We start from the raw sequence: 101788 nt of genomic DNA, 5'->3' as shown, positions 1-101788 counted from the left end.
TCGGAAGCCACAGGATAGACACATCACAAAGAGGAAATAGTATTCCAAAGGTAAGGTGACAAAACCGTGACTGATAGGAGAAACCGAAGACAACATAACCAAAGAGAGAGCATAGAACAAAAATTACTAGGAAGTGAGAGGATTGGGAAGCTTTGAAAAACCAACAGAATCCAACTAAAATAATTAAGTAGGAAAAGATGGGATACATAGGTGAGCTAGCCAGTAATATTAAAGAGGATACCAAATGTTTCTTCAGGTACATATAGCGTAAAAGAGAGGTGAAAGTGGATATCAGACCACTGGAAAATGATGCTGGAGAGGTAGTAATGGGATGGGTGTGCGGCCTAAGTAGTGTTTTATAAATTATTAGCACTATCTCCTTGCTGAGATAGTGAGATATATTCTACTTCACTTTGAATAAATGCTGGCATTGCATTTGCCTTCTTTACCATAGGTTCAACCTGTAAATTAACCTTCTGGGAGTCTTGCCTAGGGACTCATATTTCCATCTGTACTTTTGTTGTTTGAACCTTCTCCCCAATCAGATAATAGTTCACTATTGTTCCTTTTGCCAAAATGCATTATTGTACATTTCCCAATATTATATTCCATCTGCCACTTTTTTGCCCATTCTTTAAATTTGTCTGTGTCCTGCTGCAATCGCATTGCTTCCTCAGCAATGATACTTATCTTTGTATCATCTGCAAATCTTGCCACAAAGCCATCAGTTCCATTATCCAAATCACTGACAAACAATGTGAAAAGTAGCGGACCAAATACTGACCCCTGAAGACCAGTTGTCACTGCGACCCAACCAGAAAAGGCCTCTTTTATTCCTACTCGCTGCCTCTTGGCTGTCAGCCATTCCTCTATCCATGCTGGTATTTCTTCTGATTATTATCCTGTTAAGCAGTCTCATGTGTGACACCTTATCAGATGCCTTCTGAAAACCCAAGTAAATGATATCCACTGCCTCTAGTTTGTCCATCCTGCTTATGACTTCCTCGAAGAACTCTAACAGATTTGTCAGGCAGGATTTCCCTGTAAGGAGCTATCCTGCCTTTGACTTAGTTTATCTTTAGTCTCCGAATTCTGTTATGTCCCCGTAACGGGTTAAAGAACCAGCAGAAATGCAAAACCACCTGGAGTCTGGTATTTCTTTTAACTAAGGCTATTTGTATTAGCGTGGGCACGTGGCCAACTGGTTAAGGCATTCGACTAGCGACCTGAAGGTCACGAGTTCGAGCCCCAGCTAAGGCAGCGTGCTGTGTCCTTGAGCAAGGCACTTAACCACACATTGCTCTGCGACGACTCTGGTGCCAAGCTGTATTGTCCCTTGCCCTTCCCTTGGACAACATCGGTGTTGTGGAGAGGGGAGACTTGCAGCATGGGCAACTGCTGGTCTTCCATACAACCTTGCCCAGGCCTGCCTCCTGGAGAGTGAAGACTTTCCAGGCACAGATCCATGGTCTCGCAAGACTAACAGATGCCTTATATATATATATATTTTATTAGTAACTAAGCAAAACAGTAATATATAACCGATAAATCAAACAGGTTAGGAAAGTTCATGTATATATTTCAGTGTGGAAATATATAAAAGCCAAGCTTCTTCCAGCTTAGGAGGTAATTGGATACAGTCTTATGATGGAATGCAAGATGTTTGTAATCCGAAGGCGAATGTTGTGAGAAGGCACAGATTCCACAATAACAATACAAAATAACAATAGTAGTAGGTTTTATCTCCGAAGTTGTTCCACTCCACACACGAAGTACCACCGACAGTGATCTTCAACAAATATCTTCAAGTACCACACCCAAATTCAGTTACGGGTCACCCCAAAGTGGTGGCCACAGGATACTCAAACAGAATCCATGTATGGATTATCACCAACAGTAGTTTAACACAAAGGGGACCCTCTTCAAGGGAACCACCACCCAGGCACGGGTCGACACACCGGTAGATTCTACAAGGTTACCCCAAACACACAATGTGATAGCCACTTATCCAGTTCCACGACATATGAAATAACTCCAATAGTGATTTACCACAGGGGTGCCTTTCTCAGTGAACTACCACACCCAGACAAGGGTAACACACAAGTGGTATTCACAAAGGTTTCCCCTCACCAGAGAACCCTCTCCTGTGGATTAACTACGTGACAGTCACACCGTCGTATTCGAATGGAACTCAAACTCACCTTTACGGGCTACTTAGAGAGAAAGTCCAAACAGTGACCTCTTTGTCACTAGGTTTCTTCTGTTTCAAACCTTCCTCTACTCTCCGCCGCGTTTTTTTCTGTTATATACCCTCAGGGTGCCTTTTTGCTGTGGACTGTCACTTTAAGGCACAAGAGAGAACTGAGACTAATTTTGGATTTCTGCTGAGAGCGAGGGGGCGGAACTGCCTTTCAGCTCGTGTTTACACTTTTATAAGGACGCTGTTAGCTTGTGGGTTGCCACGGAAAGAGAGAGGGGGAGAGAGAGAGAGACAAAGAGCAGCTTGTTGGTTGCCATGGTGACCAAGGGCGGCATTACTTGATGGACAGCTGCTGTTCAGTCTGCTGAGATAAATAGCAACACACATCAAAGTTGCTGGTGAACGCAGCAGGCCAGGCAGCATCTCTAGGAAGAGGTACAGTCGACGTTTCAGGCCGAGACCCTTCGTCAGGACTAACTCAGGACTTACAGTAAACCTTGCACTTGTGCGTCGCATTAGACAAAAATGTAACGGACGAATATATATTTTAATTTTTATTCCCTCCCCTTTTCTCTCCCTCTGTCCCTCTCACTATAACTCCTTACCTGCTCTCCACCCTCCAGGCTCCCCTCCCCCTCTTTTCTTTCTTTCTCCCCAGTCTTCCCATCCCATGATCCTATCCCTTCTCCAGCCTTGCATCAGTTTTCCCGATTAACTTTCCAGCTCTTAGCTCTATCCCTTCAGCCCACAATGTTGGGGCGCCCATGTGTCTTACTCTAGAATTTGCCTGGAATTTCCCTAGTTCATAGCGCTCTATTTTTTCTAAGCTCTATGTACCTATCTAAGAGGCTCTTAAAAGACCCTGTTGTATCTGCTTCCACCACCGCCGCCGGCAGTGCATTACACGCATCCACCACTCTTTGCATGACAACCCTAACCCTAATGCTGACAGCCCCTCGGTATCTATTTCGAAGCACCTTAAAACTATGCGCCCTTGTGTTAGCCATTTCAGCCCTGAGAAAAAACCTCTGGCTATCAACACGATCAATGCCCCTCATCATCTTATACACCTCTATCAGGTCACCTCTCATCCTCCATCATGCCAAGAAGAAAAGGCCAAGTACACTAAACTATTTTCATTAGGCACGCTCTCCAATCAAGGCAACAACCTTGCAAATCTCCACTGCACTCTCTCTATTGTATCCACATTCTTCCTGCAGTGAATCTTGAACCCTCCCAAACACTTTTTTTTTGCCCCTAAAGCCCCCTCGGGACATGTAACCGCCCACAATGCGAATGATTGCTTTATGGTGATTTTTTTTTCATATATCTGGACCGAACTTTCATTTCTGTTCAGTGGTGTGTATTTTTTAACAGAATAGCACATGGCAGCCCTGAGTGTTGATTGCCGTTTTCGTTGATGAAAATATATCCTTAGGGAGGGGGAGAGAGGAGTGTAGAGAGAGGATAGCGGAATGACAGAAAAACAGGGTGAGTGGTGGTAGATTGGGAGACTAGGGAGGGAGAAAGAGACTTGGGGAGAGAGCGAGAAACAGGGATGGGAGAGAGGTGGGGCGACAGGGAGGGAAGAGAATAGCGGGAAATGAGGTGGACGTGAGTGAGAAATGAACGGGGAGCAAGAGACGGGGAAAAAAAGAGGCGTGGGAGAAACAGAGTGATGGAGGAGAGAGGGAGGAAGGAATAATGGAGGGAGAGAAACAGGGGAGTTAAACTGGGATAGAAACCAGGGATGGAGACGGGGAAGCTAAACGAGGGAAAGAGGCTTGATATCTCTCTTGGTAAGAGAGCCACCACAGGAATCGATAAGGGCCGCTCATTTTAACTGGAGATGGATGGAAATTTCAGGAATTCTACATCATCCATATAACTTTCTTTGGGATCAATGATGTGTCTATCTATCTATCTAGCTGAGTATACAATCTTTGGGGGTTGTTGCCCCCAGGATGTGAAGGACACTTGGCTGGGTATATTTAAGGTGGAGATAAATAATCATTTAAGATAGCAGGGGGAATGGGCACAGGAGAATAGATCAGCCACGATCATTAGATACAGCAGGAGAATTCCTCCTCATGTTTTAAATTGAGGTCCCTCTATTCTGAAGGTGGTCCCCCTGATCCTGGACTCTGCACTGTAGGAAACATCCTCTCCACATCCACTCTATCTGTGTCCTCTGGTCCTAGACTCCCCCACCATAGGAAACATCCTCTCCACATCCATTCTGTCTCGGCTTTTCAGTATTTGAGAACCACACCCACCCACTCCAGCGGGAACAGGCCCAGAGACATCAAATGTTCCTCGTGCTTTAACCCTGTCAGTCCCGGAATCATTCTCATGAACGTCCTCTGGACCCTCTTCAAATCCAGCACATCTCTTCTGAGATAAGGGGATCACTTCACCAAACTCATAATCACCAAGTTTGGTCTAACCGATGCCATTTCAGGCCTTAGTTTTATACCCTGCCTTCTAGTCCTCTCGAAATGAATGCTAACATTACATTTACATAACTTTGAAGGTGAAAGGCCAGAGTGGGGAAGGAAGAGGGAATTATTGGTGTAAGGAAGCCATTACTATTCTACCATTGGTGTCTCCTTCCAATCAACTTTGGTGAGCTCCTCTCTCGTGAATCTGCAGTTCATCTCACCTCACTAATCATGATGAATCTTTTTGAGCTTTGCCTCTCAAACTGCAGGGTGAATTCTATCATATTGTGATTACTGACTCCTCAGTGTTCCCTTACCTTGAACTCCCAAATCAAATTTGATTCATTGCACAACATCCAATCCAGAATTACATTTTCCATCGTGGCACAACCACAGGCTGTCCTAAAAAGCCATTTCATTGGTATTCCCCAAATTCCCCCTCAAGAACAAACACCAGCCTGATTTCCACAATCTCCTTCCACCCTCCCAGCTCATGGACAGCTTGTCCCACGACCATCAAGGAGGAGACTACATAGCATGAACATCAGGACTACCAACTCTGAAACACCTAATTTCCCAAAGCAATAACGCTGATCAACAACTCCACCCACTTATACACCCTTCCATACCGATAAACCGCTAGTTTATCATTTCCTGTCAGTCCTCTTATGGACAGGCATCCTGTGCCTTGTGTCACTTGATGGACATACAGTCCATGTGCAGTATATCAACTGTGGATATATATTTTTATTATTGTGTTTTATTTTGCTGCACTGGAGCCAGAGTAATAATTATTTTGATCTCATTTACACTTGTTTGCTGGAAATGACGTTAAACAACCTCGAAACTTGAATAAACATTTCCTTATATATTGGAGACTGACCTGTTAGATACTATTATGAGTATGAACCCTTCGATGGGGGGTTTTATTGGAAGAATTTATGATTTATTATTACAATGGGATAAGCGTCCTTTATCTAAGATTAAACAGGATTAGGAAAAAGAACACAATTTGACTTTTATGATGGAGGATTGGACGTGGATTTTGAAGTTGGTTAACTCTTGTTCGAATTGTGCTAGTCATTCACTGATTCAATTTAATATTGTACATTGTTACCATTTGACGAAGGAGAGACACTGAAATATTTTCTAATGTTGATAATTATTGTGATAGATGTAAAACTGAGATAGCTACACTGACACAAGTTTTGGTCTTGTTCTATATTGGAACGGTTCTGGAAGTCAATTTTTTCAACAATTTCTAAAACACTTAAAATGAATCTACAATGTAATAAATTAACTGTGCTTTTTGGAATAATTCCTCAAAATATTAATGGTATTTCTGTGTCTGACCAACATGCTAATGCATTTGTTACTTTGATAGATAGGACTGCCATTTTGTTGAAGTGGAAGGATACATCAGATCCCAGTTTGTCACAATGGTTCTCTCAAGTTATGCTATCTCTTAGTTTGGAGAAAATTAGAAGTCGAACCTTTGAATCTTTATTTGATTTTGAGAAAAGATGAGGCTCATTTGCTCGTTATTATCATTTGAGCTAATTGTTAGATTGTCTCCACAGTCTAACTAAATTTTTTGGTATATTTTTCTTTCTTGCTGGCGGTTTGATGTTTATTTTTAGAAACTTTTTGTATGACGCATGGCTCTGGGGTTGTACACCTAATGGGTGTTTGTCTCCACTTTTTCTGTTTAGTAGGGTTTTTTATTGTCATAATTTTTTTTCAATCTTTAAGATAATGTTTTTTTCTTTGAGACATTGTAAGTGTTGTTACTTTGATGTACTTGTGTTATTTCTTTTGTATAATATAACAATAAAAAGATTTGAAAGGAAAGGACATTTCAGCAGGCTGCAATACCAGATTTCTCTCTCTCACCATTAATATGGCAGAGCAGAACCTGGTGACAGCGGTGTCCAGAAATCACGAGGGCCTGTTATCATCACCAAGTGGCAGTGTTGTCGACAAAAGGGAGAGGTTTCCAGCGATAAGAAGGGGTGTAGGGGGCTGGAAGCCAACCCCGCAAGTGGCTGAAATGCTACACCTGCCCCAAACCGCTCTCCTCACCTCCAGTCAGGGTCCCAAACAGTCCTTCCGTGTGAGGCAGCTCTCCAGCTTCGTGCCTGTCGGGGTCATCTACAGTTTTCTGTTCTCCCGGTGTGGCCTCCTCCACATTAGTGAGACCCGATATAGTCTCTGCACTCTGACCCAATGAGATGCTGGAGATGCAGAGTAACATACACAAATTGTTGGAGGAACTGAGGAGGTCAGGTAGCATCTACTGAGGGCGGGGGGAAGCATAGCAGACATTTCTTGCGAAGACTCTTCCTGGGAAATGAAAGGGAAAGGGTGGGGGTGTGCGGAATAAGACGTTGGGCGGAGAAGAAGGAGAACAAGCTGGCAGATGATAGGTGAAGCCAGATAAGAGTGAAGGTGAGTGGGTGGGGGAGGGGAGATGGAGTGAGATGGTAGGCGGAAAATACGAAGGGCTGAAAATAAGGAATCTGAGAGGAGACGAGAGCCGACCGTGGGAGAAAAGGATGGAAAGGAGGCATCATAGGGAGATGATCGGCAGTGGGTAAGAGAGGTGGTAAGAGTGGAGACAGAACTGAGAGGGCGGGGTGTGGGTGGAAAAAAGGTGGAGTAGAAGTTAAAGATATCGATGTTCATGCCGTCAGGTTGGAAGCTACACAGATGTATTATGAGGTGCTGCTCCTCCAACCTGGGAATGCTGCCATTGCGTCAGTCCAACAATGATCCGGCATGTTGAAACGGGAAGGGAGAGTGGATTTGAAATGATTGGGCACCGGGAAATATGTTTTATTGCGGACGGAAGAAATACACTTGACGAGGAGGTTTTCCAATCAACGCCAGTTCTCACTGAGGTACAGAAGGCCGGACTGGGAGCGTTGGATACAGTAGATGAACCTGGCAGACCCGCAGGCGAAGTGTTGCTCACCTGGACGGACTGTTGGTAATCCTGAATGGTGCTGACAGAGGAGGTAAGTAGGAACGTGTAGCACTTCCCTCGCTTTGCAAGGATACATTCCAGGAAATAGATTAGTGGGGGGAGACGAATGGACAAGGAAAGCAGAGATTTATGGTGGGGTGTAGGAAAAGATGTGTTTGATGATTGAAGATGAGAGAAGTTGTGGAGGTGACTGGAATATGGAGTGAAGGCGGATTTTCAGGAAATAGAGCAATTGGGTGTGAGATCGGCATCAATGGTGGTGGAAGGGAAACTGTATTCTTTGAAGGAGGAGGACATCTCTGACGATCTGGAAAGGAAAACCTCATCCTGTCAACAAATGTGGTGGAGATGAAGGAACTGAGGAAAATAAATAGCTTTTTTTACAGGTGGCAAGGTGCAAGGAGGTTTAGTCAATATATCCGTGCAAATCGGTAGGTTTATAAACAAAAAGCGTGAGGGTGTTTTATGAGCCCTGCCATCTGCCACGGGCAGTGTCTTTCTTGGGTCAGCTGTCGCCTGAATGCACCTGGGTGGATGGTGGAGGGTTTTGCAGAGATGGCGAGTGCTGTAGGGGTCGGGGGGTTTATAGAAATGGGGTGCGGTGTCTAACTTCCCACCATTGCTTGGTCTGTTACATGTCCTCTTTTTGGCTTTTATGTTGGCTTTGCCTTCTGTTTGACCACAGTTGCATCATTTTGAATAGAATAGATTATCCTTATTGTCATTGTTGTGGAGCAATGAAACACAGTTTAGCAGCTTAATGTTTTGCAGCATGACAACGAATATATACATAAAATAAACTCTAAAACCTCAGGAGTGCAGTCCAAAATTAATAATATATGGATGGGGGGGTAGGACTATTGTACACCTGCCATTCCTGGAAGGGTGACGCATTTAGCTGCCACCGTCTTAGGAGGGGGGCAGGAGAAGGGAAGGGGGTGTTATACATTTCACTGCTTGTGGGTAGAAGCTGTTAAGGAGTCTCTTTGTTTCCATCCTTAATGCTCTGTATCTCTTCCCAGAAGGTAGAGGGGAAAACAGGTGATGTCCAGGATGAGTGGGATCCTTTGAAATACAAGTAGCCTTCTTTTGAAGTCTGTCAGTGTAAATGTCTCTGAGGGAGGGTAATGTTGTGCCAATAATCCACTCTGCTACCCCTCACCACCCGCTGCAAGTCCTTCCTGTTCTGTTCTGTGCAGCTGGCAAACCACACTGCACAGCAATACGTCAGGAGGCTCTCTATAGTTGTCCGATAGAAGTTGATCAGCAGGTGATGAGGGAGGAGAGCGTGCTTTAGCTTCCTTAGGAAGTAGAGCCTCTGTTGGGCCTTTCCCACCTGATAAGAGATATGGTGAGGTCAGCCGAGATGTGGACGCCGAGGAACTTGAAACTCTCTACTCTCTCCACCGCTTTCCCGTATATGTGCAGAGCAGAGTGCTCGACGCGCTTTGATTTCCTGAAGTCTACTATCAGCTTCTTGGTTTTTGTGATGTTCAAGTCCAGGTTATTATGACAACACCATTCTGTCAAATGCTGTACCTCCTCCCTGTAGGCTGTCTCACCACAGTCTGATATGATACCTATTAGGGTGGTATTGTCAGCAAATTTGACAATGGTGTTGGTGGAGTGAATGGTAGAGCAGTTATGGGTGAAAAGAGAATAGAGGATGGGGCTGAGAACACACCCCTGTGGTGTACCAGTGTGCAGGATGAGAGTAGATGATGTCTGTTCTCCCATCCTGACACTTTGGGGTCTGTTACTCAGAAAATCCAGTATCCCTGAGCACAGTGAACTGCCAAGGCCCAGGTTGCTCAATTTCTGCACCAGTTCGTAGGGGATGACTGTATTAAAGGGTGAGCTGTAGTCCACAATCAGCATTCTTACATAGGTGTTATCCTGATCCAGGTTTGTAAGGGCTGTGTGGAGAGCTGTGATGACTGCATCCTCTGTCGATCTGTTTGCACGATACGCAAACTGGTATTTATCAAGGTCAGCAGGTATGGTAGACTTAATATAAGACAGTACGAGTCTCTCAAAACATTTCATGATGATAGGAGTTAGAGCAACTGGGCGATAGTCATGAAGGCAGTTCACTGTACTGTTCTTTGGTATGGGTATTATTGTGGCTGGCTTAAGGCAGGTGGGGACTACAGACTGTAGTAGCGAGAGGTTGCAGATGGTAGAAAACACTCCCGCCAGTTGATCTGCGCAGTCCTTAAGAATCCTTCCGGTGACTCCATCTGGGCCAGCTGCTTTCCTCGCATTGACTCCGTGCAGAATACTTCTTCCTCTTTGGTACATATGGTTTATCCTGTGCCTTCCGAGTTGCTTCCAGAAATTCCAGCCATTCTGTCGTCAACCCTGCCAGTGTTGTTTTCTAAAAAAAATTGGACCATTCTTCTCTCTGTAATTCTCTTTATTCTACGGTTATACTGACACATCTCACTTTAGCTTCTCCTTCTCACATTTCAGGATGAATTCCCATATTTTAAGATCACTTGCCCCTGTAGTTCTTTCACCTTAAGTGTTCTAGTTAATTCCTGTTCATTGCACAACACCCAGTTGAGAATAGCTGACCCCCAGCTGGGCTCAACCAAGAGCTGCTCTAAAAAGCCATCTTGTGGGCATTCTAGGGATCCTGCGCCGACCCGATTTTCCCAATATATCTGCATGACTATCTCTCATGACTCTTGTAACATTGCTGTTTTGGCATGCACTTTCATTCTCCCGTTTAATTTGCAGACAATATACTTACTACTGTTTGGGGGCGTCTCCAAAAAAAAAGATCTTTTCACCCTTGCTGTTCCTTAGTTCTATCCACGATGGCTCAACACCTTCCAACACCATGTCAACTTTCTGATGATTTGATTTAACTTTTTTTCTTACCAACAGAGCCACAGCACCCTTTCTGCCTATTTGCATGTCCTTTTTGGAAACATACAAGAATATGGGACACAAGAGATACTGCAGATGCTAGAAGTCTTAAGCCATACTCACAATGTGCTGGAGGAACTCAGCAGGTCAGGCAGCATCTGTCGATGGGAATCAACGTTTTGGCTCAGGTATCTGGAATATTAATTGGCAAAGAAAACAGAAAATAGCATGAAAACAAAAAAAAAAACTTTTGACAAAATTTACTTCAGGGCTTAATAAGATTTCCCAAGCAGATCTCCATGGCAGAGCAAATACAACAAAGGGAATATACACCTTTGTTATACCCATATTAGCATATTCTTTCAGCAAAATATCTCGGTCCCATTCCAATCTGGAAACTTCACAAATAAAAATAAGAACTTAAATGACAAATTTAGAAAAGACTATTTACACTCAAACACATTTAGATTAATATGACTGAGATCATAGTCATAGTCATACTTTATTGATCTCAAGGGAAATTGATTTTTGTTACAGTTGCCCCAACCAAGAATAGAGTATAAATATAGCAATATAAAACCGTAAATAATTAAATATTAATATGCAAATTATGCCAGGAAATAAGTCCAGGACCAACCTATTAGCTCAGGGTGTTTGACCCTCCAAGGGAGGAGTTGTAATGTTTGATGGCCACAGGCAGGAATGACTTCCTGTGATGCTCAGTGATGCATCTCGGTGGAATGAGTCTCTGGCTGAATGTACTCCTGTGCCCAACCAATACATTATGTAGTGGATGGGAGACATTGTCCAAGATGGCATGCAACTTAGACAGCATCCACTTTTCAGACACCACCGTCAGAGTCCAGTTCCATCCCCACAACATCAAAGATTCAAAGATTCGCGATTCAAAGGTTCAAAAAACTTTATTGTCATTTTAACCGTATATCAGCTCTGCAGGGCAGAATGAGACAGCGTTTCTCAGGAGCAGTGCAATCATAACATAACAAACGCAACACTAAATAATAAACATAACAATAAATAGTAAAACACAACAGCCACATGTCAGTTACAATCAGTTATAACTGCCTGTGGGAAGAAGCTGTTTAGTAGCCTTGTGGTTTTAGTTTTGATGCTCCTGTAACGTTTGCCTGATGGCTGAAGAAAAAACAGTTAATGGAGAGGGTGTGAGGGGTCTTTAATGACGTACCGTGTCTTCTGGAGGCATCGACTCTGAAAGAGGTCTTGAACAGAAAGTAAGGAGACCCCAATAACCTTCTCTGCTCCCCTAACCACCCTCTGCAAGGCTTTTTTGTCGACAGCACTGCAGCTGGAGTACCAGGTTGTGATGCTAAAGGTCAGCACACTCTCAACCACACCTCTGTAGAATGTAGTTAAGATGTTAGTGGGGAGTGATGCTTGTTTAAGCTTCCTCAGAAAGTGCAATCTCTGCTGGGCCCGTTTCACAATCCCAGTGGTGTTCCTAGACCAGGTGAGATTGTCCGAGATCTGCACCCCAAGGAACTTGATGTTTTCTACTCTCTCCACTGTGGAGCCGCTGATGCTGAGGCATGTGTGCTCAAGCTGAGACCGTCTGAAATCGACGATCATCTCCTTGGTTTTGGTGACATTAAGCATCAAGTTGTTATCCCTGCACCAGCTCTCTAGGTGTTTGGCCTCTTCCCTGTTCTATGTATCAGTATAACCATAGAATAAGGACAGTTAGAGGCATGAGAGACGAATTGGCCAAATTTGATCGGAAAGAAAACACTGGCAGGGATGACAACAAACCATTAATGGCTGTAATTACAGGAAGCAATTCGGAAGACACGGGATATATACATTCCAAAATGGAAGAACTATTCTAAAGACAACATCATACGACCACGTCTAATGAGAAGGCAAAGCCAACATAAAAGCCAAAGGGAGGGCAGATAACAGAGCAAAAATTGGTGGGAAGTTGGATGATTGGGAAGCTTTTCTATACCAACAAGAGGCGACTAAAACAGTAATCAAAAAAAGATGGAATATGAAACTAGCTAATTACATTAAAGGTGATACCAAATGTTTCCTCAGATACATAAAGTGTAAAAGAGAGGCAAGAGTGGATATCTGACCAGGAGAAATGATGCCTGGGGAGTGTGGGGTGGGTAGTAATGGGGGACAAGGAGCTGGCGGCTGAACTGTATTAGTACTTTGCATCGGTCTTCATTGTAGAAGCAACCAACGGGATGGTGGAAGTCCAGATGTCTGTGGTCAGAAGTGTGTGAGGTTGCCATTACTCGAGAGAAGACTCCTGGGAAACAATGGTCTGAAGGTAAATGGATCACCTGGACGAGATGGTGTACATCCCAGAATTCTGGAAGAGGTGCCCAAAGAGATTGTGGAGGTATTAGTAAAGATGTTTTAAGAATCAGTGTAGTCTGGTATGGTTGCGAAAGACTGCAAACTTGGAAATGTCACTCCGCTATTCAAGAAGGGAGAGAGAAGAACAGAAATTTTAGGATAGTTAGTCTGACCTTACCGTTTGGGTAGATATTAGAGACGGTTGTTGGGGATGTGTTTACAGGGCACTTTGTGGCACATGATAAAATCGGCCTTCAGCATGTTCACCTCAAGGGAAAATCTTGCCTGAAAAGTCTGTTGAAATTCTTTGAATTTATTGAAGTGGTAATAACCAAGATAGACAAATGAGAATCGGTTCATGATGTGCACCTGGACTTTCAGAAGGTCTTTGACAAGGTGCCACACATGAGGCTGGTTAACAAGTTAAGAGCCCATGATATTACAGGAAAGATTATTGCATGGATAAAACAGTGGCTGATTGGCAGGGCGCAAAGGATAGTAATAAAGGGGACTTTTTCTGGTTGGCTGCCGGTGACTAGTGATGTCCACAGGACTTGGATGGCAGAATTGGTAGCTTTATTGCAAAGTTTGCCGATGATATCAAGAGAGCTAGAGGGCCAGGTAGTTTTGGGGAAGCAGAGAGCCTATAAAAGGACTTCGACAATTAGAGGAATGGGTGTAAATGAAGCGGATGGAATACCATGTCGGGAAGTGTATGGTCATGCACATTGGGAAAAGAAATACCGGGGTACACTATTTTCCAGATGGTCCAAACTTGGGAACACTTGTGCAGGATTCCCTAAAGGATCATTTGTAGGTTGAGTCGGCAATGAGGAAGACAAATGCGATTTTAGCATTCATTTCAAGAGGAGGAGAGTAGAAAACAGGAATTTAATGTTGAAGTTTTGTAAAGCATTGGTGAGACTTCACTTAGAATATTGTAAACAGTTTTTGGCCCCTTAGAAAGGATAGGCTGACACTGGAGTGAGTTTACGAAAATCACTCCAGGATTGAATGTCTTGTCATATGAAGAGCGTTTGATGACTCTGGGCCTGTGTCACTGGAATTCAAAACATGAAGGGTGATATAATTGAAACCTATCGAATGTTGAAAACTTCAATAGACTGATGTGTCCCACGGTGGGCGAGTCTGGGACCAGAGGAAAGTGTTTCAGAACAGAGGGGCGTTCTTTTGGAACGAAGATGAGATTAGACAGAGGGTGGTGAATCTGTGGAATTCATTGCCACAGGCAGTTCTGAAGGCCAAGACTTCAGGCCCAGTGATCGTCCGTCTATAGAGAGCTTGTCACCCTATAATAATTATTGTTTCTCACCTCCAGCAAGGCATACTCATTTCTCAGTTTAATAGGAACTTGGCTGCTCAGATCCCAGGATGTCTCCAATGGATGGACAGGAGTGGTGAACTTGATCTTCCATGGTGATCATTTCTTCATTTTTCTGGATTGTGTTTTCATTTAACTTTAATTGTGTGTACTTATTATCTTCTTCTGGTTTCATTGTAGAAAGTATATCCTGAGGAGATATTTTACTTCACCCCTCCCCATCTTCAGTTTCACCCATGATCTTCCGGCTTGTACTTCTTTCTCCCCTGTTCCCCCTATGTTCCTTTCCCTGACTTCGCATCTCCCCCCCCCAAAATGCCAATACTTCAAGAGTATCAGGGGCAGAAGTGAGTATAGATTCCATTACTAAGGACAGAATGTGCTTTGGAAACTGAAATGCCTGAAGGTAGTTAAGTCTCCTGGACAGATGGTGTACACCCAAGGGTTCAGAAACATCTGAAGAGTTTGTGCAGACATTAGAGTCATAGAGTGAAGAAGTTCCCCCTCATTTTTCTCTTGAAGAATGAGTAATGATTTTTGAAGAATAACTAGATTTGGGAATGGTTATGGTGGACTGGAAAGTTGCAAATGCCACTCAATTCTTTAAGAGGGGAGGGAGGCATAAGTAATGAAATTATAGGACAGTTAGTCTGACCTCAGTAGGTGGGAAGATGTTGGAATCCATTAACGATGAGGTTTCAGGGTACTTGGAGGTGCATGATATAGTATGGCCAAAGTCAGCATGGTTTTCCTCAGGAGAAATCTTGCCTGACAAATCTGTTGGAATTCTTTGATGAAATAACAGACAGGATTGACAAAGGAGAGGTGGTGGATGTTGATCGTTTGGATTTTCAGATGGTCTTTAAAAAGGCGCTCCACATGAGGCTGATGAACAAGATTACCGCTCATGGTATTTGATGTCTCGGTGCCTGTTCCTGCTGGAGTTTGTAACAATGGGGGAGGGGGAGTTCCCGAATACTGAAAACCCGAGATAGAGAGGATGTGGAGAGGATGTTTCCCATAGTGCAGAGCCCAGGACCAAGGGGCACTCCCCCAGACTATGGGGAAATCAATGTAGAAGAGAGATCAGCAGGAACTCTTATGATATTATGTTTATTCAACACGGCCGTGTCTGATCTATGCTTCTGTGCTCATCCCCCTCCATCTCCACCTCAATTGTACCCAGCCACCCACCTTCACGCCTCGGGGCAGCGAATCTAAAACAAATGTACACTCAGTTAGATAGATAGATACTTCCATCCCTGTCTGTTTCTCCACTGTCTCAATCCTTGTTCCTTTGCCAGTTTAACTCCCCATCTCTCTCCCTCCCCATTCCCTCCAATCTCTCCCCTCCACCATTCTCTCCCACACCTCTTTCAGCCCCATCACTCGCTCCCCGTTTATTTCTCACCCACGTCCATCTCATTTATTGCCATTCTCTTCCCTCACTGGTTGTCGCCCCATCTCTCCCCTCTGTTTCTCGCCTCTGCCACTTCCCTCCCATCTCTCTTCAGTCTGTCTCGCTAACACTCCAACAGCCTCTTATTTCTCTCTAATTCAGTTTCTCTCTCCCTCACTTTCACTACCACCACTCAGCCTGTTCTCTTTGTCTCTCTCTCCCTCCCCCTCTCTCTCCCCCACCTCTCTCTCTCGCAAACATGAGGAAATCTGCAGATGCTGGAATTTCAAGCAACACACATAAAAGTTGCTGGTAAATGCAGCAGGCCAGGTCTCATCTCTGGGAAGAGGTACAGTTGGCATTTCGGGCTGAGACCCTTACTATCTCTTCTTTCAGTTAGTCCTGACTAAGGGTCTTGGCCCGAAACGTCGACTGTACCGCTTCCTATAGATGCTGCCTGGCCTGCTGCGTTCACCAGCAACTTTTATGTGTGTTCCTGTCTCTTTTTCTCTCTCCCTCTCTCTCTACTGCTTCATCCAACTCCAAATGCCAGTAAGTTCCGCTGTCCAAACAAAACACCAAGGCTACTTCTCTTGTCGCTGTCACCATCGCACATTGAAAGGGACGAGATGCTGTCCTGGAATGAACACGGGCCGAGATTCAGTGTCGGGGTGCGTGGTGTGGTTTGTAGACAGAAAGGTGAGAAGAGAAGTGAGAGCGAGAGATAGTTGGGGGGAGCAGATTAATACAGGGAGGTGAGGAAGTGGGAGAGTGTGTATTAGGATAAGAGGGGAGAGGAGGAAAGGGAGAGTAAGAGAAGATGGAGGCGAGAGACAGAGAGGAAGGTGTCTTGAGGATTGAGGAGGCTGTAGGGTGGGGAGAAAGGGAATGACAGATATGGTGAGCGCACTATGGAGAGAGGAGGGAGCAAGATGTTGAGGGAGCTGTGCACACTCAGTTCTATTCCCTCTGTCCCACTCACAGTAACTCTTCTCAGGATATATTTTCATCAATGAAAACAGGGTTCAACACGCTGCAATCATGTGCTGTTCTGAACTGAATTGTTAGCTCAAACCAGAAAGATGAAGAAATCATCACAGTAGAACAGTGATTCCCTCTGGGGGCGGTTACGTGTCCTAAGATGGCTTTAGGAACAAATAACACTCGCCAGGGGGGCATTCAAGATTCTTGGTGGGGTGGTAATCTGTCTCTAACTTGAGGCACCAGACCTGACCGACCGTTAGTAGAACAAGCACTTCCAGAAAAGGATTGTGCTAGGACACAGGAAGAAACCTAGCACTGCAGGCCTTGAGCATTCGTCATCACAATCGCGTCAGACACTCGGCAATCTCGTCCGACCATACCAACCTAACAGACATTATTGGGGATGCATAAATTAGCAACCAGTGTGCTCGACATTTCCACTTGACTCGTGGCACTAAAAGGGTTAAACTAGGTTGGGAAACTCTGCTGTAGAAGAAAGAGTTAGCCACTGGATGAGCATAATTGTCCATGGATGGGATCTCCACCATCTAAGCAGACGAGGAGTCAACATGAAGCCTCTGATGCCAGGATAAAAGTTGGAGATCTCTTCCGAGAAATTGAGTGTCTTCTTTTGGCAATATAGGACCAGGTGGATGACACAAAAATAACAGAAATACACATCAAAAAAACTAACAAATTCAAGACAAAGTGTATTTTCCCATGCTGTGCCTCTCTCGGGCTGTAAAGCAGAATATGCTGTTTGAAGCTATCCAACACATTACAGGATGCAACAACAATTTACTTCAATCTGTTTGCTTACACAGATTGAGTGGCAAGCATCATTCACTAGAATCTCGCTTGAAGATGCAAACTCATGAAAGATACTACAGATTACTATAAATATACGCCTGATCCAGTTTTAAATTGGAGACTGACAATTATATTACAACCGATCTATTATTAGAGATAGGGCAATACATGATCCCCGTCCGGATACTATATCACAGGATAATCATGCAAAGACAATGTACTTGATTGGTACTGCCAGTCCGACACACACAACACACAGAAACCAAAAAGTGAAAGACACCTGAAATATGCCGACTGGAAAGAGGAAGATACATGAACAATCGTCCCAATTGTAACATATACAACTGATATCATCCCAAAGTCAGTACACTAAAACAATGGACAATTAGAGGGGCAGGATAATAATAAACACCACTAGAATAGGCCGAAAATTCATCGCAATTGAGAAATGATTTTTTTGTCTATGTCCATAGCTCACGTTTTACCAGTTTTAACTGAGAAAAACTAAAATTAACGTTAAACATGCTATTGTACTGCAGAGAATACAGGGGAGATTCAACGTGCAGTTTGTACGGATGGAAATTTATGAAAAAAAATCAGGAAGTGAGGTGACATTTTTCCTTGAAGCAGAGTAAGCATTTGGTTACTCCATGGAAATTTGCACAATTATGAACCAAATCCAGGAGATCTGTAGTGTTAATCATTTCTCTGTGACAGGTTTATCTAATATAGAAACATAGAAAATAGGTGCAGGAGTAGGCCATTCGGCCCTTCGAGCCTGCACCGCCATTTATTATGATCATGGCTGATCATCCAACTCAGAACCCCGCCAGCCTTCCCTCCATACCCTCTGACCCCCGTAGCCACAAGGGCCATATCTAACTCCCTCTTAAATATAGCCAATGAACTGGCCTCAACTGTTTCCTGTGGCAGAGAATTTCACAGATTCACCACTCTCTGTGTGAAGAAGTTTTTCCTAATCTCGGTCCTAAAAGGCTTCCCTTTCATCCTCAAACTGTGACCCCTCGTTCTGGACTTCCCCAACATCGGGAACAATCTTCCTGCATCTAGCCTGTCCAATCCCTTTAGGATCTTATACGTTTCAATCAGTTCCCCCCTCAATCTTCTAAATTCCAACGAGTACAAGCCCAGTTCATCCAGTCTTTCTTCATAGGAAAGTCCTGCCATCCCAGGAATCAATCTGGTGAACCTTCTTTGTACTCCCTCTATGGCAAGGATGTCTTTCCTCAGATTAGGGGACCAAAACTGCACACAATACTCCAGGTGTGGTCTCACCAAGGCCTTGTACAACTGCAGTAGTACCTCCCTGCTCCTGTACTCGAATCCTCTCGCTATAAATGCCAGCATACCATTTGCCTTTTTCACCGCCTGCTGTACCTGCATGCCCACTTTCAATGACTGGTGTATAATGACACCCAGGTCACGTTGCACCTCCCCTTTTCCTAATCGGCCACCATTCAGATAATAATCTGTTTTCCTATTTTTGCCACCAAAGTGGATAACTTCACATTTATCCACATTAAATTGCATCTGCCATGAATTTGCCCACTCACCCAACCTATCCAAGTCACCCTGCATCCTCTTAGCATCCTCCTCACAGCTAATACTGCCACCCAGCTTCGTGTCATCCGCAAACTTGGAGATGCTGCATTTAATTCCCTTATCCAAGTCATTAATATATATTGTAAACAACTTGCGGTACCCCACTGGTCACCGCCTGCCATTCTGAAAAGGTCCCGTTTATTCCCACTCTTTGCTTCCTGTCTGCTAACCAATTCTCCACCCACACCAATACCTTACCCCCAATACCGTGTGCTTTAAGTTTGCACACTAATCTCCTGTGTGGGACCTTGTCAAAAGCCTTTTGAAAATCCAAATATACCACATCCACTGGTTCTCCCCTATCCACTCTACTAGTTACATCCTCAAAAAATTCTATGAGATTCGTCAGACATGATTTTCCTTTCACAAATCCATGCTGACTTTGTCCGATCATTTCACTGCTTTCCAAATGTGCTGTTATCACATCCTTGATAACTGACTCCAGCAGTTTCCCCACCACCGACGTTAGGCTAACCAGTCTATAATTCCCCGGTTTCTCTCTCCCTCCTTTTTTAAAAAGTGGGGTTACATTAGCCACCCTCCAATCCTCAGGAACTAGTCCAGAATCTAACGAGTTTTGAAAAATTATCACTAATGCATCCACTATTTCTTGGGCTACTTCTTTAAGCACTCTAGGATGCAGACCATCTGGCCCTAGGGATTTATCTGCCTTCAATCCCTTCAATTTACCTAACACTACTTCCCTACTAACATGTATTTCGCTCAGTTCCTCCATCTCACTGGACCCTCTGTCCCTTACTATTTCTGGAAGATTATTTATGTCCTCCTTAGTGAAGACAGAACCAAAGTAATTATTCAATTGGTCTGCCATGTCCTTGCTCCCCATAATCAATTCACCTGTTTCTGTCTGCAGGGGACCTACATTTGTCTTTACCAGTCTTTTCCTTTTTACATATCTATAAAAGCTTTTATAGTCCGTTTTTATGTTCCCTGCCAGTTTTCTCTCATAATTTTTTTTCCCCTTCCTAATTAAACCCTTTGTCCTCCTCTGCTGAACTCTGAATTTCTCCCAGTCCTCAGGTGAGCCACTTTCTCTGGCTAATTTGTATGAATTAATATGAAGGACAAGTGCAAGATTTACAGTAAGTTCGTGCAGACTGTTGACTTGCTTTTTCATTTCATTCTGATGCAAAAGCCTAAAGTAACAAATGAGATGCAACTTTGCCGATTAGGACTTGAATGTCCCCGGATCCTCTCCCGCTTTGTCATTACTGAAAGGGTTGTGGTGGTGACAGGAGCCAGAATATGGTGGGGAAATAAACATAAAAGTTAGGGTGACCCCCAAACAGTAGTAGGTATATTATCCACAAATTACAACAGAAGAAAGAAAATGCAGGCCAAAACAGCAATGTTACAAGAGTCATGAGAGAGAGTCATGCAGATATATTGGGAAAATCAGGTTGGTGCAGGATCCCAAGAGGGGGACTTGGCCACAAGTTGGCTTTTTAGAGCAATTCCTTGTTGAGCCCAGCTGGGGATCAGCTATTCTCGACTGGGTGTTGTGCAATGAACCGGAATTAATTAGAGCACTTCAGGTGAAAGAACCCACAGGGAATTAAATATTGGAGTTTATCCTGAAATATGAGAAGGAGAAGCTGCTGTACTCACTGCACACCCATGATTGTGTTGCCAAGTTTCCATCGATCTCAATATACAAGTTTGCTGATAACACAACAATTGTAGGCTGTATCTCAGATAATAATGAGTTTGAGTACAGAGAGGAAATTAAGAACCTGGTGGCATGGTGCGAAGACAATAACCTATCCCTCAACATCAGCAAGATGAAGGAATTGGTTCTTGACTTCAGAAGGCGTAGTGGATCGCACGACCCATTTTACATCAGTGGTACGCAAGTGGAACAGGTCAACAGCTTTAAGTTCCTCGGGGTCAATATCGCAAATGACCTGACTTGGTCCAACCAAGCAGTGTCCACTGTCAAGAAGGCCCACCAGCACCTTTACTTCCTGAGGAAACTAAAGAAATTTGGACTGTCCCCTAAAACCCTAATTTTTTATAGATGCACCGTAGAAAGCATTCTTCTAGGGAGCATCACAACCTGGTATGGAAGTTGTCCTGTACAAGACCGGAACAAGCTGCAGAAGATCGTGAACACGGCGCAGCACATCACACAAACCAATCTTCCGTCCTTGGACTCACTTTACACCGCATGCTGTCAGAGCAGTGCTGCCAGGATAATCAAGGACATGACCCACCTGGCCAACACACTTTTCATCCCTCTTCCCTCCAGGAGAAGGTTCAGGAGCTTGAAGACTCGTACGGCCAGATTTGGGAACAGCTTCTTTCCAACTGTGATACGACTGCTGAACAGATCCTGACCCGGATCTGGGCCATACCCTCCAATTATCTGGACCAGCCTGTCTGTTTTTTTTTGTACTATCTTACTTTCCATTTTTCTATTTTCTATTTATGATTTATAATTTAAATTTTTAATATTTGCTATCAATTTGTAATCTAGGGAGGGAAGCGCAGAATCAAATATTGCTGTGATGATTGTACGTTCTAGTATCAATTGTTTGGCGACAATAAGTTATAAAGTATAAGTAAGTGAGATGTGTCAGTATAACCGTAGAATAAAGAGAATTATAGAGAGAAGAATTGTCCAAAATTGATAGGAAAAGAACATTGGCAGAATGGCAACAGAATGGCTGGAATTTCTAGAAACAATTCGGAAGGCACAGGATAAACCATATGTACCAAAGAGGAAGTATTCTAAAGACAAGGTGATACAACTGTAGATAATGGGAAGGCAAAACCAACATAAAAGCCAAAAAGAGGGCATATAACAGATCAAGCAATGGTGGGAAGTTAGGGGATTAGGAAGCTTTTAAAAAGCAACAAAAGGGAACTAAGAAAGTAATTAAGGGAAATATAGAATGCAAAGTTAAGCTAGCCAGTAATATTAATGAGGATACTAAATGCTTCTTCCGATACATAAAGTGTAAAGGAGAGGCGAGAGTGGATATCAGACCACTGGAAAATGAGGATGGAGGGGTAGTAATGGGGGACAAGGAGCTGGCAGATGAACTGATTAAGTATTCAGCATCAGTCTTCACTATAGAAGACACTAGAAGTGGAATTCCAGATGTCAGTAGTCAGAAGTGTATAAAGTTACATTAATTGGGAGAAGGTTCTTGGGAAACAAAGGTCTGAAGGTAAATAGGTCACCTGGACCAGATGGTGTACATCCCAGAGTTCCAAAAGAGGTGGCTGAAGAGATTGTGGGGGGGGGGGGGGGGAGTGCAGTTAGTAATGATGCTTCAAGAATCAATGGATTCTGGTATGGTTCTGGAAGTTTGGAAATATCACTCCACTCTTCAAGAAGGGAAAAAGATGGAAGAACAGAAATTTTAGGCCAGTTTATCTGACCCCACTGATTGGGAAGATATTGGAGTCAGTTATTTGGGATGTGTTTTCAGGGTATTTCGAGGCACATGATAAAATTGGCCATTCTCAGCACGTTGTCTTCAAGGGTAAATCTTGCTGACAAGTATGTTGAAATTCTTTGAATTCATTGAAGCAACAAGTAAGATAAACAAAAGGAGAATCGGTTGATGATGTGCTTTCAGAACTGGATTTTCAGAAGGTCCTTGACAAGGTGCCTCCCATGGGTCTGCTTAACAAGTTATGACAGAAAATTACAGGGAAGATTGTTGCATGGATAATGCAGTGGCTGATTGGCACGAGGCAAAGAATAGTAAGGGGAACTTTTTCTGGTTAGCTGCCGGTGACTAGTCGTGTTCTACAGGGATCTGCATTGGGACCGATTCTTTTTATGTTATATGCCAATGAGTTAGGTGGCAGAATTGATAGCTCTGTTGCAACGTTTGCCGATGATACCAAGATAGGTTGAGGGACAGGTAGTGTTGAGGTAGAGAGGCTACAAAAGGACTTCGACAGATTAGAGGAATGTACACTCAGCTCGATAGATAGACACATCATTTGTCCCAAAGAAAATTATATGGAAGATGAAGAATTCCTGAAATTTCCATCCATTTCCAATGAAAATGAGCGGCCCTTATCGATTCCTGTTGTGGCTCTCACAAACAGCGATATCAAACCTCTTTCCTTCGTTTATATCCCCCTTCTCTGTCTGGCTTCTATCCCAGTTTAACTCCCCCATATCTCCCCCTCCACTACTCCGTCCCCCTTCTCCTCCTTCAATCTCTCTCCCACGCCTCTTTTTGCCCTGTCTTCGCTCCTTGTTTATTTCTCACCGACCTCCACCTCATTTCTCGCTAACCTCTCCCCTCCCTGTTGCCTCCGCCTCTCTCCGCTCATCTTTCCTCAGTCTGTCCCGCTAACTCTTCCTACTCGCTCTTTTCTTTCCGCGCCCCCCCCCCCCGTCTATCTCTCTCTACCACCACTCAGCCTGTCTCTCTGTGGTCTTACTGTCCTTTTCTACACTCTCCCCTCTCCGTCTCTTCCCCTTCCTTTCAGCTCTCTCCCCCCTCTGCTTCATCAAACTCTGAATGCTTTTATGTTCCGTTCTCCAAACGGAACACCAGGACAACTTATCTTGTAGACAATTGTGTCTGTGTCACTGTCGCACATTGAAAAGGACGCAGTGCTCTCTGAGAATAAACACGGAGAGAGATTCAGTGTCGGTCAATGAAGGGGCGGGGAGGTGGTTTGTCGACAGAAAGGGGAGAAAGTGAGTGTGAGGGAAAGTTGGTGTGAGGGGTGTAAGAGTGGGAGGTGAGAAAGAGGGAGAGGGAGTTTCAGGGTGAGGGGAGAGGAGGAGAGTAGGGACCGAGACTAAGAGAAGATGGAGGACAGAGACAGAGAGGAGGGTGTGCTAAGGAGTGAGTGCATGGTGAGGGGTAGGAAGGAAGAGGGAGACAGAAGGTGAGCACACTGTGGAGGGAGATGGCATGACGATGTCGAGAAAGCTGCACACACTCAGGGCGTTGGGGAGTTCTGTTCCCTCTGTCCCACTCACAGTAAATCTTCGAAGCATATATTTTCATCAAGGAAAACATGATTCAACTCTCGATGCGAGCATGTGCTATTCTGGTAAGAAATACACACCACTGAACTGAAAATAAATCTCAACCCACAAATATGAAGAAATTATCACCATAGAACGGTGGTTCCCAACGGTGGTGGGGCGGGCGGGTGTTGATTACCATAAGACCATATGATATAGGAGCAGATGTAGGCCTTTCGTCCCATCACATCTGCTCTGCCATTCAATCATGGGCTGATCCAATGCTTCCAGTAATCCCCAGGCCCCTGCTTCGCCCCATACCCTTTGATGCTTTGGTTTATCAAGAACATATCTCCTTCTAGCTTAAATACACTCAAAGACGGCCTCCACAGCCGCTCGTGGCAACAAATTCCGCCGATTTACCACCCTCTGACTAAAGTAATTTTTCCGCATCTCATTCTGAAAGGACGTCCTGCAATCCTGAAGTCGTGCCCTCTTGTCCTATGTGTCTCAAGGAGACTTTCGGGTCAAATCACAGTCGTCAGGGGGCATTCAAGATTCTTGGTGGGGTGGTAATCGACAACATAACTTGATCAGCAGACCCTACCTACTGTTAGTAGAGCAGGTACTTCCAAAAAAAAATCACGAGGCACTCGAAACACAAGAAAAAACAGAGCACTGCAGGCGGTGAGCACATGTTGTCACAGCCGTCTAAAACTCAGCAATATCATCTGATCTTAACAACCTAACAGATATTATTGTGGATGCATAAATTAGCAATCAGTGTGATCAACAGTTCCCCGGACTCACAGCACGGGAACTGCAATTTAAAAATTTAGCTCTGTTAATGATGAATAAGTACGTACCGCACGATCTCCATGTCTGAAGGCGGCGAAGCCTTGAATTCTAATCCTGCTAAGAAACAGAAACTACAGAAAGTGCGTCTTTAGAATGTTACATACATAGAAACATAGAAAACCTACAGCACAATATAGGCCCTTCGGCCCACAAAGCTGTGCCGAACCTGAACCGACCTTCGAAATTACCTAGGGTTACTCATAGCCCTCCATTTTCCTAAACTCCACGTACCCATGCAGGAGTCTCTTAAAAGAGCCTATCGTATCCGCCAACACCCTGGAGTATTGATTTATTCCCTTTCTGTCAGATCAGCGACACCCCATGTGTCTTGTTCGTAATACTGTACCGTACTGTGTAATGAAACAAAGAAACCATCAAGATTGCAGGAACATTTCCATAAAAGACACATTGAAAATGCTACTGATGGTTTTACTCAATTCCGGAAGATGAAAGAAGAATTTGAAAAGCAATGCACACTCGAGTCATATGCAAGGAAAGCTACAAATGACTTTGATCGTGGTCTCATTGCTTCTTATAACATTTCCAAAATGATAGCAAAAGTGTGCAAAATCTCATCCAATTAGTGAAAGATTAATAACACCTGCCGTATCCGGTACTCACCACTGTTCTCAAAATGGATACCGGTATTTTATAATCTATTCATCTGACTAAGAACTCTGTAGCTCGTCACCTTGATGAAATGAGTAAGGACATTGAGTATCACTATGCACTGAGCTACAAAGTAAAGCAGAATTTGGGAGCCAACTGTATGAGTCAACTGAGCGAGACAACGAGGCATTGATTCATCAAAAAATGGAAACATTGATCAAGAGGTTCTCTATTGTAAAAAGTTGAAAACATATTAACGGAGAATCAGTCCACGAAGAGCTCAAAGTGAAATTGATAACAAAATTATTCTGATTAAGAACATGATTTCTTGTGCAACGGATGGAACACAGTAGATGACAGGTCACCATGCTGGTTTAGTGGAATTTATGAAAATGAAATTGCAAGTCTATTGTGTCATTTATCGTCAACATCCCTCACTACCCTACGGGGCACAGTTACTGTGAAAGCTAGGTTTAAAGATAAATAAAAAGTTAAAGCAGAATAATTTAACTCACATTAGCATATGGTAGCCACGTGTTTACACTATGGGGGCGATGGAAAGTATATCGGGCCTAAGAGGGGCGAGCATGGCAAGTATGAAGGTGTTTCAGAAGGGCGTCCGCAAGTATGGGGGCGTTGGTCTGAAAGGGTCGGGAAGCACTGCTACAGAAGAAAAAGTTAGCCAATGGATAAGCATCACTGTCCGTGGATGAGATCCCCACGATCTGCGTAGACCGAGAACGCATCCGACGACAGGCTCAAAATTGGAAACGTCTTCCCAGAAACTGAATGTTTCCTTGTGGCAATTTATTTTATTTCCACTTCTGACAACAAATGGCGACAAACCGAAGAAAAATAAAAGTGCCGGTGAACCAGACAGAACAGTCTGTGACTGCCTCTCCCGGGACAGAGATCACACTGCACACGGGGGTGATGTCCAGGAAAGTCCCGGGGAAGTAATAATAACCGACCCGCCACAATATCACCGCAAACACGATGGTCAGCAGATCCGCCGCTGCCGTGGCCACCAGGTAGCGAGTGGTGCGGGTGGAGAGGCCGCACTTTCCCCGGGACAGGATCACCATCGCCACTAAATTCACTGGAAAACAACAGAGAGAGCGAGTGAGTTACTGTCTGTCGGCTCCGTGGGTCCCGGGGCAGGGAAATGCTGGAAATGGAGAGCAGCTCATTCCCGGAGGTTTAAAACGTGGAAGGCGGGGATCGCCGGCGCCTCAAAGGTGCCGATGCCGGGAGAAACGTTACGGTCCGGGGCGCTGACTGCACGCAGAGCAGGGTTCGGGAAGGAGGCCGGGAACGCTTTGGAAAAGCAGTGTAAATCTCTGTCCATCAGGTTTCTGACTGATATGCAAAGCCGAGAAAGCCTCGGCAACTTTCTCAGCGGCAGTGATTCCCGCGATCGGGTCACATCTGTTCACACTGTCCGGTCCCGCTCAGCCCCGCTGTCTCCGACTTTGTCCACGGACAGTTTCCAAAGCTCGTTGCAGATTTACTTCCCCCGTTCGCAGGCATCGATCTCCTCCTCGGCTTCCGCCCTCACGGGCCCGGCTCGGCTCGCTTATTTTAAATTCCGCAACTACTCTTCGCCGCGGCTACTTCACACTCTGTCAGGGGATCGGATCAGAAAGTTCCCGTGTTGGTTTTATTTAATATTCTCCCTGACCTGCTCCGAATTACTGCGGCGTTACTCTAAATGCTCCGGTGTTGATGGTCCCGGAGCGGAGTGTCGCCTGTAACTTACCCCGTCTGACCTGTATCGGACCCCGCTGTGTCGGCTCTGAACTCCCGCTTCACTCCATCGATATCAGGGCGTGGAAACAAACCCCGGGAAACAAAAACCCACAGACACCCTCATTTAATTTTTCCAAACTCCCGAAACTCTCGGGATCAAATATACAGTTGGTGTCATTTTCAGGATATAAATGTACATTTTGTGTCAGTAACAGATTTGGAAATGTTGGATTTGGTCTCTCAGCCAAATCATTGACACAGTTTGGGAACAACTGGGCTCCAAGCACCGGTCCCTGCAACACCGACTGGGACATCCTGCAGGTCCGGGAAGGGTCTGGTTATTCCTTGTATTTAAACTCACAGACACGGGGAACAGGAGAAGGCCACTCGGCCCCTCCACACCGTCCTGTCATTCAATAAGACCCCGGGCCCCCAACACCACTCCCATCCCCACTTTGCCCGGACCATTGGCCCCGTTTGCAGCGACCTCCCTCCTCCCAGCGACACATCAGACTCCGGCCGCAGGAGACGCTTCACAAACGCCCCAACTTCCCTCGGAGGGAAATGGAAATAAATTAGAAAGCGGACATTTACTTTGGGATTTGTTCCGCTCTGATGGAAGAACATTGACGGGGAGTTCAGCCGGCAGTTGGAGCTGTCAGCGGTGGTAACGCCCTCTCAGCTGGTCCGCCTCCGCTATTGGGCGTAATCAGTGATTGACATCGCCTCGGACCAATGAATACAGAGCACCGGAGGTGGGGGTGGGGTGGAGGGGTCTCGTGGTCGGTAGCTCAGCCGTTAAACTGTTTGAGCGCGAGCACTGCAGCGCCTGTGTGACGTCACATGTGACGTCAGGCTCGTATTTAAAAACACCTGAATGGACGTTTCTTATGATTTCAGTGGGACAACAACATTAATCACGGGTTTCATCACTGAATCCAGTGTTGTGAGATGTAAAGTCCCCTGTTATGTGTCCGGCTGTGCCGTGTTGTTGGTGGAGTGGGCAGCGTGGTGTTTGTCTCGATTCGGGTCACAACACCAGAATTGCCAGCGGGGTCCACACACAGTGTATTAGTGAACAGAAAACCTCTCGTCCCTGCAGTCTCTGTCTCCTGGTAAACTCAACACCCTGACAATGTGGATCATAGATACCCCTTCCTCTCAGAGTCAGGGAATCACTCAGACAGCTGATCAAAGAGAGGAATTATATTTATTGGTCATTAAAGTTCACCCAGATTCGTTTGGACGGATTTGATGTGGAGTTCGGGGGTCACAGTGAAAGGGCCGGACGGCCGAACTCTCTCCGTTGTCCAAACAGTCTTTACAGCTGAGGCAGCAATTCACAATTTACTTTCTCTGACCTTTCATTCCTCTCACCTGCTTTTCACCTATCCCTGGGTCCACTCCTCCATCCCTTTCTCCTACTGTCTAATCTCCTCTCCTATTAGATTTTTTCCCTCTGCTCTTGAGATTTCCCACGTACCTGGCTTCAGCTATCATCTTCGAGTGAGCCTTATCCTCACCGCCCCGTTTTTATTCAGATATTTCCTCACTTCCTTCTCAGTCCTGGAGAAGGAGCTCAACTGGAAACGTCGACTCTTTTATTGGTTCTTGGTTCTTGATCCTCCAAAATATTCCACATGGGATTTAAACTGGAGGTGGTGGAGGGTGGGTTTAAGAAGGAGATTTTTGAAGAAGAAAAACTGCCTTAAATTTAATTGGGTTTGGTTGTGTGACTGTGTTAGGATGAAGATTATTCCATGCTTTAATTCTGCGGGGGGGGGGGGAAATGAATTGCTGTACACATCTAACTTGGTAGTTGTATTACAAATTGAGTTGAGTGCACTCGTCTGCTCCTAATAGGTTTGGGTTTGATGTGAGATCGGTAGCCTATGTCGAGTTGACCATTTAACATTTTGTAAAGACAAGTCAGGTGGTGTACTTCACGTCTATCTTGGAGAGAGTTCCACTTTAATGAATTTAAAAGTTGAGTAACACTAGCTTCTCTCTCATAGGTATTTGTGACGAATCTTTGGCCTGTCTTTGGACTCGGTCGATAGAAGTAGTGTTTTTGTTTGTGTATGGGTCCCATGCAGCAACTGCATATTCCAAATGTGGCCTAACGATGGTGAGGTACAACTTCTCCTTAACTGAAGCCGAACACTGATGAAAATTGCGTCTCAAAAAATTTAGGACTCCTGTTGCATTTGCTGTTGATGCGTCTGAAGATGAGGATCAGAAGGGGCTCATCTGTGGAAATGTCTGAGCCCATGGTGGTGGTGAGCAGAGGGATTCACCACATTGGGGGGCAAACACCGGCAGACTGCTGAGCTGCAAACGGGGCCAATGGTCCAGGCAAATTGGGGGGCAAGAATTGACCAGTCCGAGGTCTTATTGAATGACAGGACGATGGCCTTCTCCTGTTCTGTAGTCAGTGTGTTTAAAGATCCTTCCTGGGTCTGTAGGATGTCCCAGTGGATGTTGTATGGACTAATGCTTGGAACCCAGTTGTTTCCAAGCTGTGTCAACTACTTGGCTAAGAGACCAAATCCAACATTTCCAAGTCTGCTACTGATACAGAATATATGTTCATAGAAACATCGAAAACGTACCGCACAATCCAGGCACTTCAGCCCAGCTTAGGGTTACACATAGCCATCTGTTTTTCTAAGCTCCACATACCTGTCCAGGAGTCTATTAAAAGACCCTATCAAATCCACCTCCACCACCGCCGCCGGCAGCCCATTCCACGCACTCACCACTCTCCGTGTTAAAAAAAACTTGCCCTCTCATATTAACCACTTCAGCCCTGGGGAAAAGCCTCTGACTATCCACACGATCAGTGCCTCTCATCATCTTATACACCTCTATCAGGTCACCTCTCATCCTCCGTCGCTCCAAGGAGAAAAGGCCGAGTTCACTCAACCTATTCTCATAAGGTTTGCTCCCCAATCCAGAAAAATCCTTGCAAATCTCCTCTGCACCCTTTCAATGGTTTCCACATCCTCCCTGTAGTGAGGCGATCAGAATTGAGCACAGTACTCCAAGCAGGGTCTCACCAGGGTCCTATATAGCTGCAACGTTACCTCTCGGATCTTAAACTCAATCCCACGGTTGATGAAGGCCAATGCACCGTATGCTACCTTAACCACAGAGTCAACCTGCATACCAGCTTTGAGTGTCCAATGGACTCGTACCCCAAGATCTCTCTGATCCTCAACACTGCCAAGAGTCTTGCCATTAATACTATATTCTGCCATCATATTTGACCTACCAAAATGAACTACCTCACACATCAGGGATGAACTCCATTTGCCACTTCTCAGCCCAGTTTTGCATCCCATCAATGTCCCGCTGCAACCTCTGACAGCCCTCCACACTATCCACAACACCCCCAACCTTTGTGTCATCAGAAAACTTACTAACCCATCCCTCCACTTCCTTATCCAAGTTATTTATAAAAGTCACGAAGAGTAGGGGTCCCAGAACAGATCCCCCAAGGCACACCACTGGTCACCGAACTCCATGCAGAATATGAACCATCTACAACCACTCTTTGCCTGCTGTGGCAAGCCAGTTCTGGATCCAGAAAGCAATGTCTGCTTGGATCCCATACCACCTTACTTTCTCAATCAGCCTTGCATTGGATACCTTGTTAAAGATCATCTGAAAATCCAAGCAAATAACATCCACTGCCTGTCTTACCTGTTACTTCCTCAAAGCATTCCAAGAGATTTGTCAGACACGATTTCCTCTAAAAAAAACCTGCTGACTTTGGCCTACTTCATCATGCCTCCCCGATTACAGTACCCACAAAACTCACCCTTAATACACTCGAACATATTCCTGACCACTAAGGTCAGACTAACTATCCTATAAATTCACTGGACAATATTTTTTTACAAAAGTGTTGCTTCTTCAGAATTTTTTTTGTTTATGATAGGCTACTTGAAAATGAATACAAATATAATTTCAGAGAACTTGCATCATGTAGGAATTTGGAGAAACGACAAGTTAACTTTTATTGAATATAATGTGTTTAATTGCATAATGGTGCTGATGCTTTGCAATAGTTCAACTAAGTTAATTTGTTTGATTTAATTTGATTTTCCTTTGTCCTTGGTGTCTGAGGCTTCTCGCTTAAGAGTCCAACAATAATTCGCCAGCATTGATGGATTCCAGTTGCCCTGGTATCTTTTCTCCAAGACTGCAATGTCCTAGTGAAACCTTTCACCATGCTCGTCACTAACAACACCAGGATTTGCAGGGTAGAAGTCTAAATGGGAATGCAGAAAATGAATTTTTGGTGATATGTTGCATTTCATGGTTATATATGTTTGAAGCATGCTTTCAACGAGCTGTATGTAGTTTGCTGTTCTGTAGGTGCCGAGAAAATTTTCAACAACTTCCTTGAATGCCTTCCATGTGATTTTCTCCGGTCCCACTACAAATTCTTCAAATTGCCTGTCATTGATGACCTGTTTGATTTGTGGACCAACAAAAATTCTTTCCTTAACCTTGGTATCAGTTATTCTGGGAAGCATCTGTCTCAAATATCAAAACCCTTCATAGAATTTTTTGTGCCTGGTGACAGCAAATTCTATCCTTACAGTCCTGAACCCAATAATTATTACTAAAACCTACCCTGCCATGCAGCAGCCACAGGACCTAAGCATGCCCAAGCATGTCTGGACAAGATAGGAAACTTTCCAGCTTTCATTGTAGGCAACATTTTAATTGACTGGAATTATGAATTGAAATAATAAACATAAGTAATTTCAAAAAATGGTGCGTGATAGGGAAATGTCATGGTGATTTTCATGATCAGTAACCCAAAATTCATAAGATACACCTAAACGGATTCAGGAAGCAAAATCTTTGTTGTCTAGTCATTTCTTTCTTCTGCCACCCTCTCTTCTTAAAGAGTGGAGTGACATTTGCAATTTTCTAGTCCGCCAGATGTCATGGTCCGGATCGGGGTCTCTTTAAATTTACTTTATTTATGTTACGATCCGGACCATTGACTCCCTTATTTCCTTTGGTTCCCTGTTTCCTCGGCCTTGGTGATTAGAGGCAATTTACTCTCGGCTGAACCGGTAGTTTATAGTCTCCAGCTTTCAGCTGTTTGGGGTGAGAGTATTTGCAAAGTCACCAAAGCTACGGCGTGCCAATGTCATCTGGCCGGAGCAAGCCTAGGCTCTGCCTGAAGCGAGTGCCGGTAATTCGCCTTTCCTCACTGGAGCAACCTTGTCCGGTTACCTTGCCAAAGCGAGCCTGCAAAGATTCCTCACCGAGGTGGGTCCGTCAGTTAACCCGCCGTAGGGAATCACGCACCGCTGTCTACTGTTCCCGGGCTGAGTCGAGAGCTTGCCACTACCAGGAGGCTCGAAGTCAAGTCCCGGCTCCGGGGACATCCATGTACTGAGTCAAGTCCCGGTCCTGGCGGCATCCACATACCGAGTCAAGGCCCTTCTCGCCTCTAGCCCTCGTCTGCAACCCTCGCCTGCACCTTGGTCTAGTTCTATCGCCGGAGCTGTCTGGTGTTCTTTCGTGTTAGTCTTGTCTTGTCCTCGCCTCTGTGTGGTAAGTCTGGCCTTCTTGCGTTGCCCCGCAGGGGGTCATGTCTTGTCCTCGCCTCCAGGGGGTAAGTCAGGCTGTCTTGCCATTGCCCCGCGGGGGGTCATGTCTCGTCTTGTCCTCGCCTCTGTGGGATAATTCTGGCCGTCTTGCTGTTACCACGCGGGGGGTCATATCTTGTCTCATCTTGTCCTCGCCTCTGTGGGGTAAGTCAGGCTGTCTTGCCGTTGCCCCATGGGGGGGGGTCATGAGTCCCAGTCCTATGTCCTGTACCCAAGGAGGGGTCCCGGCTCTCTGTTCTGTGTGAGAGTCCCGGCCCTATGTCCTGTACCCAAGGAGGGGTCCCAACTCTGTGTTCTGTGTACGTGTCCATGGTTCCATGTACCTGCTCTCCCGAGACCGAGACTCTGTGTTCCCATGTTCCTCCTCTCCCTAGCCCATGCCATGTCCATGCCTGGTTCTGGGGTCCGAGCCTGAGGCAAGACTCAGGTACTGGGTCCTTGCCCAGTCCCTGGCTCGGAGTCCATATCGTAGCCTCTTCATGTCTCCTCTAGTTCTGGGCTCCGATTCCGAGTCCCAGCCCAGACCCTTGGTCCCAGCCTAGTCGTAGTCCTGAATCCTTGTCCAGTTTGCTATTTCCTGCTCCTGCCTTGCTCTCCTGATATCAAACAATAAACTAAATCTCATTAACCTCACAAGATGTGTCTTGCATTTGGGTCCACCCTTGCTCCGAATGCCCCCACCCCCCCATTGTGAGAGAGCGCTCTCGCCAAACATGGACCCAGCAGACACAAACTGTTTTTCCAAACTCTTGTCAGCCTAAAGTCAAGGTGTTGTTGTTCTGTTTTGCTGCCGGCCAAAACCCCCTCCACCACCCGGGTCACCGATAATACAGGCAAATCTGTTGGTTGCCTGGAGGCTCCCATTGTGGGGGGTTACTATCATGGTCCGGATCGGTGTCTCTTTAAATTTACTTTGTTTATGTTATGATCCGGACTGTTGACTCCCTGTTTTCCCGTGTCCCTCGGCCTTGGTGATTAGAGGCAACTTATTCTCGGCTGAACTGGTAGTTTATAGTTTCTGGCTTTCAGCTGTTCGGTGCGGGAGCATTTGCAAAGTCACCAAGGTACAGCGTGCCAATGTCATCTGGCCAAAGCAAGTCTAGTCTCCACCCGAAGCGAGTGCTGGTAATTTGCCTCTCCTCACCGGAGCAACCCTGTCAAGTTACCTCGCCAAAGCGAGCCTGCAAAGTTCCCTCACTGAGGTGGGTCCGTTAGTTATCCCGCCGGAGGGAATCAAGAACCGCTGTCTACTGATCCCAGGCCGAGTCGAAAGCAGGCCACTACCCGGAGGCTCCAAGTCAAGTCCTGGCTCTGGGGGGCATCCACGTACCGGGTCAAGTCCTGGCCCTGGCAGTCTGTGATTCCTGTCCTACCCTGCTGTCTGAATCCCTTCTCTGCCCCTCTCGCCTCTAGCCCTCGCCTGCACCTCCGTCTATTTCTATCATCAGAGCTAGATAGGTACTGTCTGGTGTTCTTTTGTGTTGGTCTTGTCTTGTCCTCCCCTCCGTGGGGTAAGTCAGTCCGTCTTGCCATTGCCCCGCGGGTGGGGGGGGGGGTCATGAGTCCCGGCCCTATGTCCTGTACCCAAGGAGGGGTCCCAACTCTCTGTTCTGTGTATGTGTCCATGGTTCCATGTACCTGCTCTCCCGAGACCGAGACTCTGTTTTTCCATGTTCCTCCTCTCCCTAGCCCATGTCATGTCCATGCCTGGTTCTGGGGTCCGAGCCTGAGGCAAGACTCAGGTACCGGGTCCTTGCCTCGGAGTCCATACCGTAGCCTCTCCTTGTCGCCTCTAGTTCTGGGATCCGATTCCGAGTCCAATCCCAGCCTAGTCCCAGTCCTGAGTCCTTGTCCAGTTTGCTAATCCTGCTCCTGCTTTGCTCTCCTGGTATCAAACACTAAACTAAATCTAAGTAACCTCACAAGATGTGTCTTGCATTTGGGTCCACCCTTGCTCCCAACGCACCCCCCCCCCATTGTGACACCAGAACCGTTCCAAAATCTGGTGATTCGTGATAGATCATTAATCATTGCTTTAAGCGAAAACTAAGGGGGGACTTCTTCTTTCAGGGGCGGGTAGAGTGTGCAACTTGCCAAGGCAAGTGACAGGGACGATTTCAATCTGTAAGTTTGCTTTGGTCCATGGATGAGAAGGATATGGAGGGCTATGGTCTAGGTGGAACTCAGCAGATTAATGCTTTGGCATGGACTAGATTGGCCGAATGGCATTTTCCTGTGTTACAGTGTTCTATGACTCCAATGCCTTCACAATCTCTTCAGCTACCTCTTTCTGAACCCTGGGGTGTTCACCTTCTGGTCCGGGAGTCTTATCTACCTTCAGGCCTTTCAGCTTCCAAAACACCTTCGCTCCTTGGTAAAAGCAGATGGCCTGTTTCCGTGTTGTAATTGTTATATCGTTATATGGTTGTATTAAAAAAATCTATCCTCACTTCTTCCTCAGATACTCCTGAATGTTTGGCATTCATGTAATAAATTCAATGACACAATTGTAGTGGGTGACTTCAACCTGAAGGAGAAAGGGGAAAGTCAGCTTTGTGTGAGATCTCAAGAGAGGGAATGTATTGAACGCCTACGAAATGGCTTTTTAGAGCAGCTGATGGTTGAGCCAACTCAGGGAACTGCTATCTTAGATTTGGTGTTGTGTAATGACCCAGATCTTATTAGGGAGGAGGTTAATGTAAAACAACCATTACAAGGCAGTGATTATAATATGATTGAATTCCTACTGCAATTTGTGAGGGAGGAGCATGGGTCACATGCATAGTATCGCAATGGAACAAAGGGAATTACAGAGGCATGAGAGAGGTGATTCCCCAGGTGGATTGGAGAAGGATACTGGTGGGGATGACACCAGAGCAGAAATGGCTGACGTTTCTGAGAATAGTTCATAATGTACCGAACAGATATGTCCCGACGAAGTAGCTCTCAAACAGCGGAGCGAGGCTACTGTGGCTGACAAAGCAAGTTAAGGACTGTATAAAAGCCAAGGAAAGTGTTTCTAAGGGAGCAAAATTGAGTAAGAAATTAGATAATTGGATAGCTTTTAAGATCCAACAACAGGCAACTAAAAAGCAGCTATATGAAAGGGAAAGGTGAAAGATGAGAGCAAACTAGACAATAATGTAAACCATCATAAAAATGTGAAAAGGAGGCGAGAGTTTATATAGGACCAGTGGAAAATGATGCTCATGGAGTAGAAATCAGGAAGAGGTGGTAGATGAATTTGATAGGTACTTTGCATCTGTCTTCTCTGTGGAAGACACTAGCGTGTGCCAGAGATCCGTGAGTATCAGGGAGCAGGAGTGAGTGCCATTGCTATAACAAAGGAAAACGTGCCAGGCAAACTCAGGTTCTTAACATGGATAAGTCACCTGGACCAGATGGACTACATCCCAGAGTCCTGAGAGGGGTTGCTGAAGAGTTAACAGATGCAATGGCTGTGACTCGTCAAGAAACACTTGATTCTGGCATGGTCCCAGAGGACAGGAAGATTGCAAATGTCAATCCACTCTTTAAGAAGGAAAGAAGGCAAAATAAAGCAAATTATAGTCCAGTTAGCTGAACCTCAGTGGCTGGGAAAGAGTTGGAGTCTATTATAACAGATGAGGTTTTGGGGTACTAGGAGACTAATGATAAAATAAGTCAAAGCCAGCATGGCTTCTGTACAGGGAAATCTTGCCTGACAAATCTGTTAGTTCTTCGAGGAAGTCATAAGCAGGATGGACACGAGACGCAGTGGATATCATTTAATTGGACTTTCAGAAGGTGTCACACATGAGACTGCTTAAAATATAATAATCAGAAGAAATACTGGCATGGATAGAGGAATGGCTGACAGCCAAGAGGCAGCGAGTGGGAATAAAATGAGCCTTTTCTGGCTGGCTAGCAGTGACTAGTGGTCTTCAGGGGTCAGTATTCAGTCTGCTACTTTTCACATTGTTTGTCAATGATTTGGATACGGAATTGATGGCTTTGTGGCAAGGTTTGTGGATGATATAATGATAGGTGGAGGCATTGGTAATGCTGAGGAAGCAATGTGATTGCAGAAGGACACAGACACATTTGAGAATGGGCAAAAAAGTGGCAGATGGACTGCAATATTGGGAAATGTACGATAATGCATTTTGGCAAAAGGAACAACAGTAAACTATTGAGGAGTTTGAGGATTGAGAAGTTTTAAACAACAAAAGTACAGATGGAAATATGAGTCCTTGGGCAAGACTCCCAGAAGGTTAATTTACAGGTTGAGTCTGTGGTAAAGGCGGCAAATGCAATGCTGGCATTTATTCAAAGTGAAGTAGAAAATATAAGCAAGGAGATAATGCTGATAATTTATAAAACACTACTTAGGCCACAGTTAGAGTATTTGGGACCCATATCTCGGAAAAGGTGTGTTGTCAGAGGATGTTCAAGATTATCCTGGGAATGAAGGGGTTAAGATATGAGGAGCATTTGTCAGCCTTGGGCCTGTACTCCTGCACTGACCTATGTTTAATAAATGCGGGTGGGGCATATTAAGTCTCACTGAAACCCACCAAATGTGGAAAGGTCTGGATAGGGTGGATGAGAAGAGGACTTTTCGTATGGTGGGTGTAGCCATAACAGAGGACAGAGCCTCAAAACTGAGGAGTGACCTTTTAGAGTAGTTAAGGAGGATTTTATTTAGTCAGAGAGCAGTAAATCCGTGGAATTCTGAGACATACGACAGTGGGGGCCAAGTCTGTGGGTACATTTAATGCAGAAGCTAGTAGTTTGCTGATCAGTCAGGGCATTACAGGATATGCCGAGGAGGCAGGTGCATGGGGTTGAGTGAGAACCGGGATCAGCATTGATAGAACGGCGGAGCAGACTCGATGGGGCTGAATGGCCTAATTCTGCTCCTGTGTCTTATGGTCTGATACTGCTGGTGTCTTACACAATGAAGATTGACACAAAATACCTATTACATTCGGCCGCAATTTCTTTGCTCGATTACTAACTCACCAGCATCATCTTCCAGCGGTACAATATCAACTCTTGCTTCCCTTTGACTCTTTATATACCTGAACAACTTTTGATACTTGATTATTATTGGCTCACCTACCTTAATTTTTCATCTTGTCTCTCCTGTGTGTCTCTTTTAGTTGTCTCTTGTTGGTTATGTGAAAGCTTTCCAATGCTCTAACTTCTCACTATCTTCTTGCTATATTATATGACCCCACTTTTCCTTTTATCAAAACAGGAGAAAATCTGTGGATGCTGGAAATCCAAGCAACACATACACAAAATACTGGAGGAACCTAGGCGGTGATTAATAATATCGCAGGATAAACAAGCAAGAGCAATTCCCTCAATAGATAAAACCATTCCCAACACACACATGTTCCTCGACCAGTGGAGCACCTCACCACAGGTATTATTTGTGCCATCAGTCAGACAAACAAAAGATTTTCTCTGTCAATCAGCTTCCAAGTGTTGTTACTCTGTCATTTGTTGCCACGACCCCGCTGCTGATTCCCTTCTCCTCATCATACGTTCTTACCCCGACCACCGTCCAGAGCCCCAAACTCTGCCCTGTGCAGACCTGCCTCTGGTTTCTGACCCTGCTCCGTTGAATGTCCAACTAGTGGTTTCCCATTCTGCTTTCAGTCTTTAGAGGACAGTAGTGTTTTCTAACAACCCTTTAGAAGCAGGGAAAATGACCCACAATGTGGAAAAGAGTCATGATTAAGGACAAAACTGCAGTCTCGTCAACTTCTTCACTCTGCAAAAAATTCAAGGGAAACCTCTTCACCCACAGAGTGGTGACTGTTTGGAACCTGTCACCACAGGGAGAGAGAGAGGGGAACAACAGGGGAGGATTTAAAAGGACTGTTGTGGAACTGAATCACTGGCAGGGTCCAACCGGCCTGAGTTGACTCTCCATTGTACACTGGGTGTGTTATAAATTCACTAAGTACTGGAGACAGAGTTTAAAATAGAACTGATTTATTTGTCTCAGATCCAGAATATTAAACTCCAGTCCCATTAAAGGTGAATATGCAGCAGAAGAAACTCCTCCCATGCCCAGTGACCAGGGTGCAGAACTGGGTGTGGTGAGCAGCAGCAATAATTGCAGAGTTCAGCACCGACAGTCACTCTCAAAATTGCATTTAGCAATGGGGATGGACAAATATCCAGCATGCAGCTTATTGAAACTTCCTCCCCAGTGTGAACCCAGTAGTGTATCACAAGGTTAGATGACTGAGTGAATCCCTTCTCATATTCACAACAGGTGAACAGCCTCTCCCCAGTGTGAACTCAATAATGCACATTTGGTGGAGATGGCTGAGAGAATCTCCTCCCAAAGTCTGAGCAGGTGATCAGCCTCTACCCAGTGTGAACTCGCTGGTGTTTCAGTAGATGAGATGATTGGGTGAATGCCTTCCCACATTCACAGCAGGTGAATGGCCTCTCCCCAGTGTGAACTGACTGGTGTCTCTGTAGGTTGGATGACTGAGTAAATTCCTTCCCACAGTCTGAGCAGGTGAATGGCTTCTCCCCGGTGTGAACTTGCTGGTGTCTCTGTAGGTTGGATGACTGAGTGAAACCCTTCCCACAGTCTGAGCAGGTGAACGGCCTCTCCCCAGTGTGAACTGACTGGTGTAGCATTAGGGAAGATGATCTAGTGAATCCCTTTCCACAGTCTGAGCAGGTGAACGGCCTCTCCCCAGTGTGAAGTGACTTGTGTGCCAATAGAGAGGATGACAGAGTGAATCCCCTTCCACAGTCTGAGCAGGTGAATGGCCTCTCCCCAGTGTGAACTTGCTGGTGTAGCTGTAGATGAGATGACTGAGTGAATCCCTTCCCACAGTCTGAGCATTTAAACGGCCTCTCCCCAGTGTGAACTCGCTGGTGTATCTCTAGATGGGATGACTGAGTGAATCCCTTCCCACAGTCTGAGCAGGTGAACGGCCTCTCCCCAGTGTGAACTTGCTGGTGTCTCAGTAGATGAGATGACTGAGTGAATCCCTTTCCACAGTCTGAGCAGGTGAATGGCCTCTCCCCAGTGTGAACTTGCTGGTGTATCTGTAGATGAAATGACTGAGCGAAGCCCTTCCCACAGTCTGAGCATTTAAATGGCCTCTCCCCAGTGTGAACTCGCTGATGTATCTGTAGATGAGATGACTGAGTGAATCCCTTCCCACAGTCTGAGCAGGTGAACGGCCTCTCCCCACTGTGAACTGACTGGTGTGACAATAGTGTGGATGATCGAGTGAATCCCTTTCCACATTCTGAGCAGGTGAATGGCTTCTCTCCAGTGTGAACTCGCTGGTGTCTCTGTAGGGTGGAAGAGTGAGGGAATCTCATCCCACAATCTGAGCAGGTGAAATTCCTCTCTGCAGTGTGAACTGACTGATGTCTCAGTAGGTGAGATGCCTGAGTGAATCCCTTCCCACAGTCCGAGCAGGTGAACGGCCTCTCCCCAGTGTGAACTTGCTGGTGAGCCATTAGGTCAGATGACCGAGTGAATCCTTCCCCACAAATTCAGCAGATGATCAGCCTCTGCCCAGTGTGAACTGACTGGTGTGTCCACAGGTGGGAAGACCGACTGAATCCCTTCTCACACACAGAACAGATGAATGGCCTTGTCCAGCGTGAACTTGCTGATGTACCTTCGGTTGAGATGACCGAGTGAATCCCTCTCCCCACTGTCTGAGCAGGAAGGATGGTCGATTGAATCCCTTGCTCCACTTCTTATACATCTACACAGAGACAGCAAAACTGGCGTGTTGTGGTCAAGATTCCTGTAGATAAATTCCTTGACATTTTTAACCTGTAAAGAGATTTACAAAATCCATCAATGGGTGAAGGACAACATTTCAGATGAGATCACTTGAGTTGTCAAGGTGTGATCTGACATCAAACTGTTACAGTGAAGTTCAACCCAAATTGGAGACAGAAATCATCTTCTAACTGGGCACAGTGCTGGTATCTGGAATGACCATCAAACTCTCTGATTCTCTTCCTGTCTCGATAAGAATGGGGCATTTCTGCCATCTCCAATCTGTGACCTGGCTCAGTTTGACTCTCTCCATTGGTATTATTCCCTGTTCCCACTGAGCTGCATGGGTGCCTGGCCCCACAGTAACTGAAACACTCTCAAGCAAATAGCCTTTGTTAACATGCAGCTGGGATTTTCTTTTATGTACTGTTAATTTTATGTACTGTAAATTTAAAGTGGCACAGTTTTAATGCCATGTAAATGTCTCCTACTCAGATGTATGGTTGGTCTGCACAGCTGTTAAAAGGAATTAGAGTGAATATTAGTATTATTTCAGTTTCCTGTCACAGTCATACAAAAGTACAACACAGAAACAGGCCCTTTGGCCCATCTAGTTGGTGCCAAGCTATTTAAACTTTCTACTCCCATACCCCTACCATCCAGGCACCTATACAAACCCCTTAAACGTTGAAATCGAGCTTGCATTAACCACTTGTGATCATCTGTGTGAAGAGGTTTCCCCTCATGTTCTCTTAATGTCTCACCTTTCACCCTTAACCCATGGCCTCTGGTTGTAATTCCACCCCATCTCAGTGGCAAAAGCCAGCTTACATTTACCCCATCCATACCCCTCATAATTGTGGTATACCTCCATCAAATCTCCCCTCAGTCTTCTACATTCCAAGGAATAAAGTCCAGACCTGTTCAATCTCTCCTTATAACCCAAGTCCTCTAGACCTGGCAATATCCTTGTGAATTTTCTCTGAACTCTTTCAAACTCTTTTACATCTTTCCTCCAGGTTGGTGACCAAAACTGCACACAATACTCCAAATTAGGCCTCACCAATGTCTTGTACAAAGTCAACATAACATCCATCTCCTGTACTCAGTACTTTGGTTTATGAAGGTCAACGTGCCAAAATCTTTCTTTCCATCCCTATCGAACTGTGACACCACTTTCAGTGAATTATAGACCTGTATTCCCAGATTCCTTTCTTCTACAACACTCCTCAGTGCCCGACCAGTCACTGTGTAAGACCCAGGTCCTACCAAAGTGCAACACCTCGCACTTGTCTCCATTAAGTTCCATTTTCCATTTCTCAAACCACTTTTCCAGCTGGTTCAGATCTCTCTGCAAGCCATGATAGTCTTCCTCGCTTCCACTACACCCCCAGTTTCGGGTGTCTAACCATGTTAACATCCAGATTACTGATAGCAGTAATGCACCATTAAGCTGGAAGCCGACTGCCATAAAACAAGATACAGATTACTGATATAGATGACAAAGAACAATAGATCCAGCACTGATCCTTGCGGCACACCACAAGTCACAGGCAACCATCTGCTACCACACACTGGTTTCTCCCAAAGCCAGTGTCTCGTCCAATTTACTATCTCATCCTGAATGCTGAGTGACTGAACCTTCTTGACCAACCTCCCATATGAGACTTTGTCAAGTGCCTTGCTAAAGTCCATGTAGACAACATCCAGTGCCTTGCCTTCATCCACTTTCCAGATAACTTCCTCAAGAAACTGTTTAAGGTTGGTTAGACATGACCGACCATGCACAAAGCCATGCTATCTATCCTTAATCAATCCACATCTCTCCAAATACTTATATATCCGGTTCCCACACATACGTTCCAATAACTTTCCCTCTACTGATGTATTATTCCCTAGTTTATTTTTAGAGCCTTTCTCGAACAGCAGAACAACATTGGCTAGCCTCCAATCCTCCAGTCCCTCACCTGTCACTAAGGATGATTTATATATCTGTGCTTGGGCCCTGACAATTTCTGCACTTGTCTTCTGCAGGGCCCTAGGGAACAACTTGTCAGGCCCTGGGGATTTATCCATGGTAATTTGTCTTACGACAGCAAACACCCCCACCTCTGTAATCTGTACAGGGTCTATGAAGTTGATGTTGCTTTGCCTCACTTTTATAGACTGTGTGTCCATCTCCTGTGTAAATACGGATGCAAAACAAACATTTAAAATCTCACCCCATCTATTTTGTCTCCTCGTATGGATTATCATTCTGATCTTCCAAGTAACAATTTTGCTCCTTGTAATCTTTTCGCTCTTAACATATCTGCAGAATCCCTGAGGATTCTCCTTCACGTTGTCTGCTGGGGCAACCTCATGCCTTCTTTTATTTCTTTCGTAAGTGTTCACTTGAATTTCCTGTACTCCATTTGTTCATATCTGCCTGTACCTGGTATGCACCTCCTTGTTTGTGAAAAGGGTTGTAAATTTAGTCAGCTCCATCTTGGGTACTAGCCTACAAAGTAGCCTGGACATCTTCAGGGAGTGTTGTCTCAGAAAGGCAGCGTCAATTATTAAGGACCTCCAGCACCCAGGGTATGCCCTTTTCCCACTGTTACCATCAGGTAGGAGATACAGAAGCCTGAAGGCACACACTCAGCGATTCAGGAACAGCTTCTTCCCCTCTGCCATCCCATTTCAAAATGGTCATTGAACCCGTGAACACTATTTCACTTTTTTAATATAAATTATTTTTGTTTTTGCACAATTTTTAATTTATTCAATATAAGTATACTGTATAAAGTATACTGAATAAGATTTACTTATTTATTTTTTATTATTATTATTATTTCTTCTATATTATGTATTGGATTGAACTGCTGCTGCTAAGTTAACAAATTTCATGATACACGCCGGTGATAATAAACTTGATTCTGATTCTTTTTTGATCTGGGAGAGGAAAGCCAAAAGGTGATATAGAGGATTCATTAGTCTGGGAATCAAAACAAGATTGTGTCTAATATCCCAGGGGTAAGGCTTCCTAGTGCTGCACGGTGGGGGTGGGTGAGGGTTAAACTAAAGTTGCAGGGGGAATGGAAGCCTAAATAACAGAACTGAGAGTGGTAACAGACAGGTGGATGTGTTCAGGGCATGGATCAACACTTGGAATTATGACACTAGGATCTGGCAACTGTGGACTGGGACAGACTACTTTATGGCAAAGGTGTGCTTGGTAAGTGGGAGGCCATCAAAGCAAAATTTTGAAAGTACAAAGTGTGTATGTGCTTGTCAGAATAAAAGGTTTAATCATTTCATCCCAAGAACAGAGTGACGTTATGTACCCCTTGGGTTCATATTTTCTGTGGACTGTCACTTTAAAACGTTGGGAGAATGAGACTGACTTTTGGACACTGTTTGGGTTGATAGAGAGAGAGTGTGAGAGAGCGAGGAGGGAGGGAGAGAGGGAGAGGGGGAGGGGGAGAAACACTGAGCAGCTTGTGAGTCGCCATGGTGACAGAGGGTGGAGTTATTTGATGGACAATCGATGTTATGGTTTCTCTGCAGCTTGTTTTGAATATACAAGGACAATCAGAAATGCACAGTTACAGTCAAGATGGATTCGGTCAATGGAAGACACCAGGGAGTTGGTCGTCAGCTTAAATTTTCAGTAGCCCAAAAGGGGCGAGTTGAGATTGATCTTGAGTATTGATAAATGACTCTCACAAGTTTTCTGCAACTAGAACAAGTTTGAAGGAAGAGAAGAGAGTAGAGGAAGGTTTGAAACAGAAGAAACCTAGTGACAAAGAGATCACTGTTTGGACTCTATCTCTAAGTAGCCCGTAAAGGTGAGTTTGAGTTCCATTCGAGTACAAAGTTAATCCACAGGAGAGGGTTCTCTGGTGAGGGGAAACCTTTGTGAATACCACGTGTGCGTTACCCTTGTCTGGGTGTGGTAGTTCACTGAAGAAAGGCAAATCACTGTTGAAGTTATTTCATATGTCGTGGAACTGGATAAGTGGCTATCACGTTGTGTGTTTGGGGTAACCTTGTAGAATCTACCGGTGTGTCGACCCGTGCCTGGGTGGTGGTTCCCTTGAAGAGGGTCCCCTTTGTGTTAAACTACTGTTGGTGATAATCCATACGTGGATTCTGTTTGGGTATCCTGTGGCCACCACTTTGAGATGTCCCATAGCTGAATTCGGGTGTGGTACCACTTGCGTTGAAAGGACATTCGTTGAAGATCACTGTCGGTGATATTTCGTGTGTGGAGTGGAACAACTTCGGAGATAAAACCTACTACTATTGTTATTTTGTATTGTTATTGTGGAATCTGTGGAACATTGACATAATTGCCTTCTACAACATTTGCCTTTGGATTGCAAACATCTTGCATTAGTTAACCTGTGCATCTGAACTGAACTTTTTTTTTAACCTACCATTGTAAGACTCCCTCCGTCCCTCTGAATATACCTCTTGCCCATCCTCTGGGTCACCCCCCGCCCCCACTGTCTTTCTTCCCGGACCTCCTGTCCCATGATCCTCTCGTATCCCCTTTTGCCAATCACCTGTCCAGCTCTCGGCTCTATCCCTCGCCCTCCTGTCTTCTCCTATCATTCTGCATCTCCCCCTCCCCCTCCAGCTTTCAAATCCCTTACTCACTCTTCCTTCAGTTAGTCCTGACGAAGGGTCTCGGCCTGAAACGTCGACTGCACCTCTTCCTACAGATGCTGCTTGGCCTGTTGCGTTCACCAGCAACTTTGATGTGTGTTGATTGTAAGACTGTATCACTTCTCACCCAAGTTTGAAGAAGCTTGTTTTTTTTAATATTTCCACATGCATAATCTTTGCTAACCTGTTTGATTTATCTGGTTTTATGTTACTTTCTTACATAGTTACTAATAAAATAGCATTTTGTTAACAGCAAAACCAGACAACAGGTGTGTCCCATTTCTGCTGGTTCTTTAACCAGTTACGGGGTACATGACAATAGAAACTAGCAAACCTTGGTTTTCAGGAGATATTGTTGAACCAGCAGAAATGGAAAACAGCTGGAGTCTGGTATTCACTATTCCTGAAGATTTAGTGGGACCAAGTTCTGATGTATTTATATGGACTGAAGGTGTTTATGTGAGAGCCACGTTCGACACAGGTTCTCAAGTTACTTTAATTTACAGATCCTTTTGCAACCGGTATCTGACACTCTTACCATTGACAACACTCAGTGCCCTGGAGATTCTGGGGGTTAGTACTGATGAGTACCAATACGATGGTTACCTGGCATTGAAGTTGGAGTTTATGGAAGCAGACGTTGGAGTAACTAAGACTAATGACACACTAGTTTTGGTCTGCCCGGATCCGGTTGAGAAGGATGGTCCATTCTTGTGGGAACAAACACTGCCGTTGAGAGAAGGCTCCTGGGAGCATGCGAGGAGAGAAATGGAGAGAACTCTTTGAAAATCTTGTTCATTCACCCTGTGTTCAGAGCAGCTTTTGAGGAGCTGCAAGTTCCTCCTAAGCAGGATGATGAGGAGAAAGGGGGAAATGTGGGTTGGACCCAGACTAAACCTATCATGTTACTGCCTGGGGGAGTAGCTGTGTTCGTCCATCAATGATGTCGATGAGGACCTCGACACCATATGATGGTGTTGAGACTAGCGCGTGATTTGGATTTAAGTGAGGGAGAGTTGCGCAGCGCCAGCCTCACTCTCTCTTCCCAATTCCCATCTGGATCCAGTGGCAAGACAGAGTCGAGACGGCTGGAGATGGGACTAGGCGCAGTGGATGATCAGGACATCGTCTGTGTCTTGTCCTGCTCTACACGTTCCACAACGCTTGCAGAGACCGCCTTCTAGACAGTTGGACCTTCCATTGGTCTCGTCCGCTCAATCCACCGGAGTCTGTCTTCACATGCTGGGATAGACAACTCCCTATCTCACCGAGGGTTTGAGACCCGTCGGCTACCCTCACCTGGTTTAGCCGGCTTGTCGAAGCCGTTGCCCGTGGTGTGGCCACTGTCGCATGCAAACAGCTACGGGGAGCCACAGGTGAGAGCTGAGTGCCAGGTGGGGACCAAAGGTGGACTAACCGCCCTGAAAAGGACGCGACATGTTCCCCCACTAGAGGCGCTACCCCTCCCTGACACCCCATACACCCCAAAGAGGGGTGGGGCGGATAGCTACAGTGACAGGAACCCCCAAATTTGCCGGAATGTCTGAAGGATGGGAAGGAAGCTTAAGTGAGAAGGTGTTGGGACATGAAGATGTGCTTTCTACTGGTGAGGCCGATGTTGGTTACTCCAGGAGTACTTGCCACACTATTGAAGCGACCGAGGACACCCCTTTCTGAGAGAAGTCTCACTGGTTAGCACCAGCGGAGGGTGAGGGTGTTTGGCCGCGTCACCGTTAACTGACGGAAGTTAAATTCGGTCATGCAGCGGGCGGCGGAGCCTGGGCTACCGGAACACACGAGTGGTAGACTGGGAGAGGCACCGTCCAGTAGACAGGAAGGGCCACAAGGGGTGGTTGAAGCCGGAGCAGCTGAAGATACGAGAAGGAAGTCTGAAAGGCTCAGGAAACCCCAGGTAGGCGTCCCGATGATACAACGGGGGAACAGACTGTTGTGTCTATCCCCCAAGTCACTACCATTCACAAATGGATTGGAGGTCCTGACATCACGGAATTGATGAACATTGTTCTTAATGGTGGGTTGATAGGTTTCAAAGTCACGAGGGCATGACTATTTTTGGTGGGGGTAGCCATAGTTCAGATTTTTACTGCTATGCTGTAGGTATTTCCATAGAATGTAAAAATTTCCATCACATGACAGGACATTCGCCCACAATGTAACCTACTCTAGAAACTGCCTTGAATTTTCCTAGCGTACATCCCTCTGTTTTTCTGATCTCCATGTACCTATCTAAGAGGCTCTTAAAGGACCCTATGGTATCCGCCTCCACCACCGCTGCCACCAGTGCATTCCACGCACCTTCCACTCTCCGTCTGGAAAAACTTACCCCTGACATCCCCTCGGTACCTATTTCCAAGCACCTTAAAACTATGTCCCCTCATGTTAGCCTTTTCAGCCCTGGGAAAAAGCCTCTGGCTATCCACATAATCAATGCCTCTCATCATCTTATACACCTTTATCAGGTCACCTCTCATCCTCCGTCACTCCAAAGAGAAAAGGCCAAGTTCACTCAATTTCATTTCAGCAGTTCTGTAAGAGCACTCTCTTTGGCTCTCAGCTTGTTTGGGATTGAGCTGAGATAGGAGGCAAATTAGCAAAGGGCTGTCAGCCAGTCGGTGTAGTGGAATTGGGAGAAGGTTCTGGAGAACGCTTGGTAGAGAGTCGTTGTTGGCGGGACCTGGAGGAGGTCTGGGGTGGGGATGTGTATGGCTTAGGATACCGTCCCTGTCGCACAGGGCGTTTTGTGCAGATGAACGGCTTCAAGAAGGAAGAACCAACGCTCCTGTGGGAGAAGCATTTGTTCGAGATGAATTGCGAGCAACGATCGCAAAGTGGTGAGAGCTTTCACACTGACCGAGGGTCCGGCGAGTGAGTGACACGGAAGTTCCAGATGAGCTCTAACTTCTGCACATTTAACTGTTTAAGAGTAATGGACCATTTTTGATTTTTTTTCTTTCATTTAATAACCGCTTAAATTAAGATTCTTAAATGTACTTCTTTATAAACTGCCTGCAGTGTACAATTTGTTATTTCTTGCCGGGGGGGGGAGGCGGGGAGGTGTGGTGGTGTAGTCAATCACTCAAACTGGGGATCGGTCAGGCAAGACGTCCTAACCTGACAGGTTTGACAGGAACAAAGTTGTACACACCCGAGACGTAGGAAGCCGAATAAAGGTGGGATTCGGTGGTTGCTAGTGAGGGGCTAACGGGCCGCGTTTCCTGGGATGTCCGAGAAGAAGAGAGTCGGGGTCCATATATATACACACTCACAGTTATTGTTATGTATTGCTTTGTACTGCCACTGCAAAACCATGAAATTGCATGACATATGCCGGTGACATTAAACCTGATCCTGATTATTTACCCAATGAGTAGATGAGAAGAAATCCTGTGTAAAGAATTGAACTGAATTCATTACTTACATCCTTCATATGCAAGCAGCGCGGCAGCCAGTCAGGATGCTCTCAATTGTGCCCCTGTACCAAGTTGTTAGGATTTGGGAGCCCATGCCAAATTTCTTCAACCGACTGAGGTGAAAGAGACTCCGTTGTGCCTTTTTCACCACACAGACGGTATGTACAGACCACATGAGATCCTCGATGATGTGTATACCAAGGAACTTACACCTATTCACCCTTTCAACCCCAGATCCATTGATGTCAATAGGGGCTAGCCAATAGACTGGCGAGTTTACATCACGGGTAAGGAAGTTGGTGGAGAAAATTCGTACAGATAGGATTTATGAGCATTTGAAAAACCATGCCCTAATTAGGGATTCTCAGAATTGCTTTCTGCAGAACAAGTTTTGTTTTACTGACAGCAGAGTTTCTGATAATACCAAACTTCTTCTTAGGGGTGGAAAGTGATGTAGAGGGATGGAGGTGATGGGTGGTTTGCAGATGAGGGACTCTGATGGGAACTGAAGGTGGAGAATAGACCTAAGTTAGGGAAGGAGGGAGGGCAGTTGGGAACTGAGGGGGAAAGGGACATCATAGATGTAGAGTGGACTAGGTGCAGGAGGAGAAGGAAGCTGGGTGAGGGGGAAAGTGTTTCTGTTGGGTTGTTAATGAGGAGTTGGGTGAATCAGGACTGAGAAGGGACAGAGTAGCGCAGGTTAATTTCAACTGAATACTTCAGTCTTTATACCAGCACCTATCACCCCCAGACCTCACTGTCTATTTCCACACTTGCCTCTTCCAAGTTACGACCAGCCGTCTGTAAGAAGTGTGTACATTCTCCCCGTAATCACGTGCGTTTCCTCCAGGTGCTCTGGTATCCTCCCACAGTCCAAAGACATACTGGTCAGCAGGTTAGTTGGTCGTTGTAAATTGTCCCGGGATTACTTTCGGATTAAATTGAGGGAATGATGGGTGTTGTAGCTCCGAGGGCCAGAAGGGCCTATTCTGTACTGTATCTCCGTAAAATAAAATTTAAAAATAACCTCCCGAGTTGATGAATGGGAGAGGCGGCTAATCTCCAGGTCAGAAACGCAGAGCGAAGTCGGTAAAAACCTCCGCCTGAACAGATTGCACTGCCTGTTTTGGACTAGCTCGGGCCATACATGGATCTGGGAAACACACTCACTTATTCAATGGTTTGAGACGAATGACTTCTGTCTCTGGCACTAAAATCCCTGCAAGCGAGTCAGGTGTTACACCTGCCCCTTCGCCAACATTCAGGGTCCACAGCAATCCTTCCAGGTGAGGCGACACTTCACCTGCGAGTCTTTCCGGGTCACTTACTGTGTCCTTCTCTCCCGTGCTCCCGGTGAGGGGAAAGCCTTCACTGGACCCCGCCACAAAAGGTGGAACTTCCCGAAGGCCACCATTTCTTCCACTTCCTAGTCCCATGCCGACATTGTCAGTCCACGGCCTCGTCTACTGCCACCATGAGGCCACTTTCAAATTAGAGGAGAGCCTTCAGGATCCTTCCTCTTCAGCCATTTACTTCGGCTACAGGTCACCTCCCGGTTTCTTTCTTCACCCTCTTGCCCACCCAGCCAACATCCACCTCACCTGGTTCCGCCACTTTATCTCCCACTCCCATGTCTTCTTATTCTGATTTCCCGACCCGCACCCACCCCTTTTCCGTGATGATAACCTGGACTGGAAGGGGTAACGTATGAGGGGTGTTTGATGGAATGAGGGTGAGTTTGAAACCTGTCGAAGGCCTAGACACAGCAGACGTGGAGAGGATATGTCCTATTGTCGGGGAGACAAGGAGGACCAGAGGGCGCAGCCTCAGATCACAAAAATGTCTCTTTAGAACAGAAATGAAGAGGAATTTCGTAAGCTAGAGGATGGTGAAAATGCGGGATTTATTGCCACTGATCGCTGTGGAGGCCAAGTCCCCAAGTCACTGCGTAAACGTAAAGCGGACTTGATTGTTTTTTTTTGCTTCGTCAGTGTCGAAGGTTATGGGGAGGGGCAGAAGAATGGGATCCGGGGAGTATTAAATCAACCATGATGGGGAGTCAGAGCAGACTCAATGGGCCAAATGGCCTATTTCTACTGCTGCGTCTTATTCTCCCGTCTCCAGCCATCCTGCTCTGCCTGGACGGCCCGCTCTGGGTTGTCTGCCTGCACCTGGTCATTCCATCTGTAATCGCTAACAACGCACCGACCGGCTAAACGTCAGCACTGCTCCCTCCGCTTCGAACCCCAGCCCCACCCTCACCTCCAAAGGAGGTGGAACTGCCAGATCACAGACTCAGCTCTACCTTGGCCAAAGGCCAGGTAGCTACTCATGCCCCGCCGTCAAGCATCCCGCTCCGAACCATCAATCACTGTCTCCCGGAACCACCAACTCTGGAGATCTCCCACCCACAGCCACTAACCTCCTGATCCCCGACCCTGCAGTTTCTCCTTTCTACCTCCTACCCGAGATCCACAACCCTGACTGTCCGAGTAGGCCCACTGTCACTGCCTGCTCCTGCTCCTCTGAGCTCCTGCCCACATACCTCAACTCCATTTGGTTCAGTCCCTTACTACAGGGGCCCCAACGCGAGGAAACGATATGATTTGGCGATATGAGTCAGCTGCACCTTTCCTCATTCCCTGTCACGCCCACTGTTGAGCTTGAACACACGCGAGGTCATACGCACGCGTCATCCACGTCAGCGTGGGAAGAAGATCAACTCCTTGAGCTTGCAAATGATGGCGGGTTGAAAAGTATGTTTGACACAACACCTCTGCCGGCATTCTGGATCAAAGTCAAGGCTAAATATCCTGAGATAACCATGAAAACACTGAAAACGTTGCTTCCATTTCCAACATATCTCTGCAATGAATGCAACGATAACTAAACTGCAAAATAGACTGGACACAATCATCACTCGATAGGACCGTCTTGTTGCAGGAAAACAAGAATTCAGCCCAGGGCTCTCACTGATTCAGCGATATTGGTGTGTTGCAATGATTTTATATGTTCATACGGGGAAAATATGTGCTGTGTGCTTAATATCCAAACATAACTTAAAATATTATGATGCTATTGACTTATAAGTGACTTATATAACCATACAACAATTACAGCACGGAAACAGGCCATTTCTCCCCTTCTAGTCCATGCCGAACGCTACTCTCAGCTAGTCCCACCGACCTGCACTCAGCCCATAACTCTCCATTCCTTTCCTGTCCATATACCTATCCAATTTTTCTTTAAATGATAATATCGAACCTGCCTCTACCACTTCTACTGGAAATTCGTTCAACACTTACTTCAAGCTCCCCCGTCCTTCCCTGATAATTGACTTATCACTATATTCATGCAAGGAAAATATGCTCTGTATTTAATATTAAATTCGTTAGATAAACCCTTTTAGAAACAAAATTGAGTGTATTAGCCACTTATCAGCTATATTCCGGTCGTGATTAACACTCCCCCACCCCCCCCCCGAACAGAATCGCCAAAAATGATTTGTGGGAAAAAAATCGGCACGTACGCGCATGCACACTGGTGCCCGCGCAAGGCTTCATGGTCATTGTAGTCTTTCTCGGGGTAAACAACGTATTTCACTGCTACTTTTGTCCGTTGGGAACCCTACCAGCACTGCCCCGCACCCCCCCCCCCCCCCGGGTCGGCCGGTCCGCAAGAATATTGTCAATAATAAACTGTTCTGCGTTGCAATAAAGGTTGGGGACCCCTGCCGTACTACCTCCATCCGTGACCCTTCACACGCTCTTGATGTCCCCTTGAAGCGTTCAGTTCCTTGGCCCTGATCGTTTCACTTTCACCGGGGCTGTCCAGTCCCTATGCACTTCTAACCCATCCACCCCTACACAGCAGGAAGGTCTTAAAGCTCTCCGCTTCCTTCCTGACAACATGACCAGTTCCCCTCCACCACAACCCTCCTTCATCCTCACCCTGAATTTCAGCTTCCTATACTCCCTCTTGTCCAGGCTCGAGGGCCAGTCGTGGATGTCCGCATGGGCCCCAGCTATGTCTCCCTTTCCACTGGCTATGTGGAAGAGTCCAAGCGACAGGCCTTCCCTATGAATGCCCCCGACTCCTCCTCGCTACACAGACAACTGCACTGGTGCTGCTTCCTGCACCCATGCTGAGCTTGTCAATTTAATCAATTTTGCCTCCAACTTCAACTTGGCCTTTCAATTTACTTTGTCCGTTTCTGACACCTCCCTCCCTTTCCTCCATCTCTCTGTCTCCTTCTCTGCAAACAACCTGCCGATACCTTCTGTGAGATCGATCTTGTCTACGTTAGCAGCATCTTGCCAAAAGTGCACATTCAGGAGAATGGGGCAAGGGTTGGGGAGGCCGGAGTTGCAGCGAGAGGGGGCCGAGGGCAAGGCGGTTGATGGTGAGACGGGAGTGATGGCGAGAGGGGGCAGAGGGCAAGGCGGGAGTGACGGCAAGGCTGGTTGAGGGCAAGGTTGGGTTGAACGCGAGAGGAAGGGAGGGCGAAGAGGAAGATGGACGAGGGGAACAGGGCTGAATGGGGGAGTGGGTAAGGCGGGGGAGACTAGGGGCAGATGGAGACGGGACATGTGGTTGGAGGGGAAATGGAGAAAAGGAGAGAGACAATCGGAGGTGGAGTGTTGAGTGGGAAGGGGAGGGTGGAGAGGGGAGAGGGCCACTGGAAATCTGGATAAGGAAGACAGAAGTGAAAGAGGGGATAGTGAGACGAGGTCATTTGGACGTGAAGATGAAGTGGGAGGGGACAGGGAAGAGGAGAAGGGAAAGGGGAAGTATGCGTAAGAGGGAGAAAGTGAAAAAGAGGAGAGTATGACGGAAAGGCAGTGGATGGTGTCGGAAAGGGAGAGAGAGGGAAGGCGAGACTGTGTAGGAAGAGGGCAGAGTATGGGGAAAGGGCGGGATTGTGGGATCAGGGAGAGAGTGGGAAGCCAGAGAGGCTAAGGGGGAAGAGGGGAAGAACGTGTGGGAAGGGGGATGTTTGTGAAAGTTGGGGGCGAGATGTTTTCAAAGCAGGGAAGAGTGTGTGTTTGTGTTTTTTTAAAGATATGGCCATGGTAACAGGCTCTTGCAGACAAATAAGCAGATAAGCACGTGATGCTCAATTACACCCACAGGACATTTAACCTGCTGTCTGATGCGTCTTTGGGCTGGGGAAGGAAACCGGGGCATCCGGAGGAAACGCACGCGGTCACGAGAAGGACACAAAAACTCCTCATAGACAGCGGTGGGAACTGAACCCATGTGCTGGCGATGGGGGGAACAGGAAGGAACGTGTGGAGAGAAGTGAAACTGCGGGAAGATGGAAATGTATGTTGGAAGTGGAGAGAGCCTGCTGGAGGTGGGAAAGGGGAGGAGGGGAGAGGCAAAGACGAGGGAAGAGGGAGATCCGGAGGGAGAGGGGACATAACAGTGGAGCGGGAAGGGAGAATAGGAAGGAGGGCTTGAAGGAAATGGGAGAAGGGAGAAGGGAAGTCACGGGGAGAGAGATGAGAATGGGGTGGAAGAGGGATGGGGAGGGGATATGTAGAGTCGGGTAAAGGAGAGAGAGCGAGCGATGAGAGGTGGGCAGAGGGAGGGGGAAGGGAATGGGAGAGTGAGCATGGCCGGAGGGGAAAGGAGGAAGATGGTGCAGAGGAAGGGGGTAAGGGAAGAGGGTATGGGAGGGAGGTGAAGATGCTGTAAAAGGGAGGTGTATGTGGAGAGAGTGGGCGAGAGAGCAGGGAGAAGTGGGAGAAAGGCAGAGAGAGGGAGGGGCATCACCATCACCGTTATACAGACCCCAGGAATCAGACCCTTCCATCTCCTCTCCCTCCTGAACCACACATCCCCATCGTCCACCCACCGCCTCCTGGAAACCCCTGCCCTACCACATTATCCCTGTGGCAGCTCGGCTGGTAGAACCCCTGGCATTCAGCGCCTGAGACCAGGGTTCGATCCCCACACACCCCCAACCCAAGGTGCAGACAGCCCGTGAGGCTTGCAACTTCCATTCTCCACAGGGTAGGGAGGGGATGTGGGGGAGAGGGAGAAGGGATTGGGGGCAGGGGGTGGCAGGCCATAAGTGAAGGGGCTGGAGTGAGGGAGGAATAGACAGTGAGGGGTGAGGGAAGGGTGGAGTGTAAGAAGGGGAAGGAGGAGGGGTGTAAGGGAAGGGGGAGCCTGTGAAGGGATGCAGGAGGGGAAAATGGGAGGGAAGGTTACGCGGGAGATTGGTGAGGGTTGGAGGTAAAAGTGCTGGGAGGAGGGTGGCTAGAGGCGTCAGGGGGGAAGGGAGGAGAGTGTGAGCGGAGAAAATGGTGTTAAGCAGCGGTAGATGAGTGTGGAGGGAGGGAGAAGGTGTGAGATAAGGTGCAGGGTGATAGGAGATTAGATAGGGAGTGAGGGTGAGGAGGGAAGAGTGTACAAAGGGATGGGTAGGAGGAGGGAAGAAGGTATGAATGAATAGATGGAGGGCGTGAAAGGAGGAGGTGGAGGTAAACTGAGGGAGGGGGTGAGGAGTTTGGGGTAGGAGGAAACTGCAAAGGAGGGGGGATTGTCTGAGGGGAGGGATGAGAAGGTGAGATGAGGAACGGGAGGAGAGGCTGATGGTTGAGGGGAGAGAGATCTGAGTGGAGAGCGGAGGGAGCAGGGGGTGAGGGGATGAGGGGAGGGATGAGAGGGTGAGATGAGGAACGGGAGGAGAGGCTGATAGTTGAGGGGAGAGAGATCTGAGTGGAGAGCGGAGGGAGCAGGGGGTGGGGGATGAGGGGAGGGATGAGAGGATGAGACGAGGAACAGGAGGAGAGGCTGATGGTTGAGGGGAGAGAGATCTGAGTGGAGAGCGGAGGGAGCAGGGGGTGAGGGGATGAGGGGAGGGATGAGAGGGTGAGATGAGGAACGGGAGGAGAGGCTGATAGTTGAGGGGAGAGAGATCTGAGTGGAGAGCGGAGGGAGCAGGGGGTGAGGGGATGAGGGGAAGGATGAGAGGGTGAGATGAGGAACGGGAGGAGAGGCTGATGGTTGAGGGGAGAGAGATCTGAGTGGAGAGCAGAGGGAGCAGGGGGTGAAGGTATGAGGGGAGGGATGAGAGGGTGAGATGAGGAACGGGAGGAGAGGCTGATGGTTGAGGGGAGAGAGATCTGAGTGGAGAGCGGAGGGAGCAGGGGGTGAGGGGATGAGGGGAAGGTGGGAGGGTGAGACGAGGAACGGGAGGAGAGGCTGATGGTTGAGGGGAGAGAGATCTGAGTGGAGAGCGGAGGGAGCAGGGGGTGAGGGGATGAGGGGAAGGTGGGAGGGTGAGACGAGGAACGGGAGGAGAGGCTGATAGTTGAGGGGAGAGAGATCTGACTGGAGAGCGGAGGGAGCAGGGGGTGAGGGGATGAGGGGAGGGATGAGAGGGTGAGATGAGGAATGGGAGGAGAGGCTGATGGTTGAGGGGAGAGAGATCTGAGTGGAGAGCGGAGGGAGCAGGGGGTGAGGGGATGAGGGGAGGGATGAGAGGGTGAGATGAGGAATGGGAGGAGAGGCTGATGGTTGAGGGGAGAGAGATCTGAGTGGAGAGCGGAGGGAGCAGGGGGTGAGGGGATGAGGGGAGGGATGAGAGGGTGAGATGAGGAACGGGAGGAGAAGCTGATGGTTGAGGGGAGAGAGATCTGACTGGAGAGCGGAGGGAGCAGGGGGTGGGGGGATGAGGGGAGGGATGAGAGGATGAGACGAGGAACGGGAGGAGAGGCTGATGGTTGAGGGGAGAGAGATCTGAGTGGAGAGCGGAGGGAGCAGGGGTGAGGGGATGAGGGGAGGGATGAGAGGGTGAGATGAGGAACGGGAGGAGAGGTTGATGGTTGAGGGGAGAGAGATCTGAGTGGAGAGCGGAGGGAGCAGGGGGTGAGGGGATGAGGGGAAGGTGGGAGGGTGAGACGAGGAACGGGAGGAGAGGCTGATAGTTGAGGGGAGAGAGATCTGACTGGAGAGCGGAGGGAGCAGGGGGTGAGGGGATGAGGGGAGGGATGAGAGGGTGAGATGAGGAATGGGAGGAGAGGCTGATGGTTGAGGGGAGAGAGATCTGAGTGGAGAGCGGAGGGAGCAGGGGGTGAGGGGATGAGGGGAGGGATGAGAGGGTGAGATGAGGAACGGGAGGAGAAGCTGATGGTTGAGGGGAGAGAGATCTGACTGGAGAGCGGAGGGAGCAGGGGGTGGGGGGATGAGGGGAGGGATGAGAGGATGAGACGAGGAACGGGAGGAGAGGCTGATGGTTGAGGGGAGAGAGATCTGAGTGGAGAGCGGAGGGAGCAGGGGTGAGGGGATGAGGGGAGGGATGAGAGGGTGAGATGAGGAACGGGAGGAGAGGTTGATGGTTGAGGGGAGAGAGATCTGACTGGAGAGCGGAGGGAGCAGGGGGTGAGGGTATGAGGGGAGGGATGAGAGGGTGAGACGAGGAACGGGAGGAGAGGCTGATGGTTGAGGGGAGAGAGATCTGAGTGGAGAGCAGGGGGTGAGGGTATGAGGGGAAAGGGAAGCAGACGGAGCAGGCGGGCCGGAAGTAAAGGGGCTGGAGAAAGGGACGAATAGAAAGTAACAGGGGAGGGAAGGGAGGAGGGGTGTAGGGGAGCTAGGAGCGTATGAATGGAGGGAGGAGGGGGAAATGGGAGGGAGGTTACGCAGGAATTGGTAAGGTTGGGTTGTGCGGTAAAGGTTGGTTACAGTGTGTGAGGGGAAGGGGGCAGGGAGTAAAGGGGGAGATTGAGGGGATTGGAGAGGGAGGAAGGAGGGAGTGAAAGAGTGGGGAGAGGAGGGGTGTGCAGAGAAGTGGGGGATGAGGGAAGAGAGGAGGACATAAATGGAGGAGGGTGGTTAAGAGGGGGATGAGGAGTCTGCCTATCAGGTAGAGAGAGCACGGACACCTGATTGGATGAGGTCCAACCAATCATTAGGGAGGGAGGGACAATGGGGGGTATAAATACCACTGGACTGTACATTGCCTGGCATCACCCCTTATGAAGACGGCAGAGTTTGTCCTCGAAGCATTGGTTATAATCCATACCTGCAACAGGCTGGAAGGCCGAGAAAAGCAAATTGGTAAGTTGGGGGGTGGAGTTAGAGGAACCTGGAGTCCCGTATTCAACACTTTCGGAACAGCTTCTTCCCCTCAGCCATCAGATTATTGAATGGTCCGTGAACACGACCTCGCTACTCCCCTTTGGGTTACTCTGAAACACAGTGATTGTTATACTCTGCTGTCCAAAATTAACAAATTTCACTAGTTGGGTGTTTTTATTTTTCATTGATTCTGTTAAAGTTATTATTCTATACATTTAAAAACGCAAACACGAGGAAATCTGCAGATGCCAGAATTTCAAGCAACACACATAAAAATCGCCGGTGAATGCAACAGCAGGCCAGGCAGCATCTCTAGGAAGAGGTACAGTCGACATTTCGAGCTGAGACCCTTCGTCAGGACTAACTGAAGGAAGACTATCTCTTCTTTCAGTTAGTCCTGACGAAGGGTCTCGGCCTGAAACATCGACTGTACCTCTTCCTAGAGATACTGCCTGGCCTGCTGCATTCACCAGCGATTTTTATGTGTGTTGCTATCCTATACATTTGTTGAGTCTGCCCACAGGAAAATGAATCTCAGAGTTGGTATATGGTGAGATATCTGTATTTTGATGATAAAATGTGCTTCAAACTTTGACTGATGTAAGTGATAAAAGCTTTTAAGGTCAAATGTCAGGGAACAGCATTCATGTGGTTCAACATTTGGTAATACTGTGGGCCAAAAGCTCTGTTCCTGTACCGTTTCAAAGTGATTTTCAGTGTGTTGTTTTACCATAACGGGGGTTCGGTCATTATCAGCAAAGCTCTGTCCCTTTCAAACCTGCTCCCAGCACTTCCGATGGGAGCTGGTTCCACGTTCTCAACAGTTTCTCCCCAGGTTGCTGTACACTATTTCACCTTTAAACTATGACCCCTCGTGTGTGAGGGAGAAGGTGGGGTGGAGAGCAAAGGCGGGTGGGAAGAGGTGAAGGTGCGGGAGGATAGAGACAGCTGTGGGAAGCAGACAGTGGGGAGAGAGAAAGAGAGGTGATAGTTCATACTTACTATCTTTCAAAAAAAGTAACTGTTTGAACTTACTAACCATACTGTGAACATTCTCAAACAGATTATTGACACAGATGACAAGTAGCGTAACCCTGGGGAACATCATTAGGCACGGGCCTCGAGTCCAATAAACAGCCTCCCACCATCACTCTCTGCTTCTTGCTATCAGGCCAACTGGAAACCACATCACTGGCGCTCTCCTGTTACCGTGTCTGACCTGCTGACCTCTGGGTATCCTCCCCGCTCACTCTCCTCCTCAACAAGCCTCTTTCCCCAGTCACCATCTGTGAGATCATAAAAAACAACTAAAATGATCCATTCGACAGCTCCTGCACCGACCACCACTGACCATGATGCACAAATGACCCAGTTAAAACTCTCTATCCTCAGCACCTTCCCTATTCCCTTTTCCATTGTCAACTCCACATATGCTACCGGATCGGAACCCACTGTCATGATATTTATATCTCACAAGAGGTTGTACAAACCTGTGTCCTCTGATGCAGAGGTCACTGACACCTCCCCCCGCCCCCTCCCACGCCGTCCCAATCTGCACTCGCAGCCCATGATGGTGACAGCTGTTCCCAGACTCTGGGGCTGTATAATAAACACAATGTTCAGGGCGAGAGTTGACAGTAATTAATATGAAGAGAGAATTGTTGCTTTCTGAAAGGACACGGGAGCCCTCTGGTCCACATCCTCCCTTGTTCACAGCTTAATTTGTCCGGGACCCATCCTCTCCTGGTCACGCTGCGTCCGAACACCCCACTTTCTCCCAACCTCCGTCGCACTCGGCCCCCACACCGTCTACGGCCCCACACCCTCCCCACCACTCAGCCCACACACACGTCCACCCATAACCTCACCCCACTGCACGACAGATCTCCTTCACCCCCAGCCGCCTCTCAGCTCGGGGAACTACAGCTAACTGATCCCACAGCCCGTGCTCGGGTGTAAAACTAAAACCAGGCTGCCGGAAGCCTCCAGCCGTCCGGCAGAACTCGGACCCGGTCCTTTCCCTCTGCAACCGGACCCCGATTAACACCAACCTGAGATCCGACCCTCGCTCTCCGGGCCCGAGCAGAAGACCCGGGGTCAGTACTGCGCCTGCGCGTCACCGAAGGCCTCCACAGCCCCACCTCTGGTCGGAGGACCCCACATCGCTACCAGCGGTTGCAGCTCCAAACATCGCCACCAGCGGTCGGAGGACCCCACATCGCCACTATTGGTCGGAAGAACTCATGTCGCCACGAGTGCTCGGAGGTCCCCGCGGCGCCACCGGCAGTCGGAAGCTGGAGGAACAACGCAGAGGGTTTTGCCGACTGCTTCTCTCACTGGTACACCCTTCAATTCCACTTAAAGAGCAGCCGACTGCATGTGACCGAACTTTGATGACCAACGGAGTTCCTCTCAGCGATCAGTGTCTGAATGGTTCACTTTCAGACTAAAGGGTACCTATGGTCCACATTGTCACTCTGACAATGTAAGCTGTTTCGTTTACCAGGAAACAAAGGTTGCAGGGACTAGAAGTCTTCAGCTGACCCCGCGACAATTCCTGATTACTGTATATAAGTAAAACGGCGGTTTACCAAACTGCGAAACAACTAGAAAGTGCACATACAGAGTCCACCGCAAGTCAGGTCACCCCGATAAAGTCCTTCCCAAAAACATTTGTGGTTCAATGACCCCACTTGAGATAAACACTTGGCTGCTGATTGTACCAGCACCACGGCAGGGAACTCTGCATCACACCAGACCGGATTCAGTGATGAAACTCCACTGAAATCAGAAGTGTTTCAAACACGTGACATCACAGCGGTATCTGACGTCTCGTGTCACGTGCCGAATGTCATAAGCGCTACTCAGCTCGCGCTCAGACGGTTTAACGGCCAATCAGATGTCCATACACCCCGGACAGTCCTTCCAGGTGAGGCGACACTTCACCTGTCAGTCGGCTGGGGTGATAAATCGTGTCCGGTGCTCCCGATACGGCCTTCTATATATTGGTGAGACCCGACGCAGACTGGGAGACCGCTTTGCTGAACACCTACACTCTGTCTGCCAGAGAAAGCAGGATCTCCCAGTGGCCACACATTTTAATTCCACATCCCAATCCCATTCTGACATGTCTATCCACGGCCTCCTCTACTGTAAAGATGAAGCCACACTCAGGTTGGAGGAACAACACCTTATATTCCGTCTGGGTAGCCTCCAACCTGATGGCATGAACATCGACTTCTCTAACTTCCGCTAATGCCCCACCTCCCCCTCGTACCCCATCTGTTACTTATTTTTATACACACATTCTTTCTCTCACTCTCCTTTTTCTCCCTCTGTCCCTCTGAATATACCCCTTGCCCATCCTCTGGGTCACCCACTCCTTGTCTTTCTTCCCGGACCTCCTGTCCCATGATCCTCTCATATCCCCGTTTGCCAATCACCTGCCCAGCTCTCGGCTCTATCCCTCCCCCTCCTGTCTTCTCCTATCATTTTGGATCTCCCCCTCTCCCTCCCACTTTCAAATCCCTTACTCACTCTTCCTTCAGTTAGTCCTGACGAAGGGTCTCGGCCTGAAACGTCGACTGTACCTCTTCCTATGGATGCTGCCTGGCCTGCTGCGTTCACCAGCAACTTTAATGTGTGTTGCTTGAATTTCCAGCATCTGCAGAATGCCTGTTGTTTGCGTCCTACAATCAGATGGCCATACTCCTCCCCCACCCACCATCAACAGTGGATTTCAGAGCCACGCTAGTCCCACTGGTGCAAACGATGTCAATCACTGGTTCCACCCAATAGCTGAGCCAGACCAGCCGAGAGGGCGTTACCCCCTGCTGAGTTCGTCGCCCGCTGCCGCTTTGAGCTCTACGTCAGAGCGGAGCAAATCCCAAAGTAAATGTCCGCTTTCTGATTTATTTCCATTTCCCTCCGAGGGAAGTTGGGGCGTTTGTGAAGCGTCTCCTGCGGCCGGAGTCTGATGTATCGCTGAGAGGTAGGAGGAGACCGCTCGGCCGGTTCCCCGGGGAGGGAGAGGGGGATTTTATTGAAAGGATGAAGACGGTGAGAGAGGGGGCGGACAGGATGTTTGTCCCGGTGGGGACAGGAGGGGCTCATCTGTGGAAATGTCTGAGCCCACGGTGGTGGCGATTCACCACATTGGGGGGCAAACACCGGCAGACTGTTGCCCTGCAAGTGGGGGTGGGCGATGGTCCGGGCAAAGTGACAATTATTTGTGTTTTGTTGAGATTGTACCGGGAATATGGTGTAAAATCCCGCTCCCCACACTAACACGGGTTATACAGACCAAAGAACAAACTGCCGGAGGAACTCAGTGGGTCGGGCAGCATCTGTGGAGGGAAATGGACCGTCAACATTTCGGGCCGAGACCCTCCCTCTGGACTGAGAGTGGACAGGAAATAGTCAGAGAAAAGAGGTGAGGGGTGGGGATGGGGCAAGAGCTGGGGAGTGAGAGGTGGATCCAGGTGAGGGGGGAGGTGGGAAGGTGGAAATAGTGACAGGGGTGGGAGGTGAGTGTTTGGGGCAACACGGGGCTGCAGAAGATGGAAATTAATACCATAGAGGGTTAACAAAGGGGTTAGAGAGTATTTGTTATAGAGAGTGCAATGAAGATTCACCAGACTGATCCCTGGGGTGGTGGGGTCATCATATGAAGAAAGATCAAATGTGATAACCCTTTCATTTAGAGAATCAAGAACTGAGAGGTGATGACATTGAAATGCACAACATCATTACCGGTTGGACCAGGGATCCCAGTCTCTGAAAAATGGGGTGGACTGTCTGGGGCTGAGATGAGGGGAAATGTCTCCACTCCGAGGGTGGTGAATGTCTGTAAATCCCCACCACAGAGGGTGGTGAAGACTCAGTGATTGTCCTCACATAAAAACAGAGGCCGGCAGATGTGTAGAGACCAAAGGGATCGAGGAAATGAGGATCTGACAGAAACATGTAACTGAGATGGGAGAGCAGCCACCATCTCGTTGATGGTTGGAGGGGCTGAATGGCCACCTCCTGCTATTTCTCCCTTGGTGATGTTACATTGTTCCTGTCCAGGAATGTGACATGCAATTCGTGTTTATAAACACAGTGGTGAGTTCAATGAAACCTGCACATTTCCCGTTTGGGTGCGAATTGTATGTTGGACCGCGACCCGTGACTCTGTGACCCAGGAGGGTGAGGGAAATATTTTAAAAAGTAGCTAGAAATAATTGAGTTGGGAAGCGTGGAGCAGAGGCGCCCCAACGGTCACGTGATCCCATTTACCGCAGATCGTTAGCATCTGCGGGTTTGTTTCAGCAGCTTAGCGCATGCTCGGTCCATTTTGTGTTGACGTGGATCGTCTGCAGGGTCGGGCTCGGGAGAGTACCCTCGCCCCACTGGGGTGGGGAGCCGGGGGAGGAGAGGTCGCTGACATCAGGTTCCCATCGGTGAGTACTGAGGTCGTTCCCGAGTCCGGAGGTTTGATGTTCGGCAGTAATGCCGTTAACTCCCCGAACTGTCGGCTGTTTCATTTTTACATCAGCTACATTTTTAATATTTCCCTGTATATGGGCTCCGCAAGAGTGTACACGCTACACTGAACTCTCCCTGCAGAATCACGGAGGCAGCGACCCAGGCCGTCTGTTTCCACGGAATAAAATGGGGAAACAGGTCGTCGTTGTTAATGGGAGATCTACCCACCGGTCACGTGAGGCTGCTGACCCAGGCCCCGCCCCCGCTTTGATGACGCGACAATCCCACCACGCATGCTCACGGCCCGGACGGGCGCTGGTTTTCCCTCCGTTCTTTGTCGAAGCGGGTCGTGATCGGGTGAGGGACCTCGACCCCTTAAAAAGTCGGGAAATAGTTGGAGTGAGAGTGAATGTGTCCAGAACTACCAGTTACGCCTCTGTCAGACCGAGTTGTAATCACTCCAGGTCTGGTAATGTGCTGTCAGCAGCCCAGCTCTTCTGAAGTAGTTTTAAGTCAGATCTAATGTTTCCTTGCTTGGCTGTGTCATGTCATAATCATCGCAAAATGGGTTGACAATTTCCTCCCTTTATAAGATGCTCAAGTGCTCCGTGCTATAGTGATTGCAGAAATGTGGAATGACTATGAACTACAGCAACATGTCATTGATGCCTCCGGCTATGCAAGCTGCAGTGATATACTTACCCTCGAATATATCATCCTGCAGGCCTCTACTGCGAAGAAGCTCTTTTGGAGCAAAATGTCCCAACACCGCATTTCCTTCAGCCCTAACTAGCAAATGCCAACCAATAATTTACATTTACATACACCAGGCCTCATGAAGTACATTTCTGTGAATGAAATTGTCAGAACCCATGGATATACGATGAAGCAGAAGTTGGAATTGGAAAGAATCTGTGTTCCAGTTTGATCCTGTACCCAAGTGATTAAGTTATATCTGAACTTGAGATGAACAAATCTCTTTACAGGCAGGTCTGCTAGAGCTGCCTGGGTCAGTTTAAACTCTGTTGGTTGTGTGATGGGAATCAGTGTTGGGTCAGGTAATGGAGCAGTTGATGTAAAGGTAGATTCAATGTTCAGAGAGACTGTGGAAGGATGGGTTGTGGACACAGCATCATGTAGACAATTGGATGGGTTGAAATGTGTTTACTTCAATACAATAAGTATTCAGAATAAGAGGAACTTAGAACCTGGTTCAGTACATAGATGGTACATGTTATCACCATTACACTGTTACATGGACAGGATTGGCTGTTTGATGTTCCAGGGTTTAGATGTTTCAAAATGCTTGTGGAAGGAGGTAGAAGGGTGACAAGTCTAATTGCTAATCAGAGATGGTATCACAGCTACAGAAACAGGACATCATGCAGAGACCATCTACCAATTCGATGTGGGAGAAAGAAAATCAGAAATGGGAAGGGAGCAATCACTTTGGGAGTATTCTAAATGTGCCCCCTCCAAATGTCTATCAGGACAATGAGGAGCAGAAATGTGCGCAGCTTTTAGAAAGGTGCAAATATAACAGGTTGTTACAATTGGTGACTTCAACTTGTATCACTTTCCAACTCCATCTTCCAGAATGTTTAAATGGGGCAGAATGTGTTCTGTGTGTTCAGGAAGGATTGCTGATTAAGTATGTGGGTGGCCAACTGGAGGCCATTACCGTATCAAGAACTAGGCAGCAAAGCTGGTCAGATAACAGATGTCTTGGTGGGTGTCCTTTTTGGAGATAGTGACCGAAACATCCTGGCTTGGACGAGGACAGGAGCAGATGATATGTGGGAGTATTTAATTAGTGGATGGATAATTATGATGGTATCGGTCAAGAACTTGTGAGTGTAAATTGGGAAAAGAATTTCTCAAGGAAATGATAATTAAATGTGGAGCTTGCTTCAGGATCAATTGGAGGGGGTTCTGGATAGATTTGTCCCTCAGATATGGAAAGAATATTCCGATAAGTGAACAAGAGATGGGAATGTGTCATCGAGGAGAAAAAAAGTTCTTTAGGTTTAGGAAGCAACATTCAGGCAAGTGTCTTGAGAATTATAAGTAGCTCGGACTAAGGTTAAGAATGGACTTAGAGGTAGAAGGGAACTTGAAGCCCAAGGCATTTATGATTAAGGAAAGCACCAAGGCTTTGGAGAGGATGCAGGGAAGAATTCCAAGGATGCTGCCTGGATTAGAGATCTCATCTTATAAGGAAAGGTTGAGTGACTGAGGATGAGGTGAATTGATGGGGGGGGGGGTGTATAGATTGAGAGGCATAGATAGAGTCGACAGACAACACCTTTTTCTCAGAGCACCAGCGGCTAATACCCGAGGACATCTGTATAAGGTGGTGGACTCTATATGAGCACAACATCATGAGGCCACAGAATGCTACTGTGCTGTAATGTTCTCTGTTCCCTGGTTGAAACTTCTCTGTGTATTAAAGCTACCATATATTCTTCAAATATTGACCATTGCTGATATCATTCATGCACCAGGTATCACTGGACAGGCATACAGACAGGGTGTAGAAGTTGATGTTAATGGGGAATGCTTGGTCCCTAGGCCAAGTGCTGCTCTGATACAGGGGATGGAGATACTATCATATTAGCAAAGTATTTGTACTCTCTCTTGACTCACTGTCTGCTTCTGTGTAATTCAGAGCATCACCAGTAGGCGGAACTTACCTTCACCGGGACCAAACTGTAAACAAGAAGACGACAATCGTCAGAACAGAATGGACACAGGTATGTTCACTGGAATCTTTCTAATTAAACTTCTGTCCTGTTGATGCACATGTAGCCTAAGTATCAATGGGAGAAACGTGCACAGGCACTAAGGGGGCACTGAAAAGTTTCATCAAACAGGGTTATTGATCCCACTGGTAAAGTGGCCTTGAGTAATGGATCAATCAACAGTTCGAATGCAGGGGCCTGACACCGGTAATGGTCAAAGCACTACAGTCACCATGCAAAGTTTCACCTGAGTGAAAGAAGCAAGAGATCCTGAGTCAGTGAAGCACAGAGAGGAAAGTGACAGCGGTTCTTGTGAGTGATGTAACAGTCCAGGGAATAGTCAGGGTCTGTTTCATCTCTATAGACAGGCCCGGATGTAGAAGACGTCTCCATCTTTTGTTTATAAAAGTCAGTGCCAGATGACTGGAGCATTTCTGTGATTTCAGAGATTGTGTGATAACAAACAGGTCCGCGGAGGGTGCCATCTTATTATCTCTTCACACTGTGCTGACGCACCTGGAGGGAAAGGGCACATACGTGAGGATGTTGTTTGTTGATTATAGCTCTGCTTTTAATACTGTCATCCCCAGCAAGCTCATCTCCAAGCTCCACCAGCCAGGCCTCAGCTCATCACTCTGCAACTGGTCCTGAATTTCTTGTCAGAGCATTCACAGGCAGTGAGACTGGGCCCTCACCTGTCCTCCACTACTATCCTGAACACTGGTACACCACAAGGTTGTGTATAGAGTCCCATACTCCACTCCCTCTTCACTTACGACCTGCATTGAACACCAATACCATCATCAAATTTGCAGACAACACAACAGTGATCGGATTGATCTCCAACAGAGACGAATCAGTGTACAGAGCGGAGGTACAGAACTCAGTGAGCTGGTGCTCAGGGAACAACCTGTCTCTGAATACAGCAAAGGCTAAGGAGCTAATTATCAATTTTGGAAAGTCACGGGTTGACGAATACGCTCCAGTCTACATTAACGGAGACATAGTGGAGAGAGTGTCCAGTTTCAGGTTTCTGGGAACACGTATCTCAGAAGACCTTACATGGTCTAACACCACTACAATAGTTAAGGAAGCACAGCAACGCTTGTTTTTTCCTCAGGACGCTGAAGAAAGCTGGTCTACCCGAACAGATGCCGGTGATCTTTTACACTGCACCATAGAGAGCATCTCAACATGCTGCATCTCTGTGTGGTATCTCAGTGTACAGCAGCTGATAGGAAAGCACTTCAGCTTCAGTCTCTAGCACACAGAAGATCATCGGGACACAGCTCCCAGCCCTGGAGGACACCTACAGCTCTCGCTGCCTAAGGAAAGCTACAAGCATCTGTAAGGACAATACACACCCATGCAATCATCCGTTTGAACTTCTTCCATCTGGCAAACGTTATAAGTTTTTCTATGCCCGCACTTCCAGACTAAAAAATAGCTTTTCCCCCAGAGCTATAATTGCTCTGAACCAATCGATCAAGCATCATCCATAATTGTGTTATATTGCTACTTTAATACTGGTTTTATGGCTGTCATGCATCTGAGTTGTGGTTTTGTACTGCTGGACATTGCTTGTACTGGCTGGTTACTTGATTTTATTTATTGTTTATTCATTTTATTTGTTGTTTTATAGTATTGAGTATGAGAGTTGCAAACTCATTTTCGCTGTATTAGTGCATGTCTAATTGTACGATGCAATGACAATAAAGATATTTCATTTCATTTCAAAGCATTTCATGTTTTTGAAGAGCAGCTTTAAATTTCCTGTTTTTTTTTTTGTCTGCTGCACAGTGTGGACTGTTTAGATATTTTAATGCCCCAGTAAATATCTGGGCTGAGGACCACTGGTGAGCGTGGGTTTTTCAGAAAATGCTTAAGGTCCTTTGATGCTGACTGAAATGGCCTGGGGTCTTTGAGGAATATGATTATGAAGACACATAATCCTCTCTTTTATTGTCATTGAGTAATGCATGCATTAAGAAATGATATATTACTTCCTCCGGTGTGATATCACAAAACACAGGACAAACCAAGACTGAAAAAACTGACTAAACCACATAATTATAACATATACAACAGGAGACCCGACGCAGACTGGGAGACCGCTTTGCTGAACATCTACGCTCTGTCCGCCAGAGAAAGCAGGATCTCCCAGTGGCCACACATTTTAATTCCACATCCCATTCCCATTCTGACATGTCTATCCACGGCCTCCTCTACTGTAAAGATGAAGCCACACTCAGGTTGGAGGACAACACCTTATATTCCGTCTGGGTAGCCTCCAACCTGATGGCATGAACATCGACTTCCCTAACTTCCGCTAATGCCCCACCTCCCCCTCGTACCCCATCTGTTACTTATTTTTATACACACATTCTTTCTCTCACTCTCCTTTTTCTCCCTCTGTCCCTCTGAATATACCCCTTGCCCATCCTCTGGGTTCCCCCTCCCACCCACTCCTTGTCTTTCTTCCCGGACCTCCAGTCCCATGATCCTCTCGTAACCCTTTTGCCAATCACCTGTCCAGCTCTTGGCTCCATCCCTCCCCCTCCTGTCTTCTCCTATCATTTTGGATCTCCCCCTCCCTCTCCAACTTTCAAATCTCTTACTCACTCTTCCTTCAGTTAGTCTTGACGAAGGGTCTCGACCTGAAACGTTGACTGCACCTCTTCCTAGAGATGCTGCCTGGCCTGCTGCGTTCACCAGCAACTTTGATGTGTGTTAATTATAACATATAGTTACAAACAGTGTAACATACCATAACTTGATGAAGGAGTCCGTGAGCACAGTAAAGTTCAAAGTTTCTCAAATGTCCCACATCTCACGCAGACGGGAGGAGGAAGAAAAAATCTCTCCCTGCCATGCCGACCACAATCTGACTCTGAGTCATCCGAAAACTTCGAGCTCTGGTCAGCTCTCCAACACCGAGTACTGAGCGCCATCTCTGTCCGAATGATTCGACCTCCTGCTCAGTTGCCAAAAGCAGGCAAGGCCGGGGATTTTGAGGCCTACCCTCCGAAAGATTCCCCTCCACACAGTAACGACAGCAGCGGATGGGCATTTCAGAAATTTCTGCGGATGTTCCTCTGTGCTTTCACGTCCATTCTCCATCATATCAGAATTGTCCACGGTCCCTATTTAACAGATACGACATCATTTTTCACCGGAGGGCTGCGCACACGCAGGTGCACTGCCATCTTCTCCTCCCGCCTTAGAAACCAGCAGAAGACAAGTATGGAAACAAGAAGGCTAATGGGACAATGTAATGTCGTTGGTGTGTAGGATTAAAGTGAATCCCATGACATTTCAACAGGGTAACTAGAGTAGGTAACACACAAAATCCTGGAGAAACTCAGCAGGTCAGGCAGCATCTACGGAGGGAAATGAATAATCGATGTCTGTGCTGAGGCTCTGAAGCAGATAATGTGCTCATTCAATCCAATCTCTTGTATTCGATCCAAGCAATACCCTACTGAATGTTGTGTGCACCCTCTCCAGTACAAATACATCCTTCCTGAGGTGCTGTTACCAGAATGGCACTCGCTGTTCCAACAGGTTATAAAGTTGTCACAAGTGCTGTACTGCAGCTGATGACCATCGCTTCCTCACGTGGTCTACCTGTGCTGCTGCATTCAGTGATCTTTGGATTCATTAAAAGTTCACTGTAAATGTATGATCACGGTACACCATGTACGATGGGTAAGAGGTACAGCGCAGAGCATCCTGAGCATCCTGATGGAGGGAGTATCTCTGGGAAGTGAGTATCAGTGACTGACCCAGAATTACATTGCCATCCTACATCCAGAGCAAGCCAGGGATCACCTTTTGGAGTAGGGCTCTTCCAGAATTTACACTATTGACTTGAATGATGATTTGTTGAATCAATTGATAAGCTTGCTTGAACCGCTCATTTGTTGTGCAGATCTGAGTCACGGGACCACAAAGCTGGGAACCTGGGTACTTGTGACTGGAAAAGCTTGGATTGGATACCAGAGAGGCTCAATGTAGACTAGAGAAGCTCAGTATGTAGACTTGGGACTCTCAGAATGTAGAGGCAGGACATACACTGAGAATAAAGGTACCCTGTCCTCAAGCCACTAATGCCAAAACGTCACTCTGCAAACTTTCCTGGGTCCATTACAGAATCAGAAACAGAATTGTGGTATTACTTGGCAAGGTGTTTCTGTCTCCAGTGTGACAGAAGGAAGAGTTCATACATAGGAATTCCAACGGAACATTGTTGCCTCGACAAATTACTCTGACCAATGAATCTCGTGGCCAAGGTCAGCTGCTCTCTCTCTGCTGGGTCCATCTTTGTGTGGTCGAGACCACACTGTCCTGTCCGATCCATCATCTCCTTAGAACCCAATACCCCCACCAGTAATAGTCTTGTCATTCTCCTCTACACTCTTTCCTAGAACTGCACACAAAACTCTCTCAGTGAGGCTTTGCCAATGACCTGTATAGTTATTACATTTCGATCATCATTCAGGGGATGGGATGGGTCCCAGGGAACCAGGGAGAATGGGTCTCAAGGTAATGGGTCTCAAGATAATAGGTCTCATGAGGTCTTCTGGTAATGGTCAGTCTGTGATCCAGGGGACCTGACAGTGTGTGACGCTACGAATGGAGAGAGTATGATCTAGTGGTTCGGATGAGGTGTAATCCTGTAGCTAATCTGTGTGTGACCCATGAGAACTGGACAGTGTGTGGCCCAGGGAGATTTTTATTTGTGGAAGATGATCCCAGTGATATTTCCCAGTGCCACTAAGATCCCCTGGTCATCAGTGTGTTCAACTACTGAGAAGCCGGTGATCAGTATTGTTGTGTCTATCCTGTTCTCTTTATGGGAGTGGATGTGTCCAGTCACTGGCAGGGAGTGTGGTTCACACTCACAGTGCAGTCCCACTGCAGATCTGCTCAGCCAGAATCTTGGCTCCATTGTGAATCCTTGTTCTGCTCAGCTCCTAATTGACTCCAGTATAACCTGCAGTTCACCATTTATTTCAGGTGGGAAATTAAATCGGGTACAGCAAGTACTGAAGAGATTTTTGCCAGGCAGCTCATCAAGAGAAGATGATCAGGACATGGGCAGCAAGTTACCGAAACAGGGTCGGATTGAGAGCAATGTCCCAGTTGAATGTGGTCCGGCCGCAGAGGAGGAGGAGCAAATTCAGCCCAGAGACCTTGAGGTCGGAGGCACCGTTCAGGACCCTGGAACCAGCACAAGTGAGGCGACTGTCTGTCAGCTCGGAAGCTCATTGAACACAGAATTGTCAAGTCCCAAACGAGGAATGGGTGAGTGAAATATGAGGGTGATGGGTTCACAGAATGAGGTAGGGAGGAGGGAACATGTGAGGCTTTGTTGGAGAGTTGGACAGACAGGAGAGAAAATTGTGTGGGTGGGGTACATGTGGTGCAGTGGGGCACCCATTACCCTACTACAGGAATACTACCTGCTCTGAGGGTTTCCAGGATGTGTATTGGGGAAACGCAGCTGCCCAGATGAAGAGAGTATTTCTGGGATGTGAATTAAGGGAGTGTAGCCGCCGGATGGAGGGAGTATCTCTGGGAAGTGAGTATCAGTGACTGACCCAGAATTACATTGCCCATCCTACATCGAACTGGGTGCATGGATGGGGGAGGCGGGGTGGAAACTGGTTTCTGGTAAAGTGGTCCTTCTGGTAACGTAATGCCTAAAGCACTTTTGAGTTTGTTTTAAGGCCTGTGCTGGAGATTGGGACAAAATCTGTATTTGTGACTGAATAAAGCTGAACACTGATTGGATAGATGATGAGTTTGCTGAGTGTTGTGAGAGCAGTGGAGATGAGGGATATTTAAGATGGTGGTGACTTTCTCCTTTTTATATTTGCAGACTCAGCGTCTACAATCTCTGATCTCCTGGCACAGTGGGACGAATATCGACTGTACCAACTGACAAAGTTCTACAGGGACAGACTGAAACAAGCAATTGAAGAGAGGGTTGAAAGACTCGGTTGGATGTTGACAAAGGAGGGACATTTCAGTAGGGAAGAAAACGAGGTGAGTGTATTTAGTGTATTGTCACGTAGCTGCTGGTATCCGAGGGGATAGATTAAAATTAATCACCCACATGTTCTAGCGGATCTACGTGGCAGTGGAGACTTTGATCTCTGACTTGCCTTCTGTAGATCTGGCCTCCTCTGTAAAAGCTGTTGAGGTGGGGAGACCTGTCAACTGTAGGTTCATATCTGGTGTGGGAGCAGTGGCTGCATATCTGCTCTGCTGAATAGACATTCAGTCTAACATTTACTTCACATCTGGTCAGGGCCATTGTTCAAATTCAGTTGAGGTGTTTAATCCAGGATGAATATTAAGACCATGAGATAAAAGAGCAGAGCTCACCTATATGGCCCATCGAGTCTGCTCCAGCATTTCAACATGCATGATCTATTTCCATTCAGCCCTAATCTCCTGCCTCTCCCCGTGTCTCTTCATGCCCTGACTAATCAAGAATATATCACCCCACCCAATAACTTGGCCTCCAGCAGCACCTGAATCACCACCCTAAAGATATTCCTCCTCATTTTGGGTCTAAATGGATGTCCCTTTGGCCTGAAGCTGTGTTCACTGGCCTTAGACACCCCACCATATGAAACGCCCTCTCCATATTCACTCTATCTAGGCATTTCAACATTTGATAAGTTTCAATGAGGTCACCCTCATTCTTCAGAATTCCAGTGAATACAGGCCAGAGCCATCAGACGCTGTTCATATGACAAGCCTTTCAATACCAGAATCATCTTCGAGAACCTCCTTTTGAACCATCTCCAATGTCAGCACATGCTTTCTTAGAAGAGGGGCCTCAACAGAGCTTTATAAAGGGTCAATGTTGTATCTTTGCTTTTATATTCTTGTCTTCTCAAAATAAATTCTAACATTGCGTTTGCCTTCCTCACCACTGATTCAACTTGCAAATTAACCTTCAGGGAGTCCTACGCAAGGTCTCCCAAGACCATTTGCACCACAGATTTTTGAATTTTCTCTCCATTTATAAAACGGAGATCTACGCTTTAATTTTTACCAAAGTATGTGACCACATACTTCCTACACTGTATTCCATTTGCCACTTCTTTGACCGTTCTCCTAATCTGTCCAAGTCCTTCTGTAGGCTCTATACTTCCTCAAACCTACCTGCCTCTCCACCTATCTTCGTATGGTCCACAAATATCACTACAAAGCTGTCAAATCCATCATCTAAAGCATTGACATATAAAGTAAATAGAAGTGGTCCCAGCAGAGATCCCTGTGCAATACCAGTAGTCATTGGCAGCCAAGCAGAAAAAGCTCCCATTCTTCCCACTCATAACCTACTGCCAGTATAGCCAAAGCAAGATTCCATTTTTCCTGTAATACCATGTGCTCTTAACTTGTTAAGCAGCCTCATGTTTGCTACCTTGTTAAAGACCTTTCGAAAATGCAAGTACATAACAACCACTGATTCTCCTCTGTCTCTCCAGCTTGTTACTTCTTCAAAGAACTGCAAAAGGTTTGTCAGGCAATTTTTTTTCTCTTTAGGAAGCATGGTTCTACAGCCTGTTTTGTCACGAGCATCCAGGTACCCTGAAACCACATCCTTAACAATCAAATCCAAAATCTTCCCAACAAACTAGGATATATTTTTCTTTCTTCCTCCCCTTCTTGAAGAATACAGTGATATTTTTAATTTTACAGTGCTGAAGAACCATGCAAGAATCAATTGATTTTTGAAAGATCATTACGAATACCTCCACAATTTCTTCAGTCTCGTCTTTCAGAACTCTGGGGTGTAGACCATCTTCCAGGTGATTTATCTACCTTCAGTTTCCCAAGAATGTTCTCCTTGGTGATGGCAACATCACACACTGTTAGTCTCTTCCACATTGAAGACTGATGAAAAATACCTATTCAGTTCATCTGCAATTTCCTGTCCCCATTACTACCTCTACATTATACTTTCCAGCATCTTGATATCAGTTCTCACCACGCCTTTACATATAAGAAGAAACTTTTGGTATTCTCTTCAGTATTATTGGCTAGCTTACCTCTGTATTCCATCTGTTCCTTCTTTATGACTTTTTAGTTGCTTTCTATTCATTTTTAAAAGCTTCCCATTCCTCTAGATCCCCACTATTTTTTGCTATATTATATGCGCTGTTTGGCTTTTATGTTGGCTTTGACTTCCCCTGTCAGCTACAGTTGCGTCGCCATGCTTTTAGTATACTTCTTCCTCAATTGGATGTATTTGTACCGAGCAATTCTGAATTTTTGCTCCTCCGTCATCCACTCAATTTTGGCCAGCTTCTATCTTATGACTCTGTCATTCCCTTTACTCCACCATAATACTTCTCCTTCTCAAATTGCAAGGTGAATTCTGTCATGTTATGGTCACTTGTCCCTGAAGATTCCTTTACTTTAAGCTCTCATCAATTCCGGTTCATTGTGCAACAACCCAGATCCCCTAATGTTGCTCTATCTCATAGTTTTTCTGTATGCAAATTATGTCTCTTGGGATCGAAAATCAACACCAACCTGATTTTCCCAATCTACCTGCATATTGAAATCTCCCATGGTTATCGTAACGTTACCCTTTTGACGTGCATTTTCTATCTCCCATTGCAATTTATCGACCACATGCATACTACCATTTAACGGTCTGTATATAACTCCCATCAGGATCTTTTTATCCTTGCAGTTCCTTATCTCTACCCACAACGATTCAATACCTTCCGATCCTATGTTACCACTTTCTAATGATTTGTTTTTTTCTGTTTTACCAACAGAGCCACGCTGATCCTCTGCTTACCTTTCCATACAATCCATACAATATAGCTCCCGCTATAATCTTCTTTCAGCCATGATTCAGTGATGCCCCAACATTATACAAGTCAATCTACTACAAGTTCATCCACCTTATTCCTTATAGTATTCCATATATTTACCCTTTTCAATTTTGTCCACCTTTTACATTGCAACTCAAGCTGTTGATTTCAATTTTGCCCTGTCATCAGCCTCTCCTTATCAGCTACATCACTACACTCTGCCTCTGTAAACCAACTACCTCACCCTCAGCACTATCGCTCCGGTTCCCACCGCCCTGCCAAATTAGTTTAGATCCCCCTGAACAGCTGTAACTAACCTGCTTGCAAGGATATTCCATGTCCTCTCATTTGCCTTTGTGCTGGCTTTGACTTACTCTTCAACCGTGATTGCGTCGTCCTCCATTTAGAATACGTCTTCATCTTTGGGATGTGTGTATCATGTGCCTTCCGAATCGCTCCCAGAAACTCCAGCGTTTCTGATCTGCTGTCATCCCTGTGAGTGTTCTTTTCCTATCAATCTTGGGCCAGCTCCTCTCTCATAGCTTTGTAATTCCCTTTATTCCACTGTGGTACTGTTCGATCTAATTTTATCTGTTAGGGTGAATTCTATCGTATGATCACTGACTCTTCAGGGTTCCATTACCTTGAGCTCCCTAATCAATTCTAGTTCAATATGCACACACATTCCATAACTTCCTTTCCCCTGGTGGTTTCAACCACAAGCTGCTCTAAAAAACAATCTTGTCGGCATTCTATAAATATCCTGTCATGGTATTCAGCACCGACCTGATTTTTCAAACCTACCTGCAGTTGGAAATCCCCCTGACTATTTTGACATTGTCCTTTTTACATGCCTTTTCTATCTCCCGCTGTAATTCGTAGCCAACATCCTGGCTACTGTTCAGTGGCCCGTATATAAATCCCATCAGGGCCATTCTAATCTTGTGGTTCTTTTTTAACTCTACCCACAAGATTCTACTTTGCCTGATCCAATGTTAGGTGTTTCCAAGCCCTCAGCCGACCTACGATATGTATCTTGGATGTAAGCACCCAGCTAAGATCTGCTTTCAGCCACGATTCATTGATGCCCGCATCATACCTAACAATGTCTAACTTCACTACAAGGTCATGTACGTATTCCTTATTCTGTGAGCAACAAATTACAACCCATTTAGTCTGTTGTCGTCATCCTTATTGATCTTGCCCCCATGTTACAATTCAACTCCCACAACTGATGGTCCTCTCCTTCCTCACAGTCTCAATTCACACTGCATCTACTTGTATGCCAACTGCTCCATCCTCAGCCCTACCATTCTGGTTCCCAATCCCCCTGCCATGCTATGGAGGTCAGAGGACGCCCAGAATTGGACTACCCCTCCCACACACACATACGGCTGCGAGGGCAGAGCAGAATCTGTGTGTCTCTCCTTTTACATCAAACCTTTCTCCATCTTCAAGGCGTCTGATAAGGGTGTGATGGTACAGTCTGTCTTTGCGTCACAGTGTTACTCCACAATTCCTGAGGCTCAATATCATACAGCATGGGGGTGGTGTTGGACAGCTGCCAATTATTCAATGTTATGAATCTATCAAACATTGTTTGCTCCATCATACACTCTGCAGTGTGTACCATCTGTAGCGGGCACTGCAATTCAGTAGCAGTGACGGCATCTCCTCAACCTGCAAATCCATCCACAAAGAGCAGGGCAGAGGGCAAGGTGTTCACCACCACTTCAAAGCTCAGTCCATCCTGACTTTGGGAGATCTCACCATTCCTTCCATAGCACTGCCACTTAAACTTGTGACCTCCACTCACACCCGTATGTTTTATCTTCACCAGACATTATAAATCGCTGTCTTCGTCTGAAGGGACAAATAGGGTTGGACAGTCAACAGTGGGCTTGTCTTGGTAGTTATTTAACCTATACATTTTCAGATATAATTCCCACCGATCTATGTCCCAGGCTCTGAATGTGGCCTGTTCTGATTACTGACACTACAGCTTTGGAGAATTCATTTGTCTTCGCATTTGTGTGAGATTCTTTTTTTTTTATTTTATTTTTATTTGGATAAGGAGTTCACAATTATCATGTACTTTTTTCACACATATAACCTTTTCCATTTTTTTATATGTATAAAACTACAATTATTTATACATTCTTAAGTACACATTGAGATGATATAAAAGCAAAATAAACATTTAAATAGATAATTATGTACTGTGGTAAATCTAACCTATTAGGCTAAGTAATGAAATTAGTTGTTAAGAAAAATGGTAATAATAGTTTCCATACAACCCTTCTGGACCATTTCCACTGGTCCAAAATGTTGCATACAAGCCTATATACCAACCATTGTAGGTGTTTATATCCCAATTTGTTCGTGCTTGTTCCTGCCCGCAGACATAATTATCCAATCCCTATGTACTTATTTACTTAATTTTTTCATTTTTTTTTTATCCCTTTCCCAAATCTTTCCCTTTACTTGTGTTAATTCTCTATTTTCCAAAAAAAAACAACAAACATTTAGACTAGGGGTGCTTACGTTAGCAATATTACTGTGTTGATGAGAAGAGCAATATAAATCATTAGGAGAGTCATCTAAAGTCTGCTCGCATTGGGGTTATATATTCAATCCATTTATTCCAGATTTGATAAAATGTTTCTTTTTGAGTTCTCAGGGAGTAGGTCAACTTTTCCATTTTAAATATTTCCAAGATAATTTCGTACCAATCTTCTAATGTAGGTGGTATTGGATTTAGCCATTTTCTAGTGATTGATTTCTTACTTGCCGCTAAGAGGGCCTGCAGCAACTTTATATCTTCCTTCTGTTCAAGGAACAATACATGCCCCAAATAGAGCGTCTCAAAGTTCAGAGGTATCTGGCACCTAAGTACCTTAACTAATGTTCTATGAATACCTTCCCAAAATAGACTTAATTTAGGGCAATCCCAGAAAATATGAAAATGATTTGCCTCCTTAGAGCTGCACCTTCTCCAACACATCACACTTGTATCTTTATATTTTTCCTGATATGGGGTCTTGAAGTATCTTATAATGTTTTTCCAACAATGTTCTCTCCAAGTCAAAGAATTAGTCGAGGACCATTGAAAGCTGCAGATTTTCCCCCAAGCCTCCTCTGAAAGTACCAACCCCGCTTCTTTCTCCCACTTCTCTTTAATATACAGTGTATTTACATTTTTAGCATGGGAGAGTGCATTATATAGGCGAGAAACTGATTTACTAGGTATTGAACTGCAAGCCGAATTCAGAATCTTGAAAAATTCTAATTCTACTGTTGATAGGTCTGTATATCTACAACTCTGGTTAACATAGTTTCGTATTTGAAGGTACCTAAAAAAGTCATTATGTTCTAGGCCATGTTTGTCCTGCAGGATTTGGAAACTTTGTAATACTCTTTTATCTATAAATGAGAGGTAGGTTGTAAGACCTTTCTTTATCCATAGCTCAAATCTTTTATCTCCTCTGTTGGGAAGGAATTCGGTATCATATGCACACCATCTAAAGAGTTTTAGCATGTTATTAATTCCACATGAATTAACCACCTTCTGCCATACTTTTAATGTAAGATTTATCCAAACATTATTAAATTTTTCCAACTGGGCCATCAATCCTTTGTCAGCTATTGAGGCCTGAAGAGGAAAACTGTCAACTAATCCAAATTCTATTTCCTTCCATCTAGCCTTATATTCCCTATTACACCAATATAACAGAGGGGTTATCTGTGAGGCATAAAAATAATTTCTCAGGCAAGGAAGAACCATACCTCCTCTTTCCTTCCCTAACTGTAAAGTGTTATATCGAATTCTGGGTTTCCTTCCTTGCCAAATGAAGCGGGAAATCCATTTGTCCCATTCCCTGAATTGATTATCATCCACCTTCACTGGTAAAGTACGGAAAAGATATAATAACCGAGGAAGAATATTCATTTTTATAGTATTTATCCTTGAATTTAAACTTAAAAAGGGGATAAGATTCCATCTATGCATATCTGCTTTTACCTCTGAGATTAATGGCCCATAATTTACCTGTGACAGTGTTGAAAGATCCTTCGGCAGGGTTATTCCTAAATATTTTAATGATTTAGCTTCCCACTTAAGATCGTATGTATCCTGCAATTTTTTGGATGGTGTATAATTTAGGGACATAACCTGCGTTTTCTTTACATTTATTTTATAACCTGATATTTTCCCAAAGTCATCCAACAGTGTAAACAATCCTATAAATGATTTTTCTGGTTCACTCAGATAGACCAAAACATCATCTGCGAATAACGCCACTTTCTGTTCAATCCCTGCCACCTTGATACCTTTTACGATTTCGCTCTGTCTTATTAGTTGGGCAAGTGGTTCAATATATAGCGCAAAAAGGAGAGGAGAAATTGGGCATCCCTGTCTAGTGCCTCTCTCTAAAATGAAGGAGTCAGAGAGGTCCCCATTTATCTTAATTCGGGCTGTTGGGCTGTCATACAGAGTCTGAATTACTTTAATAAACCTTTCTTGAAAGCCGAATCTTCCTAACACTCTGTATAGGAATGCCCAACTAACCGAATCAAAAGCTTTCTCAGCGTCCAATCCTACTACCATTGTCTCTGTCTCGTTCTTATTAACCTGTTCTAATATGTGCAGAGTTCTCCTTATGTTGTCCTGTGTTTGTCTTTGTTGAATAAATCCAGTCTGGTCTAAATGGATTAGGCCAGGTAAAAGCTTTTCCAATCTGCGCGCTAATATAGATGTAAATAGTTTGTAATCTAAATTAAGAACACTAACTGGCCGATAATTGCCACATTCTAGTTTATCTTTACCCTCTTTAGGAATAACTGAAATAATCGCTTCTCTCCAGGAAGGTGGAGTTTCTCCTCTCTGCAAGATCCAATTAAAGGTGTTAAGTAGTAATGGGGCTAACTGTGTCTTCAGGGACTTGTACCACTCTGAGGTAAACCCATCAGAACCCGGGGACTTTCCAGCCTTTAACCTAGAGATGGCCACGTTCAGTTCTTTGACAGTTACTGGTTCTAATAAACTTTCATTTTGTAAATCTGTAAGTTTAGGTAGATCTAAAAAATTCAATACACTGTCTATATAGGGCTCACTGGGGGCCCGGGGTTGGGAGTACAGCTCTCGATAATACGTTTCAAAACTCTCTTGAATTTTCCCTATTGTACTCTCCACAAGCTTTGTCTTTGGATTCTTTATTTTATGAATTGTATTGTCTGCTTGTTGTTTTCGTAATTTATATGCTAATAATCTAGCTGATTTACCTCCTACTTCATAATTCTTTTGTCTCAGGTAAAGAAAATTTCTTTGAGTTTCCAACGTATAAATATCATCAATTTCACTTTGCAATTTCCTAATTTCCTGTTTTCGATTTGAATTACTTTTGTTGCTATCTCCAACTTGAAGTTGTTTTAATTTTGCATTTGTGTGAGATTCAATTCCACAATCCATTTTCCTTCTCTCTCGCTCTCCGTCTCTCACATTCTCATAGTCACGCGTCAGTTTGCTCTGCTTTGTTTCCGCATCTTCGGTTATCACCGACTCCATTAGGAAAGTCCCCTGGAACATTATTCGCTGCATGAAAAAATAACATTCACAGAAGTCCTGTCTGCACTAATCCCCTGAACTCATTGCTAGAAATGTGGTGCGGGGTTTTATATCAGTAGTTGTTGTGCTGAAAGAAAATATCTATCGTCAAATGTACAGTGTTATTGCTCTCGACAGGTTGCACACTGCCAGATTGAGGAATTTAATAATGTTGCATCTACTGCAGAGTGTCAGTAAAGCCTTATTCTTCCACAATGTTGGTTTAGAATTTCCCTTAGTTACTGTTTCTCTGTTAATGACAGGACTCCGAGATTTACTGAGAGGATGAGCTGGCAGCCGAGTGACTGCACCTGTTCTGAATCTACCAGGACAATTTTTCTCTACATTCTCCATGTATTTCTGTCTGCTACGCAATACATTCATTGTTTCCTTTTTATAGAAAGTCACTGAACTGACAGAGAAGGGAAACCGGACAGAGAGTTCCACACTCTTCCTCAGTTTGGTGATGGGCAAAGGCTCGCGAGCCCGGAGGGCGATGTGGGAATCCTTTGTGACATGGAGGACTGAGTTACCAAAGTTGGACAAAGTACTGAAGGAAATACAGGAGCTCGGTATGATAAAGCCACACCCTGAACACAAAGCCACTTTGAAATAAACAGTTTAAATCACATTAGCTCTGTTTTCATGAAAACCTTTTTGATTTAAACAGGTCCTGATCCACAGGATTACATGAACATTGCCCAAGGGTTATCTGTGTTACCCACTCAACTGATAGGTGAGTGATGAAATGCACATTTCAAACCACATCTCAAATGTTTGACTGTGGCCTGGCAGAACCTGGGAATCAGAATTCACCATAACTCATTTGTGGATCTCTGACCTGAACTTACAATTCACAGAATCTCTCTTTGCAGCCTGAACATGCTACAGTGCATTTTCTACTAATCCAACTGCTGGTTCTACTGAAGCCTTCTCTCCTGGTCCTAACGCACCGGGAAACCCACACACCCCACGCAGACCCTTGATGCACTGATCACTCAGTTCAAGTGCCTTATCTATCTTCAGCCCTTCCAGCTTCTGCAGCATCTTCCCCTTCGTCACAGTAACTACACTCACTTCTGCCCCCTGACACTCTTGACATTCTGGAGTATTGCAGGTAAGACCATAAGACTGAATTAGTCCATCTAGCCCGTTGAGTCTGCTCCACCATTCAATCGTGGCTGATCCTTTTTTTCTCTCTCCTCCGCAAGCCCAGTTCCCGGCCTTCTCCCCGTAACCCTTGATGCCATGTCCAATCATGAAGCTACCAATCTCTGATTTAAATACACGCAACGACCTGGCCTCCACAGCTGCATGTGGCAATGAATTCCACAAATTCACCACCATTTGACTAAAGAAATTTCACCGCGTCTCTGTTTTGAAAGGGCACCCCTCTATCCTGAGGCTGTGCCCTCTTACTCTCCCACCATGTGAAACATCCTTTCAACATTTACTCTGTGTAGGCCGTTCAACATTCGAAAGGTTTCAATGAGTTCCCACCTCATCCTTCTGAATTCCAGCGAGTACAGACCCAGAACCATCAAATGCTCCTCGTATGATAACACTTTCATTCCTGGAATCATCCCTGTGAACCTCCTCTGGACCCTCTCCAAAGCCAGCATATCTTTTCTCAGATGAGTGGCCCGAAAACTGTTCACAATGCTCAGGGTGAGGCCTCACCAGTGCCTTATAAAGCCTTAGCATTTCATCCTTGCTCTTGCATTCCAGACCTCTTGAAATGAATACTAACATGGCATTTTGCCTTCCTCACCACTGACCTACAAGTTTTTCACTTTCTTGCCCATTCTCCTAATCTGTCTAAGTCCTTCTGCAGCCTACCTGTTTCCTCAACATGACCTGCCCCTCCACCAATCTTCTTATTATCTGCAAACGGCAGCAATGCCATGAATTCCATCATCTAAATCACTTTTATAGAGCATAAAAAAGGTAGTTCCAACACCGACCCCTGTGCAAAACCACCAGTTACTAGCGGCCAACCAGAAAAGGAACCTTTCATTCCTACTGGCTGCCTCCTACCAATCTGCCAATGCTCTAACCATGTTGGTAATTTTCCTGTAATACCACAGGCTCTTAACTTGGTAAGCAGCTTCATGTGTGGCACCTTGTCGAAGGCCTTCTGAAAGTCCAAATATACAACATCCACTGCCTCCCTTTTATCTATCCTACTTGTAATCTCCTCAAAGGATTCCAACAAGTTTGTCAGGCAGAGTTTTCCCTGAAGGAAACCATGCTGATTTTTTACCATCCTGTCCCCCAAGTACTCCATCACCTCATCCTTAACAATTGACTCTAATGTTTTCCCAACCATTGAGGTCAGGCTAACTGGTCTATAATTTCCTTTCTGCTGCCTTCTTCCTTTGTTAGAGTGGAGTGACATTTGCAATTTTCCAGTCCTCTGGCACCATGCCAGAGTCCAATGATTTTTGAAAGATCATTTCTAATGCCACCACAATCTCAAGCACTACCTGTTTCATATACAGTCAAATACAATGGCGGAATGTAGTATTAATGGTAAGACTCTTGGCAGCGTGGAGGATCAGAGGGATCTTGGGGTTCGAGTCTCTCGGGCACTCAAAGCTGCTACGCAGGTTGACTGCGGTTACGAAGGCATACGTTGCTTTGGCCTTCATCAACCATGGAATTGAGTTTAAGAGCGAGTGGTAATGTTACAGCTATATAGAGCCCTGGTCAGACCCCACTTGGAGTACTATGCTCATTTCTGGTCACCTCACTACAGGAAGGACGTAGAAACTTTAGAAAGTTTCCAAGGATGAGATTTACAAGGATGTTTCCTGGACTGGGGAGCATGCCTTAGAGAACTTGGCCTTTTCTCCTTGGAGTGGCAGAGGATGAGAGGTGACCTGATAGAGATGTATAAGATGATGAGATGCACTGAACGTGTGAATAGTCAGAGGCTTTTTCCCAGGAATGAAATGGCTATCAGGAGAGGGGATACTTTTAAGGTGCTTGGAAATAGGTACAGAGGAGATGTCAGGGGTAAGTTTTTTACGCAGAGTGGTGAGTGAGTGGAATGGGCTGCCTGCGACGGTGGTGGAGGTGGATGCGATAGTGTCTTTTAAGGGACTTCTGGATAGGTTCATGGAGCTTAGGAAAAAGGAGGGCTATGAGTAACCCCAGGTAATTTCTAAGGTAAGGACATGTTCAGCTCTGTGGGCTGAAGGGCCTGTATTGTGCTGAAGGTTTTCTATGTTACTATCAAAACATTAGGGATGCAGAATCAGAAAAGATAGCAAATATGGTTCTCAAGGGATTGTATCTAAATGCATGTAGTATATAAAAAAAGTAAGGTGGATGATCCTGTTGCACTCCTACAGATTGCCAGGTATGATGTTTTGGCCGTCACTGAATCATAGCTGCTTGTAGTTGGGAGCTGAATGTCCTAGGTTACACGTTATATCGGATGGGTTATGAAGGTAGACAGAGGGAGTGGTGTGGCTCTACTGGTAAAGAATGTCATCTAATCAGTAGAAAGATGTGACATAGGACTGGAAGATGTTGAATCCTTGTAGGTTGAGTTAAGAAACTGCAAGGGTAAAAGGATGTTGATGGCAGATATATTCAGGCCTCCCAACAGTGGCTGGGAGGTGGACCACAGATTACAACAGGAAATAGAAAAGGCATGTTTGAATGGCAATGTCATGGTAGCCAGGGGAGATTTTGACATGCAGATCGATTGGGAAAATCAGGTTGGTAATGTATCTCAAGGGAGTGAGTTTGTTGAATGCTTAAGAGATGGCTTTTTAGATCAGTTTGTCATTGAGCCTACTAGGGGATCAGCTATACTAGAGTAGGGTTCTCGGTAATATTAGATGGACTGTTACCTGTTAATTGCCTGTTACGAAATGGCTTCTCTGAAGTGTTAAAATAAAATGGTTTCTTGTACTGTTAACAGCTGAGTAAGGAGTTCTCTTTAGCAGCATGTTTGGGTTATAATTAGTGATAATGGAAATTGTATTCGTTTGCCAGCCAATGGAAGTCATGTTATGCTATCTTGAATGTGTGTGCTGAGCTGAGGATCGCGGGCTTTTCGGGAGGAGAACCGAAGAGGAAGGACATACTGGATGCCCTCTGGTCGACCACCGTGGTTGGTCCCAGGCGGCGGGTCAAGGAGGTCGGCGGGGATCGAATGGTGGAACAAAGACCCCATAAATTGAGCTCCAATGGTTGTGCATGAAGTGGTTGAACTCTGATAAGTTTGGTGTCTTTTACTTTCCCTTTTATATTGTATCTCTATTAATTACATAGTTCCAGTAAGATCTATAAAGGGTAATCTGTGAATCGTACATTGTATGCTGTCGGATATTTGATGTGTGAGTTTGTACCAGGTTGCGATACACAACAACTCTGCAAACATGAGAGCAATGCAGCAGGCCAGGCAGCATCTCTAGGAAGAGGTACAGTTGATGTTTCAGGCCGAGACCCTTCGTCAGGATGAAGGGTCTCGGCCTGAAACGTCGACTGTACCTCTTCCTAGAGATGCTGCCTGGCCTGCTGCGTTCACCAGCAACTTTGATGTGTGTTGCTTGAATTTCCAGCATCTGCAGAATTCCTGTTGTTTGCAAACATGAGACACGGTTTGGCGGGCGGATGGGGTTTCCCCTAGATAAACACGAGACAATAGCCCTGAGCATTACACTAGATTGGGTGTTATGTAATGAACCGGAGGCGATTAAGGAGCTTAAGGTAAAAGAACCCTTAGGATCACAATATGATTGTGTTCAACTTGAAATTTGATAGGGAGAAAGTAAAGTCTGGTGTAGCAGTATTTCAGTGGGGTAAGGGAAATTACAGTGGTATAAGAGAGCAGTTGGCAAAAGTAAATTGGAAGGAACTGCTGGCAATGATGTCAGCAGAGCAGCAATCGGGGGCGTTTCTGGGAAAAAATGAGGAAGGTGCAGGACATATGCACCTCAAATGGTAAAATAGTACAACCATGGATGACAAGGGAAGTCAAAGCTAATGTAAAAGCAAAAGATGTGGAGAAATTACTTTAGTCAGAGGGTGATCAATCTGTGGAATTTATTATTATGAGCAGCAGTTGAGTCCAAGTCATTGAGTGTATTTGAGGCAGAGATAGATAGGTGCTTGATTAGCCAGGGCATCAATGAGTATGGGTTGAAAGCAGGGGAGTGGATATGACTAGAAGAATTGGATCCGACCATGATTGAATGGCGGAGCAGACTTGATGGGCTGAATGGCCAACTTCTGCTCCTATATCTTATGGTCAAGAAGAAAGCACATACAACAAAACAAAAACTAGTGGAAAGATAGAGGATTGGGAAGTTTTTAAAAACCTACAGAGAGCAACTAAAAAAATCCTTACAAGGGAAAAGATGAAATATGACAGCAAGGTAGGATAAAACATCAAAGTGGATAGTAAAAGTTTGTTAGAGCTGTTGGGGAGGGTGTAAACTAATTTAGCAGGGGTGTGGAAACTGGAGTGAAGGGACTCAGGATAGGCTGGATGGTAAAGAAGTAATGATCACGTGCATTCAGACTGTCAGCAAGGGCAGGCAGGTGACGGGACTTAGTTGAAGCCAACAACCAGAGGGTGTGGTACATATTGGTACTAATGACATAGGTAGGAAAAGGGAAGAGCTCCTGAAAACACACTACAGGGAGTTAGGAAGTAAGTTGAGAAGCAGGACCTCAAAGGTAGTAATCTCGGGATTACTGCCTGTGCCAGGTGACAGTGAGTATAGGAATAGAATGAGGTGGAGGATAAATGTGTGGCTGAGGAATTGGAGCAGGGGGCAGGGATTCAGATTTCTGGATCATTGGGACCTCTTTTGGGGTAGGTGTGACCTGTACAAAAAGGACGGGTTGCACTTGAATCCCAAGGGGACCAATACCCTGGCAGGGAGGTTTGCAAAGGCTATTGGGGATAGGTTAAACTAGAATTGCTGGGGAGTGGGAGCCAAACTGAAGAGACAGAAGAAGAGGTGGTTGGCTCACAAATAGAGAAAGCTTGGAGACAGTGTGAGAGAGAGGATAGGCATGTGATAGAGAAGGGACACGCTCAGACCGATGGTTTGAGATGTGTCTATTTTAATGCAAGGAGTATTATGAACGAAGTGGTTGAGCTCAGAGCATGGATCAGTACGGAGCTATGATGTTGTGGCCATTACAGAGCTTTGGATGGCTCAGGGGTAGAAATGGCTACTTCGAGTAGCAGGCTTTAGATGTTTCAGAAAGGACAGGGAGGGAGGCAAAAGTGGTGGGGGCGTGGCACTGTTGATCAGAGATTGTGTCGGCTACAGAAAAGGAGGAAGTTATGAAGGGATTGTCTACAGGGTCTTTGTGGGTGGAAGGTAGGAACGGGAAGGGGTCAATAACTCTACTGGGTGCTTTTTATAGACCACCCAATAGCAACAGGGACATCCAGGAGCAGATGGGGAGACAGATTCTGGAGGGGCATAATATGAATAGTCAGCATGCCTTACGAGTCTGATTGAATTTTTTGAGTATGTGACTAAACACATTGATAAAGGTAATAGTCCTTATGGATTTCAGCAAGGCATTTGATAAGGTACCCCATGCAAGACTTATTGAGAAAGTAAGGAGGCATGGGATCCAAGGGGACATTGTTTTGTGGATCCAGAACTGGCTTGCCCACAGAAGGCAAAGAGGTGTAGATGGGATATTTTCTGCATGGAGGTCAGTGACCAGTGGTGTGACTCAGGGATCTGCTCTGGGACCCCTTCTCTTCGGGATTTTTATAAATGACCCGTATGAGGAAGTGGTGGGATGGGTTAGCAAAGCTGCTACGCAGGTTGACTCTGTGGTTATAAAAGCATACACAGCATTGGCCTTCATCAATCGTGGGACTGAGTTTAGGAACCGAAAGTTAATGTTGAAGCTATATAAGACCCTGGCCAGACCCCACTTGGAGTATTGTGCTCAGTTCTGGTTGCCTCATTGCAGAAAGGATGTTGAAATGATCGAAATGGTGCAGAGGAGCTTTAGAAGGATGTTGCCTGGATTGGGGAGCATGCCTTATGAGAATAGGTTGAGTGAACTCGGCCTTTTCTCCTTGGGGCGACAGAGGATGAGAGGTGACCTGATAGAAGTGTGCAAGATAATGAGAGGCATTGATCGTGTGGATAGTCAGAGGCTTTTTCCCAGGGCTGAAATGGCCAGCATGAGAGGGCACAGTTTTAAGGTGTTTGGAAGTAGGTAGAGAGGAGACGTCAGGGGTAAGTTTTTTATGCAGAGAGTGGTGAAAGGGCCCCCTCCCTTTCAGGTGTAACCCATCACTTTTAAACAGGTCACACCTCACCCAGAAGAGAACCCAATTATCCAAGAACCTGAAGCCCTGCCCCCTGCACCAGCTACTCAGCCATGCACTTATCTGCCAAATCATCCTGTTTCTACACTCACTGGGGCTTCGCACAGGCAGCAATCCATAAATTACTGTGCAGGAAGTCCAGCTTCACAGCTTTCTACCTAGTTTCCGAAATACTCTTTTCAGGACCTCTTTGCTTTTCCTTTCTATGTCATTGGTACCAATATTAACCAAGACATCTGGCTGCTCCCCCTCTCTCTTCAAAATGTTCTGGACGTGATCTGAGACATTCCTGAACCTGGCACTTGGGAGGCAACATACCATCTGGGTGCCCCATTCACCTCCACAGAATCTCCTGTCTGTTCCCCTCACTATTGAGTCCCACATAACTACCACTCCCTCTTCTCTCCCTTCCCCTCTGCACCGCGGACCCATGCTTGATGCCTGTAACCTGGTCACCGTGGCATTCACTCAGGAGGTCATCTCTCACAAAAGTATCCAAAGTGATATACCTGTCTTTGAGGGGAATGGCCACAAGAGGTCCTCTAACTGCCTATTTCCATTTCTCCTGATGGTCATCCAACTAATCGCCTCCTGCAACTTCAACTTTCCTGTAACAAATTATGTCAATGAGGATCAGTTATGTCCTCACTCTCCTGTACAAGCTGAAGATCATCCAGTTGCAGCTCCAGATCCCGAGCAAGGTCATCAAGGAGCTGCAGCTGGATGCACTTCATGTAGATGTAGTTCCCCAGGAGACTCTGGGTCTCCAAGTTCTCCAACATCTGGATGAAGAGCGCACCACAGCCATTTAAATGGTACAGTAAGAGAGGGAAAAAACAAAAATAAAACCCCAATAGATGCTCTACACAGAGCCGAAGCCTCTTTTAAGCAAAGCCCCTCGCTTCTACCCTTGCCTCTGGCCTACTCCCAACAACGGCCACTCTGCTTATCCCTTCTGTACTTTTATTTAGTTCGTAGAGCTCTGTAAATGCCGCTGATAGGCCCCATATCTTCCATGGTGTAGAGCAATGTAAAATACTTACTGAGTTCAGCTATCATTCGTTCATCCCCCATTACTATCTCTTCAGCATTATTTTCTAGCCATCCAATATCCTTTCTTTTCCTCTTTGTATATCTGGGGGAAAAAACTTTTCATATCCTCACAAACAAGAGAAAATCTGCAGACACTGAAAATCCAAGCGATAAAATGCTGGAGGAACTCAGCAGGCCAGGCAGCATCTATGGAAAAGAGTGCAGTTTGTATTTTAGGCTGAGACCCTTCTTCAGGACTGCTCTCGTGGTCCAGTGCTCTGGAAATGAATGGTACAATGGCATCTGCCTTCCTTATCACCCACTCAAGCTGCAAGTTAACCTTCATAAGGACTCCTGAGTCATTTTTAACTTCTGAATTTGGTACCCATTTAGAAAATAAACCATGCCTTTATTCCTTTCACCAAAATGCAGGATCATACACTTTCCCTCACTGTATTCCATCTGATACTTCTTTCCCCAATCTCCGAATGTCTCCAAGCGCTTCCACAGACTCCTCTGCAAACCTAGCTACAAAGGCATCAATTGGGAGGGTGAATTCTCAGCCTAATTTGAGATTTGCAAAGTTGCAACATAACTTCCCAGCTCTTGAACTCTGTTCCTGAATTAATAAAGACAAACACGCGACATACTTTCTTTATCACAGTATCAGTCCTGGAATCCATTTTCGGGGAACTCTGAACTCAGGCCCCAAGATCTCTGCTCATTAACACTATTAAAGGACTTGCCTTTAATAGTGCACTGTCCCACTACGTTTAAAGTTGCAACACCTCACCTTTGACTAGGTTAAACACCAGCCATCTTGTCTATACCCATATCTGCAACCAATCTATTTTGCAGTGTTTCGTTTGCTAGTTTTCTGCACACTCCACAATACCACCAATCTTTGTTTCATGTGCAAACTTACTGGCCCTCCCATCTCTCATAATTATTATTATTAGAATAATAAGTGTCATGTTGTGAAGTTTGTTAACTTAGCAGTAGTGGTACAGTGTAATTTTGCCTTCAGGCTTCTGAACCTCTTTCCTGAATGTGACAAGGAGAAGAGGGCATGTCCTGATGTCCTGGGTGATATTTGTCCTTGATAATGGAGGTCACTTTTCTGAGCCATTGCTCCTTCAAGATGTCTTCAATACTACGGAGGCTAGTACCCTAGATGGAGCTGAGTAATTTTTCAACTTTATGTAGCTTCTTTTGACCCTGTGCAGCAGCACCCCCTATACCAGAATGTGATATGGCCTGTCAAAATGTTCTGCACAGTGCATCTATAGAAATTTTTGAGTGTTTTAGTTGATAAACCAAACCAACCTCCGAATGAAATAATCTCTTGCCTTATTTATAGCTGCATCAGTGTGTTGGGACCAGGTTAGTCGTCAGCGATCTTGACAGCCAGAAACTTGAAATTCCTCACTCTCTCCACTTTGGATCCCTCTATGAAGATTGGTTCATGATCCTTCGTCTTATCCTTCCTGAAGTTTAAAATCAGCTCTGAGTGCATTGTTGTTGCTGTGAAAGCTCTCAGCTAGCTGGTATACCTCACTCCTGTATGCTCTCTTGACTCCATCTGAGATTCTGCCAAAAATGATTGTATCATCAGCAAATGTTACGGCATTTCAGCTAGACCTAGCCCAACAGTTATGGGTATTGAGAGAGTGGAGCACACATTCCTGAGATATGCAGTGTTGATCTCAGTTTTATGAGTTTGTGTTGAGAAAAGACAAAAATAACCTACTTCTGAAGCACTTTTCTTACAGACTGTATGGTTCAAACTGTATTACAATGGGATAAAGTGTAAACTAGAAAATAAAAGACAAAATGATGTTTGTTATAACAAAGGTCCAATAAAATTTTTGTGCCGACGTTTAAAAGTGATAAATAAGTCTGCATCACTTACACAGAACTTGTAAGTCTTCGGCTCCTAGTTAATACATACGTGCTGAAGACTTTTGTACAATACTCTAGTTTAGGTGTTGAATTCTGCAGGTTAGGAGCGTAGTTCAAAGAAAATATCTGACCTGCGAATTACCTTTTGGCCTTGTACCTTATAGTCTGCCTGCACTGCGTTTTCGCAGCAACTGCAACACTGTTTCGCTGAACTATTCTCTTCTGTTTTTTCCTTTACGACCTGAATGTACGGATGTGATGAAATGATTACTATTGTTAGCGGACAGAAATGTTTTCCAATGTATCTCGGTACTTGTGACAATAATAAACCAATTTACTGATTTATTGTTGTCAATAATACAGCACCCCACACTCCCACTACCAGACTGATCAGCCCCAGTTGCCGAGACTTCACCACCCTCTTCGACAAACAGGATGTACGTCACTGAGACGGAGATTCCCGTCCATCTTTTCTCTCTTCCTTCGTCCCTGCAACAGAAAACTACCAATTTTCTTACTTGTCATTCTGATGGGTTTTTGATCTGAAAATTCTCTGTGATTGTGCCACAGAGCTGAGCATTTCACACATACTCTGCTCCTGTTTTGACACAAGGGCAGTGGACACCTGTGAATCCCCAGTGTGCAGCTTTGACAAAATACACAGTGTCCTGTTCCCCACATTTCCACACCAGATCAACATTAGCATCATCTGTTAATGATTCGAACAATGTTTTAAAAATAGGGAAATGTTGTTGTAATGGAAAATATACACAGAAGGGCAGTCAGGATTGCAATGTGATATCAGGGGAATGTTCACCGTCACAAGGAATTGGTACCAGAATATAAGGGTTGGATATTTGCTGGGACATCCATCGCTGTCAGTTCAGGTGTTTATGAGCAGAATTTCACTTTCTGTCCTAATATCCCTGAACTAATTCATGTAATCGCAAACACTGATTGTTGAAATGCAGTAATAAGTTCCTTGTCAGTTGAGCTATTTAACATTTTGACTATATTCTCTGTTCCCATGGAAGATGTTCAACAGAAACACAAGGAGACTCTGCGGGCACAGACTGAAACGCTGAGAGTGAACACGATCCTGATGAGGGAGAAGGTGAAGGTCTTCCAGCTGGTTGATCGATACGCTGAGCTCACGGTCATTTCTACTGTTCGACATCGGAGACTGGTGGAACATGAGCTGCTAGCAAGAGGCAGAGATCACGAGGAGTGGAGAGGGAAACACCTCCGTGCAGAGCTGGAAAAAATCCGGACTGACCAACTATTCCAAAGCAGCTTTTCCCAGAGTAAATCCAAATCTGGGAGTTCAGCAGCAGTGGCCGGAGTCCCAGGGATTGGGAAAACAACAATGGTACAAAAGTTTGTTTACGACTGGGCCATGGGGAAAATATACCAACAGTTCCAGTTTGTCTTCAGTTTCAAATTCCGGGATTTAAACTCCATTAACTGTAGAATAAACCTGAGGGAACTGATTCTGGATCAGTATCCTTACTTTGGGAATTTCCTGAGAGAGGTCTGGAAAAACCCAGAGGGATTGCTCTTTATAGTTGATGGTTTGGATGAATTCAAGCACAGAATCGATTTTGCTGACAGTCGGAGAGATACAGAACCCAAGCACCAGTGCCCAGATCCGGAGTGGTGGTGTGAAGTGTCGGATATTGTGTACAGTTTAATCCAGCACAAGCTGCTCCCAGGGTGTTCAGTGCTGGTGACCACCCGCCCCACTGCGTTACATTTATTGGAAAAGGCAGAGATCAGTGTCTGGGCTGAAATCCTGGGATTTGTCGATGAAGAACGGAAGAGATATTTCGTCAGGCATTTTGAAGATCAGACAGTGGCAGCAGCTGTTTTCAAACACGTGAAGGAGAATGAGATCCTGTACACCATGAGCTACAACCCCTCCTACTGCTGGATCCTCGCTCTGGCACTGGGCCCCTTCTTCACGAAAAGAGACAGGGATCCACAGCAAGTTCCCAAGACCATCACCCAACTATATTCCTACTATATTTACAACATCCTGAAAAACCACGGCCGTGAGATTGAGAATCCCCGTGATGTGTTATTCAGGGTTGGTCAGATGGCCTTCACAGGAGAGTCCGAGAGGAAGATTGTGTTTACAGATGGAGATTTGATCAGCTACAATCTGCAGCCTTCCCAGTTCTTGTCTGGGTTCCTGATGGAGCTTTTGGAGAGAGAGGATTCTGCCCAGAGTGTGGTGTACACATTTCCACACCTCACCATCCAGGAGTTTGTAGCTGCAGTCGCACAATTCCTGAATCCGCATCCCGGGGATATCCTCAAATTCCTCACTGAAGCCCACAACACGACTGATGGGCGATTTGAGGTATTTGTCCGTTTTGTTGCTGGCCTCTCCTCTCCAATGACAGCTCGGGGCCTGGAGGAGTTTCTGGGTCCATTTCCTCATCAAACAACCTGCCGGGTGATTGACTGGGTGAAGGAGGAGTTTAAACGCCAGATTGGAAAAACAGAGAGTCAAGCTGGTAAAAGGAGCCTCCTGAACACATTGCACTACCTGTTTGAGTCTCAGAATCGTGGGCTGGCTCAGGCCGCACTGGGATGTGTAGGAAATATTTCATTCAGTGACTTGCGACTAACCCCGCTTGACTGTGCAGTCCTGTCTTATGTCATCAGACTCTGTGACACAATGAAACACCTCGACCTGGTTCGCTGCCACATTCAGTGTGAAGGGCTCCAGCGGCTGGGACCCGGTTTGCATAAGTGCCAGGATTTGAGGTAACTTGATTTATCTCTCATCCCAATCTGTGAAACTGTTCCATTATACAGGAATTTGGGTAAAACTGTAATAAATCAGATTGTGAAGAATTGTTGCAAATGCCCAGGGGATTGGTCAGTAATTCCCCAAGGACGGGAGAGTTCTGTGGTTGCTTTTGAAGGGATGTTGGATATTTCATTAGATCGGTGAACAACAACCATTGGTTTAATGATGGTAAATCACAGGAATGGCTGTATTTCTCGCTGCCTGTGACGTGTCCATTGACAATATTCCTTCTCACTGTTGCTGACACCCAGACGGACACTGACTGCAGCAGGCGGGTGGGAGATTCAAACACTTTTCCCGGTGAGGGACAAGAGGGGGTCAGCAGACTGTCCCAGAGAAAGGGAGAAAAATACCTCTGTGTAATTATCCTCCTCTGTCCTTCCCCGTGTGTGAGTATCACTGTCACTCCACCTGTGTGACTTTGCTCTCTACCTGATACCCAGAGACGAAGTGGGCATCTGCTCCCGCGATTGCGGGCCTCTTGTGTGACCTACTTCTGCATCGCCTCATCTTGTGGGATCATCTTTTCTTTATCACTATCCTCCTGTTGGATCTCTCTCCACCGCTCCCATTCTTTCTGTGGGGATCTCTCTTCCCCCATCCCCCTTCCTCCTGTGTGATGCCTTCCCCACACCCCTTCATCCTGTTGGATCTCTCTCCACCGCTCCCATTCTTTCAGTGGAACCTCTCTTCCCCATCCCCCTTCCTCCTGTGTGATGCCTTCCCCACACCCCTTCATCCTGTTGGATCTCTCTCCACCACTCCCATTCTTTCAGTGGAACCTCTCTTCCCCATCCCCCTTCCTCCTTCCTCCTGTGTGATGCCTTCCCCACACCCCTTCATCCTGTTGGATCTCTCTCCACCGCTCCCATTCTTTCAGTGGAACCTCTCTTCCTCATCCCCCTTCCTCCTTCCTCCTGTGTGATGCCTTCCCCACACCCCTTCATCCTGTTGGATCTCTCTCCACCGCTCCCATTCTTTCAGTGGAACCTCTCTTCCCCATCCCCCTTCCTCCTGTGTGATGCCTTCCCCACACCCCTTCATCCTGTTGGATCTATCTCCACCACTCAAATTCTTTCTGTGGGGATCTCTCTTCCCCATCCCCCTTCCTCCTGTCGGATCAATCATCCCCATCCCCTTTCCTCTTGTGGGACCTCTCCTCCCCAGCCCCCTACTTCTTGTGGAACCTCTCTTCCCCATCCACCTTCCTCCAGTAGGATCCATCTTCCCTCTCCCCCTTCCTCCAGTTGGATCTCTTCCCCTTTTCCTCTGGAGCGGGTCTCTTCTGACATCTCCCTTGGACATTCTCCAACACACAACTCCTTTCTGTGGGATTATCTCCCAACCTTCAACACAGACCCTTTGGAGCCTCTCACATCAGCAATATTTCTCTAACCGTCAGGGAATGAGACAGAATATGGGGAGTTTAGGGGAGTCTGTCACACCGAGAGACTAAATTACTGACATTCAGGGAATACCCTGGAGCTGGGCAGTGGGGGACATTGACGGTGATGGGAATTCTGATCAGTAATTTACTGAAGTGTGTAATGTTTCCTGAAATATCCGAATGAGGGATATTCCCTCAGACCCACGATTTGAATCACTATGTTTATCTATTTGTCTGTTTGTGTTTAGACTTGGGGGGAATTACGTGGGAGATTCAGGAGTGAAACTGGTGTCTGTGGCTCTGAGGAACCCAGACTGTAAAATACAGAAACTGGAGTAAGTACCAGACTCTGGGATATTGCTTACAGTCACTGGGTGTCTGACACTGAACATTAATGTGATCAGTAATTGTGTTACTGATAAACACTGGGGATTTGTACCATCTCCTGCCCCTCTCTGTCCTTCACCCTCACTCTCTCTCATCTCCAGGCTGTACAGTGTCGGTCTCACAGATTCTGGCACCGAGGATCTCGCCTCCGCTTTCAGTACAAACCCATCACTGATGGAACTGGACCTGAGTGGTAATAAACTGGGAGATTCTGGAGTGAAACTGGTGTCTGCGGCTCTGAGGAACCCGGAGTGTAAAATACAGAAACTGTGGTAAGTACCAGACTGTGGGAGAATGTGCTTACTGTCACTGGGTGTCTAACACTGAATGTTAATGCAATCAGTAATTGTGTTACTGATAAACACTGGGGATTTGTACTGTTTCCTGTCTTTCTGTGTCCTTCACCCTCACTCTCTTTCATCTCCAGGCTGGGGGCTGTGGGTCTCACAGATTCTGGTGCCAAGGATCTCGCCTCTGCTCTCAGTACAAACCCATTACTGACGGAGCTGTACCTGAGTTGTAATAAACTGGGAGATTCAGGAGTGAAACTGGTGTCTGCAGCTCTGAGGAACCCGGAGTGTAAAATACAGAAACTGCAGTAAGTACCAGACTGTGGGAGATTGTGTTTACAGTCACCGGGTGTCTTAACACTGAATGTTAATGTGATCAGTAATTGTGTTACTGATAAACACTGGGGATTTGTACTGTGTCCTGTCTCTCTGTGTCCTTCACCCTCTCTCTCTTTCATCTCCAGGCTGGGGGCTGTGGGTCTCACAGATTCTGGTGCCAAGGATCTCGCCTCTGCTCTCAGTACAAACCCATTACTGACGGAGCTCTACCTGAGTTGTAATAAACTGGGAGATTCAGGAGTGAAACTGGTGTCTGCACCTCTGAGGAACCCGGAGTGTAAAATACAGAAACTGCAGTAAGTACCAGACTGTGGGAGATTGTGTTTACAGTCACCGGGTGTCTTAACACTGAATGTTAATGTGATTAGCAAGCGTGTTACTGATAAACACTGGGGATTTGTACTGTGTCCTGTCTCTCTGTGTCCTTCACCCTCTCTCTCTCTCTCTCTCATCTCCAGGCTGAGGGATGTCCGTCTCAGAGATTCTGGTGTCGAGGATCTCGTTTCCACTCTCAGTAAACCCATCACTGACGGAGTTGGACCTGGGATCAAACTCGCTCACAGACCGATCTGTCCCCGCTCTCCGCCGCCTCATACTGACCCTCCTGAATCTGGAGCGGATCCAGTGAGTGTTTGTGTTAATGATCAATATGATAAAATATCAGCGGATCCGCGGGTTTTCTGATGATATTTGTCTGTGAGTGTTGTTGGAACATTAACTCCAGTCCCCTATTACTGACACTGTTGTGTAATCTATTTATTTTCTGTTTATTCTTCCACCTGTTTCAGGCTGGGGGCCAATCAGTTCAGTTGGACAGGGAGGAAGGAACTGAGGTCTCTGCAGGAACCCAGACCGGGACTGACAGTGATCCTGTGAACATCCCCGCCCCTAAAATGAAGCTGTGGGGAATTACAGAGACAGTAACAGCCCAGGTCTGGGGCACCTGTGTCCCCAGGCGAGATTATCCAGGGAGAGAATCCTTTTGCTCCCTTTGGACTGAGCAGTCATAGAGTCCACTGCCATGTACGGATGCGAGACATGGACACTCACCAAGACTATGCGGAAGTTTCTAGACGGTTGCTATACACGACTGCTCCGGATGGCTCTTGACATGAGTTGGCAACAGCACAAGATGAACGTCAAGCTCTATGACGACCTACCGATGCTCAGCACTAAAATCGAGGCGTGAATCCTGACTAGCAGATCACTGTCTATGTCCCCCCGAGCTACCTGCCAGCCTAGTCATCATATGGGAGGGTGAATCCTGACTAGCAGAGCACTGTCTATGCCACCCCGAGCTACCTGCCAGCCTAGTCATCATATGGGAGGATGAATCCTGACTAGCAGATCACTGTCTATGTCCCCCCGAGCTACCTGCCAGCCTAGTCATCATATGGGAGGATGAATCCTGACTAGCAGATCACTGTCTATGTCACCCCGAGCTACCTGCCAGCCTAGTCATCATATGGGAGGATGAATCCTGACTAGCAGAGCACTGTCTATGTCACCCCGAGCTACCTGCCAGCCTAGTCATCATATGGGAGGGTGAATCCTGACTAGCAGATCACTGTCTATGCCACCCCGAGCTACCTGCCAGCCTAGTCATCATATGGGAGGATGAATCCTGACTAGCAGATCACTGTCTATGTCACCCCGAGCTACCTGCCAGCCTAGTCATCATATGGGAGGGTGAATCCTGACTAGCAGATCACTGTCTATGCCACCCCGAGCTACCTGCCAGCCTAGTCATCATATGGGAGGATGAATCCTGACTAGCAGAGCACTGTCTATGCCCCCCCGAGCTACCTGCCAGCCTAGTCATCATATGGGAGGGTGAATCCTGACTAGCAGAGCACTGTCTATGCCACCCCGAGCTACCTGCCAGCCTAGTCATCATATGGGAGGATGAATCCTGACTAGCAGATCACTGTCTATGCCACCCCGAGCTACCTGCCAGCCTAGTCATCATATGGGAGGATGAATCCTGACTAGCAGATCACTGTCTATGCCACCCCGAGCTACCTGCCAGCCTAGTCATCATATGGGAGGATGAATCCTGACTAGCAGAGCACTGTCTATGCCACCCCGAGCTACCTGCCAGCCTAGTCATCATATGGGAGGATGAATCCTGACTAGCAGAGCACTGTCTATGTCACCCCGAGCTACCTGCCAGCCTAGTCATCATATGGGAGGATGAATCCTGACTAGCAGAGCACTGTCTATGCCACCCCGAGCTACCTGCCAGCCTAGTCATCATATGGGAGGATGAATCCTGACTAGCAGATCACTGTCTATGTCACCCCGAGCTACCTGCCAGCCTAGTCATCATATGGGAGGATGAATCCTGACTAGCAGAGCACTGTCTATGTCACCCCGAGCTACCTGCCAGCCTAGTCATCATATGGGAGGATGAATCCTGACTAGCAGAGCACTGTCTATGTCACCCCGAGCTACCTGCCAGCCTAGTCATCATATGGGAGGGTGAATCCTGACTAGCAGAGCACTGTCTATGTCACCCCGAGCTACCTGCCAGCCTAGTCATCATATGGGAGGATGAATCCTGACTAGCAGAGCACTGTCTATGTCACCCCGAGCTACCTGCCAGCCTAGTCATCATATGGGAGGATGAATCCTGACTAGCAGAGCACTGTCTATGTCACCCCGAGCTACCTGCCAGCCTAGTCATCATATGGGAGGATGAATCCTGACTAGCAGAGCACTGTCTATGTCACCCCGAGCTACCTGCCAGCCTAGTCATCATATGGGAGGATGAATCCTGACTAGCAGAGCACTGTCTATGTCACCCCGAGCTACCTGCCAGCCTAGTCATCATATGGGAGGATGAATCCTGACTAGCAGAGCACTGTCTATGTCACCCCGAGCTACCTGCCAGCCTAGTCATCATATGGGAGGGTGAATCCTGACTAGCAGAGCACTGTCTATGTCACCCCGAGCTACCTGTCAGCCTAGTCATCATATGGGAGGGTGAATCCTGACTAGCAGAGCACTGTCTATGTCACCCCGAGCTACCTGCCAGCCTAGTCATCATATGGGAGGATGAATCCTGACTAGCAGAGCACTGTCTATGTCACCCCGAGCTACCTGCCAGCCTAGTCATCATATGGGAGGATGAATCCTGACTAGCAGAGCACTGTCTATGTCACCCCGAGCTACCTGCCAGCCTAGTCATCATATGGGAGGATGAATCCTGACTAGCAGAGCACTGTCTATGTCACCCCGAGCTACCTGCCAGCCTAGTCATCATATGGGAGGGTGAATCCTGACTAGCAGAGCACTGTCTATGTCACCCCGAGCTACCTGCCAGCCTAGTCATCATATGGGAGGGTGAATCCTGACTAGCAGAGCACTGTCTATGTCACCCCGAGCTACCTGCCAGCCTAGTCATCATATGGGAGGGTGAATCCTGACTAGCAGAGCACTGTCTATGTCACCCCGAGCTACCTGCCAGCCTAGTCATCATATGGGAGGGTGAATCCTGACTAGCAGAGCACTGTCTATGTCACCCCGAGCTACCTGCCAGCCTAGTCATCATATGGGAGGATGAATCCTGACTAGCAGAGCACTGTCTATGTCACCCCGAGCTACCTGCCAGCCTAGTCATCATATGGGAGGATGAATCCTGACTAGCAGATCACTGTCTATGTCACCCCGAGCTACCTGCCAGCCTAGTCATCATATGGGAGGATGAATCCTGACTAGCAGAGCACTGTCTATGTCACCCCGAGCTACCTGCCAGCCTAGTCATCATATGGGAGGATGAATCCTGACTAGCAGATCACTGTCTATGCCACCCCGAGCTACCTGCCAGCCTAGTCATCATATGGGAGGATGAATCCTGACTAGCAGATCACTGTCTATGTCACCCCGAGCTACCTGCCAGCCTAGTCATCATATGGGAGGGTGAATCCTGACTAGCAGATCACTGTCTATGCCCCCCCGAGCTACCTGCCAGCCTAGTCATCATATGGGAGGATGAATCCTGACTAGCAGATCACTGTCTATGTCACCCCGAGCTACCTGCCAGCCTAGTCATCATATGGGAGGGTGAATCCTGACTAGCAGAGCACTGTCTATGTCACCCCGAGCTACCTGCCAGCCTAGTCATCATATGGGAGGATGAATCCTGACTAGCAGATCACTGTCTATGTCACCCCGAGCTACCTGCCAGCCTAGTCATCATATGGGAGGGTGAATCCTGACTAGCAGAGCACTGTCTATGTCACCCCGAGCTACCTGCCAGCCTAGTCATCATATGGGAGGATGAATCCTGACTAGCAGATCACTGTCTATGTCACCCCGAGCTACCTGCCAGCCTAGTCATCATATGGGAGGGTGAATCCTGACTAGCAGATCACTGTCTATGTCACCCCGAGCTACCTGCCAGCCTAGTCATCATATGGGAGGATGAATCCTGACTAGCAGATCACTGTCTATGCCCCCCCGAGCTACCTGCCAGCCTAGTCATCATATGGGAGGATGAATCCTGACTAGCAGATCACTGTCTATGTCACCCCGAGCTACCCCCTGCCAGCCTAGTCATCATATGGGAGGATGAATCCTGACTAGCAGATCACTGTCTATGTCACCCCGAGCTACCTGCCAGCCTAGTCATCATATGGGAGGGTGAATCCTGACTAGCAGAGCACTGTCTATGCCACCCCGAGCTACCTGCCAGCCTAGTCATCATATGGGAGGATGAATCCTGACTAGCAGAGCACTGTCTATGTCACCCCGAGCTACCTGCCAGCCTAGTCATCATATGGGAGGATGAATCCTGACTAGCAGATCACTGTCTATGCCACCCCGAGCTACCTGCCAGCCTAGTCATCATATGGGAGGATGAATCCTGACTAGCAGATCACTGTCTATGCCACCCCGAGCTACCTGCCAGCCTAGTCATCATATGGGAGGATGAATCCTGACTAGCAGATCACTGTCTATGTCACCCCGAGCTACCTGCCAGCCTAGTCATCATATGGGAGGATGAATCCTGACTAGCAGATCACTGTCTATGTCACCCCGAGCTACCTGCCAGCCTAGTCATCATATGGGAGGATGAATCCTGACTAGCAGATCACTGTCTATGTCACCCCGAGCTACCTGCCAGCCTAGTCATCATATGGGAGGATGAATCCTGACTAGCAGAGCACTGTCTATGTCACCCCGAGCTACCTGCCAGCCTAGTCATCATATGGGAGGATGAATCCTGACTAGCAGATCACTGTCTATGTCACCCCGAGCTACCTGCCAGCCTAGTCATCATATGGGAGGGTGAATCCTGACTAGCAGAGCACTGTCTATGTCACCCCGAGCTACCTGCCAGCCTAGTCATCATATGGGAGGATGAATCCTGACTAGCAGATCACTGTCTATGCCCCCCCGAGCTACCTGCCAGCCTAGTCATCATATGGGAGGATGAATCCTGACTAGCAGAGCACTGTCTATGTCACCCCGAGCTACCTGCCAGCCTAGTCATCATATGGGAGGATGAATCCTGACTAGCAGATCACTGTCTATGTCACCCCGAGCTACCTGCCAGCCTAGTCATCATATGGGAGGATGAATCCTGACTAGCAGAGCACTGTCTATGTCACCCCGAGCTACCTGCCAGCCTAGTCATCATATGGGAGGATGAATCCTGACTAGCAGATCACTGTCTATGTCACCCCGAGCTACCTGCCAGCCTAGTCATCATATGGGAGGATGAATCCTGACTAGCAGAGCACTGTCTATGCCCCCCCGAGCTACCTGCCAGCCTAGTCATCATATGGGAGGATGAATCCTGACTAGCAGATCACTGTCTATGTCACCCCGAGCTACCTGCCAGCCTAGTCATCATATGGGAGGATGAAT

General features: G+C 46.4%; 2 protein-coding genes across 4 annotated transcripts; one reads left to right on the top strand and one right to left on the bottom strand.

The window, feature by feature from the left end:
• Nucleotides 1-37881: 37881 nt before the first annotated feature.
• Nucleotides 37882-60794, bottom strand: LOC134342124 (zinc finger protein 229-like). Of its 3 annotated transcripts, none has more exons than XM_063040080.1 (2): nt 59820-60794; nt 37882-40642 (listed from the first exon to the last, which is right to left on the bottom strand). In XM_063040080.1, exon 2 carries the CDS (start codon nt 40315-40317, stop codon nt 39196-39198), a length of 1122 nt encoding a protein of 373 aa, XP_062896150.1. In that variant the 5' UTR covers nt 40318-40642; nt 59820-60794; the 3' UTR covers nt 37882-39195. The 3 variants fall into 3 exon arrangements, with proteins under 3 accessions (XP_062896150.1, XP_062896153.1, XP_062896151.1); XM_063040083.1 differs by lacking the exon at nt 59820-60794 and adding an exon at nt 58804-59117; XM_063040081.1 differs by lacking the exon at nt 59820-60794 and adding an exon at nt 45851-46142.
• Nucleotides 60795-61643: 849 nt separating this feature from the next.
• LOC134342115 (NACHT, LRR and PYD domains-containing protein 3-like) lies at nt 61644-96790 on the top strand. Its single transcript, XM_063040051.1, is given in 14 exon segments — nt 61644-61759; nt 65906-65990; nt 70998-71285; nt 71863-72029; nt 80830-81001; nt 81100-81165; nt 91728-93465; nt 95147-95233; nt 95387-95557; nt 95713-95883; nt 96040-96210; nt 96373-96420; nt 96422-96538; nt 96703-96790. Coding segments are annotated over 13 exon segments (3294 nt in total). The 5' UTR covers nt 61644-61759; nt 65906-65980.
• Nucleotides 96791-101788: the final 4998 nt, after the last annotated feature.

This window comes from Mobula hypostoma, unplaced genomic scaffold, assembly GCF_963921235.1.
Source record: "Mobula hypostoma unplaced genomic scaffold, sMobHyp1.1 scaffold_45, whole genome shotgun sequence".
Taxonomy (NCBI): domain Eukaryota; kingdom Metazoa; phylum Chordata; class Chondrichthyes; order Myliobatiformes; family Myliobatidae; genus Mobula; species Mobula hypostoma.
The sequence above is the reverse complement of the archived record's forward strand: the minus strand, read 5'-3'. Positions and strand labels throughout refer to the sequence as shown.

Bases quoted from the DNA above. Each gene is read 5' to 3' on its own strand.
- LOC134342124 (XM_063040080.1), bottom strand. From the start codon at position 40,317: ATGGCTCACCAGCAAGTTCACACTGGGGAGAGGCCGTTCACCTGCTCG.